Genomic DNA, 122,907 nt, shown 5'->3' with positions numbered 1-122,907 from the left:
ATGAAAATCACAAGCAGAATCTGTGACAAGGAACAACCCTGGCAGAGGCCAACACGCACCGGGAATATGTTTGACTTTGTGCACAGAATGCGGACACAGCTCTCACGTTGGTTATAAATGGACCGGATGGCTCGTACCAACGGCCCCGGTACCCCATACTCCGGCAGTACCCCCCACAGGGGACATGATCATAAGCCTTCTCCAAGTCCACAAAGCACATGTGGACTGGATGAGCAAACTCCCATGCCACCCCAAGCAGCCCTGCCAGGGTAAAGAGCTGGTCCACTGTTCCACGGCCAGTTCAGAATCTGCATTGTTCCTTTTGTATCTGAGGTTCGACGATCAGCTGGAGCCTCATTTCCAGCACCATGGAATAAACTTTACCCGGGAGGCTGAGAAGTGTTTTACCCCGATAATTGGGACACACCTTCCGGTCCCCCTTTTAAAAACCAATGTTATTGTATCATAAATATCTACACACACACACACACACTCCAACTGCTACTATTCACACTAATACCTAGATGTCTGTCTGTACCTGATCAAAAGCCTAAAATTTTTGTGTCTCCAATACCAAATGATGTCTTCCATCATTTTTCTTTATTCATTTCTTTCCATTCTGTCTAATATTTCCCAGATTGCATCATGTTTGGCCTCTGTATGAACTCATGCCTCCTTTTACTTCAGTACCTGCAGTGCATGCAGTGTATACAGTAAATCTGCTGTTTTACATCAGCTGACACACCCTGACTATGATATAACACAGACGCTTACTTGGCATTACTTACACCCCCTGGTGGTGGAATAAGGTTCCACAGTCATAAGCATCAATAAATATTTAACATATTATAAACAAACAGGTGAAATATTAAAGGAAACCCAGGCTTTTGTTTTGTGTGGGTGATGGTCAACTAGGTGCTGCCAGGACAATTTCAATGCACCTTGGCATTGATTTTACAACTCTCTAAACTCAGCTAGGTTTTAATGTTGTTGGAGAGTGCTGTCTAACAAGTCAGTCCAAAAACTCCAAGAGGCATTGAACTTAATTGCGATCTGTTAAACTTAAAGCCACTGGATGTGATTCACATCATTTTTTATACTTGGGAAACACTTTAGTGACTCCAGGTTCAGTATGGATGGGAGCATTGTCATACTGAGGGAAACCACTCTCGCCAGTATAGAAAGTTTAATTTTAGGATAAAGGTGGTAACTTAAAACAACTTTGTATTGATTCCCTAACACTATGCCAGCAAAATGCTCACCACACACTAAAAAAAGAGTTAGTAGTAGAGTATTAAAGTTATTTTAAAGTTGTTTTCGCTCAATTTTCAAAGTTGTAACATTTTAATGCAGAGAGCCAAATAGACTGACAATGTCTTACCGTTAAACACTGAATCACACATTCAGTCACAAGAAAACAGTCAATACGCATTAGGACAAGTTCAAAACACATTACCAGACAAACAGAACACTAAATCAATGCCTCATACGTTTTCATGTTCAAATTTGTTTATTTGTTCATGGTTCATTTGTTTGAGTTTTTGTTGCAGAAGTGTCAAAAAAAGTTTTTTTTTATACATTGTGAAAATGACAACTAATGTAAAATACTGTAATCCACAGTATTATATAAGTTTGATGGAATCATTAAGAAGGAGGAGTTGTCTTTTTGTGCTAAACTACCATAAAACTCCTGCTGGCTTAAAAGTGATAGAAACCCCCCCCAAAATCTATGGCCACATCAATTTATTACTTTGTGTTCATGCTTATCATTTGATGGGTTGATCAGACACTCAGACATTTTAAACGACCTTGGTTCTGTTGGATATTAGACTGACAAAACATTAAGCCTAATGAAAGCTGTACAAACACTATAAAATGTAATTGTCAGTCAAATACTTAAACTGTACTAAATTAAGCTTTAGTTATACATATTGCATTGAAGTGATAAAATATCAATATCATTATCATTCATTTTTTAATGTTTGCTCCATGTACAACCTTTCTTTTGTACTGTGTCAGTATGTGCCTGGAATCCAGGTACTGCAGAGGTCAGTCAACAGTGGTGGAGACAGATGCCATCAAGGTGACTTTGTAAACATTTATCTCATCCCCCTTCAAGGTAAGAGACACACAAGCCTGCACCATGTGATAGGGCTGAAATATGCACGCACGCACACACACACACACACACACACACACACACACACACACACACACACACACGTAATCAGCCACAGCAGTTATCTCATAACTTAAAACGTTGCTGTTTTTGTTTGTATCATTATTCAAAAACAATAAAATTAAACTCTAACTCACCTTGTACCTGCTGTGGGGAGTCCATGTTACAGTGATGGTGCGTCTGTGGCCTGCCTCCACAGTGCCTTTGCTGGGTTCTACATTGAAGCCCTGCTGCTGCATAGATGCCAAGTTATCCCAGTGAAACTCACCACTCTGGGGAAAAAGAAAGTTCAAGACAACCTTATTTTACTTTTACAATAGCACTCATTAGCAGGTATTGGTGTCTTTGCTCGTCATATCTGGCTTGTTAGCTCATTCAATGTTTCCTATAAACGTATTTATTTATGGCCGCTTGTGCAAGGGGGTCAAGATCTTTGTTGGCTTTTCCCTGAGAACAATGCTGGCTGCAGTGATGAGAAAACTCATCCTTTTAATAAGGCATGTTTGTGTTTTTTCCCTGCAGCTGGCTCTCACACTTGAAAAGGCAAGACATTCCACTCCTGAAATGCTCACAGTAGGGTTTAAACAAATCCAGGATGCAGACACATCATCATAAAGACATGTCTGCATACATTTCTAATGGTATAAGGTTGAAGGAGAATGGGTCTGCCTGGTATCCACAAGAATAAACGCACATCCATTGATAACAGAAGATTAATAACAATCTTACTCACTAGATATTTTTATCCAGTAGAATAATGTTTAATTTTGTATTGTTTGTGAAATGTCGAGTTTAATATCAGCCTGTCAACTATCTTTTGATGCAGCAGCACAGTGCACCACTGCTTCTGTTGTTCAGCATGTTTGGGCTGCAAGTATCTGATGGCATCACAGTACCTTCTTACTGGGCTGTGTGGAGCCAACGCAGCCCACCTGCAGCTCCCTTACTGCTGGTGTGATGGATCCTCTGCAGTAGCAGGCTCGTAGGGTAACCAGCACAGGGACAGTTGACTTCTCCATTACCTCCGAGTCTGCTACATGGAAAGGACCCTTTAACCCATTATCTTCCTTCACTCTATATTTTACATGGTGGCGACACGCAAATGGGCTGCAAAAATGTTACCCTTAAGAGATGATGAAGAGAAAGGTTTTAATACCTTTAAGTTGAGGTTGATCACTTATCAGTGAAGGGAGGAGGTCGTCACTGGACGCTGTGAGAATATCTCCTCCATATAAATACATGTTATGTAAAGACGCTGCGCCTCTTAGATCCATCACACACACTTTAGTCTGACAGACAGGAATGGAACAGGGTTAATGTTTTACTTAATGAAGAACAGAGTCAAATGAGAAATGTTTTCATGTGGTGAGGCTCTGAGTGTGAGGCATTCTGCTGACCATATTTATTAACTCTATTGTTAGTCTGTCAGAATAGTTTACAGATGGGTGGTCGGGCTGAAAGGTGACAGTGATGTCCTGGCTCTGTCCTGGAGCAATGCTGCCCTCTCCTGGCACCACACTGAACACACTTCGCCCGCTGTAGTTCTGGGTTCCTATACAGGACACAAAAGACATACTGCCAGTACTGTTTCTCCTACTGTTGTTTCTGCTGCTAGTTCAGCTGTGAGAATTGTGCTACATATACAGTGATGCAATAAATCTACAATGCTAATTTTTATTTATTTTATTTCATCATCTGCACTGCAGAGATCTCTTAACTGAATCAGTTTGGATCTGTACTAAACAATTAGACTTATTTGTACCCCAATCTTCATAAGCTGACATCAAGGTGAATGGGTAACGGTAACATTAATTATCAGTGTAACCTGGCTAGATCACTAGATTTTAATCAGCTAAAAAACACTGTCCTTTCACCATTTCTTTCATGGTGATTTTCTCTGTGTACAATACAAATATAAAGCTGAGGGACAGAGTTTTCACAAAGCGGATCTTCCATACACTGAAAGCATCAGCAATAGACCACTGTGGATTATGTTTTGATGCTTGGTGTTTGCTGTCATCTCTGTTTTTAAACTGCTGGTTTTTCAGCTTTAAATTATAAAATAGATTAGTCTATAGGTATTTATTACAGATCAAATTGTATAAATAATCAATTAAAATAACATTTTTTAAAGGAACCTGTCAGAGGCAGTTTTATACAGTTTTCACGGTAATGTGCTCAAAAGAGGACATAGAGAGAGTTGATAATCAACCTTCCAACTCTGCCTTTAGGTTTTGTCAAGCCAGCTTTTTTTAAAGAAAGCCAAGGTAGGTCAAACTTGCTTCATTGTACAACCCTCTTGTGCCCTAGAGGAGTTTTAAGTCATTGTTTCTCATTTATTCTGTATGTTACTCCATCTTTGTGTTAGAATGTATTCAATACTTGGTGATGAAAGGACATGGGGTCAGCCTTTTTAATTTTAGCGCTGTAGCAGTCTAAATTGTCAGGTTTCCTGATGAGTCACTGCACAAATGATTACATCTTACCCACATTAGGCTGGACCTGCAAGTCTTTGTAAATTCCCAGCTGGAGGGCCACAAAGTCAGCTCCACCTTGAGGCCTGAAAGGAAAGAAGCTGGCCAGATGCACCCTGAAAACCACAGCCACCATAGAGCTGTTCTGCAGCTGCAGGCAAAACAGGATTTAATGACGGTTGCAAGGCTGGAGCCTTTTCAAAATCATCAAGTTAATAAGTCCAACACACTCTCAGTTCTGGCTTTGATTGTTTTAAGAATAAAACTGAATTAGATCTGGAAAAAAAGGTCCTGAAAACAGAGAAGGTATAGTTCTTGTACTGTTTTGTCTTTTTGCCATCATTAATGTGTTCACTGACCTTCAGGACCTTTGAGGTACTCTCCCTCTGAAACACATAGCCAAAGTCAAGGAGACCTCCAGGTTGGGAGCAGGTAACAGCAGGGACCACACCCTCCCCACAAAAAGTCATTTCCAGGGTCATCTTCTGGCTACGCACCTCCAGAGTCTCACAGTACTAGAGAACACTAATGACTAAGTTGGTTAGGTATTTCTTTTTATTCACCTACAATCTTTTATGTGATTAGACAGGTACAGTGGCATATATTATTAAGTCAAATAAGTGGATTAAAAAGGAATACTGATAATTTTAGATTATTTAATTTAACACATTTTTCAAGTTTTAGCTAGAGGTCTAAAGGCAAATTGTACACACTTAACACACCCTTTTCTCCAGAAATGGACTGAAGGCCAATACCAGAGTGTGTTTTTCTCTGGGTCTTATACATCTGAGAGCATTCAGAAGGGAAAAGGGACCATGTATATTGAGCACTGATGACCCCAGCTTAAAAAAGGGTCAAAGAAGCAGTATCAAGTTAGTATTATTTGTTGGAAATATAACTTGTGAATTTTATTATTAATGTTATTATCATTATTAATATTATTATTATTACATGGTTCTAACTAGCTGGCAGGAATTATGAAAAATCCGCTGTGATGGATTTCTTGCTAAATTGTATATAATAAAAAAACTGCAATATGTCTTCTCTCTGCATTTTCAGAACATGTTCTTGAGGCAAAATATGTCATTAGAGTCATGTTGATTGGTGCTTTTGGACTTGGTATAAATTCATATACATTTTTTTAGATCATTTTTGGGCTGTTGCCTTTATTACATCGGACAACTGACGAGAGACAGGAAATGTGGGGAGTAGAGAGTGTGGGATGACATGCACCAAATAGATCGGCAGACCAGGAGTAAAACCTGCGATCAGTGGGATGAGGGCTGTAGCTTCTGTACATGAGCAAAACCAACGCCCCAGGTATACTCATTATTGTATGATATATTATGCTTATGCTCAATTAGCCATGCGCTGATACAATGGACATGAAACTTGGCACCATACCTAAAAATGATTTGAAAATACTTAAAAATATGATCGTACTTGACCTGAGTGTTGCGGTATGATTTAACATCTGAGACAGTAAAAACTTTTAAACGCCAGTCCACCACTACTTGGGTCCTATTTGAACCATCTAAAGCTTTTGGTCTAAAATGCAGGGCACCTCACAACTGTCCTTTTGCTTTTTAATCTGTGTATAATCTGGGTGCAAAGGGGTTGTATAAAGTCTCTAAATTATTCAGGTGTGTTTTGGGGCATAAATAAATCAAACTTCTCCACATTCCCATTAAAAATCAAGGTGCACCGACAAACAGGCACATTGCTATTAATACAGCAGATTTAAGACATCATTAGGCGGGGCCCAGCCTGGCTCATGGGACTTCCTCCTTCCATTTTGCCGCTGTACACACACAGCACACACATGCGACTGTATGAAATATAATGATACGCCGGATTTGAGTAATTTTCACTGTAGTGATTCCACTGCAGCAGGAACAATAAGTGTATCTATCAAGGTTCGGTTTAAAAAAAAAAAAAAAAGGGATAGATAGATAGATAGATAGATAGAGTATTACGTATAAAATAAACCTTTATTCATTGTGATATGTAAATTGTTAAACATGGCCGAATATAAGTGGTATCACTTCTGTGAATTATTTGAATCATTTAATTTTCCTTTGACATATTTTATGTACAGATCAGTGTTATTATAATTACAGATTCTTTTTTATTTAGTTGCATTTTTATTGTCTGCACATTAATCCAGCAGAGTACAACTAAAGTAGGCCTAAAAAAAACAAAAACAAAAAAAAAACCTCCGCGCTGCTTTGTGTGATAATATATTTTGCCATCACGGCTCATGATATTTTCTGTAGATCTGTGAGAATAAACTGTGTGAATAAAGAATGATCTGTGTGGAGGTGCGGCATTCACCAAAATGTCGCACTTGCACACCAATTATGTCACGTCATTGGGTAAAACACTTCGTGTACGATCCACATGTGTATCCTCACTCCTCCATCATGGTGGAGGTGGAAGGATTTCAGGGACAGCCGAGGAGAGAGGACGCAAGGATGCTCAAATTAATGTAATGAGAAGCACCTATAGACTAAATACATATGGGGTAATCAGGGACAGGTGGGTCAGCACAGGTGAAAACGATGAGGGCAGGGCAAACCTTTGAATAACATAACAAAGCGTATGGTCTAGACCTGCTCTTTTTGTAAAGTGTCTCGAGATAACTTTGGTTGTGATTTGGCACTATACAAATAAAATTTTTTCGATTTAAACATTCTAAAAGGCGAAAAAAAACGCATAAAGACAGTAAAACAAGACATGACACACATGGGGCCAGAACTTACAAAATAAAACTTAACAACCAAATATATATCTAAACAAGGATCATACATGACAGTATCTCCACATTAAGAGAGACACAGTTAGCATCCACACACGAGGCACAGCAGCGTAACTTTTTGATAATTTAAGTCTCCAAACACACCTGCAGGATGAATAAGGATCAAATGTTATAACATTCTGTGTGCTTAACATCAAAGAAAGGTATAAATTAAATCTTTATTTATTTTCTCTACTGCATTTGCAATGGAAAATTTGTACCTTTTAGTTGCATGTGAGCATTTGAGTGTAAATTATTTCTTTTTCATTAATAAGAGTGCACACGAGGAACTTGCTGCTGGTCTCTTTTTCAGTACGCAATTGCTTTTGTCTGCCTCAAAATAGCATGTAAGACCAACAAATTACAGTACAACCTATTGGTAACAGGTAATACATGTAAACCATATTAGGGGCGGCTGTGGCTCAGTGGTGGAGTAAGTCGTCTCTCAATTGGAAGGTCGGGGGTTTGATCCATGACTGCTACAGTCACATGTCAAAGTGTCCTTGGTCAAGACACTAAACCCCATATTGCTCCCTGTGGCATAGCCATGGGGTATGAATGGGCATAGATCTGATTGGAGATTAGCACTTAGGCCTTAGGCCAGTGAATGCATGAAAGAGAGCCATGGCTTTTGCATGTTGTCATGCCCAGGTTTGTGGCGATAGTGTTCAGGGAGATCATGGTTGTCTTTCCAGGTTTGAAGGAGATCCAGATTTCCGCAGCCTCATTCAGAGCCTTGATGTGATGGAAATTACTCATTAGGATTATGACAACATGCATTCATGCATTCACTGGATCAGACAGCACATCTCCCTTGAAGTTCAAGGGTAAGCGATCCTGCGGCTAGTTGATGCACAAACAGCCATTCCTCATGGAGGAATTTGATAATTTGCTAACTATCGTCGACACTCCATTCCAAACATCGCCAAGGCTGAAAGAAGTGGCAAGAAACTTTGTCTGTAGGCTGTACTCGAATGAATCAGATGAGGACAATGATGTTGATCTTGTCCGAATGAGGCTATTCTCACAGAAGACTAGGCATGTGGAGAGAATTCCCCCAACGAGTGATGCTTTGGATCAACACCTCAAAAGAGAGAACCTTCCAAGCAAGCATCTAGACAACGGCCCAAAGGTGTGCATCTGTATGCATTTTTGTATTGTATTATTATGTCAAATAAAATAATTCACTCATTCATTCAGTTCCATGATTCCTGTCAACAACCCCACTGATCATGGGTGGAAGGAAGGACGGTAAGCTGTTTCCCATTTGGACCACACTGCCCCAGGCTAAGGATGTATTCCACCTGGATGTAAAGTGCACTTGTACAAGTAGGCCTACCTGCTTTCAGGGCACGTGCATGAGGGCATAGTTGAAGTGCACGTCTGTGCAAGTGCAAATGTGACAAGTAGCTGGACCAGAGCATTTTCCAAGACTGACATGTATATGGGATAGGTCAATTTGTTTGCCACTTTCTTATTAAACTATTGTGCAAGTAGTTATTCAAGGAAATGGCTAAGCAGTCACTCACCACCATATTATGGCACAGTTAAAAAATAAATAAAAATGTAACTTTATTGAGTGTAGTTGTCAAGATTATTAAAAAATGTATTATTTAGGGCACCAGGCCTATGATTCTTTGTCTATTTTTGTGTATATGCGCCTAACCCTGCCAACATCAGGACAATTAACCCACAAAGCCAAGAAGAAAAATAATAACGCTGACAAAAACAAGAAGGACCCACAGCGGCGCTAATACTACAACAATAATAATAATAATAATGATAGTAATAATAATAATAACATCTTTGAATCTTGTTCAGCTGCAAGATTCGTTCATTACACTCATTCACTAAATCATTCGGTGACATTTCCGGTTTACCCATAACGACAAAGAAACAACTCACTTACTCTTTCCTCACTCACTTGTTCATGACGGCTCCCATTGCATTAACTGGTCTTCTCGTAAAATCATCACGATATGACAGTTACTTGGCCCAACTTGTCCATTACAAAACATTCTGACTTTATGATGTCTTAATAAATAAACATAATTTAGTTTTTGTTCATCTATCACTGGTTTAAACGTCTGTGAATTGGCTTTGTATGCACACCTGAAATACGGCCGCCCCACTTTCGTTCGTAATCTGGTCGTATCGTTCACGAGGACCATTCTCTTTCAGTGAACCAGTGAGTGAGTGAGTGAGAGAGAAAAAGAGACACACACTCGGTCATGTGATACGTTCCACAGTTCTCCTAACCACCAATGGCATGGTCATTTGATACATACAGCCGTCCTCCAAAAGGCTTGGTGCGTGCTAACATTGAACAGTCTGGTTTTCTAAAAGGAAGAAGGAAGGGGTTGGGAGCCGCAAGCAGAGCAGAGTGATCGGCAAGAATGAATCAATGTATGGAATTGAACAGATCATTCTGTTGACTAAAAAGATTATTTCTTCATGACCGAAACATCTCTAATGGGCACAGCATCTCTCTTTAATGCGCAGAAGCACTTATCATTTCTGCCATAGTGGGATTGCTGCAGCAGATATAACTTTAGTCCCTGCATTACCAGATTTCATGAAGTATCCTGTGTGTGCTCTACCTGTACCTGAGCACAGTGGAAGGAGATAAGTCAATGAGCCAGCCCAAGTCAGATCTATTAAACAATAATAGATTAAATTTGCTGTATAAATAGAAAAGTGCTTGCCTGTAGGCACACCTAGCTTTTAAAGGGTATGGGAGATGACACTCTTACTAATCATGTTGAGACACAGTAACACACCTATGCATAATAAAAAAACCTAATGCAACCCAACCCATTTGCCCCGTTGCGCCTTACTTAATGCTCAGATTGTGCGCAATTTAACTAGCACAAGTGGATTGGACATGCCCTAAACGCCCTTGTGCCATGCGCTTGCGACCATGCATTATTGAGCTTTAAAACAGGGTCTACGAGATCGTAGTCGTAGTTTTACACCTCTGCATTTTGTTTTATGTCTAAAAAATTGTGTTGTTAGTGAGGCAGGCTTATCCATTTTTGCTGGAGAAGGATACATCCTTCGTTCCTTTGAAATGTTCTGAACCGTAAACCTCTTTATCACTTTTTCTCCTGAAAATAGAAGACACAAATACAGCACAATAACTGGAAAATGGAAGGTATGTAAGCTGAATGCACATGTGAACACTTCTTCATCAAGAAAGTATTAACTTTAAAATCACTCACCCACTGCTACCTTATGGAAGTCTATGATATTGCTTCCATTGTTGGATGTTACAACCAGAGGGGGCTGTACAGCAGGACACTGTAGCTTCAGGTAAAGAGTATTCAAAGGACTGTGGAGAAATTTGACATTATAGGCTATAAACTACAGACATTCTATAACAGCTCCCACTCTTTGTTTTGTAAGCAGGTACATTTTCTGAGGCTATGTAAAAAAGGTATAAAGTATACAAGTATACACTTATATATACAGTACATATACTGTATATTTATATATTGTTTTGAATAGCCCTTCTTACATTAAAACCAAAGGTGTTTCTATCGTTTTCAAAGAGCATTTTCTAAAATATGTGATGTCATTTGATAAAACCGAACATTGTGAAAATTGGTTGGTCAAATAGAGAGGTCAGGCTTTCCTACCAAACTTTCAGAAAGAAAGGTCGGTAAAAGGAGGCCATGGTTTAAAATAGCATGGCTCAAATTATGTATTTTGGATTACAAAACAATCTGTAAATTATAATTGGCTGCAATTGTCAAACACATGAATAGGCGGAAAAGGACTTCAGGAATTCTGTTGCAAGTCTAGTTTACTCCCCAAGTAAGATTACAGGGCCTACAGTTTGCTGTACAGAGGTGCATATAAAGTTGACTCAGTATTACCTCCATGCCAGCTGGTCCTCATAATCTTTCACTGAGTGGTCTCCATCCAACACAAAGCAGGGGACTGTGTACTCTCTGTCACGTTGGACGAAGGAGTACAGCAAAGAGGCCCTTGCTTTTTCATACATCTCTGACCTTAAAAAAATTCACAATTCAGCAAATCAACAACTCGCATCACTCATTTACCTTAAATTGTTCCTGCGCTGTTCAGATCATACATTGTATGGTTTGATAACTTCAAGTTAAAAGAAATTAGGATACATATCACTTACAGATTAGAACAAGAAGGAAAATACAAGCAAAAATGTTTGTGTTTGTTGAGTGTCATTGGATCACAAATGTCTTTTCACCTTTTATGTTTACAGTAACACTACTACAAAGCAAAGGTTGACAACATATATACATTTAGGTGTGTAGAAATGAAAACCTCGTACCCTGGCTGCATGTCTGCAGTATTTGGTAAATCAGTGGGTTGGTCTGTCTTCTGGCTGACTGAAACCCTATTGTTCTTTGGAAGCACAGATGTCTTCTTCCCTTTACTGATTTCCTCTGGGTCCTCCTTTTTAGTCATACAACACACATGAATACTATGGTTTAATACCACTGCTGTGTTGAGACTGCAAATGTCTCATCAGAGAGGCGCTCCCGTGACAACACTGAAGTAACCATCAATATTGGTTTTGTCTTGTCTGCATATTTCAAATATCGATCATTGCTTCAAGCAACAAAGAAGTGGCCAAACTTTCTGTGAAGTGTGCAGTTTTGCTCGGAAATATATATTTTCCATCACCACTGATGCATGTGATTAATATTTAAGTCATTAATAATTTTATACTTTATCTAATGGCAAAAGCTATTTTCATATTTTAACCTATTTCACATTAGCATAGGAATGTTACATGTAACAACACAGAGCCTGTCAGGCAGAAGCAGAGATTGAATGATTATACAGTTGCATGAGATATTCAGGTAAAATATGCCTTGAAAATGCTTGTGGTCCAGAAAGAACAAAAGTTAGCATATACAGTACTGTGCAAAAGTTTTAGGCAGTTGTGAAAAAGGTTGAAGTGTTAATAGTTTATTTTCGTAAATTAACAAAATGCAGTGAATGAACAGAAGAGAAATCTAAATCAAATCAATATTTGGTGTGTAGCGTAAATGGTTAGGAAGATTAATAACTAAGAACTAATTAATATCAAAAGGATTTAGGTTTACCTTAAATTCAATGTTGGACGCCACCCAATTTTGACAAAACAGGGAAAACTTAGAATTAGTTAATTAATGACTTTAGGCTCATGATCTCAGGGTTGCTACAAGGTTCTTGGCCATGGTGTACAGTGACTTTACCATTTCATACACACACAAATCACATGGATCAAGGTCTTTATAAATTAAAGGTTTATTTGACTAGTTCTAAGCGGAATATTAATGAAGAAATAAACAGGGACAATTAATACAACAATGAACAATAAATGAATGACAACGGACCAAATTGTAGAAGGCATCTCTGACTGGTTTCTTTGATGTTTTAGAATTAAATGGGATTTAATTACAAATGCATCATTTGGCAGTTGAGAGTTTAAAAAGGCACCAAGGAAGATTGTGAAGCAATTCAAAAGTAACTCTAATTTTAAAAGATTTTAGGTTTAAGTTTAATGTTAATTAATCCTTGATTAATTAATGAATTGATCTCACTTGTCCACATGTGGCCTTCCTTTGTTAGGAGACAGACATGAGGGGGAGGTGTGATCAGGATGAGGAGAACTGCAGTTTCAGATTCACGTAAAAACAATTTTCACAGTATTAAAATATGTTAGTTCAGCATGACATTACTTTAAGTACATTTCAATTGCATAGGAGAATCAGTCACTTAAGTCCTTATATTCTTTGCAGAAAGGATGTGTCTGCATGTGAGTTATCTTCTCTGGAATGTGAGAAGGGTCATAAACTTGGGGGATGGTTGGTACCTAAATTGACCATTTGTACCAGCATTCTTCTTATAGACTCTGCATGTGTCTGTTCCAATGATCAGAATACTTTGTAAAAAGATGCAGAATTAAGTTCAAGGCAATTCACGCTACAGGTGTGACCACCCTTTGCCTTCAAAACAGCATCAATTGTTATAGGTACACTTGCACACAGTTTTTGAAGGAACTCGGCTGGTAGGTTGTTCCAAACATCTTGGAGATTTAACCACAGATCTTCTGTGGATGTAGGCTTCCAGAACTTCTTGTTCTTCTTTACACTGAATATAGTTCTTAATGACATTGGCTGTATGTTTGGGGTTGTTGTCCTGCTGCAGAATACATTTGGGGCCATTCATACGCCTCCCTGATGGTATTGCATGATGGATAAGTATCTGCCTGTATTTCTCTGCATTGAGGACACCATTAATCCTGACCAAATCTCCAACTCCATTTGCAGAAATGCAGCCCCAAACTTGCAAGGAATCTTGCTTCACTGTTGCCTGCAGACACTAAATATTGTACCGCTCTCCAGCCCTTTGGCGAACAAACTGCCTTCTGCTACAGCCAAATACTTAAAATTTTGACTCATCCATCGAAAGCACCTGCTGCCATTTTTCTGCACCCTCGTTCCTATGTTTTCGTGCATAGTTGAGTCGCTTGGCCTTGTTTCCATGTTGGAGGTATGGCTTTTTGGCTGCAACTCTTCCATGAAGACCACTTCTGGCCAGACTTCTCCCGACAGTAGATGGGTGTACCTGGGTCCCACTGGTTTCTGCCAGTTCTGCGCTGATGGAACAGCTGGACATCTTCCGATTTCGAAGGGAAATAAGCTTGATGTGTTTTTCATCTGCTGCACTGAGTTTCCTTGGCCGACCACTGCATCTACGATCCTCAACGTTGCCCGTTTCTTCGTGCTTCTTCAAAACAGCTTGAACAGCACATCTTGAAACCCCAATCTGCTTTGAAATCTTTGTCTGGGAGAGACCTTGCTGATGCAGTATAACTACCTTGTGTCTTGTTGCTGTGCTCAGTCTTGCCATGGTGCGTGACCTGTGACAACTGTTTTCCACAACCTCATCTTGGTAGCAGAGTTTGGCTGTTCCTCACCCAGTTTTAAGCCTCTTACACAGCTGTTTCTTTTTCAGTTAATGACTGTTTCAACCTAAATGTGACATTGATGATCATTAGCACCTGTTTGGTATAACTGGTTGATCATACACCTGAATATAACCCTACAAATTTTTTTTACTTTAGAAGTTTACTTATAAGAATTGATTCTGGTTTGAAAGAAAAGGTTCGTAACACCAAATATTGATTAGATTGAGATTTTGCTTTAGTTTGCTCATCAAAAATGTTGTAAATTGATAAAAAATAGACAATTATTATTGAAATTTTAGAAAGCATTCTTAGTTTACAGCATTTTTTCACACCTGCCTAAAACTTTTGCACAGTACTGTAAAAACACATTTCTCTATAAACACAGTATGTACACACTTTTAAACCCCTAGTAGGTGACCAGAGTTGATGTACATATATTCATACTTGCTGTTTGGAGTGTTTGTTCTTCTCCAACTCCTTCTCATGGAGCAGCACTGCTCGGCGGCTGATACGCAGTGCTTCCTCTTGGATCTCCTGGTCTAGCAGTCTGGGTCTGAATGTAACCTGGATTAGACATTTCTAGGTCAGAGGAGAGATGGCAATATGTCAGAAATACATAGATATAGAGGATCCAGCAGTATCACTTCTATTATTGTGTGTTATATTTTAGGTTAGGTTAGTTTACTTTAGTAAGCATCATACAGGAAAGTGACAACAGTGCTCAAGACTAACAAAATGAAAATATACCATCAGTAAAGAAAAAAGTGAATAAAAACAAGATAAAATATACAGATATCAATAAATAGTCAATCAATAATACAAAATTTTGCTATACTGCTAAAACTTGTTGATCTCACTGATGGCTGCTGGAAGAGAGCTATTTCTGTACCGCTTAGTTTCACAGGCTAGTACCATAAACTTTCATCCAGACGGAAAAAGGCTGGAATTCCCCATGTAATGGATTGGAGTCGTCATTTAAAATGGAGCCAGACATCTTCTGCAATTGACTGGAGTACAGAGATTCTGGGTTAAGCTATCACTCCAATCAATGAAAATGAAAAAACTTCCAAATTTGATTCAGACTGTTTCTGTTTTTTAGTGACAGGTTTGCAAACCATGACACCAAGCAAAATGACTAAATAGATTCAATAAAAGCAAGATGAAAAAAAGGTCATCAGGGTTCTGTCAATGTGGAAAGAGGACAGATTTCTCGAGCAGAACAAGCACTCGTGTTACAGATGTAGATATTCATGTGTAGAAACGATTTGTCACACCATTTGAGAAAATCACTGATGACCTTCACTCCTCTGTTTGGCCTATAAGCCAAATGCATGGGATCAAGGATGTGTTCTGTTTTCCTTTTCAGACCTTATCAATTTCATTATGATTAATGATGATTAATGCAATAGGTCTTAAATCATTAAAAGTTTTGGGGCAGCTATATTTTGGGAACAGAGATGACCACAGCATCCTTCCAGACCTCAGGTACATGCTGCGTCTGTAAGGACGGAATATTCTCAGGAAGGAATAATATACAGAAACATAGAACACAGTTCTTTTGCAAAGATTTAAGCAATCAACCACAAATGTTGTCAGGTCCATGGCTATTATTTGTTCGTAGGAAACAGAAGGCCTTTTCAATGTCAAGATAAAATGCCTGATGGTGGCTGTATGCACCTCAAAAGCTGCTCCAAGGGGCGCTGGTTTGGCTCAGTTGGTAGAGCAGGCGCCCCATGTACAGAGGTCACAGTCCTCGATGCACTGATAGCAGGTTCGACTTTATCCTACCTTTTGGGGATTAATAGGACCTAATAAGTATAAAACCTAAGAATTGTCGTTGTGTTACATTGAAAAAGTCCCAAGTCCTCATGTGAGTACCTTGTGTGTAACGGCGTTGTAGCTTGTTGCTATTGATAAAATTAGTCTGCCGTTTCAAGCTACAACTGTTAATACGTATCGAATGAACAAGTTTCAATCATAAAATCTGAAGAGGTTTTGTACCTGGATGAGTTTTCTGTAGAGACTGACTGTAACACATTTTGGTCGGGATCATGGCTATCTTGAATGTTGAACGATCAATGTAATTTACTTTTGTGACCACAGGGTGGTGGACAAAGACCTAAATGACAATATTCTATTTGGAAGTAGAAGTATACAATAAAACAAAAGTTCATTTTACACAAACATAAACCTATAAATGGAAGAACCAGAGAATAACTTTTTTTTGCTATGATTCGTCTATCGCTTAACGGCTTGATGACTGGCCCTAATCTGAATCCTGAGTTACTCAGCATATTGTTAAAGTTCAGACAGCACAGAGTGGCTTTTATGGCTGATATCACAAAAGCCTTTTTGCAGATTTCCACACGAGAGCAAGACATGGATGTATTAAGATTTTGAAGTGATGACTTTCCAAAGCCACACGAAGAAGTCAATATATCTAGTATATCTGCATAACCAGATGACCATTTGGCACATCCCCCATTCCTTCTGGCATTTAGACATCACTTGGGAAAATATAATGTGAAAACAGAATCCTGTAACTCATTCCTGTCATTCTTCCAAAGCAAAATCTACAACATCTACAGCAACCTGTCCACCTCCCCTGCTCCTTCAACCCCCCCCACCTGCCTCCCCCCCTCCACCCGCCTCCCCCCCTCCACCCTCTCAGCCTCTGTCTGTTTTATTCGTTGTCCCCACTGGAGCTCTCTAACTTTACAACAGGGATGAGAAGCTCCACCTGCATTCTTGATCCCATCCATTCATTTTAAAATTATTTTATTTGCTTTTAAATGTCTAAATGGTCTTGCCCCATTGTACCTCTCTGAGCTTCTCCACCCCTACACACCCATCCGATCTCTCAGGTCAGCTGACCAGCTGCTCCTGAGGGTTCCCAAAACTAGGCTGAAGCTCAGAGGGGACCGAGCGTTTTCGGTTGCAGCTCCAAAATTATGGAATGAATTGCAGCTGCACATTAGACAGGCCTCCTCACTGTCTAATTTTAAAACTCTTCTTAAAACGCACCTCTTTTCTCTGGCGTTTAACACCACATAGGTTGTTGATTTTATGTGCGCAGATATTTTATCTGAGGTGAACAGTCTAGTAATTAATTATGTTTTTATGTTCTTTTATTTTTAGTATTCTGACTTTTTTTATTATGTTTTATTGTATTTATTTTACTGTACAGCACTTTGGAAACCTTTGCGTTTATATAAAATTGTGCTTTATAAATAAAATGGATTGGATTGGATTGGATCCCATCCACTCTCATTAAGGCCTGTCTCCCATCCATCTCTCCACTTATCACTGCAATAATTAATACATCCCTCAGCTCTGGATTGGTACCTCAACCCCTCAAACTTGCTGCTGTTACCCCCATCCTTAAAAAACCTGGACTCAACCCTGATATTATGAACAATTTCCAACCTATTTCCAATCTCCCCTTTCTTTCAAAAATCCTGGAACGTGTTGTCGCAGCCCAACTATCAACCACTCCATTACCTCTCCTGCCTGGAATCTTACCTCAACGTCACCGGCACTGCCCTCTCCTGGCTGAGGTCATATCTCACCAACAGAAAACAGTTCATCAACATAAACAACCGTGCCTCCTCCATCTCTCCTCTGTCACAAGGTGTCCCCCAGGGCTCAGTGCTTGGTCCTCTCTTGTTCATCCTCTACATACTCCCCCTCGGTAACATCATACGCAAACATGGTCTCCATTTCCACTGCTATGCCGACGACGTCCGGATTTACATCTCCACCAAATCCATCACCACAGCAACTCGCTCCACTCTGACCAACTGCCTCACCGAAATAAAAACATGGATGCAAGCCAACTTCCTCCAACTCAACTTAGATAAATCTGACATAATAATCATCAACCCCAAATTCCTCACCTAAAACCACCCACGACTTCTGCCTAACCATGGACAATTCGACCCTGTCCCCATCACCACACATCCGCAACCTTGGAGTCATTTTCAACAATAACCTCAGCTTTGAACAACACGCCAATCAAATTACCAGGACTGCTTTCTTTCACCTCAAAAACATTGCTCGCCTCCGTTCATCACTTTCTTTGCCTGCTGCTGAAACTCTGATCCATGCCTTCATCACATCCAGAATTGACTACTGCAACAGCATCCTTTATGGTTCATCCTCCAAAGTCCTAAATAAACTCCAATACATTCAGAACTCTGCTGCCCGCCTCCTCACCCACTCCCGCGAACACATCACCCCCGTCCTCCAGAAACTCCACTGGCTCCCTGTTCCTCAACGCATCCTTTTCAAAGTCCTCCTTCTCACCCACAAAGCCCTCCATAACCAGGCCCCTTCATATCTTACAGACCTGCTCCACTGCCACGCTCCCTCCTGCAGCCTCCGCTCCTCTGATGCAAACCTCCTCTCTCCGCCACACAGAACCAAGCACCGAACCTGGGGTGACTGAGCCTTCTCCATAGCTGCCCCCTCCCACTGGAACTCTCTACCCCAACACATCCGAGACTGTACCAACCTTACTTCCTTCAAATCTCTGATCAAGACCCACCTTTTAAGAACTGCTTTTAACCTCTGATGCTGATTTTTTTTTACTCATAGTTCCTCTTTTTGTGTTTCATTTGCTGTTCTTATTTTGTTTCTTTAGTTGTTTTTAATTATGTAAAGTGACTTTGAGTACCATGAAAAGCACTATACAAATAAAATGTATTATTATTATTATTATTATCCCACTGTGACATCTACACTTGTTAAGTGTTTATATGTAGACAAGCTGATTTGTAGTTCACCAAGCAGCTGCCAGCTTATCAATGCAAGCAAAAATGATTTTAAAAGATGAGGGAATTAATCTGGACAACTAAAAAAACCTGTTGATTGAGTAAAAGGAAAAGACTGTAAGAGGAAATGTGGAAGTGGAAGTAACAAGTATTGTGTTACAAGTACTTGGATTAATGTGGAGAACAGAGCAGGATGACTTCATCTTTGATTTGAGGAGCCTCATGGATTTTTTTGGAGGGAAAAAATAAATACCACAAGAGGCATGTTACAAGCAGCTGCACGGATATTTTATTCAATTGGATTTCTTTACCCCTTTACCATCACAGTGAAATGTCTTATCCAACAAATATGGGAACGTGGACTTGAACCGGACAGTGACCTTTCAAAGCTATGGCATCAGTAGTGCGCAGAGTTGCCTATCATCAGAAACATAACCACCCCAGATGTTATCTGCACCCGTTGACCGGAAAGCACCTTCAGCTATGCCAGTAAAAGTGCATTCTGTGCTGCTGTGTACTTGAGAGTAATTCCAGAAGATAAGTGTAAAAAAAGAATATGTAAAGATGTGTAAAAAAAAATTATCTCCCTCCATTGGAGGAAAGTTGAGGGAACCCCAGGGAGTCCCCATGATGCAGCCCAGATTTCACACAGGATATGAAAGTGTCTGAGCGTAACCTGCCCCTCCTGGCTTTTCCATGTGTAACTGGAATTGCATTCAGAGGTATTTTTTCCCCTCTGCCTTTCCACAGTGACCTTAGTCGTGTTAGGGGGTAATTATCTTGTCCAAGTGTTAACTTTAATTGCGTTAGACCTCTCAGCCCTTTTGTGAATGACAAAGGAACATTAAGAGTGGGAGGAAGATTGCAAATGGCCAGCTGGAAATTTGAACAAAAGCATCCCTGCATTCTTCATCCTGACACAAGATTTTCTGAGTTGACAGTGGAAAAAATGTCACCAAAAAATAATGCATCCGGTCTCCAAGACACCCTTAATCAAGTGAGAAAGAAACTCTGGATAATTAAAGTAAGGCATAATCTGTCATAAATACAAAGGTAAACCTACTCAGCAGATTTCAACTCCCTTACCTGCACAGTGCATCGAGGAAGCGCCTCCTTATGAAATAACAGGAGTAGTCTTGCTTGACCTTTGTATTATAAAAATCAAGACAAAGTTTGTATTGAGCTTTTTACCTGCACTGTCACTAGGGTTATTCATTTAGAATTAGTGAACACTGGGATTACTGTAAACTTCCTACTAGCATTTATTTTGTGTCACGCAAAGGACTTTGTCACATTATGTATTCGGACAATGTGATGACGCTCAAAGGAGCTCAAAAACAATTGTGGGACCTATCATTAAAGAATTACAGGAATTCTTCAGGGAAAAGCAAATTCCCTGGAAGTTCAGTGTGGAAAAAGGCCACTTGTTGGGGTGGCATGTGGGAGAGACTGGTGAGATCAGTGAAGACATGCCTCAACGATTCTGACAGTGGAAGCATTAATTAATTCTCATCCCATCACTTTCACCCACTCAGGTTGTGAGGAGCCTGTCTCGCTTACTTCATCACATTTTTCACATTGGACAACGTCTATTAACACAACATCACCCAACACAAATTAAGATCAGTTGAGCAAAAGGTGGAAATACAGACAGTGGATTATGAATATATTTTGGATACAATGGAATAAATAATATCAGCACACTGTTCATCTCCTGTAAAAAAGTCTTCGGATCTAAAGCCTGGAGCCTGAGGATAAAGTGCCCAAACATCTGGAAAGTGGGAAGAATTACAGATGTTTATGTGGCCAGAGATGGGAAGGTAATTTCCTGTCTTGATGTGCTACCTTCCAGGATTACTTTGAGAAGACCAGTACAACTGTTATATCCTCTTGAACTGAATTTGTGATGATCTGAATGGAGTCTGTTTCTACTGATTCTGACTTCATTAAAACAAATAATGTCTTGAAAAATGTGGAGGGATTTTAATGACTCTGCCTCACTGGTATTTGTGTGGCTTTTATAATTTGTGTGACATGATGTGTGAAATGGTTACACACATTTCCCGTCTCTGCCGGGGTGAGGGTAGTTCGTTTTAAACCTCTGCGCTATATTTAATCACTTTACCTTAACAGAGGGTGCTCCATTCAGCTGTGAGTGTGACGTCAAACTGAGTTCACTCCGTGACGGAGAGTGAGTGGAGAGGGTCGGGTTAAGAAAGGCTCAATAAGTCTATGACCAATCACACAAAGACACAGGTCTGCTGATCGACATACTTTACAAACTCAGAGGAAACTATGATATTACAAAAATATGAAGAAGTATGTTTCTTTTTATTGCTCTAGTTTCTTTTATCATTTAGTTATTTTATTTTTATTTATTGTTCTTCTTCCTGCTTCATTTATTCTCTTTGACTGCTTTTTATTATTCTTACAATTTGTTTCCTGTTTCCTTTCTATGGCGTTTTAATGTTTTTTATATCTCTTGTCCCCTTGGTCTTGCATCTGGCCATGTTGTTTGTGTGTTCTCTTGTTGCAGATTGAGTTTTGTGATTTGCTTGCTTTTGCGGGTTGCTTTGCTTGGTTGTCAAAGCACTTTTGTAAACTCTTGTTTTTAAAGGTGCTATATAAATAAAGTTATTATTATTATTAGTCTCTCAGCCACAGCCTCAGACGAATCAAACTTATGGAGCAAATAAAAACAAATACAAAACCACAATTTAAAGTGGTAAGAATGTTACAATGTTACAATTTCATTTAGTAGACACTTTTGTACAAAGCGACATGCATCCGAGAGTTAATACAACACAAGCAATGATCAAGATAGGAAGGAACAAAGTCATTTAGTGCCAACAAACTGCTTTTCCAAAGTATCCAAAATGTCCAAAGAGCAATTGGACACAGGTGCCGACAGGCAGTGCACAGGGCGGAAAAGAACAGATTGTTATTATTATTATTATTATTTATTTATTTATTTTTAATCAACACCAATAAGGTAAATATCAACATTATCATCATCATGAATATTCTAATCAGCATCAACAACATCCTCAATATCATCATCATAGCATCAATAGCATCAATATTATTAAAGCTCAAGAGCTAAAGAGTTTTTTGCTGTTTATAAAACAGACCGAAATTAATTCTGATTACTCTATATAACCTACAAAAGCAAACAGACCATCAGCAACACAATTGATTATTTCTATATAGTTATTTTAATGCTTGAAACCGCTGGTGGGGGGTAGGTGTCAGATGAAGCTATTAACTGCGTGCTGCCTTTGTTTACATTTTCCATGGCAAAACTTTAAAGTGAGTGATACATGTTACTGTTCAAAGAAAGCAGCATGAGATTTTTTGTAAAAAAGCAGCACTTAATCATGTACAGGACAAATTCAGCAAAGACATAAGAGATACGGCTTTGTCCACAGGGGTCGCCAAAATCGACACAAACCAAAAGTTCCTCACTGGAGCTTTATGTGCAGAGGTGTTCATGAAAGAGCTGGGTCTGTAGCTTTTTCTTAAAGGTGGAAAGAGACTCTGCAGACTGAATGGAGTTTGGTAACTCATTCTACTACTGGGGGAGTACAGAGGAGAAGAGTTTAGCTAGCTGCTTAGGGCTGTTGTGATGGGAGTATCAGGCGCCTTTCATTGGCAGATGGTAGAGGGCGGGAGAGAGTGTAGACCTGGATGAGAGAGTTCAAGGGGGTATACTACGAAGCAGGATTTGCAGTTATCGAGGTAACTTGAGGGTTAACTCCAAGTCTATGAAGGTGGTTCACTTCTTACCGGGGTAGATCACCATAGTAACTAATGCTGAACACCTGCTCCAGAGCAGGTTATGTAGGAGATTACAGATCAACCTAAACTACACACCACCAATTGACCAATCTCTGACCAGTCTCTTGATTCAGGAGTTCTATGAGCAAATGGTGAGAGGGAGGAGGGAGAGAGAGCGGTAGAATACTTCCACTTTACTGTATGATTTTATGAAATATAGTCATGAAAGATATTCATCGAGCTTTACTGATATACATCTACAACAGAGACTGATAAAAACAATGAAGCCTGAAGTACTTTTGTACATCTGCATAGTTTGAAGACTAAATCTGTTATAAACGCAAAAAAAATACGTCTCTGCAACGAATTAATCTAATGTAATACACAAGTGTTATATTAAATATATGATGGACCAGTGATATTATTGTATTTGCACATTTACATTTTTTTTGTTATTTGTTCTTCCTGCATTCAGCAGCTGCAGCTGAGTGGATTTTTGTCTGGATTATGTCTAACTTATCTTTCAAAAATCATAGTTTGTTATGAGTTTGTAAAATATGCCGATCAGCTGACGGCAGACTTGCCCATGTGTAGAAAGGTCATTTGCTCCAAACAATTGACATTGAAACCTTTTCAAGTTGATAAAGTGTTGTGTGACCACTTAGAGCGATGTCCCTTGTCAGGTTAAGCGAAGCCAGATCAGGAAAAGATACCCTGGGTATGTTAAACTTGCTTTGTTGTATAGGCCCCTGGTAGGCAGGAGCCGCTTAGTTGCTGTTATGTAAGCAAGCAACAGGGTTTTGAATTTGATGCGAGCAGCTTTTGGATTAAACCTTTGAATTACCATGACCTGGATGACTGAGAACCTTTACAGACATTAGTTTGGGGCAGTCTCCTGGTTTATTTTTTCACTAGCATGGACCAGCTCAAATGGACTGATTTTAAATAGTAGACCATTTACTGAATCTCTCCCACTGTGTCTCTGTTATGCAGCTGAAAACCAAATTAGTGAAATAGACAATGGATCTTTTCTATAAATAATGTCTGGCAGAAAGATTTCCAATATCAACTGCTAAGTGAACTGTAAATGGACTGTATTTATATAGTGCTTTTCTAGTCTTTTGGGACCACTCAAAGCTGCTTTTACACTACACATTCAAACACTGATGGATTTGGGGTCAGTGTCTTGCCCAAGGACACTTCAACCCTTCAACCCCCTGTCACAACCAATATAAATGATAAACAAAGCTGCATCCAATTGATATAAAATGTAAGGTTTACTGTTTTGCACTTGTTCACCTCCATCAGTTGTCCAGTAGAGTGCATTATTACACTATAAAAGCATACTGTATATTGTAAGCCAGTGGCTGTTTGTCTCACTGTCTGTAAATGCTTTGTTGAACTGAGGCTGGAAGATATTCCTGTGACACTTGTTAGTTTTGTGATCATTATGTCTTTGTTACAAAATGTCAGAATAAGTTAAATTTGCCCTCCAGTTTCACAGGTTTGGTTGCCTTACATGAAAGAAATAAAATAATATGTTAAGTAAGTAACGTTTAAATTAGGATCATATGTAGGAATAACCTAAAGTGTATTGTGCAACAATGTTTTAAGAAACAACCTCAACCTTAGTCAAGCCTCTCAGCAACCTCTGCATTCCCTTGATCTTAAGCGTTTGTCTTTAAATATCAAATTCCTAAACAATAAATCTTTGTAATGTCATGATTTCATAACTCTAAATAATCTAGAGACATGGTTGACACAGGGACACTGTAGTCCTCTTTCAAAGCAACACTCTGATTTTCAACAGCTTAACTTACACCTTAACTTCAGCTGTCAGACAGGGCAAGAAGGGTTTCCGTAATTTACAAAAAAGATTTTAAATGCACTCCCATTTTACATATTAGTTTCACATCATTTGAATATCATGGTTTTATGTTAACCTCTAAGATCATGTGATCTTGTTAATCAATAGTCTGCCTAAACCACACAGCTTTTGTAGTTATTGTCCCACTTTGTATCTTACAATTGTCACCACTTTTCTGTTGCCCTACTCAACAACTTGTCACTGATTTTTTTTTAGATACTGTAGAATCTTTAATTTCACTTCACTTGGAAATACCCATCAGTCTGATTGTCACGATCTGTCCCTTACTCAATAAGTGGGGTATTCTGTATTTTCATGCACAGCCCACTATAATGCATAAACTATACTACGTCTGTCTCTTATCTTGCCCTTTTGTGCTCTCGTCTGTTTACCCCTGATGGATAGTTTTTGTTTATTGTTTGTCTTCAAAATTTTGTAAAAGATATTTGTGTTAATTGACAAATTGTGTATATTTTGTGCTGATCTTCCCCTACTTGCTTTGTAAATGCCTTTGTGTTCAATAAAGGAAAAAAAAACAACTATACTATGTCTCCACATGCTTGTAATAACATGTGACCTTCAAGGAGTTCATCATAGTTGATAATAATGCAGTGCAATGAGGATAGATGTTGTTTCATAACATGGGCTAATGTATCCTTATACAGACCTTTCTTTTCTGTCTGTTTAGTCTGCAGAGTGATCTACATTTTTCACGGATGAATCACAGAACTGAAGATGAACATTATGCGTCATGACCAAACTTAGTAATTATATCATGTCCAAATGAGCAAAGCGCTTCCTCTCGGCTGCGAGTCTGCATCATGTTTTTTTTATTATTTGATGTTTTCAAAGGCTAATGAAGGAGAATTAGGCCACATGTTTAAATGCAAATAGAGCGAGGAAGCGAGATCCATTCACAAGTGATTACTAGAGACGTATTTGGAGAGGAATGACAGACACAAGTGTATACAGTTGTACTTGTCAGACACTTATTATAACGATCTGAGCATGTAGCAAAAACAAGCGCTTTTAGTGACTGTATATGCCTGGTGCCCCGTTTAGTTACATTGTATCTCATTTCGCGGCTGCCAGCCGGTGCTCCCTCCCTGAATACTGGATCTTACACACATGGGAAAATAGGGTCTAGGTTGAAAAATCCCGAAGTTATCCTTCAATGAGATGTTGTCTTTTGATTTCTTTTATTCTATTTGTTTTGTATTTAAAAATTTAAAAATGTTTTAAATGTTATCTTCCTGCTACGGGTTCGCTCCCATTCTCTGCTCTCAATCTTTCCTGTATCTCTTCAGCTGTCATATAATAATAAAAATAAGTGTAAAAATATATAAAAAATAATCTTAAAAAAAGGTGTTCTATGAATAAAAATATAAATACAGCTTAAACCATGCTTTGTTTGAAACAGGTTATCCCAGTCCTTACAAAAGGGGCACTCAAGCAAACTTACATCAGATGATGCAGACCATTGGGTTATGGTAAAATGCTCCAGAAAAACAAGCATCTGGACCTTAAAATAAGACTCTTTTACATGGGCCAGTAAAATATCTGTCTATAGAACGTTTTTGCAATATCCTGCCTCGTAAATGCCCAGTTATTTTAAATACCATGTCTGAAAGCTGAAATAAATGTTTCCTGTTTGTCTTAGCTGAAATTACTCTAGACTTGTCAAAGCTGTCTCTTTTTAAGACTAGTTATCTCAACTTTGAGTAAAATTGGTGTCAGCAATAAAAAGTGTGCTACCCCACCTCTCCAAGCAGCAGCCTTCCAGCTGAAGGATTGATGCTGATGTCTGAATCCTTGGGTAGGGCGAAGGAGAACAGCCTGGATGCCACAGGAGCCATGGCATCCTTGACCGTGGAAGAGATTGTTTGTTTTGACTGGTTATAGTTGGTTTTATGGTTGATCACGCAGAGAACGTTGGTGGAGTGCCAACCTATTGCTGTAGCCTCAAACGGGACCAGAGAATGGGAAAGCTGCAATTGAGGATGAAAACCAACTGCTTGGCAAGACAGAGGGAAATCTCTGCTGACACAAAAATGTATAGTTTGATTATAGATTAACACAACACCTCAATAAACTGCAGTGTAAGAAAACATAAATAGCAATTGTTTGAAGTTCCAATTCACTGTTATAATCCATAAGATTATCATTAGCCATATGAATTGGTAACATTCACCAATTGTTTCTCTAATGACTCAAAGCGCTTAATCAACAAAAAAAGTGGCTCTGTCATTTAATTCCTGTTGTCACCAGAATTTAGACTGTGCTGCTGCTTGTGATGGTGCTTGTTCCTACACATTAATAAATATCCAAACATTTGTATAATAAAACATTCAACATGAAGAACTGCAAGTGCTGAAACAGACATGGTGACTGCTAAGAATGTGTTGGTGTTTGTGTTTTATTATGTATTTATAACAATATGAATATGAATATTTCCCTGAGAGGCTGTTAAAAAAATAGGCAAAATTCAACAAAGCTCAAAGTCAGTGCTGAGAGTCATCTGATTGTTTACACCCAGTCTAGTTTTGTGTGACAAAGTAATCAATACGAATTATATTTTAATATACACTGTATTTCATTACAAAATTGGGTTAAAAGATAGCTGTAACTAATATTGATAAATCAAGGTAAAAAAAATTAAAATAAGATCATCATGATACAGATATTAAGAATGAAAGCTTTTCTAAACAGCTACTCTAACATACAGTTAGCTAGTTGAGGTAGTTGTAAGCTAGTTAACGCAGGAACATAATATCTGGTGAATGTTGTGGTGTCAAACTGGATGACTCCCCCTAAAAACATGTTTCAAGGCTGTGTGAACCAATCATCTGGAAAGGGTAATACACAAGTGGAAAAGTGTCATGAGTCATTCTAGTTTAGTTATGTTATTGATTTGTATTTTGGTGTTTTGATATTATTTCCGGTTTTCTTTGGTCACTTTGTCTCTTGTTGTCATTAGTTCTTATTGTTTAGTTGTATATTGTGTTTCTGTCTTGGTTTAGTCTGGTTTAGTTGTGCATTTCATTTAGAGAATTTCCTGTTTTACTTTGTAGTCCTGTCAGTCCTGAGTTTGGTTCCTAGTGTTTCCTGGTTTATTTTGTAGTTCTTGCCCCTTGTATGTCATGTATTGTTCTACTTCCCTCCGTTGTTTTGTTTCCCGCCTTTCAGACTGTTTTCACCTGCCCTTGATTGTCTCACCTGTGTCTAATTAGCTTCACCTCCCAAGTTTATTTAGTCTTTGTGCTCCCTTGTGTCAGTGTCAGTTCGTCGTCATCTTTATCCCGAATCCTTGTCAGTGATCCTGTTACCTGAACCTGTACCTGGACTTTCTTGTGACTCCCTGTGTTTCTGTTGGATTTTTGGTTTTACCTTTCAGTTGGATATTTTTGTTGGATTTCTACCTGGACTGTTTCACAGTAAGCTTTTGTTTGTTGCCCTTTTGTCTTTTGTTAATTAAACTTTTTGTTTTGTCTGCACCTTGTGTCCTCTCTCTTTTTGTTTTAGTCCAAACCTTGACAAAAAGAGCTAATTAAAAAATCGGTGGGGAGCATAAGGATAGTATACTTTCTTGGGAGTGGTGGAGTCTGCCATTTTAGCACAAAAATGTTCCCCTGGAAAAACAAGATAAAGGACCCACATGAATCATAATGTTTTTGTCATCTGCTAACTGCTACTGAATAGGAAGAACCAGCCTGCACATCTCAAAATTCTCAGCAACCCAAACTTTGCAGTGGCCTGCTGTTATGCACAACAATTACTATTGAATGGATTACAACCATTCAACAATGATCATCAGTAATCTTAGGGGTTACAACCTTATGGGTTAAACAAAGAAAGGAAATCTCAAAATGAACAAATAGAAGTCTGAGTGTAGAAAACATAATTGTTAACAGTAATTAATAGTATCAGGGTTTGTTTTTGCTCAGATCTGTATCTAAGTAGCTGTACCTCACAAATTCAGAAAAAGTTATCACAAGTTAAGGTATTTCCATTAGTAGAAACTATCATTGTTTTTCTTGCAGTACCTCAGGAACACCAAAGAAGCAAAAGTCCTGAGGCAGCACGGAAAGGTTGGAAAGGCGAATGCAGCTCTTGACTGATTGGTAAATGGAACAGGAGCCAAAGTCCACCTCAGTCCTGTCAAATTGCAGGTCTGATGTTGTCACAACTGCTTGGATGGTGAAATGGACAGGCTTCACCTGGATGCACAAACATGAAGCATCTTAACAGTCAATTTTTCTTTTTAGTAATCATTTGTGGTGATAGTAATCATTGTGGTTGTTTTCATGGTGATGATGGAACATGTCAGCATGTACAAGTGTGGCTAACTAGTATTCAAAGTTTTTGACAACAAAGTCTTCAAAGTTTTCTGAAGGTAAAATCTTTCTTCTCTTCTTCATTGAAGTCAGCAGATGACCTTGTCTATTGGACTCTTTGTCATTGCTTTCCTTGCTTCAGTGGGGTCTGGTGACCATACAACAAGGTGTGTGTGTGCATGTGTGTGTGTGCATGAAATTCATGCCAGGATCTCAGGGCCTGATGCTGGGGGCAACAGCTTTGGTACTCCACAGGAAATCTTGGCCCAGTCTTTGGCTACTCATCATAGCTTTGCTCCCGCCAAAATCCTCCCTTCCCCTTGTTCTCATACAGACAGGATAAGGGGAATGATAGGGTGGAAGAGGAAGGTGAAGATTTGGCAAGAAGACGGAACAGATTTAGATGTACTGGGAAAGAGGACTGGCATAAATACACGACGAATGTCTAAGCAGCTGCTCCTTGTTTTTCATAAAAACTGCTGCTGACAAGATGGAGGAATTCAGTTGCTGCAACCAGTTTATTTTTACACTTTGAGGGCTTTACAATTGATTGTTTACATACATTTGAATTCAAGTTGCACCATAAGAGGAGGATTTTTAGACCAATTAATCAATTATCAATAGTCAATATAATATTATAACAAGATAATATTGGTCATTAAAGTTTTTATAAGGTAGTAATATTTTTGGCTGACCACCAGGGTCAGCCCTACACATGGGTCTGTATGTAGGTGACTGACTGAGTAACTGACTGAGGCCATGTCCACACGGAGATGGAGCCGACTTCGTTTTGAAAAAGTTCTCCATAAACACGGTGCCGTCTCAGGAAATGTTTGCATCCCCACAAAACCGCTGAAACGCTGTAATATATACAACCGGCCTGTGGGTGGCGCTGTAATGCAGCCACACAAATACAACAAACCGGAGAAGAAGAAATAGAGCATGCGTATAAGTGTAACAACAAAGAAGAAACACAAGCGGAAGACGATGGCTTAGTGCATGCGCGACGTACAGAGGCGGCACGATTCAAGAAAGATCCGTATAGGCTATACACACAGAAATGCCAGGGTGGCGTTTAGGGATTTATCCACTCTGGGAGGCGGTTTCAAAAATTTGCGTATACAGGCTCCTGAAACGCCGGTTCCGTGTGGACGAAACGACCATACGACAAAAAAGAGAGAGAGAGAGAGATAGTGGATCATGGAGCATATTGGACCTCATATTGGGGGTAGGGACTTGGCTTGGGAACCAGAAGATGGTCGGTTCAAGTCCCGGTATAGACCAAGCTTGGAATTGGGCTGGTAGCTGGAGAGGTGCCAGCTTGTAAACTGTTGCTTTTTGCAAATATTCACCGGTATCCAAGCGGTAACCTACTTCTCCAAAGGACTGCACTGTTTGTAGATCACTTTGTCGAGATCATGGCCTCCTGCACCAGTGCTGAGCACCCACAAGTGGTGCTCCACACTTCTCCTGTGGAAGATGCTGTTTCTGAGCTTTCTCTCCCTGCTGTGGTTGCTGTCAGCAGTGAACTGGTTGAGGATCTCAACCCACTGAGGAGCTGTACTGGAGCACACCTGGACCAGCAACAGCTGCTGACACTCTGTCTCCACATGAGTGCAGTCACTGTAGAGACCCTGAGGAAAGTCCCTGGTGTCTCTGTTGATGAAGACCTCCATCCTCCTTCCTGTGACACTTGGGAAGCTGCTATGCTTCTCCGGTGCAGCATCATGGAAAGGTTTGGGACATTATACAAGGTGAGGAAGCTGCTTGTGAGCAAAGACCCAGCATTGCTGATCTTCGTCCCACAACAAATAATCGATGCCATTCAAATGTACAAGGACGAGTTTTTAGATGTGTGGGCCCAAGATGTCCTGTAATGAGGAAAGCATGCTGTTCTCTCTGACAACATTATGGAGGAGTTGTAACAGGAGCATGGTCTGGATTAGATGCAGTAAGCTCTTCTGAAGGCTTTCCCAAAGATAACGGATGAGGACGTCCTGAAGAACAGGAAGCATCTCAGCAAGCCTCGTCTGTCCAACCAGGAACATCACAGCGAGCCACGTCTGTCCAACCAGCATGTTGTGTCGCTGGACTTTGATGCTGATTCTAATGGGGAGGTGAAAACTGCTTCTGATAAAAATCAAATCAAAACCAAAATCTCATGACAGACAGAGCTTTGGTGAAGGAATCCACCATCAAAAGTGTCCTGGTGAAGCTTTTTAAAGCTAAGAACCTCTGCATACCGCAGAACCAAAGGAGCCAGGCCTTTGAAGACGAGATGGTGGTGCACAGCTACATGTTGCTGAGGAAGGAGGCAAAGAAATATGACAAGAACAGGATCTTCCTGAGAAATCTTTAATGCCTCAAAGACCCAAAACAAGAACTTACATTGAGCCGGGAACTGTGTCAGCTAATTAAAGCCTGGCTTTGCAGGCTTTGCCGGCCACCCGGCTGAGTAGAAAGGACTCAGGTTGCCTTGTTGGCCTGCAGCCTCATATAGCAACAGAGATCATGAACCATCTAAAGCATACTGTGAGCTTTGCTGCCGATGCTGAGCCTGGAGATGAGACTCCATATAATGTGAACATCCCCATCAAAAGAGAGCAAAGAGAGCCAGAAATAGAGCTGACCCAGCTGGAGCTGCATCTACAGGAGCAGCAAGCAGCAGCCAGAGAGAAGGTTGCCTCTGCAGTAGGGTTGCAGCACGAAAGTGGTGTTAATATTAACCGCGCCTTAAACATCATGCTTATTTAATTGTGAGGGCTCTGCTACACTGGTTTATTCTGCTCTCACTCTCAAACAAGGGGCCGGAACATTATTTTTAGAGAAACCTGCCCCTAAAAAAACAAGCCACGGCCTTAGAAGACCAATACCTGCCCCTGTATCGGGTTCAAGCCACGCCCCTTAACACGGCACGCCCCCATGACAAGCATAAGCCACGCCCCATTCAAAACAGCGTCAAGCCACCCCCCTAAAAACAAGGCTACGGCTCATGACAGATTTACCCACGCCCCTAAATACCAGGCCCCGCACCATGACATGAAAAAGCCAGGCCCTTTTCACAAAACATTCAAGCAATGTCCCGTGACATATATAAACATCACAAAACAGAGCCACATCCCCAAAAAACAGGCCACGCCCCCGTGACATGTATCAGCCATGCCCCATTTTTTGGATTAATGTTTCAACCAGGAGAGTTTTATGTCCATCAAAGTTGATGGACAGTTCAGGTCCAAAAGTGCTGTAACAGTTAGCCATCTTACCTCATTTATGCTGCAAATGGACCAGACTTTCACTTTAGGGAACCAAAGCCACCTGAGATATACTGTATCTCTTCTCACTTTTCCTAAGTGTAGATGTACAGTTATTTCTTATGTATGCGATTGTATCCATGTTTTATGAGTTTATGTTTACATATCTGTTACATTCCATAAATGACGGCACAAATTGTTATACAGAGCATGACATTGAGTTGGGTAAAATGTATACAAAAACAAATAAATAAACAAATAAAACGTTATGTTCCATGGAATAAAAATAATTCTTATTTTTAGCTTCATGATAAATTTTCTGTTAAAAAATATGGGATAACCTTCATACTTGTCTTATTAGCACCCATGGAGTAACTAGGCCTTGGGGGGGGGAGATAATTTTAGCTTGCTATCAACAAAATAGGTTACAACCTTTAGTGGCTCTGCTTCTGTTAGAGAGAAAGTAGGACACAAGCCCTGTACAGCATGATAAGATAACTGTTTTCAGGATCCCAGTTTACTGTAAAATAGACTGTATGTATGCAGTGTATAATAAAATTCAAACCTGTCCAGCAACTTGCACTGTCATTGGGACCTCAAGGACTCCTGTATCTCTGTCATAAAACTTCTGGGCATCCTCTGTAAGGGAGCATCTATGAGCAAAAAAGGCAGATGAAGTGTGAGAACACAGAATATTTATTGGCTCTGTGTGATCAAAAAGTTTCATATTTACATTTTGTTCATCAACAGAGAAAAGCAAAGAAAACCATTAGGGTTTGCTGATAATAACACACAACTTAAACAGCTGATTTTAAGGGTTGTTACATTTTGTTTAGTAGATTCAGCCGCAAACAGTCATAAGCCACAAGCCACTGTCAAGCTTTCGAAGGATGATAAAGATTCAGACCCTAAAGAGCCATTACTTCACTTTAACTCACGACTGAAAAATCAGCTCACTAGAGACAGCAGCAGCAAAGATGTAGAGCGCGCCTCCACACTACTGTAGGTTGTAGCTATGGTGATGGAAGACGTAAGTATGATTCAAAGAGGCCCTGCAGTCACAGGCTTATGTAAAACTCCATTCCCTTAATATAACATACACTGTATCAATTTATGTATAGTTAATTATCATGTAAACAGTGGTCAAATGTCAAATGCAGTTTTGTGGCTCAGATCCACCCCCACCTCTCACTTTCTCCTTCTATCAACAAGCTTTTCTTTTCTCCTTGCTATTACATGTTGTTTCTTCCTCTGTTTTTTTTTCTCCTATGAACTTTCTTCTCTGTCTTTCCCTCTTTACAGTCTTAATGATGTATGAAGGCTTGAGAGCTAATGCTTTATTAATGCTGTCAGTGGTTTTAAGGCTCTCCAGATGTCATTGTTTTTTCATAGTGCTGAAAGCAAGCCTTGCTTTCGATCAAATCTGTCAGCCTCAGGTTTGAGGACAGGTTTTGTATTTCCCAGGCTTTATTGCTGGCAGGCAGCTGGTGAAAATATAGTGTTTTACAACAACCCAATTTATGACTCAAATCAAAAAAGTACAGTTCCTCACACATCAAAATTAAATCAATGCATTTACAAAGGGGGAAAGACAAAAAGGTTGTCTTCCCCCCATAGCCTATACAATGAGCACAGAGGGTGCACTCTTGTTCTGATTGCAAATAGAATCACTGCTGGAGAGTCACTCTTAAATTAGCTTGGCTTGGCAGAGTGGAAAGGCTCAGTGGGATGTCGCCAGGCCCATATGCTAGGGAAAATTTTGTGGATGGATAGGGTTTAAATTTGTCACTGTCCTGCATAAATTAAATTCTGTGTTTTTCTTCTTTGCAGCCAGATTAACCACAGCCTTATCCAAAAGTATTTCTCCTCCATACTCTTTAATAATACTTCTTCTGACATCAGTAGACAACACTGTGAAACTAAAAATAGTTGTTCTGAATTTGTGTTACTGCTAAGAGAGCTGCAGTGCATATCTCTAGAGCATTTAATCTACAACTACAGAAATAACTGAGTAAAACGAAGAAAGACAAGATATGATAAAACAAGGATAAACTATATAAGCGCTGGGCTGAAACACTCAAGAGGCGCTACTCAAGTTTAAGTTTTTTAAAATTATGCTCACATTTTCCTGATAGGAGCAAATGTAACATTCCTCTTCAATATTGACTTGTGTTTGGATTTCCCTTCACCATTGAAAAAGTGAGTATAAAAAGGATTACAAAACAGATCGTTTAGGGATTTTGCACTATGAGGAAATGGCTGGGCATATAAAAAACACAAACTAGTAAATTATTGTTAAAGTAATCTTAAAAATCATCTTCACTTAAGAGGTTATTGTGTTTGGTTCTTACTCTTACAACTCTAAGCATCATTAAAGTTTCTGATTCTGGGTTATGGTTAGCAGAACCACCAGTAAAAGTACTGTGTAAGCTGTTTGCTATAATCTGTAGAAAATCATCTTTCTAATCTCTCTTTTATAAGATGGACCTCACGAAATGGGATACTTTGACTTACTCTACAGATAATTAAGAAATATATTTTTCTTCTCTTCAAAATTTGTAAGATTGCAATTTTCTACATGCCAAATGACCCTTGGAGCTGAATTTTTCAAATCTAAAGCACGTCTTTCTGTACCCTTAGGTAAAGTTTAAATCCAAAAAGTCAGACCCAAGTGAACTAGGTCATGTAGTCTAGTAGGAAGATAGGGTCTCCATGCACCCTAAGTTTTTTGTAATCCTCATAGTGTCTAGTAAACAAATGTTGATGTTTCCAAATCAAAATATTGTCCCAAGGGTCCGTTTGGCAGCCATTTTTGCAGTCATCTAGGATTTCTGACAAAATTAATTGGCATGAGGAATTGATTGAGAGTGTTATTATCATGATTTTGAACAAATTTGGTGTATTAAAACTTGAAAAATATGAAAAAAGTGGGTATTGATATATATACAGAGATGATTTGACTGAATAGTTGGCAACAAATTTGGGTCTCTGTTATGATGCACGGCATGTGCTGTGAAAACGTCACTGGGGGCAGCCAGCAAATGCCGCGGCTTGTGTTGCTCGTGATAAATTACAGGAAGTTAGATTAGTGTACATTAGTGTCCGTTTACACGGACAAACGCATGATTACAGATTCGTTCATTTAAAAACAAACATAACGCACTGAAACTCTGTCTATTTTCTCTCCTCTCCGTTTTGTGATGGGGCCCGTAGCCGGGCCGCTGATATAGCAGCGGAGGACAGTATACCCTGGTAGTAAAGCTGTTGATAAGCTAGCCGCACTAATGAAGCTAATTTAACACTAACTCTTGATAAAGCTTCATTAAACGGCTTCATTAAACATCACAACATGGAGAGAAATGACGGAAAGTATTTCTGTCCGTCACATTGTGTTTAAATTAACATATATTTGTGTGTTTAGTTGAAATTCGGTCGGACAGACACTGGAGTGTAACATAACGTTATGGAGTTTTTGAATATTTTATGCCATTGGTCAGAGACAGCCTAAAGTGACAGAGATGATGACAGAGATGATGACAGTGATGATGACAGTGATGATGACAGAGATGATGACAGAGATGATGACAGGGATGGTGACAGAGATGATGACATAGATGATGACAGTAATGATGACATAGATGCTGACATAGATGATGACAGTCATACTGACAGTGATGATGACAGAAATGACGTAGATGATGCCAGTCATGATGACAGAGATGATGACATAGATGATGACAGTCATACTGACAGTGATGATGACAGAAATGACGTAGATGATGCCAGTCATGATGATAGAGATGATGACAGTGATGGTGACAACAGTGATGATGACAGAAATGACAGAGATTATGACAGTGATGATGACAGAAATTATGACAGTGATGATGACATAGAACAGATGATGACAGTGATGATAACAGAGATGATGACAGTGATGACAGAGATGATGGCAGTGATCATGACACAATTACACAGAATGGGGTCAGTTATCTCCGTATGATGTCTAGTTCAAAAGTTATGTAGATTTTCAATTTTCGTCAGAAATCCAAGCTGCAAAATGGCTGCGGAACAGACCCTTGGGCCAATATTTCGAGTTGGGAACATCAAAATTTGTTTACTAGACACCTTGAGGATTACAAAAAACTAAGTTCGAAAAATATATCCACGGAGTGCATGGGGACCAAAGACTGTATAAAAAGATGGACGACATGACAGATCCCTAAAAGTGAAGCCAAAACATTTCGGGCGCCCCCTACTGGCTGCAGTATAGGTCATAAAGCCCGCCTCCTCCATGGTAACAGGTGGGACATGGGTCAAACTATAAAATCAAAAAACACGCCCAATAGATTTTTCTCAAACATGGTTTCTGTCATTATAGCTAGTCATTATGATGCTGATTTACCTCCAAGTGTTCATTTTTATGACAAGTTTATTTTTAATTAGTTATTTGATGTCAAAAATGTCAAAATGATGAGTGACAGCTCTGTTGACAAATTCGGCTCCTGCAGGCAATCAGTTCCGGGTGAGCAGAGCAGAGGACGATCCGCGTGTGGAGACGTAACTAAAACAATCACTACAGTCATTGAAGTTTCCATACCTGTGAACGATAACCTCAGACCAACACAGAGAAGCTATACTGCAGACAGTTGTCCCCTTAACAGTGGTTTATTGACATCAAAAGAAAGGTATAACTACAGTATAGAAAATATTTTATATGTAATCAACTTACTGTTCATTTATTTATTTCTCATTATTCTTAGATGCCCGCTGGCCTGAGAACAGTGTAGTCATTAGCAACCTAGTAAAGACATGATAGATTTCTAGTATTAAACCTCAAAGTATGTCAAATTGTCTTAAAAACTAGTAGTGAACAAAAGTGATCAATACAAACCATCCATGCAACCAAAGTCATAATGTATGCAGATGTTACTCGATTTCCTTCAATGCCAAATAATGCTTTGCTGTAACCACGATTGTTTTGTAAATAACTAAGTGGTGTTGGGGTGTAAACCAGCAAAACAAGTTAATCTGTATGGATGAAACAAAAACCTGGCTCTGGAGTGGGATAACTTTCTGGAAGAAAGCCACAAAGCTAATCACAGCATAGTGGTGCTGGCCAAAATACAGGTAAACTAGAGTGATTAGGCTGCACTCAAATTGTGAAAAAAAAAAAAAAGTAACCTCCTATTTCTGGCATTTCTGACGAAATGCAGAAACACATACAATTATTTCACACTCATATGACGTATTAACTTAACACACATTGTTTCAGTCCAATGCATGACAGTTAAAGCGTTTCTTTGACATACATGTTGTTTAAGCAATTTAAATAAGTCAGTTTTGAAGGTTGGAGAAACAATTGACCACTCAGAGCTCTGTTGGCGGGATGAATAGAGGAGACATAGCTATTTACAGCCATCATAAAAGGGGACAGGAAAATAGATTAAACTAATCAGGCTGTTAAAGTTTAACTTAAAAACAAAAATTGCACTCTTAAATCTCTCTACCAAACAGAAATGAGCTTAAATGAAACACAGTGTCATGGAGTTAAAAGAAGTCACAATTCAGTCTCTTCACTTATCAGGATTTATTCTATCTGAATGCAAGAGCACCATTCCTCTTAGATTTAATTATATTTGCATTTGTTTTTTTTGCCTAATATCATATTTCATTTAAAGCTTCTTATTTAAAGCATGTTTCTAATAATCTGTTTTAACTGTGTAAAGCACTTTGAATTGCTCTATGAAGGAATGGTGCTTTATAAATAAACTTGCTCTGCCTTGCCTTAGATGAACAGGATCAAAATCATGTGAACCATTAGCCTTGATATTGTAAAGAAAGGATTATTTAGTGTAGGGAACAATGCTCTGTATATGCAAATGAAACGTGGGTTGGATGACAAATAAAGCGGGGGAAGGCAGGAAGAGAGGGATGAGGCAAAGGAAAGATGGTAAAGGATGTGGGCAGGTCGAGCACAATCCTTTAGAGCAGGAAGCACGAATGTGAAGAATGTGCTCACCCTCTCCCAAAAGCCAGAGGAGGGAAGGCAAGAGGCAGACACCTGTGTAAAGAATGAAAGCTATGAGTCATTTAAGAATTCCGATTAAACCATGTATGGGGGGGTGGGGTTTGGAAATGATGTCACAGGCTCTGGCTGAAATGTGTATGCATGTGTACTGTATATCACATTCACATTTAACAACAACAGATGTCAGATGAGATTGTACACGATTGACTTTAATTCATAAACTTATTTACTGTCTGAAAGAAACCTGAAACAGTCTTGTGGTTCAACGTCCGCATTTCTGACATGGAAAAAGTAAGAGCTGTGACCAGCACCTTTAGCCAAGTAGGGGTGTCCCTGCCACCAGTGAGAAACAGAGACAGCTGACTCAAGCCAATTCATCAGCATTGACAGCAATGGTTATACCAATATGGCTTACCGACACCGATACTTATCGATACTCTTATCAGCACTACTCGCCATAGTTGGTGCAAAAAACACTACATGTCACATTCAACCTTTCACACACACATTCACACACTGATGGCAGAAGCTACTATGCACATTCATAGAGAGCAATTTGGGGTTTAGTGTCTTGCCCAAGGACACTTCCACATGTAGATTGTAGCAGTCAGGGATAAACCCCCAACCTCCCAATTAAGAGACAACTGAGCCACAGCCGCCCACACATGCCCTCTTACATAATGCAGATCACAACAAGGTTCAAAGAGATGTGAAATTATTTTCTACATACAGCCTGTCTTAGATGGAGATTTTAAATAATCCTGTATTTCTCATAAAATAGGAATACCCTTAGTCCTCCATATAAAATCTGAAAACAGCATGCCACTAGTTACGTGCCTCTAGATTTTGAAAATCTTAGGAGCATTTTAGGAGCTGTTGCAAGGTCACCACACTTTTCTTCACATCTCACATGTCATTGCCTGAATCTACATAGTTTTTCTGTTCAAATGCCATTGAAAACTTTTTTTCTTGATACTGTACTTTTCTGTACCCAATACTGAGATTTAGAGCATTTTCCTGTCATTTCCTAGCATATGAAATTGACAAGGAGTCACCTTCACTCAATACAAAGTCAATAGAGAGCTGTGAATTGCTTTCCCCTCCTGTGTGGGCATTACCTAATAATACTGTATTCCCTTGTCATTCATCATACTAAAATGTCAAAACCCCCAAAATTGGTGACAGAATAATTGTCACACAAAACAAAACAAAAATTATCCAAAGAAGGATGAGGATCAGTTTGTTATACGTTGTTTTACAGATAGTCTTTAAAGTCTCATATTGATATATCCTTGGTGTTTATATACTGTATGTCTAAACATTTCTGTAATGTGTTACAAAAGAAAACGTTTTATGTGATTTTCTACACCTTTTCTGATGGCCTTTTTCTGTTCATACCACGCAAGGTCAGATATTGCTGCAAGCACTGCAAACACTGTGATAGTCTAAGCACAGATAAATTCGTAAGGCGGACTGGGAACAGATTTTGATGAAAGGATACTGTAAATATTTGAGCCTAAATCCATCAGATTAAAAGCATTTAGTACATGATTTTTTGTAGAGGATAGCAGACAGTCAAAGTGGTAAGTTGAGTAATATAATAGTATTAACTACTACAATAAAGAAACAATCGCCTTAATGTTTCTTTCAGAAACTTCTTTGTTAAAGGAGTCAATTATTTATTTTTAGCACAAAATATGGCGAAATTGAGCATTACATGTTCAACAAAACAAGCTACATTTTCAGCTTATACCATGACGGCCACCCTGAGTCCCCTGCGTCTGTTTGCCTGTTTGCACATCCTAAAAATAAACGCTACGCGTACCTAAGATGCATTATGAACATTAATGGGGCGGTGTAGAGTCAGAAGGGAAGTGACAGGATCAACACAGCAGCAAGACCAACAATTGAAGAAAGTTTTGAAGACAAGCTGATAGACCAAGTCAGCAATTATGCCCATCTGTACGACGTGTCATTTCCACTGCACAGCAACAAACATGGCTGTCAAAATAAATTGACATGGAAACCTGCAAAACTAAATGGAAACAATTCTGGGACCGTTACGTTTGTTTCTTCAACATTTTCCTCCGTGCACAGAGTAGGGACTGTGCCGATGGTGTGTTCTGTCCACCGAACACACAAAAGCTGTCACTTTCTCTGTGTGTGTGCGTTTCTCAGACCCTGATCGTGATAGGAACATGAGGGGTAGCGTGCAAGGGAACATGTCCAGTAGTTAATCAATCGTGGATGATGATCTTGCACAGATAAAAAAAATTAAACATGGTCGCCAAATATACTTGGGCGGCAGTTAATATACCTGGGCGTCCTGCCCAGTAATAGTCTGTGTATGGGAAACACTGACCTTTGTCTACCCGGATAGCTACGGAAGCGCATTCTCCAAAGAAAAAAAATAATTTAGCAATCAGTAATCAATAATTTTCTCATAATTACGAAATTCTGGAAAGGGCCACTGCAGCCAGCTTGAATGCATTTCAAATGTATTAATTTATATCCAAGAAGGAAACCGAGGAAGGAAATAAAAGCAATTTAACTCTGATAGTGGTGAGAAAGGCTAAAAACATGTTGCCTCGACTTGTGTCTCATATAAACAGCTCCAATGCTGGCCTACTCCTTCCTGGAATTAGCCAGCAAGAGCAGCTCATTCAGAAAACAAACTCATCCGTGTCATGCATAACTGCCCAGACCTTCTTGTGGTGAATGTGTGCCCATATGTGCATTGATTAAGCTTCAGACAGACCCGTTCTAATTTAGCCCCTGCTCCTGCTTACTTACTCAACTTCACAATAAACTGGTAAGGCGTGCCCCCTCCCCATCCAGCTCATCATCTGCATATGACAGAATTGAGCTCAGTCAGGATGATAGCGCAGCTCTGTGCAGCAGAGAGAGAAAGTGGGGATGGCTCATCTCCTCAATCAGACACAAAATAAGAGCAAAGAGCACATGCAGAGAAACTTTATGGTAGTGTTATGTTATGGTTATGCAAATTAAGGTGTTATTATCCATAGTGTTATTATCCATTCTTTGTGAATTCGTATTAACAGAGACATGAGATACTGATCTGGTAATTACAAGAAAAAGTTCTTAGATCTACAAAGATCTTGTATTATGAGATAAGGGGTCCAATTTATTTTCTTTGGTGAATGCAGTGCATTTTCCGCAGATAGCAGCCACACTGCTGTTCCAATTACTCTCACTGACCCACTCACTCGCTAGTTTACCGTTAGCCTGCACACTGCAGCTCCACCACAACAGCTATGCTATTAAACACAACTGCTAACTAAACCTGCATTCCAATTAACAGTTAAAAGTTTGGCTACACTGTCTTACCATCTCAAAGACAGCTCAACTGCAGCCGGCCCCTTCTCTTGGCCCAAGACTAACACAGTCTATCTAGCGGCCAGCTAGGGGCACCATGGCTTACCTTCAGCAAAAATGAATCAGCTCAGGAAGAATTCTATGATCATATAATATTTTTTCCTCACCCTTCAGTGCTTGGAAAAGAGTCCCAGATTGTTGAAAAGGTCTCATCAATAGTAATTTAGACACTGCTCCAGCTCTCATAACACCTTATTCTGTTTGCACTGTGGTGTAAACAGAGCTGTACACACCAAAAAAGACTGACTAAATCCTGGTAAGTCTCCATAGAGTTTATAGAAAACAGAATCCAAATGCATTTTCACAATATTGGACCCTTATTTCTTAAAATTAGGTTGTGTTGGGAAGTTACATTAAGTTGAGACAACAGATATGTATAATTGTTTGAATATTGACAACCCCTCTTGCAAAATGTCGGGCTACATGATGAAGTGAAATAGAATTTAGTTTATCAGGCAACTAACCGACTTTAACATGGCAAATTCAGTTGACATAACTGATAAAACTGATCTACATAAAAGATCCAAGTTGTAAAAAAAATAACGTATCCCTTGTGCATCACTAGAGGACATTTTGGTCCTCTCTTTTTTTTTTTTTTTTTTTTAAATTATTTTCGACTGTGTTAATGCATATGGCATGGCAATGGAAGTATTTTTTTTGCTAATTTTAAAATTAAAAAAACACTTTTTTTTTGTGGGCCTATATTATAGTGTGTGCATCAAGTAGTACCTTAGAGGTCCTTTCGGACCAAAATGTCCCCATTGAAACCCATTAAAACAATTAAAATTTTTTGATCCCACTGCCATTAGAACGTATGAAATAAATGATGCAATCCACTATCTTAGGACTTCATTTTGAAGCATTCCCCTCAAAATTATAAAAAACATAAAAAAACATGAATACAACAAAAATGGTGTGGGTGTGTTGCTATGGATGTCACAGATTGGTGTGTATGTGTATATAGAGAAATTAGTGATGCATTTTTATTTTTTGTGCAGTGTAAGATTTTTAAAATGTAATCACACTCTGAAATTAGAGCAAAAATGGCCCTTTGAAATCCATAAAAACGTCATTTTTTTTATCCCACTGCCATTAGAACATAAAATGATGCAATCCACTGTCTTAGGACTTAATTTTGAAGCAATCCCTTCAAATTTGTAATTTTTTTTTTGTTTCCACCAAATGGTGCCCTTTTACCACATATAGCCTATAGGGACAAATACATGCAATTTCATGGTTTGCTCCAAGGGCCCTGCTGCTGTATTTTGGAGAACTGCAGGCCAATGGATGAAATATGCAATTTAAATTATGTTTTTCTGTTCATATGGATGTAAGAGTGTGTGTGTGTAAGTGAGACCAAATGAGTTGAGAGTCGTTCTAATGGCTTTTGTTTTTCTTTGGCTTTGTTTCATGTGTCCTTCAAGTACAGAGATAAAACATGAGTTTGACTTTGATATAGGGTTAAAATTCTGAAAATGAATGAATATTTGGTGGTTATGATCAGGACTGATGTTGGTTAAAAAAATGAACTCAGTTAAAGTGGAAGATAATTTTAATATATTATATTTTTATGGCTTCTAAGACCAGTCCTCGTTAATGATGCACAAGGAACAGCAGTGTTGTCAATGAGAGCACAGCGAACTGGATCTAGTGTTTAAGGTTATGTAAGCAGAATCAGGGACAGCCTATAAGCAGTGTCAGAGGGTAGATGCTTAGAGGGAAAAGAGGAGTTTGAGAATAACAGATAGAGGCAGAATAGATGGGGAAGAGGAGGAGGACAGATATAGAGGACTGAAAAGACTGCAAGAACCAAAGAGAGAGAGAGAAGTATAGTTAAGCACAGAGGTGAGAGGCCAAAGAAAATAGAAGTATGTGTTAGAGAGTGGGAGTAGACAGCACAAAAGTGAAAGAGAGACAGAAAGCAAAAGTGTAAAATAGAGGGAGTCGTGTGGGGATTGTGGCTGTGGTTGTGTTTGTGCTTGTGAATAGTGCACCATCTTAGCAGCAGTACGAGTAATGCTGTACTCTAATCCTGGTATTAAAACCTCTGCTGATTCACTAAAGCAGATTACTGACATTTTCCCACTTTCCCTTTCTGCCCTCTAGCTGAACGATGACCAATGCATGCCCCTAACTATAGTCATGTTTGATGAAAATGCTCTCTTGTTATTATTTTTCTTTCCATCAATATTCGCCCAGCTATCAGTACACAAAGCTGCTGGATTGTGAAGGGGGGAAAAGGAGGTAGAATACTCAGAAGAATACTCAGCCCACGCTGCGATTTTACATACTGCACGCCTCCCATATTTGCCCTGGGGTCCCCTGTATGCTCTCCTGGCATTCAAGCTGCATTTCAACTCCTGCCTTGCCATCTAAATATAGAGCTTGTATTGTTGTAGGAAAAATTACGAAGTCCTTCAGAACCATTAGAAACCATTACCATTACGCTAAAAGTGCAGGTAGCTGAAGCATCTCTTTTATACCTGCTGGATGTTGATTCGCTACAGACTGTTGCCATTTGAACCATTGCAAAATTCCACAGCTTGCTTTTAACAAAAAGGGGAAAAAAAGCTATCACATAAACTATCCTAGCTATAGAGTTTATAACAGTTGTCTCTAGTCAATTATGTCCTTTTACGAAATATTGGATTGTAAGTTGGAGAGATGGATTCTGTTTTTAGTTACCTCAGTTACCTCTAAGCTTAAGTGAATATTGCGCCTGTTACCTGAAAGGAAAAACTCTGTGTCTTTTCATAATTTGTGGCTACTTGCTTTTTTTTGCCGCTATGTATCTTGGTTATGATAAAATAATATTTATTAAAGAAATCATTGAGATTGGGGAGCACATCCTTTCCTTACAACATTGCAGCAACAAAGTTAACCAGGCTTGAAGGCACATAGTTGAAAGTTGGTGTGACTATGGTGTAAAATTGAGTCAACCAAAGCACTGTAAAATGCACAACTGTACAACTCCGCTGACATATCACTTAGCCTATAAACAAGGCACTGACCACACTATCAGATAACAAAAAGTAGTGCTTATTATCCTAATTACGGAAATAATGTATTCTTTTTTTATCACTTCCTCCAACTAAATTTAATAAAAACTAAATGTTTCGGGGAATACACATTAAACTATTTTTCTAAACACCATTACCATTATGAAATAATGAAATACGATAAATAACAAAAACTTTTTTTTTTTAGTTCAATAGTCTATTGAAGGGGCATTGGTTTAGCTCAGTTGTTAGAGCAGGCGCCTTATATACAGAGGAGACAGTCGTCGACGCACTTATCGCAGGTTTGACTCCCTGTCTGTCGATCATTTGGTGCATGTCAGCCCCCACTCTCTCCTCCCAACATTTCCTATCTCTCTCCAGCTGTCCTATAAATAAAGGCAAAAGCAGAAAAAATAATCTATAATCTAAAAAGTCTATATTGAAGCCAACTATAAATCAGGTCTTTGAGACAGTCTTCAGTCTCGTTCAGGCTAGCGCCATACTGGGAATTCGGAGACAGTTAAACTCTGAAGAGTAGAGTCCACAGTTTCTGGAATTTGACTGTCACCCTCAGCAGTAGCGCAATTTAGTGTTATGAGGGTATCCTCTGAGTCCTGAAGAGTATCCAAACCCACTTGTTTCGCAGTGACTTCTCCAGCTGATACAACCAGAAGTTGGCCTGCGCCACGTCATTTCAGGCCCCACACTCACGCATGACAGGGGACCTGTATGTGACAGTATCTCTCCAGGCACATTTCTGGGTCGGACTGGGATCTGGGCTGGGTCTCTGGCCAAGACTCTCTGTCCAAGCTCAAAGGTTCTCAACTTCCTTTGTAGCTGACTTGGAGAACAGTGATTTCTCCTGAAGATGTTTGCAAATGTCAGTCGGTTTCAGTAAATCCAAGCGTGACCTTAAATTTCTTCCCATGAACAACATTGCAGGTGTCTGTCCTGTTGTAACATTTAGATTGCAACAGCACTTCTTCCTTTCTACTTGTCTTCATGGACTGTTTGAATGTTTGAACAAAATGTTCTGCCAGTCCACCATTGTCACTCACCAGTTGTAGAGGTATGCCTATGTGAGTGAAAAGCATTCGCAGAAGGTTCACTGCCTTAGAAGCAGACCACGACAAGAAACATGTGATCCAAAGATCACAGTGAGCGAGGGCAAGCTCAGTTGTGGTAGAGGTAGCTTGCTGCAGTACATCTGGTAGCTACCAGAAGCTGGAACTGCTAGTAGCAAGTGATCTGCCGCGACCTGCCTGTGGCACAGGAACTGCCTGTAGCCACCGTGACCTGCAGGGACCTGTCAGAGCTGCAGTGGTAATTCTGGTGGCTGCCGGACTATTATTAGTTCTATTATTAGTTCTGATAACTACCAGAACTAATGATAATTAGTTTTATAATTGGTAATAGTTATAAAGCTGTTTGCGCTGCACTAGCTTTGTTCAGGAGAGCAACCCAGACCTGCCCGAACTGCCACTGACTATTATTAGTTCTATAATTAGTTACATATTTAGTTATATTATTATTAATAGTAATATTAGCTGATGGGGAAGCTCTGGGGGGCTGCAGCGCTGTAACGAGGAGCTGAAACTGACAGATTGTCATTGTAGTGGGGTCGTACCAACTTGCTGTTGTTTAGGGGGGCTGGCAGTGATTTCCTGCTGTTTATGGGATGTGATCCTGGAGCTGCCAAGTGTGTGGACACTCCAGAGGCAGCAGCCATAGCAAGATAAGCTGTTGCTGCAACTGCCGGTCAAGATGGGCTGCCTCTCCCTCACTGCTGTTTGTGAGGGCTTCCAATGACTTGTCTGCAACACCATCTACAAAGACAGAAGCTGCAGTGGGCAAATTGACAGTGTGTGCCTGACAGATGTAATAAACATTATTCAACAGACCTGGCACCAAGAGGGGGCGTGGTGGGGCTTTGCCCCCTCAGATGTATTTTCTGCCCCCTCAGTTTAAGTTATGTAGCCTACACTAAAAAAATATCAGAGATACAAGTGTCATAGACTTTGAGAAGCACCTTCTCTTAACCTTTCCTTCCTATTATAGTCCGTTCAGATTGAAGTCTGTCTGGTGATGTTAGAAGACAAGAAAACAGTCACCGCTACCTCTTACATGCCTGCTTCACCTCAGGTAGATTCCTGCTCGAGCCCTGCGCTAGCCAAAAACTCCAACCTGAGACCGACCCAAAGCTCTCAATCATGCACACTCACTCTGATGCAAGCTTTCTCTTACAAATGCAGAAACACCAGCACTCATGCTCACAGGCAACAAAGAGCTATATGTATTACAATCCTCAAACGTAGCTACCAGTGCCACCGACAATCGCGCCCACTGTATTATTACAGACTTTCCAGTGTACTGTATACATGCAGTAGAGAATATAGAATAAAATAAGTAAACATATACATTTACAGCCTACCTCACTTCGATGTTAAGCACACAGACATTAGTTAACATAAGATCCTGTCTGATACTGTCGGTGTGTCTGGAGATTTTAATGAAAAATGATGTGGCACTGTTATGCCTCGTAAGTAACAGCATCTCTCCCAATTTGGAAAGGAAAGTACTTATCGTTTCTGATGTTCTGGGATTGCTTCAACGGATATAAGTTCAATCCCAGCATCAGCATATGCCTTTATATAGCTGTGTGAATTCTGCGTGGGGGCACAATGGAGGAGATAACCTACATAAACAGGCCAGAGCACTGTCTATTTAAGAAGGCAGGCTGTAATCCTATGTGTAAATAGCAAGGCGCCTGCCTGCATGCACACCTGATTCATGTTAGGCCAAAAACTCAAAAAATCAAGGGACTTAATACAACCCCTTTGTACCCTGCGCCTTACTTTGCATCCAGATTGTGCTGCACTTAATTAACAAAAGGTAGTCCTATAAGCCCTAATAGACTTTGCACCATACCCTTTAGATTTTGCACTTTAGATTGCTTAAATAAGGCCAAAGATCGTATCATCTTTTTTTATATAAATAACCCAGGTACTGTTGGCTATTATTTGTGTTAGTTTTAGCGATTATCTCTCTGTGTTTAGAACTGCTCATATATTTTAAAATTTTGCATCTTCACCTACTTTTGGAGTGCCCTGATTTCTCAAACTTTGCAAGGACACTCATATTTATTTTACAGTTTTTATGGAGCCAAAATTAACCTGTTACCTGATTTGAGTATTCTTATGTTGTTGTTAATCTTTCAAATCAGTAATTTTTTTTAAAGCTACCACCAGATTGATTTATTCTACCTGAATATTCCTGAACATTGTTTTTAATGTACATGACACACAAACACGGAAAATCCATGGTAGAGAACTGCCTTCATCCAGTCAAAAAAAAAAAAGTCACCCACTGAACACCCATAGAACTAACCCAGCCCTAGCCCAAGACAATAGACTTCTCGGTTGAAAACAGCACGATACACCTAACTCTGATAGATGAAGATACTGATGGAAAATTGCAGAATTTCTTTATAGTATATTTTTGGTTAATAATTTACCTTTCCCCTTCATTTACTTTTTGTCATTAATGCTTACTGTTTACAGATCACATCAAGTAAATAGTTGAGTACAATGTAATGAACACTGTCTACTCCCAAGTTTACTTGAACCAGATTTTTTGCATGCTGTGTATCCAATCGTTACATGGTAAAATGGTAAATGGATTTTATATAGTGCTTTTCTAGTCTTCCGACCACTCAAAGTGTTTTTATACAACATGTCAGTCAGGATCTAACTCTTTACATTTAAACACATTCACACACCAATTGCTATGTTTTCGGGAGCAATTTGAGATTCTGTGTTTTGCTCATTTTTGACATGTAGACTGCAGGAGCTGGTGATTGAACCACCAAGAGACAACCCGCTTTTCCATTGAGCCACAGCCGCAGGTTTAGTTCAATGGGAAAACTGTAGGTTTGTCTTTTGTTGAAGCAGAAGGCTGGAAAGTTTCAAAACTGCAAGCCCAGCTCAATACATAAGTTTCCTTTGGAGTGAAACAGTTTGCACTTTCATGGAAGGTTGATAGAATCTTAACAAGCTTACAGTCTAAAATAAGATTATGAATGCTCCAGTGATTCCATTATCATTGCATCCTCTCTGTGTCCTTCCTTACCTTGGGAGGAACTTGAGTAGGGCATTAAAGCTTGATTGAGCCTGGATGAAGCATGTCTTTGGTAGGATCTCCATGTGTTTTCTCATTTCCGGGCACACCTCAAAGGTCAGCTTCAAAGCTGTGCTGGCTCTGTCATGCGGAAGATATGGTTTCATTAGCATAATGCTGACACACAAAGAGCATTCCCCAGAATGGGGATAATCAAGGACGATCTGAACTGCTTTTGAAAAATAATACACAAGCAATACTGAAGGGGAAAACTGAAGGAATAACTGATGTTACAGGTGCAGTTGGCAGTTCCATAGACTAGCATGCTGGATAATAGTTTTCGCATAGCCCTAGCCTAGGAATCACATAATAAAATACAATAAAATAAAATATAAAAAACAGGCTACCAGGGGCACGAGATTCTGGCAGTTACTGCTACTTGTGGGGAAAGCTGTCATGCTTTCATCATACTTGTACATTTAAAACATGGATAAGGTTGATAAGAAAGAGCTGCACAGTTTGGGAAGATAACACACCCACTTTGGTTAAATTAACCCTCTTGCTATTGATGATGGATAATTCTCCACTAAAATTATAAAATGTGCAAGGACAAGGTTTTATCAATTATTTATTCATAAAAATATCAATCATTTTATCTGCACATGAAACTGCAGCATGGTTAAGGATTGAGATAGGTAATCAACAAACAATGATTTCAATATGGTTTTATGGACTAAATCCCCATACACTACCCACATCTTACATATAACCTCTCTTTACAGATGGCACAAACCTTTTTCCTGCATTACATTGCTGTTTGACATGAATCCTGTGATGCTGAAGTGTTGATGGATATTGGGCTGGGCCAAAGAGAATGAAGAGATTTTCCGAAGCAAGCATATTGTATATTACGTTAAGGGTAATTGGATGAGGTATCGCAGAGCTACAATAACCTTGTAGATACAACAGAATAACTTTAATCAAATAGTGGCATGGTTATAAGTGGACACTTAGGCCAGAGTTATGTTTCCTTTTTAACCTTGCGTTCGCATACACAACTGTCTGCGTCATGAACGTAATTGTTTTACATACTTGTCTATGCACTACGCATGTTACTGGAGTATACTTCGAGAGGGCACACCAGAGAGCTCAGGCCTAATGCAACTACCGTATGGGCAGGATGTCAACAGGCATGGTGACACTCAAGGAGGTCTATTATAACTATTACGTTAACACTAGAACCACCATAGACGACGTCATTTGGCATTGTGATAGCAAAATTTTAATTATTCCGTCATTATGTGTGATACATTTACCTCCTGCCCTAACTTTTCCTAAATACATATTCTGCACATGCCTGCACTAGCACAATGATGTAATTACATTTAGAAAAACAGATAAATGTGTTTTGTTGTTTATTTTAGCCTGATAAGCGCACAGGGCATGGCTCGGACATCAAAACTAATTATGCATACAAGCACTTATTATAACTCACATAGATTTAGCACAATAGAAATCAATTATTGTAGGCGGTCTAATTATTTAGGAAAGGCTAAAAAATGCTTTATAAATTCAACTCAGGTGTCATGGAGATTATTCTGTGAGAAAATGGCAAGGATGAATGCCCAGGAGGCATTGGAAATGTTACAGAACATGGTCTTCGCGGACTCTGATGGAGGGTCAGACATTGAATTTGAAGTTGAAGAAGACTGTGGCGTGTCTGATTCTGAGCCAGAACTGGAGCTAGAACAGGAGCCTGAGTGTGACCCGGTCCCCTGTTGAGACAACCCGAGCTCCTCATTGCAAAAGGGCCCCAAACTGTGCTAACACCGAGACACACAGATACTTTTTCTATTTTGAAGAGAACGGAGAGGGCGTGAGATGGCAAACTGTTGGTGGTGGACAAAGTGCACACAGTGCACACAGTGCAGGTAGGCTGCGCATATGGTTCTCACTGAGACAGCAGGCCCGACCCGTCATATATTTAGTAAAAGCTATAAATGGTAAATAAGCGTGGCAAGCAATCCCAAAGTAAGTATTGTCATCGGTTTGGATATCGCTTATTGCCGCTGAACCTCATAAAGAGAGAGAAAGACAAAGAGATTGAGAGAGCGAGTGTGTGTAAGACAGAGAGAGATGTAGCACACCGGCGGGACAGTGGACTTTGGTTATTTCACAAACCTGAAAAAAGCGGGATTATTTTCGCTTTCATTTCTGATTATTTTATTTACCTAAATACAAATTCTGAAATTGATTATGAGGGATGGAGAGAATTGAGCTCTGTGCACAAAGAAGAGCGCAGGGGTAGAGCTTATTGTAGTTTTTTTGTTAGACAAATGCTTGGTGGTTCTAGTGTTAATTCTGATATCACAGCAGAAAAAAGGGACAGCTTCTGTTTGTTTGGTGAGTAGAACACACCGTCAACACTGTCCCAACTCCGTTTCTCCAACATTTTCCTCTGTGAACAGACGTAACAGTCCCGGACTTGTTTACATTTAGTTCTGAAGGTTTTCACGTCGACTTCTAAAATGTAACTTATCTGTCACCATCTATTTTGACAGGCATGTAAGTTCCTGTGCAGTGGCAATGGCACATTGTACAGATGTGGATAATTTGCTGACTTGGTCTATAAGCTTGCCTTCAAAACTTTCTACCATTGTTGTCCTTGCTGCTGTGTTGTCCCTGTGCATACTGCATCTTGCGTACCTGTAGTGTTAATTTTTGAGGATGTGCTGAAAAGACATGGTGAAGTTAATGTGAGCAGAGACACTCAAAGACTGTGTTTAGAAAGTGACATATTTAACATATTGTGCACAACTCGTGGCCATCATGCAAATGCTAAAACGTAGTTAAAAGCAAGTATATCTTAGCTTTACTGCTGTGTTTGTCATATTAATGATATATATAACAATTAAAACAAAAATATATGTTCCAGGTGCTATGCCCAGTGAATATCACAGTACAAGCTGCTTACCCCTCAGGAAGTCAGCAAGGAGAGGAGAGAAAATACATTTTTCTTGTGCGCCACCTACAAAAAAAAATTGCCATGTATGGACTGATTAATTCCAAGTCCATATCCCTTAGGTGACCCAGTTTCCAGGAGCTCCAACAGATGGTTGAGCCTGTGGCTGCAAGACTCAGTTATAGCTGAGGCTAAGTTGAGCCTTGTAATATAAATTGCTCTTCACCTTGGGAATTCTCCAACACCTGTAAGCAAGGCCTCTCTGAGAACATTTTCTTTGAGCTAATATATTGTCTTTCTAAGCTTAAAATTATTGGCTTTTAAAAGGATAGTGGGATGCACGTGCGGGACTACAGAACCATTGTACTGTTAAAAAACATAGTGCCAATGTAAAAGGCTGCCTGACAGCAAGGTTTGAGTAGTGAAAATATTTGAAAATATAGTGGACACCTACACTGTTGACACCTACAAAACACCTACACCTACAAAAATCTTATTTTTAAGAGGCTAAAACTCATTTAACTCCCAACCCCACGGCAGTAGATGGTTTTGCTTCTGTGTCAGGAATCCTGCTAGGTTCTCTGCAAAATGTAAGTGTTAATTGCTATCTATTTTGATTAATAAATACTATTGATAAGTAATTAATTCTACCCCTCTTTAAAAAGTCCGAACCATCCTTCTTAATGGGGCTAGGTTGTGTATGTCGACACCTTTTCCTCAAATTATTGTTTACTTTAGTCTTGGCTGAGGAGGCCCCAAAGCCAGATCCATAAAGAAATGTGTATCCCAGTTTGGTTTGGGAGACTCCCACAAAGAACAACTGCATCAGTCATTTCATACATTTCCTTTTGCCCGTAATTATTTTTGTATTGAATTAAATATGATAGGAGAACAATACCTAAATATATTTACATAGAGGAGGCAACATAAAACAACTAACTGTCTCCTGTTTCTGTAATTTTCCTAAAAAACTGTACATTTTGTCAGAACAATTTTGTGATTCACAAAATGATCATTGAGGTTTAGTGCTTTCTCAAAATGGCCAGGTGGCTGTACTGATTACTCCGCAAGTACTCCACAGCCCTCTGTTTATCAAAAATAAATCAAAAGAAGCCATCCCTTAGGCTAAACAACACATGATGCAGGTTGGACTTAGTAGGCATAAGAGAAAACAAAGACAGCACGCTGTATTAAGGAAGTGCCAGCAATTGCCAGTGAAGGAGGGATTCAAAATTCAGGCTGCGTGTTTGAAATATTAAAAAATAACACCTTATTTGTTAATTTTTTAAAACCCCTTGAAAATTAAATCAGTAGGACTGACTTTCAAATAACTGGTTCTCGGACAAGAGACACATGAAGTTTGGGTGACTGCGGCTCAGTGGAAGAGTCGGTTGTATCTCAATCAGAAGGTCGGAGGTTTGACCCCTGACGCTACAGTTACATGTCAAAGTGTCCTTGGGCAAGACACTGAACCCATTGAGACACTTGCAAATTGCTCCGAAAGGCATGGCTGCTGTGAGTGGTCAGAAGACTAGAAAAAAGAACTATATAAGTACAGTCCATTTACCATAAGTTATTTTTTGTGCTGTTGTCTTAAAAAAGGGAAGGACTTGTGGAATATCTTCTCATTTACCCAAAGGAAAATGTGACATATTTTATGATGAAAGCTGCTGCTCTGTTATTGTTTCCCCAAAAAGCCTGCCAAGCTATTTGCGTTCACATACGTAACTGACATTTTTTTACTTTAAGAGCTGCTGTTAACTCTGATTCTTTCTTCGTCATATTATTACGTGCTGGTATGCCAGCACACCAGATGGCAGTTGTCACAAATCCCCCACCCCCACACATGCACTCCCTACTGACATGACACAATGACGACTACAGGCTGCCCTCTGAGCATTCTTCACCTTGTGTATGCATCATGATACATCACATTTGTTTTTATCAAGGATTTACTTTTGTTCTGTAGTAAGGTATGAGCCAAAGAGTATTGTGGGAATGGTTGCTTACTGCTTGTCCCCTTACATAATCCTTTTACAACAGTAATCATCTCAAACAGATCTATATTTTATTATGCATATATTTACTCTACATATTTGTTGAATATCTCTTTATGGCACTTGACCCTGAGCATAGCAAGTCAGAACATTTTTACATTGAGCCCGCTGAAGAGTAAGCCAGCCCTGTCAATTTTAAGGGATTTCTGTGAGCCGTTCAACTATGAAAATACCTGTGGGTACCCACTAGGTTGGGGCTGAGACTGAGTATGTAAGTGGGTTTTAGTATTGCATTCAGCAGATAAACTGGCATGCTACATCAGCAGTCCATGCCACTTTGCAAAATCTTTTCTAAAGTTGTTTCAAAGCATGAAACAAACTAAATGGAAAGATGACATGCACCACTCACATGGTGTAAGGGGTTTCATACAGCCTCTTTAAAAATATCATAATATTAATATGTTGTAATTATAATAACCCACTAATAGCTGTTGATTTTTGATTGAATATGACAGCATCTGTCTTCAGTTTAACAATGTTGTTACCATATTGTGAGTTGAAAAACTGATAGGGTCAATCTCCGAACAGTGTGTGGGAGTTCACTATTATTTTGCATGATATGACTCTCCTACACATTTATTACCAGATGTGTATCAGATTTTTTTCACAATTACTTCATAATTGACTGTTTAACAGGCACTCTGTTGACCTTAAGATTGGTTCATACTGTGTGTTACTATCACAGCTCTAGGCTGAACCTAAAATGCATTTGGGTGGGAGCCTCCAGGCCCTATCCCTCCTAGTCAAAAGGTATTGCAGACGGTAAGTCCAAAGCCCTTTTACACAACCTGTTCAAGGCAGAACTGTTACATCATTATTAATCCTTGGCATTCTGTATAAAAGTTATGGAGGAGGAATGGTAGGGCAAAGTGCTCCTATAATACAGGGAGGCTGTGTTAAAATCAGACATGGGACTGTAGTATGATGTTGTTTGGTGCAGTGTAAAACCACAAAGGTGGCGAAATGGTAGATCTTTGTTATGGCACTGTTGCGCAATCTCAGGGTTAAAGGGCTCAGGAGACAATGGACTGTGAAACAGCTGGTAACAGGACTGTTGGAGACAGATTTCAGGTGGGACCCATGCAGAGATCAGAGGCGCTTCAGACACACAGCTGCAGGTGGACAGAATCACCGACCGTAAGAATGACAGTATTACTTGCCAAGATCGGCAGGCAGGAGACAAGGTCAAGAGCAAGTGGAAACAAGGTGCTACAAGGACCAGACAGAAGATGCAGCTAACTGTCAGTTTCATTCTAGGCACAGACATACTGTAGGTACGCTTAGAATAATGTGCCCACTGTAGCGCACAGGATTTAGCAGCATCAGGATTAAAAAGGGGGGGAGGAGGGGGCTGGTTGCTTTCACCTCATCCTCGATTTTAAAAGAGACATCTGTGACAACTAATGCTGTGGGAAAAATGGTGTCAGGGTTGAAGCAGGACTCCTTCTCATGTACCTGATACCTTTTTCGCACCGCAATTAGCGCACTGACACAGGTTTTTCAGATCCGGGTAGACCTGCTTATAGATCCCGATTGTCTGTTTTCCCATTGCCAGTGGAGTATACTGCTTTCAGTCTCTTTTCTACTGCGTCACCGTCAGATGTCACAAATGCGCCGGAGACAGGGTTAGTAAACAGTGAAGATGTTAAGGTGGTTAGGTCTTCATTGTACCCTTTACTCATTCAGTCTATATATCAAACTCAGCGACAAATTTGGAACAATGTTCGGACAGAGACAGGCGGAATTTGTAGCTGAGATGACAAGCAGTCGCATAAGTTACCAATGGAGCATAGCACTGTGCTGGAAAGGGGTAGGAGAATAGTGTGTAGACCCGGGTTTTGTGTTGCCAATCGGAGCCGAGGCGATAATTACCCGGGTCTACTGCAGAGTCACTTTACCCGGGTCTGAATGCCGATTGTAACCTTTCCCATTAAGCAAAAAAGCAGATTGTTAGCAGGTTTCTTGACCAGTGGGAAAGCGGCTTGAGGCAGCACTTGGTCCTCTTGATGCCGGCATGTGGGTAAGGGCAAAGTTTAAATAAACAAAGAAAAGACCACCTGGCCTGTTCAGCATGGACATGCTTTGCTGATTGGATGTATGCCAGGTTTATTATGATCCCTCCACACCAGGAAGGTCAGCTGAGCAAACTCCAGTCAGTATTGCCACTTATTTAATGTCAGTTCCACCACAAAGAGCTTGCGGTTATCCGCATCATCATTCCTTTCTGCAGAAAGGATGGGGTCATGGGACACAAAGGAAAGGAATGTGGATGGAAATACCATCCTCCAAAGAACTTTGTGAGAGGACAGCCCTAACCAAAAAAATGGCTTTGTGGGGTTTAGCTGAATGAGGATGTACTCAGAGGTGAAACTGTTGTGAGAACTTAGAAAGCTGTTTCAGCCAAAGGAGTGCACTGAACTGTCAAGAGGCTGCAATGCAGCAGTCGTTTTGGATAAAATTCCTATAGAAATTAGCATAAAGGCAAGCTTTGTATGGGACTTATGACTGGCAGGGCTTGGCCACTGAAGGACCATCTCTACCTTGGTTTTTTTTTTTTTCTGCCTTAACAAACATGTGGTTTACCAGGAACTGTTGAAGGACTCTGCAAAAGAGATGCCCAAAAGATATTACTAAATAGTAATATTGGCCAAGGGGATTGTTGAACACTTTCCGGATCTCTGATATATATATTTTTGTTAAGTGAGTGATTATATATGTTGAATTTATCTCTATATAATTCTACTATATACTGCAAATGCAAAGGCTTAAATCAGTTGACCACAGGCTCAATCACCATTGTGTTAACTCATTCTGTGATAGTGACTTAAAAGACATTTATTTAAATGAAAAAGTTCGAGATTTTACCTTTAAGTCTAACTCTAACTGTCTCGATCTGCATTCATGTTCCATTAATGCATGTTTCTCATGTTGTATCTTCTCCAGTTTTTGTGCTCTCTAGTCTAGCATGTTCTAGTGGATCACTGTTGCAGACTGCCTGCTGCAGTGGAGCTTCTTTACTCACACTTCTTCTATAGATATTTGTATCTGTAATAGTTATATTATGATTTGTTTTGTTGTTATTGCTAATATTACTTATATTTCTATTATTATATATTTTTTATCAATCTTATTGCTTCTATCAGTTTCTATTATCATTGTTAATACTGTTATACTGTTTTATTGTTGTTGCTTTCTGTATGCTTCCCTGTCTGTCTATCTCTCTTTCTGGACCCGGGGCGCCGTGGCTCAGTGGTAGAGACGGTCATCTTTCAATTGGAAGGTCGGAGGTTCGATCCCCAGCTCCCTCAGGCTACATGTCGAAGTGTCCTTGGCAAGAGTCTGCAGTTCATTCATCATTCATCCTTGGTTCAGTCAGCCAATGACTCATATTCTGTTTCGGTTTCTGCCTGTGAAAATGCTGTCATGTGATAGATAGCTCATTGATAGATAAAGTTTGGTCTCTTTCAATAATATCAGAGTGCAGGCTAGACCTGCTCTAAATGTTAACTGTCATGAGACGACTTCTGCTTGGTTTGGTGCCATATAAATACAAATATCTTGAATTGATTGACTGACACTGACACTTAGGCTACGTGTTGATTGACTGACACATTTGCACACACTGCTGAAATAATTTGGACAAATGTGTCCCAGACCAACTCCAAATTTGGTCTGAGTGATCAGATTTCAATTAATCTTCAATGCGTCTTGGGTGTTTTCAGACCTATACTTAGAGCTGTCAACTTGTGATCTGATTATTGGAAACAATGCTAATACCAGGTGTAAGCCTAAAACTATATTATAACATGCTCTGAGTTGGCCCATAGGTCCGGTCATCATGTTCTGTAACAATTTGTCTGAAGAGTTTTAAACATTCCATGACTTGATGTTAAAGCATCCCTAAAAGATTTTTGCACCTTTCAGCAGTCCATGGCAATTCATTTTTTGGGTGGGTTTGAGAGGGAGAGCAATAAAGACTATCCTTTGCCCTTGATTAATCTCAGTATTGCTGCATATATCCAGAATCATGTCGATAGATATGTTTACACTGGTTGACGACAAAAATATTATAAAATAATAAAATACAATCGAACTAAGCTACTTTTTCACATTTTGCATGGGTTTTTTTTGACTCAGAGCGGTATTCCTTCAAGACTTTTAGGTGAAACTACTGGGAGTCTGCAGTAATTTTTGCTTGTTTGTTCCTTCTAATGACCTTGGCCTCACAACCACTGTTTGTTTGGCATACACATTGTCATATTACACATTTGTTTGTAACAAGATGCTCATGAAATTATAATAGCAGCTTTAAAAAGTGATGATTGCTATAATTACACTGTTGACTGGCCTGCATGGTCTCAGGAAATTATACATAAATTATACAGACTGTGTGCAGCTATGATGAATTTCCCCTGTGGGAATCAATAAAGGATTATCTTATCTTATTTCTAAGATTAATCCAAAAGGAAATTGGACTTGGTTGAAGTTCTTGAAGACGTTTTACCGCTCATCTGAAAGGCTGCTTCAGTTCTAAACTGACTGGTGGACGGAGCTAGAAATATAAGCCTCTGTAGGTCATTTAGTATGCTAATAGATGTGTAATCAAGGGTGAGTCGTTAACCTGAGCTGTTGAAGTAATATCACCAAGAGTCGTTGGTACCCTCTGGTGTTGATGGGTTGTTAGGCTCACATGATCTTGGGTGTGAGTGTGATCTCAGCTATTGGGCAGAGAATTCAACACTGCATTGTAAGTGGGTGATTGGTGGTGTCTTAAGCCACCACCTCTGTTAAGGGTTGGTTTTTCCAGCTTAACATAGATGACTTCCTTGACTAATATTAGGCACATAAATACATTTTTAAGTACCAAATTCATGTATATGTTAAATCTGTTGGTCATCTAGGCTCTAGGGCCTACCTGCTTTGGACAGTAATACTGTCTTGATAGATGTGATCAAACATGCAGATCTTAAGGTCAATGCTTGGCCGGACCAGCCATACAGGGACGATGACTGCCACACCCCTCACTTGGATGGGTATCTGTTTGTACAAACATGCCATTATCACAAATGGTTTACATTAATAGTAAAGTTAATAGTATTGTAAATAAAACCAACCAAGATCTATTACTCTGTATACTGTTAACATACTACTTTTGTTTTGTACCTATGCAATCACAAAATTGTAAAAATGTTGTGTCTCACTGGTTTGCTGTTTAAGTCAGAGAATTTGATATGGAAGTCTAGTTTGGCCTCTCCTGGAATGGTGGGAGTGAATAAAACCTCCAGTTTGATGCTTTTAAATGGTCCAATCTCGCCCCCTGGTACCTGGAGGATTCATTAAAGAGTAAAAGCAAACATTGAATTGCAAATATATAATATTTTATAGTCCTGTATCCCCCTCCTTTAAGAAAGCAAATGTAAAATTATCAGGTAATTTAAGTAATGAACATCAGATGTCCCCAATAAATGCAAAATTAGACCACAACATCGACACAATTTTACTAAGCTTCATGAACTTTCTCTGTTTGAACTTTGAACTTGACTTTGTGCACAAAGCATATAGTCGAGTTTAGTCTTTATACTACAAAAAATGTTCTCCCAGGAGGAGCTCAAATCACTAATGAATCCGACTTCATAGGAACAGCTTGTGGATCTGTAGCTGAAGCCTCAGGCACTGTCACACACACAGACACACAAATGGGGCAAAAACCTAATCTTAGACCATTGCCTCCTTGTCCCCAGCTGTGAGAGCATGGTAAACCCTCGGCTTTCTGTGTGTTCTTGCTCCTTTGTTCTTCCAAGGACCAAATATTTTAACAGGCACACAGCGATGAGAAAAATTGTCAACAGTTAAGAGAGTTTGTCGTTCCTCACTTCCTGTATTTCAAAGGCATGACATTACAGATAGTGCTCAAGGGAATTCTCATCACATCCAACTAGCCTGTACTGGCTAATATGTATAGGACATAGCATAATGCGCTTAAGATAACATTTTATCAACATGACAGTGATGTCATGTATTTCATGTTTTCACGAAAATATTTGCTTCTTTCATAATAGCATTACTAGGCCGGGAGCCAGGCCCAGCCTTCAGGATGTTTTTTGCTACCTTTTTTCACTATTATATACGTGTTGGGTCTCTGTATATAATGAAACAAGAGTATGGCCTCTTATGCAAAGTGTCTTGTGATAACATTTGTTATAAATCGATCCCATAACAACAAAAATTGATTGATTGAATGATCTCAGGCCTAAGTTCTTTTGACATCCCTCCAGCATGAGACTCAATCTATGAAAGCTTGACCAGCTTCTATAAAGATGGCCCTAAAAAAGGCCTCATCGATCATATATGAAGAAACCATGAATTATAAACCGTTCACCAGTCCCTCTATGATCTCTCTTGGCTGATTTTGGTGAATAAAGATGGTCAACATGAGGAATCTGTGCTGAAAAAAGTTTCAACTGCAGCAGGTAGACTTCTGAAGATACACTCTGATATAGCCTTCATTGCATGGCACTTTGTTTATACAGAATGGGGAGTTCCCATCCTGAATTAGGGTACATTAGCCAGGAGAAGGGAGCTGTGCATTTATTTTTCAGCATGCTTTATCATGTAGTTCATCCCGTGTGCTTTGTTGTCATTTGCAAAAAAATTTTTGGGCCCCTGAGACCAAGACCCGAGTTGGGAGTGGTCACTATCATCTTGTGATGCCCCAAGGTATAGGCTAACATAAAATAATAGTAAAAAAAAAGGTAGCAAAAAACATCCTGAGGGCTGGGCCTGGCTCCCGGCCTATACTATGGAGTTGTGAAAGATCCCGGGTCAAAAATGACCTTTTCAATACTAAGCTGCACAAGTAGAGTGTCAGGGACAATAAATGTGTAATAACCTAATCAGCTGTACACGTGAGTTATACAAACATCCACTGTGCATGGGAAATGTGTTATTTATTATTTATTGTCATTGCTTAATTCACCCTCTTATCATGTATATATTACCACTACATCGAAGATCAATCCACATTCTCTGTAAATACTGTAAATACTACAACCATCTACCTCTTGTACATAACAACCTGATTCACAACCATATTTATCACTGCACCTTTGCACTCTCTATTGCACCATTGCACTATTGTCTATTGTCTCCTGTCTAGGTCTGTATATAGTAGTTTTAGATTTAGGTTTTTAGTGTCTAAGTGTCTGTGTTACCTTGTCCAACCTGTCCTTGTTTTTAAGTTAAGTATGTCTGTTTAGTATGTGTGTCTGTGCATTGGGAGCAAAGAAAACTCGGAGTCAAATTCCCTGTATGTGCCCGCATACTTAGCCAATAAAGCTGATTCTGATCCTGAAGTATTACAAGTCAAAACCTAGACCCTAATTCACAAAAGGATTGCGCAACATTTGCCGCCACTAAAACTGTCTGTGAGACAAAAAGACACTTAATTCTCGAAGCACACACAAAGGGTGAAACAACAAGGTAAAAACTTGTAAACATTTTCAGTGGAAGGGGTCTTTAAAAGAGCTGCTCCTCATTGATGGAGTTGAGCTCTGTCAGTGTGGAGCTCAATCAATCCATGAGAGCGTAGCTCTGCGTAGCAAACAGTGAAGAGTGGAGGCTTTGACAGCTTCTCTCCCTGATTAGTGGCAAAACAAGAGCAAACTGCACAGAGCTGCAAAACATAGGGGGGAATTTACTAAGAATGGATTGCGGCTGCTGATAGCCCCATAAATTGCGCATCAGATGCCCCTGCTATCTGCTCCGTCTCAAGGTCCGATTCACAAAGCAAATTGCACTAATGATATTTAAGCGCAAACACACCCATGAAGTTTTGCAGATCCTTGCAGTTTGACCTTGTTTTGTCTGATTGTGGAAAGAAGCTGTCTGCACCTCCACTCCCTGCTGTGCTGTGCTGTGCTCTCAGGCATTAGTTGAGTGCACACTGACAGATCTCATGCTGAGATCGATGATGAGCAGGGAGAGGAGGAGGCAACAGTTTAAAGTCCCATCATGACACGTGATTACTAGTTTCATTGTCTGTAAAGCAGCTCGTCCATATAATAATCCCTGTCATGTGTAAAGGCTCCAGGCAAAGTGTGACAGCCCTTATAATACTGCGCCGCAGTTACCAGCAACTCTCTGCAGACGGTAATATTTTCACTCTAACTGCGCGGTGCTGTTACCCCTGCTGTTTGTGAATTTTCCCCCAAGTGTATACAGCCGTGCTAGCGGCTCTGTAAGGCTGTGCCTAGGCATAGCCGTAGCCATGCTTTGAGCTAAATGCTAATCTCAGAAGGCTACACACATTCCTGTTCCTCTGAGGAACACACATTACGATCCAAATTCAACGATAATTCATCCAATAGTATTTTAGACACTTGCCTTCAAAGCATAAATTACAACCTCATATTTGAAAAGCCAGGGGATCACAAGCGTTATTAGTATTTATTGTCCATCATCCAGACCATGAATATCTTTATGATATTGCTTATCAGTAAGGAAAGAAGTGGTGGCCTGATAGACGGATGCACCATCACAGCCATCCAAAGAGGCATTCTGCTAGCATGGCTAAAATACTATTAAATAGGAATATTTTATAGACCGCAATATATATATTTCATAATTTAATGCGTTAAAACAAAACACTGCCTGAGAGCGTAATGCAAACAACAATTATGTTTCAAAAACTTTTGTGCCAAAGCAAATCAGTTTTATATAAAGATCTCTTGTTAGAGAAATGCTTTATGTTAGGATGGGTACTTGTTCAAGGCAGAGTTTTGTGCTGACTTTGCAAATCCTATGTTACAAGCAGTTTTACAATGCTGGCAGGTAAATAAAGATTAGAGACAGCTCCAGCTTTTGAATTTTCAGTCAGGTTTAGGTTGGTGGGGTAAGCTTCAGTTTCAACTATTACAAAGCTTCGTTAAATACTCAACTGCATTTTTTGTCAGGGCATTCTATTGAGTGTAATCTCTTAAATAGCCAACCGCCGCTATGTAAAACAGACTACTGATGGACGAGAACCTCCAATCATATCACAGAAATAAGTCAAGTTAATTTAACATCAGCGTGTCGATGCTCGTGTCGATCAGAAACTGAAAGATAAATAATCCTGTATGCATATGCAGGACCCTGACAGAATACTTTTTGTTACATAAGTATTTATAATATTTTGTCTGCTTTTGTAAAATAGCATTACCTGGCTGCCTTGGCTGCAACTTCTCAGAGAGCCTTTGACTCTCTTGCATTAAGTGAAGTTCTCCAGTGCCTATGGATGCAGAGCTTGTCTGGTTGTCAGATGTTGTGTTTTGACTGCTTGTCTTCTGTCAGCCAAAAACAACAACACACACATTAGTTTGAGTTTTAACATGATGACATGGTGAGTTTAGTCACGTGACTGTCTTTAGACATAGCAATGTGAATTGACACAACATTCTAGCAATCATGTATGCTGTAAATTCTCTCATTCTTATTTGTAGCATTTACAAAACATACTCTAGCAGGTCATCAAAGAAAACAGCAACTTTGAGGTCCAGATTGACAGTCTGACCTGGCATGTGTTGGCAGACACCTGGGATAGCATCGGGATATAGTTAGTTGCTGGACTGAGACATGATGAGGTGTCCAGACTGAAGAGGGTAGCCAGTGCACCCTTGTTGGTCAAGGTGACATACCGTGAAATAGTCTGGCCCACCACATGCAAGCCAAAATCAACACAATGTTCGTCAACCTCCAACTACAAAGAAGATGCAGTAGCAAACACAAAAATTATTGCACAGCCGGAGTGAAAAGCTGTTTTACATAGATAGTTTTACATACTTGATTTGATTAAATAAGCACAAGTTCACACAGCATACCTAAGTATCTATGCACATTGAAATTTGGCTTTGTTGGCAAATTGAAATGTAAATGCCAATCATTTCATCATAGATTTCATTCATATTAAGTTTGAACTGAAATAAGAAATGGATACAGGCAGTTCTGAGATTTTAAAAAAGCTTTTTTTTTTCATGTCAGTATCATATAGATTAAGAAATTAAAAGTGTAGTTGTCTATTTTTGCAGAGAACCCCATGCGGCTCACGTTAAAAGTAGGCCAGCCTCCTTTTCTCTACATTTTCAGCACTGCAGCAGCATGTGATCTGTGCTTGAGCCCTGCTTCTCATGCAGGCTGTGTGGCTAACCTGTTAACATGAACACTGAAAAAACAAGAGGTTCCCTAACTAACACGCTCTGCTCAGGTGTGCTGTGTAAACAAGCTGTAGGATGGATGTCAGTGCAGTTTTTCTGTGGTAGGATTAACCAGGTATTGTGTAAGTGATTACATACATGTTCCTGTCTGTTATACTTACTTATTAGGGACCTATGAATAAATCTAAAAATAGTAGACCAACACTATACTGTGTCACTACAGTGTAGTGTATGATACCAAACTATAAATATGAATTGATTCATAGCCTTTCTTGTCTTGGAATTGACAGTGATTTTCTCTTGGTTGGCTACAGCATACTACTCACATCACATTTTTTTGTGGTACATCTGACAGACACAGAAAAGTGACCCACTGCATATGCAAACTGAACCTCTCCTTCCAGGTCCTCGTTGATCTACAGGGATCAGATAATGTGACAATGGGTTCAGGAGACTGAAATTACAATAAAAGTTATGATATGATCATCCCTGCAGACATTTTTATTACAAAATGAAAAAAAGTATAAGTGCAGATAGAGGGGGTTATGGATAAAACGTCAAGTTGGCCTAAAAGTTTCATGCAAAAATGTGTTGCTGCATATGTTAATTCTCTGTCCGTGTTATTTTTCTTATTTTGAGTCTTATTATATATTACATTTTTTAACCAACTCCAGGGTGCTGAAGGGATTATCTCTGATTTTATTGCTCACATTGGCAATAAGAAGATCAGACAGACTATTTGATCCAAATAGGCACATAATTAATCATATTTCATTGTGCAAATCATGAACTCTTCTTCTGATGTTGAGCTGAACACTGTTAAACTAAAGTCAAAATCCAGCAGCAATGTGCTAGAGCCAAGTTTTTTTTGGTAAATTTAGCAGGCTAAAAAGGCTGCTAAATCTCCTTTCTAAGGAAAAAAGGCTGGGAACCACTGGTCTAAGATAAGCCCAAATTGTTTTTGAGACAACAGTTAAAAAACTTTAACATGCACAGTAGGTATCTAAAAAGAGGGGTAATTTTACTTACCATTGGTTGAAAAATAATCTGCACATCACAGGACATGCCAGTAGATAACAAAACAGACGAATCAAATCTGAAACACAAATCACAACCAGTTACGAATAGAAAGTTTTTGGATCCATTTAAATGCTATGTATTACTTCTTATGGAAAACAATTATGTTTGTATGGTTATTGAGCTGGATGGTATATACTAACAAAAAGTTGACATTTCTCATAGTATAAGATTTGAGGCTGATTTCTGACTTTAGGTTAGGGATGATGATGATGCCAAGTCTAACAGCATGTTTACACCAACTCTAGTGCTGACCTGAGGAAACAGATCATTTCTTGCCCTTCCAGGGTAACAACAAGAGGGTTGATCAATATAAAAATAATAATATAAAAATTACAGAAAAAAGATATACAACCAGAAATAGTTCAATGATTCTTAAAATTCAAAATATAAACTAAAAGATTTTGGATTCTGATTTCTGATTTTAGGTTAGGATGATGATGATGAGCATGACATTTTAACATCACCAGCAGTCAGGTTATATCTTACATCAGGTCAGGAACTAGTCACATGTGCATTCACAATCAGATCATTAAAGGCTTTTCCATTTATTCTTTAATATGAGTCCATGGGGCACCTAGCCCATTATCATAGTCTTTGAGAGATGAAGCTCCATTTTCCATCAATAATAAGTCCTTGAGCCAGTTGTACATATTATAGCAGTCCGGTTTACAAATTTTCATTACGTAAGTATTGTCGTCTTTACAGAGAGAAAAGCTAGTGCGACAATACATTGTGTGGTTCTCATTGAAAATTGGTTTAAATGGATCTAACTTGATGTCCAGGAAAATTCAATGGAGTGTGCTTCATGCCTTACGTGGTCATAAATCATAGCAAAAGGGAATAAAAAAGGTTTGTTTGTTATTGTTATTTATTTAATCAGTGAAACAAAGGCTTACAGGGGTTTTGACAATTTAAACATTGTTTAAAGTGGTGAACTTGCATTGGTATCTGTAGCTTTCACTTGCCACCATAAGGTTGACTTTTATTGTTTTGCATTAAAAAGCTCAACAATTCATTTACAGAAACAGACGTTCATGTTTCCCACAGGATGATCTGTAACTACCATGACTTCTCTCCCAAAAGAGACCCCTACAAATCTAAAGACATTTCCGGTAGCCTCAACTATACTATGGTCAGTGCTAATAAGCAAATGTTGGCATGTAACTTGTACATTTGAGCATATTTGTATGATGATGTTTTGCTCAAAGTAAGCACCAAGTAAGTAGTTGTACATGTAACAGGGTAGTCTGGATACATGGCCATGGCTGCTTGTACTTGGACTTGTATGTAGTCTGCATAGGTTTGCAAAGACCCTCATCTTACAACTCAGCTCAGGAGCATAAAGACCGCAGAGGGATGTCTTCCTCTCAGCCAGTCTTTGCAATGCATGCTGGGTAGTGACCCTTATTGCAAAGTGTGGAAAGCCTAGTCTGTTATAGCTTTTGCTTCTTTGGAGAAAAAAACACAGCCCAGCCCATTTTGGCACAATATAGCAAGATATTGCTTGGCAAGGAATGGGAAGCCATTTTTAGAAATTCAGGTTGAGTACAGCGTACCAAGGGCTAGTGTGAAAAACACTGCAGTGTTCCTGGATCACATTTCTCTCTCTCCTGCTGTATAAATGTTTAATGCTGGGTGAGCAATGAAGGCTATGCAGTGTTCACAATTGCTAAATAATGTAGGTTTTAATGTGTGTATAACCACATGTTTTACAAATAAACAGACACTGAGTAGTAGAAGGTGAGTGCATGATAGGTACAGCTGAAAAGAACAGGTAAATATGTATTAATCTTTACTATCCTATTACTATAATGTGCTGTCTAATATCCTGTTGTAGATAAGAAGGTTGTTAAAGTAACACACATTTGAAATATAACACTATGTTGTGATGACATGATAAAAGACATACTGTAGGCGAAAACAATTGTTTTTTGGTTTGGTTTTACCCTGTGGTCAGCAGATGACAAAAAAAATCAACACAAGGGTTTTTTTTGATCAGCTGACCCAGGACACATTGGGTCAAAACAACAAATATGTACTGGGTAAAGTGAATCTCTTTTGCATTTCTACTATACCCATACACATAATTTAATACCCAGTGATTTAAAAGAGAGGTTTTTTTGTGAACATAGTCACAACTTTTGCACATTACTTTTCTTGTTTTATTTTGAATTCCACCAAGTTCATATATGCCTTTGTTTGCTGTTGTTTCAGTTGCTAGATTGTCTTTGTTATCCCTAGTGTGTGCTTTCTGGAAATTTCATTGATTTTACATTTATGGTTTTGATTTTGGCTTTTTCCTTCTGAATATCTGCTATCTCAGACTGCCTTAAAGTGTATGTTAAGACTAGGGATGCACCGATACAACTATTGGGTACCGGGCGCATACTGAGCTATGCTACAAACGCACCCGATAGCACTTTATGGCGTGACGTTAACTTCTCACTAGTTGAGCAGGTAGGCAGAGTAGGAGCAATGTCAGCCGTGTCGATATTTCTCAAATGAACAATTACAAAATAAGGGCAGACGGCAAACTATGCACTGCTTAATTCTCAAGAGGAGAGGTGAAAAATAGCCTTTAACACAAATAATCTGATAAAAAATCAATAGAACCAATACAACGCAGAGCTCAAGGAGTTTGCTAAACCTAGCAGCAGTAAACAGAAACAACCAACACTGCAGAAAACACTGGAAAAGTGAGAGAAAATGTCCAGAGAGTAGTAGGTTGTTGTATATTGTTAGTATACAAGTATATTGCTCTTGATGACCAGCGGTTGTCAGTTGTGGATAATATATAATTAAGATGTCTTCTCAGTGTACTGGAGCAAGTATCAAGTAGAGATTCCCAGCCATCACCACATCAAAGAAACTGTATTACCAAAGCAGCATGACTTTGTGAAAAGGCGTATTAACGGCCTGTTGCAGGACATTTTAGCATTCAGCTGTACCACTGATATTTGGACCATCAGCATCAGCCCGATGTCTCTTATTAGTTTAACAGGGTGGGTGATTGAAGATGTTACTCCCCAGAGAGTCGCTCAAAAAGCAAAACAGTTTTTGGGGTTGCACGCCAGCCAAGCAATAGCAGGTGCATTTGATGCTTCAGACGTGGGGCATCCTGTAAAGTTCTGTTCACACTGTGCCTCAGGACAATGTCAAAAACATGATCAAGGCCATGAGTGAAGCTGGGTTCCCGAGCCTGCTGTGTGTCACTCACACTGTGCAGCTGGCTGTTAACGAGGGTCTTTTGGCTCAGAAAAGTGTAGCTGATGCTGTGGCAGTCGGACATAAAATAGTTGGACATTTTAAACATTCCACCTTAGCCTACTCCCGCAAGACATCCAGGTTCAGCTCAACCAGCCCGTAAGAAGATTCCAGCAAGATGTGCAAACCTGCTGGAACAGCATGAATTACATGCTACAGTCTCTCATTGAGCAGAAGCGGGCTCTAGGAATATTTAGGTATGTATATGAGCTCCCCGACAATCTCACCACAAACCAGTGGACACTTCACTTCTGGAAAAGACTATCGGTTCTGACTCCTTGTAAGGAGTAAACCCGAAAAGTGAACTCCCCTGATGCCAAAAGCATCAGAGGAGTCCTCTGATGCTTTGGCAAATTTGAACACAGAAACAAACGAGGACTTTGGCATCAAAACAATGAGGGCAACCTAAGCTGCAGCCGTTAAGAGACGCTTCACTGACATGGAAAAACACCACTGTAATGCATTGCAACTGTACTCAATCCGAGGTAAAGTGTGTGTGTCTCTATCTGTCAATGTACTTGAGTTTATGTCTGTGTGCGTGTTTGCTGAGCATGGGAGAAAGAGAGTATGATAAAAACAAAACTGTCATTATGACAAACATAAAACATTTTACAATTAACTTTACTTTAAGTGAAATTAAGACAATAAACTGACATTCTGTCAACATTTTGACAATTTCAGGCTTGTCTGTTACCAGCTAAAATATTATTGCCTCTGTTTTAGGTAAAAAGATGGGAGGTGGAGATGGAGATGCTGAAGCTGCAGAAGTTGACTGGAGGAGAGGGGAGACATGCAGGAAGATCTGGGAGAACTACCTGCCAAAAAACTATGCAAGGCCCAGGCCAACAGCAGTCTGGACAGCTTGTTTGATGAGATATCAGATGAGCAATCAATAATAGGGTTTGAGTATTCAATTAAAATGAACCTTGAATCGACATTTTGCTCTAGTTCTTTTGGTGTTTACTCATTTTACGCATTTGAAATCTGTTAATAAATAAAATTAAATAAATTATTCATACATTCCATTTATAAATGATATGATTATTAAAAATAAAATAAATTAACTTTACTTTTGTGTTTAAAGTCTTGAGCGGGTATTGTAGACACAATACAGAATATGTGCATCCAAATGTTTGTAACAAAGTGCATGTTTCCTACATTTGAGTTTAGATCATAAGAATGAAAGATGATATGTTCAGACAAGTGGTCCAGTACGAAGGCTCAAGAACTGCCTCAGTAGTTTCCAGCTGACCCTGCTTTTCAGTCAGGCGGAAAGAAGAGAGGCAAAGAAACAACATGAAGTCATGGGGGAGCTGATGGTAAAGTGATACGCAGTGAGTGACCTGGAGAACAATGCATTGTGCTCACCCTGTGGGCTGCTGGCAGGCTTAGAGAGAGGAGAAAGCAGAGAAGTAGACTGACTCACTGAGCAGAGTTTCACATGAGAAGCTGAGAGCATGGTGATCCATATGTGGGAGGAAAGGCTTTGCTTTTACATACACTCTATCGTCTTTGAAAATGACAAGAAGAGGTGTTAAATTCCTCAGTGGTGATACATTAGCAGATGTTTTAATCTTATTGAAACTGTGCAATATATAATATGAAATGTAAACTGTGCCATATTTATTAACTACATTAAAAATGAGAGAGAGAAAAGCCATAAGGTATGGATCAAGTAGATCACAATCTACCCTCACTCTACCCCTCATGTACTTGTTGTCACTTGTCCATCACCTTCTTTTATATGCATTGATTGTGTTGTGACACAATTTCTCTGTAAAAAGTAAAAGCTGTAAAAGCTTGTAAGTTTCGATATCAGTCTGTACCCAAAGGTTTCGAACGATTCATCATGCAATGTCAAAAGGCCAATGCTCCTCTAATCGGCACACCAGAATTGTGAAAAAATCCAAAAAGCCATATGCGTTAGTGACTTAATAAAACATACTGAGCTACAGCTGAAAAGATAGTCATGGAGCAGACGCATACAGGGGGAGAGAAAAAGAAAGAGGCTTGGCAGAGCTGTGTTTAATAGACCAGAGCTAAAGGTGTGTGAATTGGAATTGTGTAGCAGAAGCCCTTTTGACACTGTGGTTCTGCCTCAGCGCAGTAACAAAGCTCTGCTGTCGTGCAGCCTTTGCCATTTTACATTGGACCAAGCAACGCCAGCGTTAAGCTGCCCCAGTGTGTGTTTTTACATAGTGTTCCGTGGAAGCAAAACGTGTGTGAGGTGTGAACAAACAGCGGTGTACTTCAAATGCACACAACAGCGCTGTTCCGCCCTGCCAGCTCCTCTGTTTACTCAGACACTGTTTCACCTCTGTTACAACCTCCGATGCCGGCTCATAGGCGAAACGACTTCGTCCCGCCATTCTGCCCCACCCCTTTTACATAGAAGACGGAATGTAACAGAGGGGGTAATAATCCTGCCTTGAACTGGCAGTGTATAAGGGACTAGATGGTCCTGATTGGTAGTTTAAGAGAAACACTTAATAAGTAGGGTAATAATAAGAAATAAAATGTTGAAACTGAAAATAGGGGTAACACGGTAGAAGTTAAAGTAATCTTAAACATATTTTTTAGGGGTGTGCATCCCTCCTATTAAAGAGAAGGTCATTGTCAAGCATCCTCTTTAACTGCACGTTTTACCTGCCGACCCACCTGGTGAGTGTTGAGATTTGGCTTGATTAGCAGCAGGAGTGTGTCTCCTTGATTCCAAGGATGAACTGATTTTTTTTTACTTGAGTAAGAAAGAAGTGAGTTACTAGAGCTCTTCACATGGCCCTCTTCACATCTCTGCTTGAGGCTGGCAACTCAAAAGCTAGCTCCTATTAGCATTCCAAACCTAAATCTCCAATATTGTTTAAAAGCAACAACATTTCTGGCCCTGCAGCAATTTTTAATCATTACTGTCAATTGTAAGTCCGAAAAAATTACAGAAGTAGTTACAGGAAGCTTAGTCGTGAGTACAAGTCAGATTTTTCCATTCAGAGCTTTCAATTGCAACTTTCAGTCTTTGTCAATGGATGGGGATTACTGAATTGTGACTACTTCCTTTCATCTTTGGGTCTTCAGTAAGAAACAATTTTCATGCTCAATATTTCACAAACTCTTACTTGATAGAGATAAAATCCTTCATAATGGCAGAGACCCCGAGGAGCTTGCAGTGGTTAGTGATGTCGCTGATGTTGGTCAGGACAATTTTCTTCTTGTATATTTTCCCCACTTCAAAGTCCTGAATCAGATTATTTAGTGCAGTGTCAGTTTGTTGCTGTTCAAAATCCATCAATTTAAAGATATAATCTCAAAGATTTTCTTTTAAATAAATAAAAGTCTGTTAAGTCTCTCGCCGAATGAGATGAAAACCTTTAGCAGTATTATGGACTGGATGTCTGTGGTGACATTTGAGGAAAAAAATCACAAGCGGCGCCCAGTTAGTGACACGATTTCCATCACCCAGCAATGCTTAGTCTGCCATAGAGGGTAGGCAGAGCCAAGCAGCTGCTTTTCCAGTCTCTGCAAGTGTTGCAAGTAAAGGGTATATCTACTATGGCTGAACAAACAAAGAAAAGATAGATGACTAAAGTATGGGCAGAAATATGTGTCAGTAGAAACTAAATCTGAATAATTTATATTTGAATTTGAAATGCTCAACCTAAATAGTTGAAGTAAGAATGTGAATTTGAATCACATAATTTGAAATTGAATGTATTAGTTTGAAAATGAATTTCAATAAACTTGAAAGTGAATGTAATGATCTGAAATTGAATTCAGATTATCATTCAAATTCAGTTCTTGAAATTCAATTTGAGTTTTCTGAGACACACATCCGGTTGATGAGGAAGATCAGCAGCACCTAAGATTTTGACCATTTCTTTCACTACATGAAGCTTCTGGTAGCTACCAGAGCTCATCATAGCTAGTTATATGTAGTTATATCATTGGTAATTGTCTTATTTTTACTTTTGGTGGCTACCAAGACCTGTCAGTGGAACTACTGGTAACTACCGAGACCCGCCAGAGCTCCGCGGACTATTACTAGTTGATGATAGTTAGTTTACTAGCTGCTTGCGCTACGGTAGCTTTGCTGGGGAAGCTCTGGGGGGCAGCTGTTTATAAACTATCATTAACTAATAATAATCCGCGGAAGCTCTGGCAGGTCTCAGAAGCTATCAGTCGTTCCACTGACAGGTCTAGATAGCTATCAAAAGTAATAATATAACTATTACTAATTATATTACTATATATAACTAGCTATTATGTGCTCTGGTAGCTACCAGAAGCTCCATGTGGTGAAAGAAATGGTCAAAATTATAAGTGCTGCTGATTGGCCAAAGAGGAGTTCTATGAATCCACACTCAATTGCTCTTTCTCATCAACTGGATGTGTGTCTCAGAAAACTGAATTTGAATTGTAAAAACTGAATGTGGAATTTGAATTTTCAGATAATCTGAATTCAATTTCAGATTATTACAATCAGTTTCAAGTTTATTGAAATTCAGTTTCAAACTAATAAATTCAATTTCAAATTATGTGATTCAAATTCAGATTTTTATTTCAACTTTTCAAGTTGAGCAATTCAAATTCAAATATATATAATTCAATTACACATACATCTGATGCTCAGATGAAGTCAAACAGTCTAAAATGGAAAACGACCGTCAGCGAGGAAAATCAAGAGTTACAGCCATTACAAAGAGAGCCAACCGTGGACATCTGGACATGTGGAAAGTGTGCTCCCAAAGAGAACGAAACGGATTATATCTTTAAGGTGAACAAACAAACAAACAAACAAACAAGGAACAACTTTGTGTAAATGATGATTTAAGAGTGACATTAATAATATATCCCATTGCATGTATGATGTTTTTACAGAACCAGTAGTGTGGTACCTTAAAGAGAATGATGCCAGGTTTACTGCTAAATGGAGTCCCTCTTAACTGTTTTCCATGGACTTTTTTAGCAGGCATGTTGAGCTTCTGACTGGCCATTGCAGGTTGTTCCTGCTTTACTTCTGTCTGCACTAATGTAGGTTTCTCATTCAGGAGCTTCTGTAACCACACAGGAAAGCAACAACTCATAATGTCATGAATTCACTGACAAAAAAGAAAACAGGTAAAGAAAGGCAGAAGTATGAAACACCCTGGACAGCTTGTCAGTCAATTTCAGAGATGACACATAGAGACAGACAACCATCCATCCATCCATCCATGGTCTATACCGCTTATCCTGTTCAGGGTCGCAGGGGGCTGGAGCCTATCCCAGCTGTCACTGGGCGAAAGGCGGGGTATACCCTGGACAGCTTGTCAGTCAATTTCAGAGCTGACACATAGAGACAGCCAACCAATTACATGCATATTCTCACCTATGGGCAATTGAGAGTCACCAATTAAGCAAACAAGCATGTCTTTGGACTGTGGGAGAAAGCCGGAGTACCCTGGGGGAACCCATGCATGCACGTGGGGGAACATTTATGGCCCTATTTACACGGCAGACGGCTCACAGTTTAAAGTGCATGGCGCTAAGGGATGTAGGCCACTTCCAACCCAGCGCATAATCTGGGCACGAAATGAGGTGCAAGGCGCAAAAAGGGTTGTCTTAAGTCCCTGAGGTGAAGAAGGTGTGTGTGGAGACAGTGGTGAGCTTGTCCATGTCATTTTGGCACTTGTCACTAGATCAGTAACAAACTGAAAGCAGTATCTTGATTTAAGGAGACGAGGGAAACAAAAGCTTGCCATGTCACAGTCCTCTGCCCCATAAACAACGTTATTCAGTTCAGTGTCTTGCCCAATGAGGACACTTGAGCCTGAGGGAGCTGGGGATCGAACCTCCAACCTTCCAACTGAAAGACGAGCAACTCTACCACTGAGCCACAGCCGGAATAAAGTCCACAATTAAAAACTACAGTACACAACATTTTTAAGAACTGGTGTTGCCCGTAAATAGTTTGTATATCAGAGAGCACAGACAATGACATTTTTCAACAGTGTGTGTCACTAAATACATATCTTGGTATTAAAAAAAACTGTTTTCTGTGGAAACGGTCTATTATCATGGTATGATAAATATTCAAAATCAAATATTTTTTAAAATCTTAATTTTGTTTTGTGTTGCCATATTTACAAAATTGTGTTTTTGAAAATAAAATTATAATACCAAAAATAAGTTCACATTCATTTCTCATGCTAAATCTCCAATTTACACTGAATCTATGCTAACCCTAACACTTACCCTATTATTGAAATTTAAGTTCTTGTGAATCCAATGATACCAAGCATTTGATTTAACACCTAGTTTTTGAGATACAGCAATTTTTATAACATACTAATTTTAGTTGATAGACACAAGAGTAGTATGGTAGTGATTTTTGTTTTCAAAGAAACTACTGGAAATTCAGGTTTAAAAACTCGTATGCACTTAAATGCCAGAAAGACTTAAGTAAGAATTAATAAAGCAGGCGATGTCTCTAGGAAATAAATTTAAGTTAATGTAAGTACCCCAAAAAGAAATGCATGATCAAAATTATTTTTGAATACAGATTGTAAGAGTGGTCACAGTTTGTGTGTAAATCTGATATTCCTAAACCTACTCCATGTGACTAAAAACTAAAAATGGTCCTTAAAGTAAAACTGCCACTGTGGCCTCATACTTTGATCAATTTAAAAAATGTCAGTGGATTTGATCTTAGCTCAACCAGTACTTAATTTTACTTATTTTATCTATTCTTACTTTAATATTGTATTTACTTACTTGCTATTTGTCTTTGTGCTGCTGCAACACCCGAATTTCCCCTCTTGGGATCAATAAAGTATTATCTTATCTTATCCTACCTAATGTTAAAGCAAACTTATTTTGTGTAAACTTGAGTTTACTTTTACAGGCCACTATCTTTTATGGCCACTAGAGCCCTAGACCTCCTCCAGTTTGTTAGGCTAGTTGCTGTCCCAGCTACATCAAAGGTGTCTGCCAAGCAACACCATAGCCAACCACATTGTTTTGTTGTACTAAACAACCAGTTTAGTTTTCCCTCCTATTTTAGACATAACAATGGAGAACCTTTGTGTAGAACATTTTATTTCTTCCCTAGCACATCCTGAAATCATCAGATAGATGAATTTCAGTGAGTGCAGCCAAGTAATACAATTGTTACTCAGTGACAGGAGTAATGCGCAAACTGCATCCAAAGGTTCATTGTTAAAGTGCTTGCTACTGAACTTTCACATGCAAACCAGCCTTGCCTTTTAGAGCAAAGCCGCCCTAGAGAAGGTGATAGAATCCCTCAGAGTGCAAAATGCTCGTCTGCTTCAAGAAGTTCAGACAGCTAATAAGAAAGCCAAGTGCTATTTAGATGACCTGCACCCAGCAGAGCTACAACTCTACTCACACAAAGATGAACTTTTAGGGCTTAGATTAGATCTTCACTTATCACAGTCTCGTGACTCGTGTCTCATCGCACGTGACTGACATGTCTCTTGTAATTCTAATGTAGTCTCACCTTCCACAGACAGAACCCTACAGTGTTCGCATCTGGAAGAGCTTGAGTTTTTAGCTAGGGACATTGAAAATTTTGATCCAGACAACTGTGATCAAAACACTGACAATTATTTCAAGGAATTAGACTACCATCTAATTGACCTGCCCACAGCAAACCAATGGGAGAAGGTTAAACTTGTGTGGAAGACTAGCTCTAAAGCCATCCACAAGTTCATCCAGACACAACCTCCCAGTGTCAGCAGGCTCCGTCACGCACTAATAGAAGAATTCTTTTCTACCCTGGAGAGGAGTAGACAATACATATCCATAAAACTAACCTTAGCTGATTATACCATGATTATTGACTATATAATATAAAAGAAATTAGAACACATGATCAAACTGGTTAACATGAAAATTTTCTTCACAGTAACTTATGCCAAGCACAGACTGAACACTACATTAGGTCATCTGATTAGTGTACAAACATTCTTGGACAGTCCAAAAAGGGTTTTATCATCTCAGGTGCCACTCTTTCTGCATTTTAACTTAACAGACTCATATCACTAACATTCCTTTTCTCACTTACCCTGAGGGAAATGAGAAACACTGGTTAGTTAGTTGATATGTTGTGATTATCATTGTTGTTGTTTGAATTTAGGGTAACCCTATGACTGTTCTTGCTAAGCCAAGATAGATATTGTTAACAAATGCCCAGATGTTACAACATGAATGAACTGACAAATGAACTCTTCCAACTATGGACTATGGACTTTTCTGATGTAAGGAAAACACATTAAGTGCAGTTCTACACCTTAAGGGGGAATGTTGGGATTCATTGCATCTCCAATATTGGAATGTGTTCATGTTATGGACTTTAAACTGACTTTTCAAAATGGCAGCTGAACTTAGAACTCAAACTCCCAGCAGCCTCTTGGTTTTCACACCTTCACGTGAAAATCCCTACCCCATGCTAGGTGTGTAAAACCGGAAGACCTCCATTGTTCTTGGCTCAGTCTCAGAAACCTCAGAGGCTCAGAGTCTCGAGGGCGCAGAGTCTCCAAAGCTCAGTGTTCTTTTGTTCTGAAGCTCAGAAGCTCAGAAGCTCTCCACTGCCCTCCCAGAAGGTTGGAGCTGCTGCCGCAGTGCCCTCCAATTCAACAGTTCTCATGGCTTGCTAACAGAGCAAGGCCTTAGCAGCAATGCAAGATCCTGCTGAAAAGATTCCCGGTTTACTCAGCACGAACTAATAACCGTAGTAGCTGAGAGAGTCTGCCAGCTAACTTCAAGTAAGGAACAACGGAGCAAGGAAGGACCAGTTTCCCTCCAACTGGACACCAACTAATGATTTTTGGTCCTTAACGATTCGTTGAAAAAGAACAAGTCTCTTCAGTGAATGGAATTATCCGTTCACTTCCATGCATTAAATTTGTCTCGTGGCTTCCCAATCCCTCCCTTCTTTCTTTTAGAAAACCAGACTGATTGATGTTAGCAGGCTCCAATTTCCTTTTGCAGGAGGGCTGTATGTATCATATCAAATGTATCAAATGACCATCATTGGTTAGGTGAACTACGGAACATATTGCATGACTTAATCTCTCTCTCTGTCTCATTCACTGAACGAGAATGGTCCTCATAAACAAAATGTTAAGTGAAGTCAGCAAAATAGGCCAGTTTTTTGGTAAATGATTTTTAAGACCATCAAATAAGCTGTGCATGAGATCTAATTATATTTTTATTAATTGGCACAGGCCTCTTAGATATTTATTTGTTTTTTAAAAAATGTGGAAAAATACAATTGTTTTGATATTGTTCATTCATTTTTTTTTCACACAGCAGCGTTGGTGCTCTGATTAAATATATTAAAGCCTTAGGCTCTGTGAATATAGAAGGAGCCTCATTCACCTTCATTTGACTTTAAAAAACATCATATGACAAAAACTGTGATGCAAACTCGCAGCGCTAAGAGGGGGAGAGCACCAGCACATGAGGGAGGGAGGGAGGGGGTCATTGCGGACTGAAGTGATGACTTGATATGAAACTTAGTTTGATCATGAAGCCTGATGATCCTCTGCAGTGTGTGAAATATATGAACTATACAGCAGACTGCAGTCTCTGTTAACAGTGACAGACAGACAGTTTGAGCATCGAGGAGGGGCGAATGAGTTATTGATCATTCATGAACGAGACCGGGTCATCTCTCGGTAGTGAATGAAATGAGTCCCAACATGTCATTCTGATCCTCGACCACGACAAACTAGGGCGGTGGGGGTTCATCTTTCAGGCTTGCACACATCAGCAGTTCACATATGTTTAAAGCACTGATAGATTAACGCAAACAAAATTACGTGTATAATAGAAGGTCAGCATGTTTTGTAATGGAAGTTCAGCGTTAATATATGAACTATTTTTAGCAAACCGACTGGTCAATAACTTTGTGTAAAGTACAATGAAGATGTTGTCTTTGTCTTTTATTTTATGTATTGTGTTTTGTACTGATATGGACCCATGTGTCTGAAATAAAGAAATAAATTAAAGTTAAATTCTAGAAGCTTTATTACAACAGCTCGAAAAAAAAACCTGACACAACAGCAAGATGAGATAACACACAAGTATTATAATTTTGAAATATTTTTTACTGTACTTTTTTATATGTAGTAGTTATATCGTGATGATTGTAAGAGAAGACCAGTGAATGCAATGGGAGCCATCATCGTTCATGTACGAGTGAGAGTGAGTTACCGGTAAACTGGAAATGTCAGTGAACGACCTGGTGAACCATTGTAATTAACTAATTCTGCAGCTGAACAAGATCTGAAGATCAGGGTCACTGAAGTGAACGATAGCTGCCATCTCTAACACCAACACAACGACTGCAACTTTCTTCACCAGAACCACTGCTCGCCCAGCCTGGTTGAGCAACAGCATTGTCGGCCTAACAAGCTGCAACACAGCACAGCAATGCCTTTCCGTCCATGATCTGGTAACATAACATCTGGGCAAAGCTAGAATTACTCACATTACCGGCTAAGCAGGAATGTTTACTGTATGGTAATGTTATTGATTTGATTAGTTACTGACTTGCATTGTTGTAATGTCTGTTTAGTCAGGTATTGATTGTAGTTGAGGTTACTTATGCTTACACAAAGACAAAGTCTGCATGCTAAATTAACCTCTCTCTTTTCTAACTCTTAAGACTTACACACATACAATATTTTGGACTGACCTTTTGACCAGACTAAACAGCCATGAATTAAACCTCCCAGTTCTTTTTCTGGGTCTGGACCCTTCCCATGTGCTCAGTGCAAGTTGGTTGAGACAAAGGACAGCATTCAGTCGGCCATTTTAAGAGTTCTTTGTCTCCTCTACTTGCCACTGAAGCCATGTGGTCTCTTAATGGACACATTCTCCATTTTGGTCTCTGCCTGTCCTGAGACAGACACACCCTTTTTTCTCTCTCTCTCTCTCACACACACACACACACTTACACATGTAAATAGTAGCGTTAGTTAGATTACATGTTTCGTGTTTTACTTCTGCTTTTATTGTCTTTTTAAATAAATCATTGTGTGGAATAAAAGATGCTGTCTATTTAATGTTGCACAAGAATGAATACTCACAACCTCTTCAGCGTTTGAACTCCAAATCCTTCAACCTACTAGCTATCAATAATTGGGTTATAGTTATTAAGTTAATTAATAATCAGAGTCTATATTGATAGTCTAGTATACTTTATGAGACTGAGGTAATGAGATGGTTATTTTCTTAACTTCGTTAAGTGGTGCCCCATACAGAGGTGATTTAATGTAGATTAAATCATATCATTTATATCATTAATAATTATTTTTAATAGTTGTTAATTTCTTGTAATAGCCATTTTTAATACCTCCCTTTACTTAGTATTTTTCTTGTTCAGTCTATTTTTTCTGTATTCTAAAGCACCTCAGTGACTATAGATATTTTAAAATTATTCTCCCATTCATAAACTCAACATTAAGCCTCATTACATTGCTAAGGTTCATCATAACAGTAGCCATTACTGTGTTGATAATAAGCCTTTAACGAGGAATCTGATCTGTAAGTACAGAGGAGAGAGCACTGCCACTCCACTGGTTTCTTCCTCAGAGCTGTGAGGCCTCAATGGCATCAGCCAAATCAGAAGTGATGCCTGTTGCCCCACATTTCAAGTGTGTGTGTGTGTGTGTGTTTGCGGGGGGGGTAGACGGCCAAGTCATCTCTATAATAGTGAGCTAGTGACAATAAAGCATTGCTCTAAGGCTTCTCCATAGTAGTGGTTAGTATCCACAGATTCAAGGAAATCTACATTTTCAAAGTCAAGGTGCTGCAAATCAATATCAAACTGGTTGTTTGACTGATAATGTATTTATTATAAAACTTGTGCACAACATTCTACACTTGTTTTCTGGTGAAGTTCTACACTAAAGCTTTACGAAAAATTTTAATAAGTCAACTATAGTTATACAGTATATGTTGTCATTGATGGAAAAAGATCTGTCAGCAATAAACAGTAACAACTTTCTAAATGGTCGACAGTGTTAGTTAGGACTAGTTGCCTGCAGGCGGTCAGTGTACTGTATGCTAATTCTGTGCCAAAATTAAATACAGGAAACAGCTATCAGAGTGATGCTTGCAATAAATAAAATTAGCTGATCAATAACTCTTTGTAACCCTTCCACTAGATTCTAAGAAATATTTTCTTCTGATTTGATATGAAATTTAATATAAATGTCGAAAATTATGGTGGTGATTATTTTTCTATCAGCAATCAAAGTGTAGGAATTGTAAAAGTAGAAGCTGACATAGTTAGCTTGGTAGACTAAGAGCTGCAGGCAACAGATGAAGTCACACCTCCAACAAGTTATTATTTTCTCTGAGAAGAAACACCACCTGCGCTATGCATCACAGATGCTTGTGGTACACTCAGTGTAGTTATCAAAATTACTAAGGTCCCGCAGTTGGAAACAGGCCCAGATGCTCCCAAAAAAGGGCAGTTTATCAAATTAGAAAGTTGGAACTGGTGAATTAATTATATTGCAGGATAACTTCAGGATTTTTCAACCTACACCCTATTTTCCCATGTGTTTGTGTGTAAGTGACTAATGGAGACAACAATTATTGAAATCGATCCAGCACTTTTAGTGACTGTATATTGGCGTATGCCCAGTGCCCCGTATCTCATTTTGCGGCTGCCGGCCAATGCTCCCCCTCTAAATACTGGATCTCAATAATTGTTGTCTCCACAAGTCACTTACACACAAACACATGGGAAAATAGGGTCTAGGTTGAAAAATCCCAAAGTTATCCTTTAAGCATTATGCTTAATGAATTACCTTAACACATTCATCTAAAATTATCAGCACAAAGCCCCAAAAATTCTAGTGCCTCCCAATTCCTTTTTATTAGCCAGTGGTGACCTTCACAGGGAGGATGTGTGGGTTCCTTCTTTCGATCACACCTACCTAATGTCCCAGATAACTAGCAGTAGTTCGAGTGCAGTCACAATAACATGATCCCTCCCATAAGCAAACACTGGCAGTGGTGTTCAGTGGAACACACATGCCTATGGTATAGCTACTGGGAATTGAACTTGTGCTCCTGTCCCTTTCAGTATCAATGCTATGATTAAATAATATTAAAAATATAATATAATATTATTATTATATTAAAAAAGTCGAATCAGCTTATTTATGTACATGAGACCTACTGAACAACTATCCAACATCAATTAAATGTCTACCTACACAGTGGTGCAGTGGTGAGCGCTGTCGCCTCACAGCTAGAAAGTTCCTTGTTTGAATCTTGGTTCGGATGTATAGGGGGCCTTTCTGTGTGGAGTTTGCATGTTCTCCCCGTGCATGCTTGGGTTCTCTCCCTGAAGTTATTGTGCTTGGCCCGAAGCCCCTGAGAGACACATTTTCAATTAATATAACTTAGCCTGGTATCCAGCATCACTGTTAGGAATCTGGGAGTTCTATTTGATCAGGATATGTCCTTCATCTCCCACATAAAACAAATTTAAAGGACAGCCTTTTTTCACCTTGGTAACATAGCAAATATCAGGTACATCCTGTCTCAAAACGATGCAGAAAAACTAGACAATTAATTTGTCACTTCTAGGTTGGATTATTGTAATTCCTTACTATCAGGCTGCTCTTATAAGTCTCTAACAACTCTTCAGCTGGTCAAAAATGCTGCAGCACGTGTACTGACAAGAACTAGGAAAGAGATCACATCTCTCCTGTATTAGCCTCTCTGCACTGGTTCCCTGTGAAATGTAGAATAGAATTTAAAATCCTTCTTCTCACTTACAAAGCTCTTAATGGTCAGGCACCATCGTTGCAGCAGACCACCCGCTCGACTCAGTCATCCCCATAGTATCATTACAGTTGCTAATTCACTAGCTACCTGTATCACAACAGATTCACTTAAAAATCATATTCTCTTCATAATCTATCCACTGCTTATCTCACAGACCTCCTTCAGAGTTACACTCCCTCTCACTCCCTACAGTCCTCATCAGCAGGTCTACTGGCACTAACAGCCATCAATCTCAGCACAATGGGTGCCAGGGACTTCTTCCATGCTGCACCCAAACTTTGGAACTCCCTTCCTCCTCACATCCACATGCTGAACTCCATTTCAGTACATTCAAATTCAAAGCTGATCTTTTTAAAAAAGCTTACTCATTTAATTCAATCAACTGCATCTTATCAATTTTTTGGGGGATTATCACTGAGCTATGCTCTGTTACTTATTGTACAGATAAATGTACAGATGTTTTATCACTGGTGCTTTGCTGTCTGTTGTGTTGTTTGTTGTATGTTATTATATGATGTAAGGTGACCTTGAGTGCCATGAAAGGTGCCTTACAATAAAATGTACTATCATTATCATTATTAATGCTAATAATAGACCTGTTGACTTCAACTGTTACAATGGATGGATAGATATGTAAGATGGACATCAACAGAAAAATTATGTGCCTACTGTGAACAGAACTGGATTTATGAAGGTTTAATACTAGTAGCTTGAGGGGATTTGATTTGGTTAGCAGTGTCTGTTGAAATGCACCTTGTAGTTCTGGTACCACAGCCCTGAGAGCTCTAGCTCAATCAGCCTGTCAGCAATGCTTTGGTGGTCCTCTTTTTGCATGGTTTCCTCCAGGTCCTCACCATCAGAGGAAACTGATGATGAGCTGCTGATGTCGCTGAAATCTCTTAAGCGCTGAACAAATACACACACTCATTTGGTCATTTATTTTTTAAATGCACTTGATATCACAGTCATTTCTCAAATGTAATTTGAAATGCAATGAACCACTCACGACTATGGCTCTCTCCTCCGGGGCTGATGAGGACCTAAGATCCAGGTAGTACAGGAGCTTCTCTCTTGCCCCATCCCGAGATGGGATTTTGTCATAGGTTGAGGGTTTAGGCAGCAGTGCTTGGTGCTTCTTTCGGCTCTTTACCAGCTGTTCCTCCTGAAGTATTTTTGCCACAATCTCCACTCTCTCTGACTTCTGCCTCTCTTCAAATTCCCTGAGAAGGGCAAATCAACAACACTGCATTATACTGAAATGCAGTCATGTATTCCTCAGCACACAGCGAGAGAAAACACCCACACACTGCTGCATGGAGTGGGAGTGAAGGACGTGCATGTGGGAGAGGAGAGGAGAGGAGAGGAAAGAAGAGGACGTACTCTTGTTTTCGTTTTCTCTCCTCTAGTTGCTTCTGTTGGTACATATGCTTAATACTGTTGGTGCCTTGGGCCTGCAGGGATTTTCTCAGTTGTCGCTGTTGATGCTCTTTCCTCTGAGCGTTTGCTTGAGCTCTTCTTTGTTGGACACGTAAGCTCTCCTTAAGAAATCACACCAGATTAATAAAGCCTTATTTAACCACAGAAACACTTAAAAAGAGTTGATTATATGAATTAGGAAAGATGTTGCAGAGCTATGTTCTTGAATGAAATGCACTTGTTGAATGTTGGAAAATACAGCAGCACTGATGATAATGGTTGAAATGGCATATCTAGTTTTAATGTGAAATTGCAATTTCTTTACATTTGTAATCTAAGGCTCACATGATCACAGACACTATGACACTTAAAGATGCTAATGCTACTATTTTGAACATTTATATGCATATGACACTGCCACATCTCTCATTTTAAAAAATGGTATTTATACCCATCAGGTGTCATAGGAAGTAAAAAAAAAATAGCTGTAAGATATGTAATGTTTGCTCTTAGTTAATGTAATATAACTGTAACAGAAGGAACTGAAGTTGCATTTTTTAGTGGCGACTAAGGTCATTTTATGGGAAGCATCTGCACTGTTAGCAGCACTTATGTCAGTGCATACAAAGTCATACGAAGGCTATCACATAATATTTGTCCTAGTGCAATCAACACTCTTGTTTGTGGATGTTGTTTTAGCAAAACTGTTTGCATACAAAACATTATTCAGTTTTCTTTTTTCATATCGTCATGAATATCGTTAGTGCAAAATTTTGTGAAATATCATGATATAATCTTTAGGCCATATCGCTCACCCCTATTTAACTGACTCTGACAGTGACGAGACAGAAAACCTCAATCAAGTGCTGCTCTGATTGCCCTTGTCCTATTCACCGTGTCTTACTTCACCATCATGCAAATCAATATATTGTGTCAAATAATGGATTTCGGAAATAAAAAGCCCTTCAGGGTGAGACAAGAGCATCACATCAGGGTCCTGGTCACCCTGTCGGGGTTCCATTCCGTGCTAACAACCTGCTCACTATACATTATCCCTTACATAATTACAGCTTAATGAAATCTTCAATTGAGATGGAATTTTTATTATGATTTTGGGTGATATAATTAGTAATTTAGGCACACATTGTCTTTTTCCCTTTGCACCTATCAGGCTCAGTGAAACTATACTTCAAAGGCAAACAATGTATTAAAATGCACATTACAAGAATCTAAAACTGAAACTGTTATTCTTATATATTTAGCTGTTTCTGTTGATCTTAAAAACATTGTTTCTTACATTATGTACATTATGACACTTGACTGCAAGCAGGTAAAATGAAAATTTCATCCATATGTTGAAATACACAGTAACATATGTGCACATCTCCTTACATCTCCAATTTTGCACAAGCCAAAGTTAGGCAATGTTGCATTACTATGATTTTAAGCTTTGTGAGTAGGTGGGTGCATCACTGATTGTGGATTGCACTTTAAGTCTGTTCATTCATATATACGTTGGAGTGATCTTATATTGCACTATTTATATGGTATCTGGAAAAGTACAAGTAAAAAGTACAGTGCTAAAACTGCAGCATCAGTATGGATTGTTTAACAAACTTGTATGGCTGCTATGTTTGACTTCAGTAATTTGACAGCCAGTCTTCTCTTTTCCAGTAACTTCTTGATCTGTTGCTCCTTCTCAGTTTCAAGCTGATGCATCCTGGGAAAAATGTCAGAATTCTGACTTTGGACAATACTCAGTTATGACTGAGGTTTTTGCAGTTTTCAGATCATCTCATGGCTCTAATGTAGTGCTTTCATCACGCATCACAGATTTGAACATAAAAACCTTTTTTGGAGAACACACTTAATGGAGAATAGCAAGCAGATGACAAAATCAGACTTCATGTTATAATAATATGTCAGCATCAGTGAATGATCAATCACATGACCACGATGTGTCACTATAAAACGAGTCCTCTGAGGCATGTCATATTACTGTTACAAGTCTAACCTTTCATTATTGAATAAAAAGGTTATTACCTTTTGATGGTCTCCTTCAAGTACTTTCCAGCTATCTTGCAGCTCGCCTGGCCCTTTTCAATTTTCTTCTGACATTCAGTGGACTCTTCTTTAGCATGGCTGCCTGTTTACTATTAGAACCAAATAATAGACACATATACATAAAGCTTAACTGTCCTTATATGGCAAAGTTCACATAAATTAATGAGTCCAATGGCTTCTTATAAAATGTTCCTCTGAAAATAATTTCACCGGACAAAAAATATTTCCATAAGGGAAAGGGTACTTTGAAGTGAGATTAAATGTCTCATGGTGCCTTAATCTGTATTTAGTGTGCAAATTAATGTCACTTAAATTAGATGCTTCATCTTCTATTTACTTATTAATGTACTAAGAGCAAAAATCTTATTTTTGTTAACAGAACATTGCTACAAAAACACGCATTGTGATTAGAGAAGATGCTTGCTTTCCCTACTCCCTGAGAAGCTGCAACTTGAGCTGCAAGTTCTTGCAGAATTTCTTCTCCCGCTGAAACCTTGTTGCTGCCCTCTGAGCCTTAAGGACCTGGAAGATCTGCTCTTCCTCCTTCAAATCCTTCTGGAGCAAGGAGAGCCTGTCAAGCTCCACCTCCACCTCACTCAGCTCCAGTCTGAGGAAAAAGGATGAAGAATGACATAAATGTGCCGTATATTAAAGACACTATCTGATAGTGTAGATTATCTACCAGGGCTCAAAGCCACAGAAGAGGTAAGAAGCTCAGATTTTCTGTCTGGCTTTTATTTAAATCATCAGATCAATCAACTGGAAAAAATTTAACTGGTGATTCTTGAAAAAGCCTAGAAAACAGCATTCGCCTTGGATAGAATTTGAGTTTAGAAGAAAAAGAAAACCTCGTATAGGTTTTCCAGGAGGAGCCATCCTGCCCCACACAACACCATACTGACACAGGAAAAGTTTTTTGTGCATATCAGATTCTTAGGACATTGGCATGCCGTGATTGCGTGCTTGGCAATAAAAGCCTTCTAGAAAGGACCATTGTTTACAACATTCCACATTTTGATACAGCTGCACACAGTATCGAGCAACCAGGCCTTCTGACTAAAAGAGCACTGTGTTTAGGGGAAAAAAGCAAAGGTGGTGAAGTCCTGTCTTTGCAGGTACCACTGAGCTGCTGAAAACAATCAAGGTTGTCATATCTGAGATAAAGATCCATGAGTTTGTTTGTTATCCTGTTACAAAGTAATGTACCAGTAATGTGGGAATACTCGTCTGATTGGCAAATACAGATCTTTGTTGACGTCCCTTTGTGCTGCTGTAAATTTCATGTACATTATATTACTTATCTGGAGAAGTGTCAATGCAGGGGTTCTACGGAAATAAATGAGGAGGATGCTTTTTTCCAGCAGCACTAATGACTGTCATCACAAGACCTTACTGTGAAACCATTTTTCTCTCAGACTCACTCTAGTTTCTTAAGCTCACTGTTGATGTGGCCCTCCAATTCCTCTTCACTCTGTAGCTTTTGGCATAGATGCTTATGCTGGGCTCGCAAACGAAACACAGCCACACTGTTGGTTAAAATAAAAATAGAGTGCTTTGGAGTTGGACAAAACAGAAAAATCTGAGATATGATTAAAAGGTACAGACCAGTCAATGTTCCTGCATTTTGAACCAACCTGTCGTCTGCTTTCTGTTGCTCTATCTTGCTCTCCAAGCTATCCCTCTGCTCCACCAAACTTTCTATGTTCTGATGACAGAATTTAAGCTCTTCTCTGGAACAAAGAAACACAAGATAATATAGACAAGTTCAAGTACTGACATGGAGAATCATCCCAAATCAAAGACAATTAGAAGGACCATCAGAGCTGTTTGAGTGCAAAATGTTTAGACCATCAGGATAACACATTTGCTTTTGGTCATTGAAAAAAAAAAGGGTAATTATGTTAGCTAACAAGGTAATCTATTGAAGATTTTTGAAAAGCTGAGAGTGGACTCACACATCTCCAAAGCTTTAATCTGCCCAGTGTTCTTTTTGCAGTCTAATAATGTTCTGCAATACAACAATCTTTAAATAGGGGAAAGGCTGTCATAAAAAAATAATAATAATAACAATGACATACAGTACAGTTGTGGGCAGGTGTAATTGGGCGTCATTAACCTATATTTGATCAAAGTCCCAAACAGCTGAGCTCTGACCTTTGATGTTTTGAGCTTAAGGAAAATGACAGACATGTTGTACAGAAATGAATGGCGCTGTGTGGAGAACACAAAGTGGCACATAGGAAAGTGGAACAATCGGGTGAAAAAAAGGCTGAAAAAGTATATATATGAAATTAAAACTTCACTTAGCAGTCCAAAAATCTACACCAGGTTAAGAAGCTACTTAGGTTCTAGTCATTTGTTGGTTGCCACGTCAATACCTGGCTTTCAGCACATATTGCTCTTTCTGTTGGTGAAAACTGTCCAGCTGGTCCAGGTTTCGCCTCAGCTTGAACATCTGTGCTGTCTCGGCATTAATCCTTTTCTCACTATTGTCATTCACAACCAGGATGTCATCATCACCGTGAACATTGTCCAGTCTTCTGGGAGGATGCAAAATGTTATTTGGGAAAGGTTGCAGGTTTAATGCAAAAACTGATTTACGTTCACGTTACCTCTATAATGACTGTACATTACGTTCACATTACCTCTATAATGACTGTACAGAGCTTTTACCAGTATTAAACAAAATTAGCCAATTTAGGTGAAAGAAAAAACTGACAAAACTGAGATTTATAATTTCTATAAAGAAATCATTTACAATATTATAATGTTACATAACACTTAGTGATTTGTATTCCATTGTCTATATACAGTTTGATAAGATTCAAGAAGACACCCACTCATACAACTCTTCTAACCACTTCATATAAGGAGGAAGGGCTGGTTCTTCATCTTCCAAGGATTCCTGGCCTGGACCATCTTTGAATATATATTTATATTAGTTTTAAGCTAAATAGACAGTTATATGTACATGTACATGTGTAAATAAAAAATAAAAAATTATTTAACTGATTCAATGCACAGAATACAAGCTGAATTTTGCAAACAAGGCAGCAACTCTAGCTTTCACTCACCCTGCCTGTCCTCATTAGCGCAGACCAAAACTGTCTGATGCCACTTCAAATGGACTTTCCGTTTCTTGAATGTCCATTTCAGCTTATCCATGAACACGGGCAGACAGAAAACCAAAGCCAATGGAAATATCTTCAACATAGCCTTAAAGTAGGCAAACGACTTCAATAATCTGGTAATTTGTCGTAGGGTTGCTTACTATCTTCGGAAACCACTTATGTTACTCGACAGACATATATCGATACATATATATATATATATATATATATATATATATATATATATCAATATCGGCATTTTATCTTAACTTTCTAATACAATCTGAATGTTAGCAAATATTGCTTGTTACAGTGGCATCAGAGCTTGTCACATTTTGAAAGTTGTAAGTTACTTAAAATGTTGTTAGGTGAAATCATGTATTCCAATTCAAGATTCAAGATTGGATCTTCGTAAATTGCAGATGATGTGAAGTAATATTTCGAAGGTTTGTGAGATATCTAAACATCACACTAAGTATAATTACTGATGATTCCTGAAATGGCGTGTCGTTTACGCGATATGATCTAGCGTTAGCTAAACTTGGAAAGTTGACAGCTAGGCAACAAACACACGGTAACATCTGAACAAAGGCTCCTCACATCTAAAGTTAAATACTTCATGTAACACAAATCAGGCCGTTACCTTGAACTTTTTGTCTCCGTCTCTGAAATATATCTACTCAAACTTTCGTTCACAGCAAAAGTTTCTCCACCATGTATGTTAGTGTTTCCAAGGATACGATACGCAATAGGCAACGCATTTACGACGCCAGTTACTTAGTTGACGGTACTGTAATGCCCGGATGTGTGTAGTTTTTCCGAACGTACGAAGCTGTTTCACCTACTCCCAGGACAGAGGACATCGCTGCAGTCCTGGAAGTCTTGATAGAAAGGATGATAGAAAATTGTGGCCTACAATGTGTGTTCCATTTACCTAGGAAGAAATGAAGAGAGCAATTTTCATAAGAAGGATACAATTTAGTATTTAGTAATATCTAGTAAAAGTATTTTTTAAAGAATAGGCTATATTTTAGCATCAATGAACATTATAGGCCTAGGTGTTTATAATGAAGTATGGGGAGTTGGAAAATTGGTTGAAAAGAGACAGCAATTATTCCTAAAAATCACTGCCTCTTTGTAGTCATTACTACAACCTACTCTGATTATAATCAATTGGTATTTTGGTGCAATACCAACCTCTGTGTAAGGACTTTATTTCAACCCCCCATGCCTGCTGTATACAATATGATAACAATAATAACTAATAATACAACATAAAATAAAATAATTTATATTATAATTACTACTTCTTCAGGACCTACCAAAATAACCTGAAAGGAATGTCACTAATCTGTCAACAAACCATTGGTTATTTGAGTTGTCCCAAGAAATTAATTATTTCCGACAAATATTCCATATATGTTTTTAACTACTAAACTCTGTGCTGGCACAACAATGAAGAGTAAGTGTTTAACAATCAGCAGGGTGGATTTATGGAACAGATTGTACAAAAAACATATTTGATATAGAGAGGAAAAAAATTCATGACAGCTGGTAACATTTTTTTTCTCTCTTTTCTTTTATATTGACACTGATTGACACTGGGTGTATATTTAGGTTTTAAAAACAAATTGTCCATACCATAAAACCTGGGTTGTTATAATTGTTAAAAGTAGATACAGGGGTTTGAATAAGTGCTGTTTGCTTTGTTTTTATTTTTTTATTTGCAGTATCTATTTTTATTGTTATTTTTGTTTAGTTAATCTATTTTTTCCTCTCAGCATCTCAGGCTATATGTCACCTTAATGGTCAACACTATAAAGGTTGATTTTGGTCAGTGGGGTGCATTAAGCTCTTGAAATTTCTTGTATCACTGTGTAGAGATAGAACATGGTTTTTCCTGATATGTTCTTCATTCAGTTCCTTTATAGGCTTAATTTGTTGATCTAATGTTCTGATAGATATCAAAAGTCTTTCAAGTCAAAACAGCAAAAATTGTCCTATATTGCCGGAATTATTCCTGTCGACAGATATCAGTCAAACCACACTCAGCAGAAAATATCTCAGTTGGTTCAGAAAGAATGATAAATCTGTGAGTTGTGCAAAATCTTTTGTCAAGCATGCAAGATGCTGGATGGCGCTATCTGATTTCACTGGAAAAAGGCATTCTAGGTGATCAGTATTGCACTGGCAGAATGAACAGGTACTGTAAAGGCTCTCTTATTTGATGCAATAAAGCTTTCTTTCAATTCTTAAGAAGAATTCAGAAGAGGTAGAAGAAAAGAAGTGTGTGCCCTACTGTATAACACATTGAAATCTTGGAATAGTTCTTATCACCATGGGAGACGGAATAAATAAATAGTAGGCTATGAATGTGCATGTGAGAATGTGTGTGATGGATGATGGTGGGAAGGATAAAGCAGAGCAAAATAAATGTGAGGGAAACAAAGACTCCATAAGGAATGGATCAGCAGGCTGAAAACAGTGAACAGTGAGAGGGATGGAGAAAAAGAATACACAAGGGTAAAAAAAATTAAAGGAATACTACATTTGCAGCATGCTGGTGTCTTTATATAAACAGGACTTGTTGTGCAATCTAAGTGAAAGGTCCATTGGGAGGGAGAGACTGTAGTTTGAATCCACAGTCACCAACTCCATGCCTGTCTTTGCCTTTTAGGTTGAGGCAGCTGAAACCAGGGCAGGTTCACAGCTGTAACTATGTAGTGAACTAATTTCAGATATGATGTACACAATGCTTTATGTTCCAAGGGTTTTTGGTTTCTGTGGGTTGTGTAAAATGATAACAAGATTCACAGTAGTTGCTCTTATTAAATTATTATTATTGTTATTATTATTATTATTTTTTCGTGTATTTTTATGCCTTCATTCAAGGATGGGAAGTAGAGGGATAACAAGAAACGAGGAAAGAAATAGATGTATAATGACATGCATTTAAGGTCCCCATATTCTTGAATGTGTGTCAGTAGCGGTCTTATTGTACTGTATGATATTTAACTTAATATCCACTGGGTTCCTGCAATAACTGAAGCTCATTAAATAAAAGTATTTGGTCCCTGACATGACAAGTGTTATTGCCATGTGTTAGTGGACATGAGAAACATTCTGATCTACATGGGCATTAAAACAGAATTACACACTAAATTATATAACAGTCTGGGTCAGAGGTGTTGAGCTTACAGTAAAACCTAGCTCTGATCATAGGCCTACTACTTCCTAATTTTTTCACAATCTTTTGCTAACCAAAAGCCCATATCAACCTATGGCAGTCAGTTGTTCCAGAGTCCTGTGACTAATTTTTAGAGAATTCATAGATCTAAAATCCCCAGTCCAACATGCAATCACCGACTGAACAAGCCAACCTACATCAATTGGGGAAGGTCTCCCAGACTAACTCAAGACCATCGGGAAACTCCCACCCACTTCGTTTTCCTAAAATGATAGTCTGGCTTAGTTTTTTGCCACATTACTGATAAACAACTTTATTCGTGTAGTAACCTTAAAGAGAGGATTGGAATGTGTCAACAATTACATAATGTAATGAAGGGTATGTTCGTGACAAGCTTCCCATCCCCCCTCCCCCTTCCCCCGCCTTCTGAGGCCAGATTGAATCTGACGTTTAGAGGCCAAGCATGGGAGGGATCGCCAGATTAGTGATTCTCTCTCTCTCTCTCTCTCTCTCTCTCCCCATCCCCATCCCTCTCCCTCTTTCTCTCTCTTTCTGCTTGGATGCTGGAGGACAGGCAACGGCGCGGCAGCAGCGGTGGATCGGGTCGTTGGTTTGCGGTCGAACAGGGAGTTTAACTCGGTACGCTCCCGGACACGGAGGGATTGGTTAACTGATCATGGGGTCATCGTCACCACGATCCTCAGCATCTTCAGCGGCATCAGCACCACACTTTTCTTTCTTGATGGCAGCGCCGGATCACGACGAGAGCACACTAAAATAAAACTCTGTGGCTTTGTCGTCGATTACCATCCCAGGAAACTTATCTTGATATTTTTTTCTATCAATTACCAAAAAGCGTATAGAATGGAGATCCCAAATTACGTGCTGTCAAGTCTTTTTCTGCTATTCGTTGGAGGGGACATTTTCACCAGGTGAGATCAGCCTTGCTATAGATTGCCTCTTGCAGGTGCCTTCATATTATGTCGCTCTCAGGGCAATGCGAAGTTGGATACCATTGAATTAGATTTTAAGAGATAGAAAAAAAAAACAATTTAGGATAATATAATTAGGACTGCATTAAGCCTATCTATCTCTAAATCAGGAAACCATCAGGCAGTCAACAACCAACATCACCAGATTTACATTTTAGCCTACTAGAGAGAATGAAACACTAGTTACAGCTTTAATATCTCCAGTCAGCATGCCTCCTGTTCATCACCTGCTACGACTTCTTCGACACATGATTAATATTAGTGTACAAAAGGCTTACGGCTTTAGTTTAAGTTTCTTTGCTTCCTACCTATAAATGTGATTGGAGGTTAAATAATGTCACCCTCCTCTAGGCCCGTCTGATCAATGTCAAATAGCAGATGGTGACATGATGCTCGTGGCTTAGAACAGGCAGGCACAGTAGGCCTACATTTTATGCAGAGCAGTAGGCTACGTTTACATACCAGAGAAGAGGATGTTCAGCTTGGAGAGCTTAACAGATGGAAGGCTTCCATCAGAAATATAGCATTGGTTTCAGGATTGATGTACGGATATTCAACTAAGGATGTAAGATGATATTTTGTAGACAATAAGAAAACTGAGCTCTTAAGCTAAGAAAACCTCATGTCAGTGAAAGCGCAGTCCCTTTTTTATTGTTTTTTTTGTTTTTTTTTGTTTCACTTTGTAATTTAATGCAGCTATGACCGCTGCTTGTGTTTATTCTCCAGATAAATTACCTTCTTTCTCAGATCTCTTGAATACAAATCAGTGTGCTTTTGTCAGCTGCATAGGCCAGGTGTGTTAAGTGATTTAAACTTTATATTTATGTTTATAATGCTTTAAGGTCTACAGTACATTAATCTCTGTGCAGTCAAAATACCCCTATGCTCTTTCTCATCATAAGCCATTACCAGCAGCCCATTCTTAGCATAACCAACATCTACTACTGAGGACCCAGTTTCCCAGTTTAAGTTTCCCACAGCTCATGCTGAAAAGTGTCACAACTGAAAGGGGCAAAGAGTAGAGCTGCTTAAGCTTATGGTAAAATTTAGGCTAAAGGCTTCCATTGTCCCTCTTGGCTTTTCACCAGCAGAGGGAGTAATGGCTATTATAATTCGATTTTCCTCCCTCTAATCACTATTGTTATTATTTTATTCACAGTACAATACAGAGTGTAGGCTTTTCTCACATCTCATTATTTGATAACCTTCTCTCTCTTTCTCTCTCTCTCTGACTCTAACATGCACCTACCCGTTGCTGTTTTCCCTTTGGTGGTTGGAAGTTGCAAACTACTTCCTTTCCTTGCTCCCCTCTAATCAGAACTACTCCAGTTTTGTTATTAGCTCAGTCCTTCTCCATTTCACAAAGGTTACTTAGCTAAGTTATTCCTCGCTGTCTGTGGTTGTGGCATCATTTTCATAGGATTTTTTTTTCCAGGTGGGGTTTTACTTACCCCTCATTCTACCAAACACAGTTGTCATCTAACTGATAATGTTATATCTGACAGTCCTACCTCTTTGCTCATATACAGTAGGTTGCATGTGCAAGCAGCTTACAACCCATATGATTGGTCTGGTTCAATGTTTCCCAAAGCAATGAATCAAATGTATTATTTTAGTTTCAGTGTACAAGAGTGAGGGTATCATGGAGATTGAAATTTTTGTTGGACGATCAATAACTGTGACCCTAAGTGACTCATAACATTTACACAATTACAGATGGATCCATCCATCCATCCATCCCTTATCTATACCTCTTATCCTGTTCAGGGTCACAGGGGGGCTGGAGCAGAGGCAGGGTACACTCAGGACTGTGTGCAAGTCAGTAACTTATTAAAGATCTAAAAAAAAAAAAATGATTGTCTAGATTTTCAGTTCCTTTAAATGACAATTAGAGCCAGACATTTTTAGATTGATTGGCTCGTTGGTTTAGCCATGATAACCATACAGTAGATATTAAACGATAAGGCCAGCAGGGAATACAGTAGCGAGGTAGTTTTCTTGTGGGTTTGGCTCCTGGCATCCTGAGGCTGACTGAAGGTGGGTGCTGACTGATGCTCGACCTCCCTCTGGCTCCTCTCCCATCCCTGCTGTGTCTTCAATAAGTCCCTGTCCAAACAGCTTTAAACACTCTGGCATCAAACTCAGCCAGCATCCACACAGGGTAGAGTCAGCAAATAAAACAGCTAGCTGCACCGCTAACTGAGCTCACTACCTTACAGCAGTTACAGTCAGTAACTGGGCTTGTGTGCCTGTGACTTTGCATGCAGCATGGTTGCTGTTAATTAATTTTATATTATTTTTGGCTTTCTGCGGCATACTTTTTATCTTTTGCAGAATGTCTTCTAAAGGAAAATCTTTTGGGCAGTCGCCGCACAATTGCTCTTGTGGGCCAATGACTATTCTTGGCAAAACACAACAAAAGAAAATTAACAAATTTATATACAGATCAATTTTAATTATCTGAGTTAACAGTAATTCTGTAGTATTCAAGTATTTAGTCCATAATTACTTTCTATCCTGATACCAATAAAATAATTCTGCTAGTTTTCCAGTAGTAAACTTGTAAAGCAGCTGCACAGAATGACTCAAAATGTATTGCTTGATAACACAGTCCATCAGGATTTAGTCCATCCTTTTAGATTGTCAGTCTAAATGTCATGGTTCATTGTTGTTGTCCTTTAGATAGATAGATGAGATAGAAGATAGAAGATATTAAAGATCATGATTGCAGGCAAATAGCAGAATCTCTACATTTTCTGAAGCTAGGGACAAAAAAGAGGTGTTGCATTAAGAATTAACACTGTTAACTGAGTTAACTGATGCTGGCCATCTTGAATTGATGTCCATGCAAGTGGCAAATTCCTTTAACATAAAAAGACAATTGAAACCTCTTTGCCATATAATTTTGGCAACAGGAATCAAAGGAAAGGTATGAATGAGAAACTCATTGGGCCTCATTCACTAATATCTGCGCAGAAATGTTCTTACTCTCCGCAAAAAATAAGTACTTGTGCAAAATCACCGTTGGATTTATGACGCGTGCGTACCGGCCAATTTTGTTCTCACCACCGTGCGTATCTTAGTAAATCAGAACCATTCTAAATTGACAGGTGCGTGTCCGCGATCTGCAATCAGCATACTGCCACGCCTCTATTTCTCTATATATGGACATCTGTTTGGTGCCGCACGAAGAGAGCGGTGTTACGGAGAAGCTGAAAGAACATGAAAGATGGCCCCAAAAGGAAAAAAGATTTCACATCAGTAGAAATAGAAACAATTGTAACAAAAGTGTTACATTTCAATATGAACATTTTTAAATGGTCTACTATGGTCTACTCTATTGTTAACATAATAAACTAACTCAACTGCTATAATTGAAGATTTTAATTATATGACAATAAGTTATGAGGATGACACGGCATTTACGGTCCATACATTAGTAAATTCAATTATTGTTGTCTATTAAAGCCTTTTTTTTCAATAAATGAAGTTTTAATATAGTATGCATTTAGTTAAAAGGGTGTGTGTTAACATTTCCTAGGACATTTCTTTCATCATTTGTGCGTACGCATGGTCTGAGGGAGTTCTAAATTTGTTTGCAGAGTACGAAGAAATTTAGGTAAGAACAAATTAATGAATCCAAGATTTGTGCGTCAAACGTGTGTACGCACAGTTCAAGCACAGATTAGTGCGTACGCACTGTTCGTAAATGAGGCCCATTGTCTCCAGAGTTCCCAGAAATATTACAACATTAAAAACATACCATATCATCCACAAAGCAGTCTGGGACTGGAACTATTGTTGGTATCTAGAAACATGGACATTAGCTTGCATTTTGTATGTAGTTTAACAGCACTGTGCTTGACCTCCGCATAAGGCACTACACTCTGCACACTTTCTTGCAGTTAGAGGAAAGTACACTTTTTTACAATGTGAATGCAGCTGAAGGATGGATAATTTGTGTTTGTAATTTGTAGATACACACAAGGGCTGCACAGTGGAGCTGTGGCTAGCGCTGTAGCCTTTACAGCTAGAAGGTTCCTGGTTCAAAATCCGGGTTCGGACATAGGTGGCCTTTCTGTGTGTTGGTTGCATGGTTTGGTTTATTCTCCCCGTGTATGCGTGGGTTCGCTCTGGGTACTCCTGCTTCCCACAGTCCAAAGACATGCTTGTTAATTGGTGTCTCTAAAATGCCTGTAGGTGTGAGTGTGAGCCACTGACGGACGACACGTCTCCATCTGCTCTCATTGTATAAAATTGAAGCCAAAATAGGCCCTGTGACGAGTAGTGCCATCTTGTGATGGTGAAGTCATTTGGAACCAGAATTGCACTGTAGAGATTGGCGGGTGGAGCCACCGTAGCCACTTCTGCTAACCAAAACACACACTTAAATTACGGGAAAAAACAATAAAGATCCCGCAAGTCAGCATATTTCACAGCAGAACAACTTCTTTGTGTTGGTCTGAAGCTTGCGTTCACATATCAAAACTTCAGAGACTGTAGTGATTGTTTTAGTTATGTTTCTTCTCACCGTTCCTCCTCTACTTTGCTAATTCAGAACTTATTGGCTGCAGGAGCTGTATTTGTCAACAGAGCTGTCAATCATCCTTTTTACAGCATCAAATAACTAATTAAAAAGAAAATTGGCAAAACACTTGGGCATAAATCTGCATGATAAGAACTAACTATGACAGAAACCATGTTTGACAAAAATGTATTTAGCGTGTATTTTGATTGTTATAGTTTGACTCATGTCCCTTCTGAAAACATGGAGTAGGCAGGTTTTATGACCTATACTGCAGCCAGTCAGCAGGGGGCGCTCGAAATGTTTTGGTTTCACTGTTAGGGTGCTGTCATGTCGTCCATCTTTTTATACAGTCTATGGCCCAATCCCAATCTCTCCACACAGGGACTTTGAGGTGCGTTCACGGTAAGTGCGTGAGTGCTTAGTGCTATCCCACTGTCAGATCAGCAAGTGTGTCAGGGCTCTGATGCGGACTTTACAACGCCAAACTAGGGACTTTCCGTGAGTCCGCATATCTACAGACTATCCTGTTGCACTTTCCCAGGGTTCAAAGCGAACTTGGTGACATATACAAACGTGATTGTCCAGCCCCCCACTAAATGTAAACAAATGTTCTTACATTGAAGTAGTATTCAATGGCCCAATCCCTATCTCCAACCTAAAGCCTAAGGACTGATCACTCACAGACTTTAATGGCATCAGGCGTGCGGTGCGTGAGTGCGTGAGTCGGTGAGGGTTTGAGAACTACATAAAAATGCGGAATGGGACAAACTATCAGGGCATCACACGTTGCCTGGAAACCAGATGGGCCATTAAATTTAATAAGAAAAAAAGCCTACCTGCAGCATATGTATTTGTGTGTCTTACAGTGTTTACATATTTTAAGATAAGATCAGCTAAGCTTTATTTAACAAACTATCAAAAGTCAGAAAGTCATTAATATTAATTATTTACAAATATTTAATTGTTGAAACTTACAGATAAACATATCTGCGGTTCCCATCACTGTCCACGCTCGCATTGTTTACATTTGTTTACATTTAGTGGGGGACCAGGACAATCGCGTTCGGATACGTCACTAAGTTTGCTATGAACTCTGGGTAAGTCCCACAGGAAAGTCTACAGATATGCGGACTCACGGAAAGTCCGTAATTTGGCGTTGAAAAGTCCGCATCAGAGCCCTCATGAACTCTGTGATCTGACAGTGGGACAGCACTAAGCACTCACACACTCACCAGGAATGCGCCTCAAATTCTGTGAGTCCGTGAGTGTGGAGATTGGGATTGGGCCAATAAAGATAAAGATATTCTGAATTCCTGTCCCAAGTATGAGATCCAAAAGCCCTGGATTTTACCTTTCCCATAATGCAACCATATATATATTTTTTAATTAGACTACTGGTATATGCCCATCTTTAAAACTCTACACATCTACTGGGGCCACTGGCCTCCGACCACTGTGGCTCAGTGGTCGGAGGTTCGATCCCCAGCTCCCTCAAGCTACATGTCGACGTGTCCTTGGGCAAGACACAGTGTACAAACTGAACCCCAAATTGCTCCCGGTGGCATAGCCAACGGGTATGAATGTGATATCTGATTGACAGTTGGGCACTTTACGTAGCAGCCTCTGCCATCAGTGTGTGAATGGGTGAATGTGACATGTAGTGTAAAAGCAGCATTGAGTGTTCGCAAAGACTAGAAGAAAAAGCATGTCTGCTAAGGTGCGTTTTTAGCCTTTGGTGATAGATGGGTATTGACTCTGCTGTCTTGACTTCAAAAGGGATCCCATTTCCTCACTGTGGAACCAGAACAGAAAAGAGCCTGGAACGACTGAGCTGTCTTAGTGGTGGAACGGCTAAACTACCAGATGCAAAGAGGCGCAGAGGTCAGGTTGCATAGTGGGGTTAGACCAGGGCGTGGATTTTGGAAGGAGCACCACCAGGTAGAAAGTGCAGTGAACTTTGAGAAGTGCATGTGTGTGTGTGTGTGTGTGTGTGTGTGTGTTTGTGTGTGATTAACACATCGGTTAGACATCAGTTAGAGGTTTAGGTATGTCACCAATGGGACCTCAAATTTACGCGTCTTAAATTATTGTCGATCTGTTTGCTGAATAAATATAGAGTACACATACACACGCACACACACTGTCAATTCAATGGAGCTGCTGCCTGATGATATGCACTACTTATCAAACACATTAAACAGGATATCCCTGAGTGAGAGTTAGGGGACTGGCGTTCAGGTGTCAGTATTCAGCAGTGTCGGAATATAAAACAAACTAGGCTAGTTAGTGTGTGTTGAACATTACAATCACACAAAGAGGCCATCATTTTGAGTGAGGCTGCTGCTCTTTGTCTTTCTTCTACTCGTCTCCTCTCCCCATCTGTTTAATGTTAGCTCATAAACAGACGGGTGCAAATCCATGGCTCAAGAGAAATGTATTATGGAAGTGAAATACAGAAGGAAAAGAAGCGTCTGGAAATACACTGTCAACTGTGTGTCATAAAATGAAAGGTGAGAAAATAGAGAGGGGTAAGTGTTTGGTGAATCTCACTAGAGAGCTATCAAATGCCCAACCCCATACTTGCCTTTTAATAGCATACAGTTATATTTCCTTCACCTAAGAGAGTTGCATGTGAGCTGGGTTTCTGTTACTTTTATGGTCAAAGAAATGCTAAATCTGGATATTCCGGATATCCAGAAATAATTGCTTTTATGTTCCTCACAAACATCTATTTAAAGAGCCCCCCCAAAAAAATTTGGGTCAGCTCTTTAGAGATCAGTATTCTATTGAACCAATAATCTGTGATATTTAATAAATTCCCATACACAAGGTTTTAGAAGTTATTGATTGAATCATGGATAAAAGATATAGCCAAGCGATAAAAACTTCACCTTCCTTTTTTAGATTTACATTTTCTTGTGAGCAGAAAATGACACTATTCTGATGCGTTGGAAATAATTAAGAAGACAATCGATGTACTATGTCATTGTTTTATAAAGTGGTTAAAAAAAACTAGCCTATAAAGACAGCTCCTACTAAACTTGTTCTTGGTAATAGAAACTGCATGTTTTTAAAGGTAAAGTCAAACATCACGGTTCAGGGATTGAAACATTAAGTAATAAAATCACAGTGAAACCAATTGATCTAAATAGACACATGATGTAACAAGTTCCTGAAAATTAATATTACATTAGAATAAATGTAGTAAATGACACAAACACACACTTCCACTCACTGTCTCATCCCTCCACAAGAGAAGTCCTGCTTGACCTTGGTGTGTTAATAGATTTCTTGTAGCAAAAGCTTTTCATTTCCAGATTTAGAAACTGCCAATTAGTGAGAAAATCCAGGAGTCACATAGTGATTAATTAATTCACTCCGCGCTCCCATTTTTGTCAGCCAAGACAGTGACTGTCAGACTAAAAATAGATCTGCCACAATGAAACTTAGGAAAAGCTGACATCATGGAATAAATAATGTTTTTGTTTCTGCAGATATTCAGTGTTATAAATTGATTTGAGTTTTCCATGTAGCTGTAGATGAATGGTTTTCTCATAGGTGGTCACTGACTAGCATTTCTTTGTCAAAAATAACAAAACAAAACAAAACAAAATAACACCTTTGATCAAGTTTCTATGGTCCATTCCCCTGTTGATCCCACCACCAGCCTTGTGACAGACTGGACATGACATCCATTCAGCCTCGAACAGTTTATTTATTGTTCAGTTACTTCTTTTAATTACATTGTCCATTAAGAAAATTTGATTATTTACCACAACGTGCACATGCTATATTTTGACAAAGCTCCACCAGAATTCAATGACAGCCTATTATTGAAAATTGTCATGTCAGGTAGCTGATTTTAGTAAATACACAAAGGTCCACACTGTTATATATCTGAATGTCATCAGTATATCTGCATTGTATCCTGCTCCCTCTTTTAGAAAGCACAACTGCCACCTGGTGGTGTCTGAGCTGTGTTACTCTTGTTGAATCCTGCATGGAGGTAGTGGCTGTCAATGTTTGCTCTGGGCCACCGTAGCTTTATTAAATTGATTAAAATATTAAGGAACAATAAAAGCAGAGTGTACAAACTGAAAACTACATAGCCTGCTTTATACTGATTAAACTTTGCAAATCAATAATATGGTATTATATATTATATAATAATATAGATTATATAAATGCATACATTTTACCCTATTTTTGTTGCAAGTTGAAGAGAGTTAGCATATTTTGAAATTAAAACATGGGAAAAATATATAATACTTGCATTTATAGTATATGGCAGTGAAAACAATCCACCAAAAGAAAAAGCACATATGTATTTTGTTAAGGTCCTCAGTCATCCAGGTCATGGTAATCCATAACTTACTCCAAAAGGCAAGTGGACTTGGTTGAGGTTCCTCAGAACTGAAGGCCCTTTGATGAGAGGTGAAACATCTTCAAGAACTTCAACCAAGTCCATTTGCCTTTTGGATTAAGCTTTGAATATGTACCTTGCAGTTCTTTCCCTTTAGTATAATTTAAGCTACACAATACACATTCCAGATTTTGTTTTCAGGAATTGCTGCAGATTCAAACAGAGCTTAAAGGAGAGTCATTACTGGACAGGAATTTGTCAAGAGGACTAAGTCATGATTAAAAAAGCTAATGTTGCATGCAACATTGCTAACATTTTTACCATAAGACGTTTTTTGGTTATTTTGCGTCACTGTTGTGTTGACAGATGACTGTCTGGCCCCAAATTGGCCAAACATATAAATACAGAAAGAAATTGTGCAGCTTTAAAGAATAATTTCAAGGGCTCATGCAATTCTTTTTTAAAGATGATGTAACGTAGGACAAGGAAGCTTTTGAGCAATCCCCTTTTCTACAGCAAAGTAAGTACTAAAGTTCTCAATCACTCTTATTTTGGACCAACAGCTATACTGACTCACATTTAGATGTTTGTTTTTATCTCTGTATGTTTCTGACCGTATCTGAGGTTCTGTCAAGCTTTCCTGCAGACAAATGGTGTGATAGATGAACGCTGAATGATGCTGTGTCTGCTGTTATCTCCTTTAGGGCCATGGTGAGTGACATTGGGGACTATGTAGGTACCGACATTGAAATATCCTGGTTACCTAATCTGGATGATTTAATGAAGGGCTATGCCAGAAATTTTCGCCCTGGGATAGGAGGTGAGTATGAGATCTACTGCTTGTGGTGTTGGGTTGCATTTCATCCCATCACATTTACAGCCATCCTTAGCATTACCCATCCAAAGTTACAACATTTCATTTTCCAATTCCATTATCCTGAGAGGTGTCTTTGTTTTATATTTTCATTTAAGACATCAGACTAACGTTGTATTTAGATAATGTAAATATCTGCTTTAACTCTTCAGTTATGGAATAATTTTTTTTAAACACAAAGAGACATTTAGCTTTGCTGGGAGGATTATAGAGGACAATGCCCGTCAAGGAGAAAAGGTAGATGGGTGGTGAAAAAAATAAGCACCACTCTGGAGAATCGGCTAAGAATGGCTGCAAGATGTGAAGAATCCAACAACCACATTGATAGATTTCTCAATCTCACAGCTTAACTCAGCTGAGTAAAGGTGAAAATGTGAAGCAGGAGCATTCGCTATCACCACATGTCCCTCTGTGTACATCATGCCAACACGGACCATCATACAACACCATCATGTGATGATTGCATTTCTATTGATGTTACATTATAATGACCACTAAGGAATCGTGTCATGTTATTTGGAATAATTCCCATCATTCAACTCACATATAGTATTAAAGTATTGAGTAATGTGTGTGAGCAACAGTACGGTGTCTTATACATTTTTTAATGCTACTATAATTGCATAATATGAAGTGTATGAAACATTATTAAAACCACATTAACATTTACTTATTTACAGTTTTGTTGTGGTGTGATGCAAACTTTACTTTTATGTTATTAGTAGACATACCTTTGTAAATAGTGAATCTATCACAAATGTGTTATTAAACTTGGCACCTCCACTGTAGGGCACTATGAAAAACATAATATTCTCTTATTATTTCATCAGGTAACCACCTCTTAAATCTCCCCTGCTGATCTTGGCATACAATAAACAGCTCATTGTGACACCAAATACCACTGTATGTCCAATAGAATAGAATTAGCTAGAAATTGTAGTTGATGGTGTTGAATGGGGGGAATGAATAGTAATGCATGATTCCTTAATGTTCTGTATAAATAGCCTTTTCGTTCTACATAAGTGAGCTCCCCTGTAGGTTCTGCCCTCCAGCATCCAATCACCTAGCCACACTCCATGCTAATCACATGGCAAACTGTTGAGTAAAAGATGCAACAGTGTGTGTGTGTGTGTGTGTGTGTGTGTGTGTGTGTGTGTGAGAATGTTGGCAGAAGCTCAATATGTGCGAGTCGATGAAAGCTCAGTGTGGATTATGAATGCCCACAGTTTGATGTGCCACTTTACTTGGTTTAACTGGATAATGCTTAGTTTCTATGCACTGTGGGAGTGTTGGAGATGTAGGATGAATGAAGGTGGGAGGAAAACAGATGGGTGATGGAGTGAGGGAGGGACTGATCATAAATGGCAGTAAAGCTGTGTGTGGGTGTTTTTCCACCGTGGAGGGGTTAGGTTTGCTTTCTTTTCTCAATTCTCCCCCCATAGGTCCACCAGTGAATGTGGCCATGGCTATTGAAGTGGCCAGCATTGACCACATCTCTGAGGCAAACATGGTAAAGTATATTTTTACTATCTCATTCCTTCTACAGTGAGATTCTCTGTCATCCATATTGCACCAAAGATTTGCTATTTGCATAATCCTGATATATCCTGCTTGAGTGTTTGTAAGTACTCATGAAGTTAAAGTTGTAATCTCAAAGATCTCAGTTTTGTTCTCTTTGGCGGCACCTAGGGAGATAAATGGTAATTGCGGGAGCACACTTCCCAGATATCCAGACAGTGTTGCATGTGTGACTTCCATGGCTGGCTCCGGTTGTAACTCTTGATTTTCCTTGCTGACGGTCGCTTTTCTTTTTAGACTGTTTGCCTTCATCTGAGTGTGAAATTTGTTTCTTTTTCTTTGGATTTTCACTTATTTTTATAAGTTGTATCTGTAGTCATTGATCTTTATTTTTTTCAGCCACAGTCGATTACTGTTTACTCACAACACTTGCAGAGACAGGAAAAGCAGCCGCTTAGCTCTGCCTATCCTCTCTGACCCCCTCAGACCACTGGCAACCACTGCTGAGTGATAGAAAACGCGTCACTAACTGGGCGCTGCTTGTAATTTTTTCGGCGAAAGTCGCCACCGACACCCAGTCCATGATACTGCAACTGCAAAGATATCAGTTGGCCATAGGCTCAATCACCATTGTTTTGCCTCATTCGGCGATAGTCACTTAACAGACTTTTATTTAAATGAAAATCTTCGAGATTATATCTTTAAATATTTATAGTAAAAGAAATACAGTATTGGATGACAACTCTGGTCTATATAGAAAGATTCTAGAGATTTTAGTTTATGTACTTAAAATCTGTAATATAATTGACAGCCAATGAGAAATAAATAATTGAATCAAATTTTTTATTACAAGGTGATCGATTTCTACCATATTTCAGTAATCAAAGAGGCAATGAGGCAAAGAGGAAGCAATGTACTTAAGCACTCTCAGGGTCTCTGTAATTACGTGAACTTCAAAGATTTGTCTTGTGTTTTTATGAGCCAAACACTGAATTCTACACTTCCTATGGTAAAACATAATGCATAATAGATAGTTGACAAAACTTCTCCAAGGCCACCCAAGACCTCATTTACATGGTTTTTGACAGGATGTGTTGTACTTATATGTGGCTATGTGTTTGTTGTTCCTGGCAGGAATACACCATGACTGTATTCCTGCGGCAGAGCTGGCATGATGACCGTCTGTCCTACAATCACACCAACAAGACGCTGGGGTTGGATAGTCGATTTGTGGACAAGCTGTGGCTTCCTGACACTTTTATTGTCAACGCCAAATCTGCTTGGTTCCACGATGTCACAGTGGAGAACAAGTTGATCCGCCTGCAGCCCAATGGAGTCATTCTATACAGCAGCCGGTATGCACACATATATTGTCCTCAACACTAGAGATGGCAGTTATGAGTCTTTGAAGAGAGATCTTCAAATCTCGTTCAGCTGCAAGATTAGTTCATGAAACTCGTTCAATAAGTTGTTTAGTGACATTTCCAGTTTACTCATAACAACAAGGAAACAATTCACTCAACTCCTGTCTCACTGTCACTCATTTATGAACGCTGACGGCTACCATTGCATTCACTGGTCTTCTTGTAAAATCATCACAATATAACGGTTACTTGGCCCAAGTTATCCATTACAAATCCTTCTGACATTATAATGTCTTAATAAGTAAACATAATTTAGTTTATGTTCATCTGTCACTGGTTTAAACATCTGTGAATTGACTTTGTATGCACTACTGAAATACTTCCACCCCACGTTCGTAAATTGGGTGGTATCGTTCACGTGGACCATTCTTGTTCAGTGGACAAGTGAGTGAGTGAGTGAGTAAGGGAGAGAGAGAGAGAGAGAGAGAGAGAGACAGACACATTGAGTCAAGTGATGTGTTCCCTAGTTCCCCTGACATGGTCAATTGATAAATACAGCTCTCCTCCAAAAGGCTATTGGCGCGCACTTACATCAATCATTGGACATTAACATCAAACGAGAGAAAATTTTATGAACGGCAGGAACGAATCAATGCATGGAATTTAATGGATAATTCAATTCACTAAAAAGATTAGTTTTTTTGAACGAATTGTTCATGACCGAAACATATCTTAGACTCAGACATTAATACCAGTAAGACTTTTTATCACAGTATGTATCACAGTGCTCTGATGTTGACATTATCTTTAATAGCCACTTTTCCACAAAGAGTACCTAGGTTTTCCCAGAAGAAATTTTTTAAAATGCGAAAAGAAATCCTCCAGACCATTTTTGTCTGCATTTCCACTGACGCGAAGTGATGATGAGGCAAATTAGACTGCTGACGTGTGATAAAGCCACACTGTTTTAAACAGGTTTGCGTTACACTAATGCATTTATCATAAATAAATAACTAACTAAATAAGTACTTGTATTAAATATAATAATTATGTATATAATAATATATAAATATAATAAATATAAATAATATAGCATGTTCTCTCTGTGCATGCGTGGTGTCCCTCTGGCTACTCTGGCTTCCTCCCACAATCCAAAAACATGTGCATGAGGTTAAATGGTAGCTAGGTAGGTGTGAGTGTGAGCGTGAAAGATTGTCTGTCTCTATGTATCAGCCCTGTGATTGACTGGGCGACCTGCCCAGGGTGTATCCTGGCTCCCGCACAGTGACAGCTGGGATAGGCTCCAGTCCCCTGATGTGTTACTTTGTAACTTGTCACCTGCAAATCAGCCCTAAGACTATACACTACTATCTACCCATTTTTAATATAAATGCATGGTATGGCAACATATCCAGACAGACAACTACATGCTCCTCTACCAGTCCTCTAAATGCTGCGGGTACTCAACCAGTCCATCCCTCAAGTCCCTTCACTTTTGGAAAATACTACCCCTGGAGCAGCAGGCTTGTGGAGGTATATTTTTAGACACTGGTCCCTGTGGTTGAAATGCACAGATGCCCCTCCAACTGTCCATAGTCCCTGGGAAAGTTCCTGTGGTTGAGACACAGCTTTTAAGTTCTTGCTTGTTTTACTTTGGCTATGATTTCTTTTTAAACAGATGCCTTCAGAAACCTCAGCCATTTAGGAGCACATACATCTCTTTTTTTTTTTTCTGTTCTGGGAATAAAAATCTCTCACTATCCATGCTATGATCTGAGAGTGCACTCTTTTCTCTGTGGTAATTTCATAAGCCTCAGAAAACTCATACACACTGGTGTGGTTGTTGTAGATGGGGGGTGGGAGGAATATGGAAATGTGAAGGTAAAAGTAAAGGGTTTTCCCTATTGGCAGGACGGCATTGTTTGTTACTGCCTTCCCAAACTGCAACAAATTAAAAAATTATGTATATAATGGTTTTGTAAAAGAGGTCACTACCTAGAACTGGACTACTTGACCCCATCCATTAGACAGATATAATTCCTTTCACTCCTTTTTATTTTCAATCTCAGAAGTCAAGCGTTTTCACATAAGATTTTCATCTTATATGATTGTCTTCAAAGTTCTTAGCTGCGTTTTATACCTCGCATTTTTATTTTTATTTTATGCTGTATTTACTGACATGCTATTTTGTCTTTGTACTGCTGAAACACCCAAATTTCCCCCCTAGGGATCAATAAAGGATTCTCTTATCTTATCTTACTTTTTTTTTAAATCAGCTGACGTGCTTCTTAGATAACAATAGAAAATGTTGTCGTCACTGGAAAGACAGCATATCTGAATGGGGGTAAACTCAAATATGAACCATAAGGTAAACTATGTTGGTCTCCTCCTCCTCTTTTACATCGCTGACAGAGAGTCTAGACTTGTCCCAACAAGTCATTGGCCATGCAGATTCGTTTGTTGTTCGTTTTACGGAAAATACACTGTCCTAGTTAAGTTTAAGTGTAAGAGTTAACTGTTATGGTGAAAATTAACTTTTAAATTAACGGGCTGTTATTTGTTTTTTTCAAGAATTACTTCAACGGTCGCATGTGATATGGACCTGACCAAGTATCCCATGGATGAGCAGGAGTGTATGCTGGACCTGGAAAGCTGTAAGTTGGAATTCACATACTGCCCTAAAGTCCTCTAGCAAAAATGACTAGTTACATACTTTCACATTACCTTTCGGACAACCCCTATACAACCCCTTTCCTAATCTGCTTTCCCTATTAGCAGGATGGCATTTTTTTTACTTTCTTCCCAAACTGCAACGAATGACAAAACATGACTTATATGAAGGTTTCGTAAAAGAGGTCACTCCCTAAGACTACTCAACCCCCATCCATTATACAGATATAATTATAACTTTGTGCGATTGTGGGGCGACTGTGGCTCAGTGGTAGAGTTGGTCGTCTTTCAATCGGAAAGTTGGCAGTTTGATCCCCAGGGCCCGGTTGTTCAAAAGGTTTAATCCATAAAAGAATTATCCAGATTTAGTAATCCACTGTTTTTTCTATCCAGCATCAGGTAATCCGGCTTACTTTTATCCCGGTTGTTCAAATAAAACTTGATAGGATCAACCTTATCCAGATACTGACTTTCAAGGATGACCAAATCTGGATTACAGGAGCTCTGAATGGGTCTACATACTACATACTTTGTTCACCGGGGGCACCAAAATCCACACAAAACAAAAGCTCCTGACAGTTGCTAGTATATTGATATTTTATGATGGATGTTGATGCTATTTAGCAAAATATTTTATGGGGAATAATAAACTATTTTGTTCTACCTCATCTGCTACAACCCAACTGATGTTTTTTTCTGGATAAAAGCCAAGATTGGATTACCTGATCTTATTCGATTACATAATTCTTTTTTTCCTTTGAACAACCGGTTTCAAGATTTGGGCACTTTAGGTAGCAGACTCTGCCATCAGTGTATGAATGTGTGCATGAATGGGTGACATGTTGTGTAAAAGCATTTTGAGTGGTTGCAAGACTAGAAAAGTGCTATACTGTATAAGTACAGTCCATTTACAATTCCATTTACAAAATCAAATCAAGTTTTGCTGCATCAATTTATCTCCATGTATTCATTGCAAAAGTAAAGTGACATCAAGGAAACTTAACATTTAATTTGTTTTGTAGAACTATCTGTATTTAATTTCAGGCTTTCCATAATTAGGCTGTGCTTACAATCTCACACGAACAAACATAAACAAATTCACATACACATTCAAGATACAAGATTCAAGACACATTTACACAACCATTTACTTTTTTGTCTTCTAGATGGTTACTCCTCAGAGGACATTGTGTATCACTGGTCCGAGAGTCAGAGACACATCCATGGCCTAGACAAACTGGAGCTCTCGCAGTTCACCATCACAGATTATCGGTTTGTCACTGAAATGATGAACTTTAAATCAGGTGAGAATCTATCTTTTTGTCCTTTGTTTGTTTTCATTTGTCAATTTAGTGCCAGCACAGCCAGTTTGAAAGCCCCCTGCGTGGTTCTTATTTGTTTTCTATGCATTATCTACTATTTTGAGATTTAGGACTGGACTTGACTCTGACATTGAAGCCTACACATTCTTTTTGAAGCATTTTTTCCCCCATATAACTTGAAGCATCTCTGTGGTTATATTCAATGCATAAAAGGAATGGATCAAGTCAGGCTTGCTGCTGAGCCAGGCAGGAAGTTTAGGAGATGAGAGGAGTTGCCACTGAGAAAGTGTAGTTTGCAATAGTAATGTATGTCTTGCATCTTGAGTCTGTGTAGAACAATTGGTCATGTAATAATGGATAATTAGCATCTTCAGCAAAGCAAATTAACTCATTGCCTGTTTTCTACTTCCCAGCGGGAAGATTCCCCAGGCTCAGTCTTCGCTTTCAGCTGAGACGTAATCGAGGCGTCTACATCATACAATCATATATGCCTTCAATTTTACTGGTCGCAATGTCCTGGGTGTCCTTTTGGATCAGCCAATCAGCAGTCCCTGCTCGTGTATCCTTAGGTATGTAGTCGTTTAATTTTTAATTCTAAAATAAAGATTTAAAAATGAAAATTTAATCAACATCATGTTCTTTTATCTGTAGAATGGTTAACTATTTACTGTGTAACACTTTCTTGTAATTAGATATTTTGCTCTTGAATTTCCACATTAGGGTTGTGGAAAAAATGAAGGATTTCGTCCCCATAAAATATTTCACCTATTTTGCCTTTTTCTTTTTTAACCTGATCTTGTCCGATTACATAATCCTTTTTTTCTTTTGAACAACCCGTTTTCAAGAGTTGATCCAATCCAATAGCTTTAATCTGATCAAATAACCTTTGAACAACCGGGCCCTGGTGACACCTCATGGAAGAAGTCAAAATGGTTTCTACTTGAGTAATTTTTTGGCAGTCATGTGCAATACGCAGCTTTAAGTACAAATTCATAATTTGTGGCACCAGTGAAAAGCTCATTAAAAGTCCAAAATATAAAAGCTATATCTTCCAGGGAGCACTGTATCCTGTAAAATTTAAATTTCATGCATGGCGATATGGGCATGAGACACTGGTATTTAATGTATGGAATGGAATGATTTGGCTTGACATCTTACCAGATGTTTCTTAGTCTCACTGCTCTGGTGCAAAATACTACCAAGGCAACTTACAGCAAAAAAACAGCAAAGATGTTCCCTTCTAGTATTATAAATCTAATGTACTTTAGTTTAAGCATAGCAATGATCATCCTAATCACAATGATCGGTTTGAGGCCACAGAATTGATCATCCGGACAATTGAATTTTACATAAAAAAGGAGGGCTGAATCTCACTCCTTGTCCCTTTTGACTCCGTTAGAGTCAGAATAGCTGCAAAGATAAATTGTGTGGGGTCTAGAGATCCAGACACCAGTCTGCATTTTGTTGAATTAATAATCAAATATAAGTGGCTTTTATACTTCAATTTCAAACCCGTTACTCTTGTTAATCTTTAGACACATTACTTGAACAGTAACACATTTGTAGTCCACTAATTTATTACAGTCTGAATCAAGATAAAATAGTTAAATCAGTCAGTAATCCAGTTAACTTTAATAAGTATGTGTTGTCTTGAAAAAAGGCCCAAGTTTAATCTTTGTAGGATGTGATATAAGCTAGTTCCAAAAACAGAGTCAAAGTTCTACCATTGACAGGACTGCCATCTAGTGACCAGGAGAAAGATCTTTACTTCACTATTATACAATGCTTAACCATCAACCAACCAATACCATAGAAGTGATAGTAGTCAGACTTATAGTAGTGGTATTGGTAAAGTTAAAGATTAAGATTTCTGGTTTTATTGTTAAAAGAAATCTCTCTGAAACGATTCGTGTCATAAAATGAGCTCGTATAAACTATGTTATTGTTGTCATCATTTTATTTCTAGTATTGTAGTTACCCTTTTTTAAATAATAAAGAATACTTATTGAATGATGTTATCAAAGTATAGAGTTTTGATAATGTGTGGGATTATTTTGATTTATTTTACATATAAGCTGATAGTACAAGTGTATTATTGATTGGTTATAGCATGTAAAGTATGTGGCTGTTGCAGGTAAAATATCAAATTATTTAATTCAAAAAGTAAAAGACGGCAGTTACATGCTCCATCACACAGTGAACTTAATTTTTGGTTTCCATTTGCTGTTCAGTTCCCTTTTTATTTTTCCTATTTCCTATTCCTATTGTTCAATTTTCTTTTTTACATACCTTGCAACTGTGGTGTGACCCATTGGCTTGCTATTTATAAGCCTCTAGTTGTCATTTTAGTTGTCCCCAAATTTATTTTCAACAGGATTAGAACTTATTTGGACAAAGGGGATGGAGCTGTAGAGGAGTGAGGTGTAACCAAATACTTTGTTTATAAAAGCTATGCAGTTATAGTCATTGCCCATAATTCATTGGCTGGCTTATTTGATAATTAACGAGCAATGTATGGCGAGCACAGCTACTGATTTGTAACATAAGTTTAGCAGAGCTTTATCTGACTTCAACTAAGACTGACCAGGATTCATCTTGTGCAGCACCTGTATTATATTTACTTGTGCTTGTGTTCTTACCACAGGGATCACAACTGTTCTCACCATGACCACACTGATGGTAAGCGCCCGCTCCTCCCTGCCGAGAGCATCAGCCATCAAGGCGTTAGACGTCTACTTCTGGATCTGTTATGTGTTTGTGTTCGCTGCACTCATTGAGTATGCCTTTGCACACTACAACGCTGACTACAGGCTCAAAGAAAAGGCCAAGGTAAAGGCCAACAAGCTCAGCTCCGAGGTGAGGAAATAATTCCCGTCTTGTACTCCCAAAACCAAAGCAAACCAAAGCATTTATCCTACTGTCCTTCAACAAGAAAAAAAAATTATTTTGGACATTATGGAAAACGTCAAGATACTTAACATACTTTGAGATAAAATAAAACATCTTACCACTGTGCAAATTCCCAAATTTGAATAAACCATCCATGTTTAAATATCAAGTCTTGGGGACTTCATAATGCTCTATGCAGATCCTGACCGCAATCTTGCATAATCAAAATATGTAATGTATTTTAAAAATATGCGATACCGCCTCAGGCTTAATGTTTTTATGGTAAAATTACAAATGTCATGAATATCATGATTGAGAATTAAATAAGGAACAATAGAATATAACTAATGATTATTTAGTGAAGACAAAGGTTTATGCATTCCAAAAGTATGCATTCCAAAAAATGCAGTCTAAATTATTTCCCCCTCTTTTTTAGTAGTGGTTCCTTGTTTTTCTGTGTTCCAAACAACTGGTTCACTAGTTTTTCTAATATTTGCCTGATTTGTCAAATATTTGATGCTGACTCATTCAAAACTCCACTTTACCTGATTGGGCCTCAGAAAATTCTTACTTTTCTCTCTCTGTCTCCCTACAGTCCATTGTGAAGAATGGCAAACAAGCTATGGTTCTGTTTTCCCTCTCTGTTACTGGCATGAACCAGAGCGTGATGATTTCAAACCGCCATGGGCGGGCCCAGCGTTCCAGCAGTGAAATCCCTGGGGAGGGTGGCAGCGAGGAGACCGAGCCAAGGAGGAGAAGGTCCAGGCAGGCGGAGGAGACTAAGGAGGAAAAGAAGTGCTGTTCCAAATGTGTCTGCAAGCCGATTGATGCCGACACAATCGACATATATGCCAGGGCTGTGTTTCCTTTTACTTTCGCTGTGGTGAACGTGATCTACTGGGTGGCCTACACCATGTGAAAAGGAGGCAGGAGGTCTGTGCATATGGCTGCCACCTAGGGCTGTATATAAGACACTGCTGGAGCTGTGCAGCTACAATGCTGGCGGACTGATGCAGCTGAAATTAACTTTAGGCCTCAGTTAGAAAACAAAATGTCAGAAGAAATGTGTAAAGATGAAAAGTGTTACAGCCTGTGAATAAGGAAATGGTAATTAATGGAAGTAGTTGAGTGTTAAAAGTGGAAACATGACTTTATTAATTTAAATACAAATACAGAAATGTTTTGTATGAAGGAAAAGGGCTGTGTTGCCTGTTACATGTTTATGTATACAGTGGATCCAGTTCAAACAACAATTTAGATTTACATAATGTTATAAACTCTACAAAGGACATAATGGCAAATCATCCTGCCTAAAGTTCTGACCACAAGCTTACATTTTGAGAAGAAAAATACATACATTCTGCTTAACTTACTTTAAGACACAATCTGGAATGACCATTGTTGTTATTGTTATCTCAAACTGAAAGCGCCGCCCAGACTAGAGAATAACAAGATGAGGTGTACTACTATTCTGCATGGCTCATATCTCACCCGTTTCCCCTACCATCACCACCCCCTTTTTCCTCTTTGTCCTTTGGTCCTCCACCCTTTTTTTCCCAATTGATTTTTTGTTTAGGGCACAGCCTGGAATGTCTTATCTCCTTCTGCCTGTTTCCTCACCATTAAAGGACTTCATCCACTACCTCTATGTGTCTCTTGCCTGGCCTCAAATCTCAATCAAATCAATGATTGAGTATTAGCAGTGAATAGCATTTCAATAAGAATTATTTAAAAAATGACTTAAATATCAAGCTTACTGAGGTCAAGAATTGTGCTCCTTTGTGTGAGCTGGGATTTGATTTCAGAAAATGTAGGGATTAGAGACAACCACCTCACTGTTAGATTAAACATTACAGCATTGCCTTTATGGTAATCACTGCATTCTCTTGGTGTCTCACAGGTATCTTGTGTAACAGCTTTGTTTACCATAGTTCAAGCAGTTAGTTAGTTAGTAAAGTCTGAAGCCAACATCTAACAACTATATTTCCGTCGGGCAAACCTTAAGAAAGGAGCCTTAAAGAGTTTTTTAAGCAAATTTTAATGTAGTTCTTAAAAGAATGATACATACAGTTCTTGGCAATAAGACCCCATTCAAGTTTATCCTTTTAAGTCAATGGTAGGAGGAGTGGAGGTGAATGGGGTGAACAAGGATTTTGTCACTTTGCTGAAATGACAACTGACAACAGCAGAGGGGGACAGTTTGAACTTTGACCATGATGAGAACCAAATGTGTTCAACAAGCCATATTATATGTCTGAACAACACAAACACAGCCAAGAGGTTCAGTGACTTAATTGGCTATGCTGATGTCTAAGCTAGCATTATCCAACTTTCACTTAAAGTGACCACACCCATAACCATAACTTTAGGCTTCATATAATTAAAAAAGGGTGAATATCAACACATTAACCTATAGAGATTAGCTATAGAGACCAAAACCATTTTTCTACCAGGCAGCATGTTTTTTTCTGTTGGACTTTTAATATAAGGCCTAATTTGGATTATTTGGCTTTGGGAGCCAGCCTCAAGTGGACACTGGAGACCTCTCATTTCATTTGTTAAATTTTCAAGTGGTGTTATTAAGAAGTGCAGCTCAAAGTGCCTCTGAACCTGTTTGTTTACTAATCATGCAATGGCAGTTAGGGCAGAAGGAATCAGATCGGTGGAAGCCATCTTGGTTGTTTAGAAACAAAATGCTTCAATCATCATATCCAAACCACATGGTATAAATGGTTGTGATTGGCCCAGCCTGAGCCAGGTTGGCTTGAAATCAGTCTGAGCAGGAAGGGGACCAGGAACATTTTCCATCTACCACTTTATCACTACTCTTCCTGCCCCAGAGAGCAGAGGACAGAACCCAACTGTATGGTAAATTACAGATAAAATTATATCTAATAATTGCCATGAGTTATGTCATGAGTTTGGTTTTGTATTGAATTTATATTATTGTTAAGACATAATTTACTATTAACTTTGCCACTTTGTCTCTCGGGTTGATCTACTTCTGGCCTTTGTGTTTTTTGCCGCTTGTTTGATTTTGTGCCCTGCCCTTATTGTTTTCACCTGCTCCTTGATTGTCTCATCTGTGCTTGATTACCCTCACCTCCCCAGTGTATTCTTCCCCTGTGCCAGTTTTGCCACTTTTGTCAACCTTTGTCCAATCTTTTGTGAACTTTCTGCAACCCTGCTCCTGTGTAGATTTTCCTTTCCAAAATGTATTCAAAAATAGAAAAAACACCGCTCATCCAATATCAAACTTGATGGAGGTGCTGGAGCTAAAAGTAGTAAATTAATGAGAAAAGCATCTACACTCTGAAATCTGTGCAATAATCATATGTGTGCAAAATTGATAAAATTAACTCTACTATGCTGTTAGGCCCACAGAGTGCACTGGAGACACTTTTGTGGTGATGATAAAGATTCCCCAGGGCTGTGGGTTTGGATCTGTGTACTGAACTTAGTCAAGCATTACAGACCAACCCAAAAAATGGGTACAAATATATACTAACCACTCCAGGGGTTCATTAAACCGTTGTTTCATCGATTGGGGCATTGATTCCTTGGCCTGTAAAGAATATTCCCCTTATTGAATTTGGAGCAGAAGGATCCCTTGGTGCATAATGGTAGGAGGACTGAAGGTAAACAGGATGAATGAGGATTTTGTCACTTTGGTGAATGCAATGTAATTAACTCATATAGATTTCCCTGTGCTTTTGGATCTATATGTGCTGAATCTGGTCAAGCAGACCAGCCCAACCAATGGGTACAAATACATACTAACCACTCTGGGGTTTACCAGAGTCATTGTTTTCTGTGTTTGCAGGGATCTGGCGATATTTTTTTACTGTCAGATCCCTTTTTAAAACTTGTTTAATTACAAAAGGAAATTGGAGTAGAAAAGGAGTAGCAGATTAGCCTAAGTTCGAGAATGTTGGTATTTTTGGCTGACCGCCGGGGTTAGCCCTACACGTGGGTCTGTATGTGACTGACTGAGTAACTGACTGAGTGAGTGAGTGAGTGACGGTACTTTCACAGCTGTAGAGAGAGAGAGCTGCGACTTCACAATGGAGGATAATGGAGCATATTGGACCTCCACTGACGTGACTCTCTGTCTGTACGGCTCTGGATACTTTGTTCGGGGAGTAAGCGGGGCTGCTCCTCCGCAGCTCACACATGCTTTCAAATACATTGTCATTGGCCTCATAAGGACAGCCCTTGTAACACATCGCCCACAAAAGCGCACATTGACCTGATGCAGTCAGACACATATTACCTTTCCCTTATCATATTATTTGAAAAATAATATGGATATTGGCTAATACAATTAACACCAGGCAAGAGGGCTCTGATGGTCAGTTACCTTTTGAGATCTCTATGTGCACGTGCCAGAGAGTTTGATTGATGATTAATAATATCTATAGTTTAATTTTCATTCTAAAGCCTCTTTAAGGAGTTAAATAATGATTTTGGTTACTGCCAGGATTTACTGTAATGAGGTGCTTTGCATTGACAATTTATAGTTGAATGTGGGCATACAGAGGATGAATTAACTACATGTGCACATTTCCAAGTGGACTGTGATTTATAAATAGTCGTATTGATTCTACGAACATGGTTTGTTTAGTCACTTGTCCTTTTTCTCCTTTAATCCTCATTCCGATGCATACCAGTAACATACCAATAAACCCAAAAGTGATTTCTCAGGGGGCCATTAGCGTCTCCATTCTATCTTGTTGCTCCATGTTTTTGTATGTTCATAGGCCAGGGAACAAGTCTGTTATCAGTGTTAGCTGTACTGGCAGGATAGGCATGGGTGGGAACAGGGCAGGGATAATCTCTGAACAGGGAGCTGGCTTCTTCTCAAGAGATAACTATTTTTTGGGCCGGGAGCGATGACCAATTGCAATGAAGATGTGGGCCGGAGGCTGGGGAACCATTATCTTTACAATAGCTCAGAGGGGATAGATACGCATAGACATTTAGAGACACACATATGCAACACACTGCAGCTCACTGATACTGTACTCTGGTGGACTTGAACAGGAGTCACACCACACTGAGCATATATACACCTCCCCACTCACAAACACACATACCTCTGTCAGGCCTGAGTGAGGGGGGTGGCTGTCAGTTAAAGTACAGGTCTAGTCTCTCTGTGTTGCTTTTCTGGTACTTTCATTTTCTCCTGCAGTCTGCATCATCTGCAAACTTTGGAAAATACACTGAAGAAATTAATCTCAACGAGGAATCCAGCTAATTCTTTTGGTATGTACTGCATTCAACAGCACCATATATATTTCAAGAATGTTGTTAGGGCATATTTGTATTCAAACTACAATATAAAACACTCAGGCACAGCAGATAACAGATTAGTGTTACAAAACATAGGCTTCCATTCCAAGAGTGTTTACTGATGCTTTACAGATCAGTAAAAATCAAATGATAGCAAAAGATTTAGGTTGCTTCTTATAAAATCTATAATGCTAATCTTCCCTTTCATTGTCTTTTTAGCTCTTTGATTCATCAGTAATTCAGTAATACCCCTCCAATAAAATGTTGGACAATTAAGCATTTGCAACTGCAGAACTGATGGACTTTTGTATACAGTTTCTACCCACAATAAGTCACTTACTTTTGCTCATTGCTTATTAATGACTAACAACCATTAATCTATTTCTAATGAAAACCATTTTTTTCCTCCATATTTCCTGTATGCATTCTTGTTGGTTTTAACCCTGTTTCCTAGATACACAATTATCCAGTATATTTTGATTGATGTGAGATTGAGTTACTGGTGTTGTTGAGCCATGAAGGAGGGGCCAACTTTGGTTGTTGTGCGTATAAACCAGAACTGACTAATTCTAACTCTGATAACTGTAGCAACCTGGCTACCCAAAAGTTGTTAAGGAAATTGTCTATATCTGATCTCTACGGCATTAGTAGATGATGAAACAATCACTAATACAGTCACCAATCACAAACCCTCAATAAAGGATGTCTTACAAAACATGACATACATTTTGGTTCCTTTTTGATGACAGTATTAATACATACCACCAGGAAACATAAGGAAACATAAAGAGGGATATGACTTGGGTTATATGGTATGCATCTTTAAATTATAGGCAACAAGGATGGCCCCATTTTGGCACCACTTAAAAGTTATCAAGCCATCACAATAATCCACAAAGATCCAGGGATCAGCCATGAGCAAACTCTTGTAAAGCCTCCTGAAGCCCTTTAATATTGACTGCAAACCAGTTTCTCTTGCTTACTAATCACTGCTTGCTTTGACTTTTCCCAAAAAACGTTTTATCCTGCTGATTAATTAAAAACAGAAACTGTTCCACTGACATCTTGCAATAGTTATTGATGATGAAATCTGAACTTGAACAATGTATAATGATACTGAGTGTTACATACATTTTTACAATTTGTTCATGGCTGGTTTGGTTTATGGCAGCCTTACACTGACCACTCTGTATGAGTTTATTGCAAAATGCAAAACATGTAATCAACTTTTGATGCTTGTCCAGTCTTTTCTCTACAAAAAACCTTTATTGTTCCACATTAAGTTGTTGCAATAAAACAATAGTAAAACTGTGTTCCCAAACAACAAAAAGCAGTCCACAGTTTCAGCTTTAGAGACACTGTTCACAGAGGTTTGAAGGGTACAGTAGTTCTCCCTTATATGTTTGTTTTTTTGTCTTGGCAATCTTATAATCAGTTTAAATTTCCTGAAATTGCTGACTCATAATGTTATATTTATTGACATCCACTCCCATGTATGCTGTATAAGCTTTTTGCCAAAATGCTTAATTAACGTAAAGGTCAGCAACCTTTCTAGACTGATCTGTTCTTAGAAAAACATGGTACAGAAATTGAATTTTCCCAATAGCGACTTATTGTGGGGAATTATTATGCTCCCTGATTGGACTGTAAATCAGTAACATCAGTCGTTCAGGAGTACCATCAACTAGTAATTATACTGTAAATTAAGAAAAGAGGAAGATAAAAGGGGAAATGTATTTGTAGGTAGACTAAACTCAGGCTGCATACTTAGTTTTGAATTTTTTGTTCTATCCAGGTTTCCCTGGGTACACAATGTGTCACCTCCTGAACATTCTGCTGGCTTTTCTGAGTCGCTTCCTGTTTGCAGTCCATGGGGTAGTGACAGTATGGCGTGTGGTGGCAGTTAAAGAGGAGCCCTTCTATTGGCTGCTGCTGACTGGCGTGGCTCTGCTTGGTGTGGAGATGGTTGTCACTCTGAGGTGCACCCAAAATGCAGAGTGGAAATGGTAATTTAAGTCATACATAACATGACTCTACACATGATTCACATTGTTTCATACAGGATTAGGCCAAAAAATTTGGGTTGATATTGGACCTTCACAAAAATTGGATTTTATTGTTGCATTAGAAGCAGTAAACTGGTTTAGCTGGGCATAAGTAAAGGTAATTACTTAGTTTATTACTTTGCAGTTGGTAGTCCATTAATGGCAGGGTGGATGGTTTGAGTGCTTGCTTCTGTTGCCCATGTTGCTTTTGTAAAAGACTGGCCCTATTTTCAAACGCAACACAAAACCCTTCCAAATGTTAACATTATGGTTTAAGATTAAACTATACAGACTGACTTGCATGCAGAAATTTGCAACACTGAACACACACTCAAACAACAGACACTATTAGCAGTACAGTCACTCATCCTGACAACAATGAACAAAATCTGACAGTGGCAGAGCCCAAGGTGCAGAATAATATGCTTCACTATAGGCCCGAAATTAAGGTACAGTTAAAAAAACATACAACCGCTGCACTAATGAAAGGGGCACAGCAAAGCATATTACTTGGTGCACCATAAAGTGTATTTTACTTATTATATTCATTATTTTATATAATTTATTAACATACTTAAAAAACAATCAACTGCTTGCTTATTGTTTTTGTTCTGTAAAGTGATGAATACAGGCTTTGCTAAGCTGTTTTGTGTGAAGAGTAAATAACTTCTGAGCTTGTAACTTTTTCAACATTTTATTACCCATCTGTGGTGGTTTTTGACAGACAACTGAAGCTTAATAAACAAATCGACAATGTTGTCAGGACTAGTTTTTTCCAGCTACATCTCCTAGCCAAAGTAAAAATGTTTTTAAGCCGTCACGACCTTGAGAAAGCCATCCATGCTCTAATCAGTTCCAGATTAGACTACTGCAATGCACTTTATGTTGGCATCTCCCAGTCTTCTCTTAATCGCCTTCAACTTGTGCAAAACGCTGCTGCTCGTCTCTTAACCAACACTAACAGACGAGAGCACATCACTCCTGTTCTTAACTCCCTTCATTGGCTTCCTGTCCATTATAGAATTGATTTTAAACTTTTAATGTTTGTCTTTAAAGCTCTTAATGGCCTTGCTCCATCTTATTTAGCTGAGCTTTTAACCGTTCGTGAGCCCGGTAGAGCTTTGAGGTCGTCTAACCAACTTCTGTTGGAAGTGCCCAGGTCAAAATACAAACACTGGGGTGACCAAGCCTTTTCTGTTGCTGCTCCCAGGCTCTGGAATAAGCTTCCCGCCGAAATGCGTCTTATTTCTGACCTGGGCCTCTTCAAATCTAGACTGAAAACCTATTTATTTAGGATGGCTTTTAATACCCAGTAGTGTGGTGACACTTTTACTGTTATTTTTATTTTATTGTATTGTATTTTATTGTATTTTATTGCTTTTCTTCTTTTTACTGTCTATCAAAAGCAAATCTACTCCTCTGCTTTTTAATGCTCTTTCTCTGCGAGCTAATGTTCAGTGCTTCTGTCACATATCTTTCTCTTCTATTCACTCATGGAGCAAATGTTTTTTAAAGTGTTGTGTGACCAGCAACCAGTTACCTGTTTCTTTGGCTAGAGAAAAAATAAACTGACAGTCTCCTTTATTCTGAGTCCCCAAAAAAGATATGAGAATTTAGCATCAAGCCATGTTCAACACCATTCGTAAACTCAAGCTCTCTGGCATATATGCAGTGAACATTCTCAGACCCACATTTTCTTCAGGGCTCTCTCCTTCTCACAGAGTCTTACTTTGAAGTTCTCGTGAAGAAGGCTTTGCACTGTCAAGTGGGATTTGCATATATGATGGGTATAATTGCCTTTCTGAAATGCGTTGCTTCTTTTGGAAAAAAAAGGGGCTTTTTCTTCTTCAGCGGTTGGCAAAAAAAATTGTCACTAAAAATACCCCCCTCTTCTTTCTACTTTGGCTGTCCTCTTTTAGGTTCTCCCCCATGGTTTTCCTCTACCTCAGTACTGTCATCCCGTCCATTTGGTTTTTGGAGCTGAGCCTGCTGCAGTCCAAACTCCCTGTCAACAATTCTTCAGGCCTTGAGCCTTATTTGCTGACTCAAATCCCCATCACAGCGGTATGCATCCAACCACAAACCTTCCCTCCCTGCCTCACCCTGCATGCAGCCACATGAACACCTTATATCTGATAAGATTTAGGATAAACTATTAGTTGCAGGAAATGTGTAAAAAAAATAATTGAGATGAAGTCTAGAACTCATTGATCTCTCTCTTTTTGCGGTTGTTTTTCATATAGGGGTTGGGATCTTTTTAGCCTCTTGGCTGTGCTTGAGGCTGGGTGGCATCTTTTTTAAAGGAGTAGTGTTTCATGAATGTTGCATACTGTCAAGGGCTGCTGACAGGATAGACTCAGGGAACCCCAACACAATGCGCATCTGAGTAACATCATCAGAATATTTAGAATAGAGGACCTGCCTTCTTGTATAGAGGATTGTGAATGTATGTGATTGATTACACAGTATTTCTTTTTACATAAAATTGTAATATATTTATGGTATAAATAAATTATTTTAAAAAAGGAATTTAAATATCAGGCCAATACAAAACCACAGGACTTCTCTGCTCCGTAATGCAAACTGTGTAAAATATATTGTGCAATTTGATGAATACTTTTGACATGACCAGGCAGTACCATTTCCTTTTACCAGGGCATCATGGAGATGGAGCCAGAGAACTGGGCGGCTGGACTGGAGCAGACCATGCTCATGGTGTTGGTTCTTGGGCGCTGGCTGATGCCCAAAGGGGACATGTCCCGCGACCAGCTTTCCCAGCTACTTATGGTCTATGTCGGACTGGGTGCAGACATCCTTGACATCTTCGATACCTTCAGGGAAGTTGAGGTGAAAACCAACAGAGGGGTTGTCATCATTGGCCTGACCCTCTTCTCATGCAGTTTCCTCTGGTGCTCACCCAGACACAAAGTCCAAAAAACCAGTCCCTACAGAGAAGTATGAGTGATCTCTCCTGC

General features: G+C 39.1%; 3 protein-coding genes across 3 annotated transcripts in view; 2 read left to right on the top strand and 1 right to left on the bottom strand.

Moving 5' to 3' along the window:
* Nucleotides 1–2,049: 2,049 nt before the first annotated feature.
* cfap74 (cilia and flagella associated protein 74) lies at nt 2,050–88,943 on the bottom strand. Its single transcript, XM_069659417.1, has 39 exons — nt 88,853–88,943; nt 88,619–88,697; nt 88,157–88,315; nt 87,413–87,508; nt 87,200–87,304; nt 86,212–86,385; nt 85,758–85,856; nt 85,332–85,434; nt 83,679–83,836; nt 83,308–83,518; nt 83,052–83,204; nt 73,379–73,537; nt 71,603–71,721; nt 65,175–65,241; nt 64,472–64,561; nt 63,506–63,691; nt 63,155–63,278; nt 59,573–59,628; nt 59,157–59,279; nt 58,871–58,992; nt 48,949–49,077; nt 32,960–33,047; nt 28,853–29,026; nt 28,392–28,438; nt 26,570–26,846; nt 14,842–14,972; nt 13,024–13,092; nt 11,329–11,463; nt 10,672–10,781; nt 10,503–10,557; nt 9,916–9,919; nt 5,376–5,495; nt 5,013–5,168; nt 4,666–4,804; nt 3,577–3,731; nt 3,336–3,468; nt 3,076–3,209; nt 2,317–2,451; nt 2,050–2,154 (listed from the first exon to the last, which is right to left on the bottom strand). Exons 1-39 carry the CDS (start codon nt 88,941–88,943, stop codon nt 2,050–2,052), a joined length of 4,770 nt encoding a protein of 1,589 aa, XP_069515518.1.
* A 3,680-nt stretch (nt 88,944–92,623) lies between these two features.
* gabrd (gamma-aminobutyric acid type A receptor subunit delta) lies at nt 92,624–114,237 on the top strand. The gene is made up of 9 exons (XM_069659707.1): nt 92,624–93,007; nt 102,663–102,778; nt 104,275–104,342; nt 105,485–105,705; nt 108,286–108,368; nt 109,551–109,688; nt 110,120–110,275; nt 112,351–112,562; nt 113,191–114,237. Exons 1-9 carry the CDS (start codon nt 92,940–92,942, stop codon nt 113,512–113,514), a joined length of 1,386 nt encoding a protein of 461 aa, XP_069515808.1. The 5' UTR covers nt 92,624–92,939; the 3' UTR covers nt 113,515–114,237.
* A 5,462-nt stretch (nt 114,238–119,699) lies between these two features.
* The window catches only part of LOC138589226 (transmembrane protein 26), a 3,757-nt gene continuing 549 nt past the window's right edge, over nt 119,700–122,907 (top strand). The window contains 4 exon segments of the mRNA XM_069659428.1: nt 119,700–119,893; nt 121,852–121,996; nt 122,588–122,822; nt 122,825–122,907. The exon segment at nt 122,825–122,907 is cut by the window's right edge and continues 549 nt beyond it. Of these exon segments, the coding sequence (XP_069515529.1) occupies nt 119,700–119,893; nt 121,852–121,996; nt 122,588–122,822; nt 122,825–122,907 (657 nt within the window).

This window comes from Semicossyphus pulcher, unplaced genomic scaffold (assembly GCF_022749685.1).
Source record: "Semicossyphus pulcher isolate SPU_LCO1_2020_fin unplaced genomic scaffold, fSemPul1.0.p SCAF_13, whole genome shotgun sequence".
Taxonomy (NCBI): domain Eukaryota; kingdom Metazoa; phylum Chordata; class Actinopteri; order Labriformes; family Labridae; genus Semicossyphus; species Semicossyphus pulcher.
Note: the sequence above shows the minus strand (reverse complement) of the source record. Positions and strands in the feature narration are given on the sequence as shown.

What these genes read in the sequence shown, in the direction of transcription:
- cfap74 (XM_069659417.1), bottom strand. Translation starts at nt 88,943, where the DNA reads ATGGATAAGCTGAAATGGACATTCAAGAAACGGAAAGTCCATTTGAAG. An exon ending in CTGGCATCATTCTCTTTAAG is followed by an intron (nt 71,722 to 73,378) that starts GTACCACACTAC and finishes AATCTGATTCAG; the next exon opens with GACTTTGAAGTGGGGAAAAT. An exon ending in TGATCAACCTCAACTTAAAG is followed by an intron (nt 3,210 to 3,335) that starts GTATTAAAACCT and finishes TCCATGTAGCAG; the next exon opens with ACTCGGAGGTAATGGAGAAG.
- gabrd (XM_069659707.1), top strand. Translation starts at nt 92,940, where the DNA reads ATGGAGATCCCAAATTACGTGCTGTCAAGTCTTTTTCTGCTATTCGTT. An exon ending in GGAGGGGACATTTTCACCAG is followed by an intron (nt 93,008 to 102,662) that starts GTGAGATCAGCC and finishes TATCTCCTTTAG; the next exon opens with GGCCATGGTGAGTGACATTG. An exon ending in TTTTCGCCCTGGGATAGGAG is followed by an intron (nt 102,779 to 104,274) that starts GTGAGTATGAGA and finishes CTCCCCCCATAG; the next exon opens with GTCCACCAGTGAATGTGGCC.